At 38.6% G+C, this 121,896-nt stretch overlaps 2 protein-coding genes and 1 long non-coding RNA gene across 4 annotated transcripts in view; 1 reads left to right on the top strand and 2 right to left on the bottom strand.

Annotated features, from left to right (window-relative positions):
- Positions 1-5,047: 5,047 nt before the first annotated feature.
- On the bottom strand, positions 5,048-17,792 carry LOC136853171 (uncharacterized). Of its 2 annotated transcripts, XR_010857376.1 has the most exons (5): positions 17,394-17,792; positions 11,091-11,201; positions 9,473-10,127; positions 6,163-6,250; positions 5,048-5,189 (listed from the first exon to the last, which is right to left on the bottom strand). It is a non-coding gene; the product is annotated as an uncharacterized lncRNA (long non-coding RNA). The 2 variants fall into 2 exon arrangements; XR_010857375.1 differs by lacking the exon at positions 5,048-5,189 and having other exon boundaries at positions 5,957-6,250.
- Positions 17,793-18,468: 676 nt separating this feature from the next.
- Positions 18,469-106,719, bottom strand: LOC136853170 (fibrocystin-L-like). The gene is given in 84 exon segments (XM_067128505.1): positions 18,469-19,200; positions 20,336-20,425; positions 21,700-21,812; positions 22,740-22,876; positions 23,980-24,050; positions 24,411-24,543; positions 25,413-25,651; positions 26,015-26,269; positions 26,974-27,135; positions 28,020-28,286; positions 28,727-28,927; positions 29,313-29,461; positions 30,804-30,953; positions 31,487-31,636; positions 32,840-32,937; positions 33,837-34,056; positions 34,668-34,920; positions 36,237-36,359; positions 36,884-36,981; positions 37,227-37,394; positions 38,266-38,493; positions 39,009-39,182; positions 39,456-39,567; positions 40,212-40,345; positions 40,872-41,022; positions 41,708-41,826; positions 42,534-42,715; positions 44,333-44,420; positions 45,281-45,387; positions 46,317-46,414; positions 47,106-47,324; positions 48,945-49,094; positions 50,311-50,546; positions 50,852-51,014; positions 52,005-52,074; positions 52,539-52,711; positions 53,425-53,709; positions 54,718-54,872; positions 55,885-56,123; positions 57,036-57,106; positions 57,108-57,203; positions 57,527-57,708; positions 58,827-58,986; positions 59,666-59,816; positions 60,437-60,614; positions 61,496-61,639; positions 61,981-62,101; positions 63,175-63,316; positions 64,366-64,726; positions 64,729-65,302; positions 65,877-66,031; positions 67,163-67,287; positions 67,442-67,645; positions 68,001-68,178; positions 68,531-68,713; positions 69,666-69,851; positions 70,207-70,451; positions 71,559-71,680; positions 72,281-72,342; positions 72,758-72,887; positions 73,383-73,679; positions 73,948-74,069; positions 74,993-75,098; positions 76,139-76,238; positions 77,674-77,857; positions 80,799-80,951; positions 81,630-81,791; positions 82,428-82,600; positions 83,140-83,267; positions 84,349-84,436; positions 85,303-85,457; positions 85,861-86,075; positions 87,783-87,861; positions 89,717-89,820; positions 90,668-90,835; positions 91,259-91,355; positions 92,580-92,677; positions 94,383-94,603; positions 95,150-95,313; positions 97,209-97,296; positions 99,048-99,183; positions 99,836-99,922; positions 100,707-100,754; positions 106,701-106,719. Coding segments are annotated over 83 exon segments (13,254 nt in total). The 5' UTR covers positions 100,744-100,754; positions 106,701-106,719; the 3' UTR covers positions 18,469-19,038.
- An 8,993-nt stretch (positions 106,720-115,712) lies between these two features.
- The window catches only part of LOC136852840 (filaggrin-2-like), a 39,107-nt gene continuing 32,923 nt past the window's right edge, over positions 115,713-121,896 (top strand). Inside the window, exon 1 of the mRNA XM_067127745.1 lies at positions 115,713-117,134. Within this exon, the coding sequence (XP_066983846.1) occupies positions 115,713-117,134 (1,422 nt within the window). The remainder of the gene's footprint in view (positions 117,135-121,896) is intronic.

The following is a 121,896-nucleotide window of genomic DNA, read 5'->3' as shown; positions in this document are numbered from 1 at the left end:
AAATTGTACAAGTTTGCATCTTGGGAAGTACCGCCTGTTGTCTTTTTATGGGAGTGGTATTAGTGGTTTGTCTGTGGTGCATCATTTATTCATGTAACCAGGTAAGCTCAACTAATAAATATTTTCCAAAATAATTTATTATGACTTTTTTGTCTAATAAAAGATGAATGTATAGTTTCAGCAAGTAGTGTTGAATGTAACCTAATAAAATTTGCTTGACTACATATATAGTCACTGGGTTCTTGGGATGTTATTTCTCTGTATTACTGTATTTCAAATTATATTTACTCACACTGGTAGTACCTTCAGAATATTATCAGCAGCTCTTCAGTGATTAGTCTGTTAGGAAAATATTTTTAATGCAGTATAACAAAATTAATTTGTAAAAAAAATCATATGTTTCAGATCTGTACTTTTTTGGAAGTACAGTAATTAAGCTTCTGACAAACATTCTTGTGATTAACACCAATTGTCCGTTTTGATAGTGATCATTATTATATCAATATTTGTTACTCAGTAAGTAAACGAATATACAAAGGTTTTTTACATAGGATACTTCAAGAAAAAATCCTTTTAAATGCCATAAATTTTTTAATCTCTCTCTCACCTTCAAACAGAATGCTTCCCTAAATAGTGGCTTATACTGTCCCAATCTGCTGGTAGAGAACATGATGGACCAGGCATTGATCCCATTCTTTACCTGGGATGGAACTTGACTAAGCAAGCATCACTGTAGCTATGATGATAGTCTTTGAAACTCCTTTTGCTTCATAAGATATTGGTGCATAACTGATATATTTGCTAGCTATATGCAACTGCAATGAAAGCATTGACATTTTTTCTCTTAATCCTTGGTCTATAGTCAGATTGAACTATCCACAAGTGCCCTTAGAGTGTGTAATGCATTCACGAAGTCATTTTTTTTCCCTTAATCCTTGGTCTATAGTCAGAATGAATTATCCACAAGTGCCCTTAGAGTTACCATAGTTCTTCCTAACTGAAGTATGCCTTGTCTATCACAAGCTGAGTCACAGGTGAAACTTCACCTTTAATCAGCTCATTAGTCTAGTACTCCTCTTAAATTGTTGTATCAACATTTCCAAGGTTACAATTTGAGGAAGACATTTTTCCATACTGTCGAGTGGCTCGTCTTGTGACGGGGTGGTGTTTCCTTAGTGCTAAGCTCTAGGTCATTTGGAAGTCAGGAAGTTAATTCAATTTGCTGCGGAGACCAGTTTAAGAAAAAAGGCATATTTGTAAAGAAAGGTTCATGAACTATGAACGTATGTAACTACAGTAAACTATTGAAGGTTTCTGCAAGTCCTCAATACATTATAATTTTCCTAAAATTTATAAAGTTTTTACATTGGTATAATTTGTTATAAGCCCTCCATTGGATAGGTAACCAAAAAAATGAGGACAGTTTCCACATTAATTAGCAGAGAAAGCCATTAATTATTTGAAAATTCATTTTCAGCAATCTGTAATTTTAAAATCCCAGCATTCCTTTTGGTAATGTAGAACAGACACATTTACACCATTATTACTTAGTAAACAAGCTTAGTATGTCAATTTTTAGTCCCAAAATTTATTTAAAATCCTCCAAATTTACTTTTTTTTTTACAGAAGACTTTATGAAGAATATTTGTGCAAGTTTTGCACATGAACTTCTAAAAATGACCATTGTATTTATATCCCTTCATTATTTCAGGTACACAAATGAAATGTCAAGCCTAGGACGAGGTGTTTGAGCTGCCAAGCTGGTAATCCCCCTTTTGGAAAGACGACATTTGTCTGAAACTTGGCCAACAGCGTAACTTATGTATAACTCCAAATGTTTTTACTACCAATCAAGAAGACAAACTTTGATTTTAAATGATACATGTTTTAAGACACCTGGAGGATACAAATGATACCAAATACCTGGTACTTGAAATATAATCTTGTGAAACATTGTCATTGCAAGCTATTGTAGAAAGAGTATCATGTGTTGCAGTTAATCAAATACAGCATCAGCAAGAATGAAAAATTTTCCAGACAAAAAAATATAAATTGTATAATCTTCGTAAACGTAAAAATTAGTTATCCCATCACGTAACCAAATTCACATGAATTTGGCCAAGAAAGTTAACAAACTCAGAATAAAAATATAGTCGAAATGAGAATTTTATTTGAAAATCATTTAAAGCTTTTGAAACTTTAGATGGAAAAATTAATTAAGAAAATTTTATACATAAATCTCTGAAGACAGAACAGAGAAACATTAAAAAAATTTTAACAAGAAACCCTCTATACAGGAAGCACAAGAATTGCCGAGGTGGAAACAGCTTTTCTAAAGTTGTCAGCTTAGAAACAAGCCTTCTGGGTTGGCTTATGTATATTGTATTTTACAGTAAGACTGTGAAACCAGGAATTTAAACAAAATCCCAGAAACTTTGAGGGAACCGGTGAAATCGCCAATTCACTTAGACAACCCTAGAGGGTCAAGGGTCAAAAGTATTAAACACAGCGAAACAGCGTAGATGAATCACTCTTTAGCCCATGTTTGTGGTATTAGCACCTCTTGAGATTAAATGTTCCTAAGTGAATTGGTGATTTTACAAATTCCATGTGGTATTAGGGACCTTGAGATCAAATGTTCCTCACAATCTTGATTTTAACAAATTCCTGCTGAAAACTGCAATTTTGAAATCCCAATCTTTGTTAAGGTCTCCAAGTTCTCTATCTAGTGTGTATACATAAATATATTAGGACTTCTGTACTTCAACTGAATAATGAGTAGCATTTCTCAGTTTTATTTAAACTAAAGGTTTTTATATCATAGAATTTTTTCATGTTTTATACTGACACTGCTTAGTTCTCACTTTGTACACTGCTAAAAAAAAAAGGCCTTTTAAAATAACTTTTAATTGGTTTATTAAACTCAATTAGCCACATTACAAAAATACATACTGTGCTACAAATTTACAACTAAAAGCTCTAGAATACACTCAAGACAATAGGGACATTTTTACAGTATTTAAAAAGATTTCTTCTTTCATACCAAAAAAGTTACCTGTGTCATATACCCTACCAATCTTAAGATCCAAATGTCTCATTGTGCACAAATGAACACCTGAAAGTGTGTAGTTTAAGTGTATTTAGAGTAAGAATGCAAAAATATTAAGAGTTGAGGTATTGAATCCCTGTGTCTGGAAGTAAATCATTAAAACTTTTACATTTAAATGTAAATGTGAAAATGGTTTAGAGAAATTATTGCATATGTGCAGGTTTTTTTCTAACTGTTCAACTGGCTTCAAAAGTAAACAGTCCACTGTTTTTACAGTGCAAAAGGAGGGCAATTCTGAAAGCCATGTTTCGATATAAATTTCCAAAGTGGTTCTGTGCAACACCTTTAATGGGAGACTGAAGAACTGGCCTTGAAAGTGTAATGTGTGTTTCAAGTTCACACCAAAAGAAATCTAGTCAGAATGGAAGAGTGAGAGGAAGTAGTAAGAACAATATCCTAACTTGTGTGAATTTACATATATATATCCAGTTTTTGTGCGATTTTACAGATATCCAGTTTCTATAGCTAATAGCTTTGCAAAAAATGCTGCCACTTCAGATTTATGAAAAACTTTGTCCATGGGAAAAGTCTGTGATAGCCACAAGTGTTGAATTTCAAAGTTTAACCTAGACTGCAATGAACACATATCATAGAAAGACACTGGATACCAATATAATTTTCTTGATTTTTTGATGTCAAGAAATAGGCTAAGACTAGATGAGAACTGCGCAGAAAGCTGAAATATAGAAGGCCTTAAAAAAGAAATACATACTGTAATTTGGTATTAATCCTAGTTTTACTGACAACTACGAAAATGTTCTACCAGTTAGCAAAACCTATTCTAACTACAAGATTTTTTTTTACTGATAATTTTTGAACTTCAGGAAAAAACTGAAAATAAAAGCATAACCTAGTGTTAATCTCACTTAACCATCATACCCAGGCAAGTATGCACTGAACAGTGACCTACTGAATATTTAATATAAATCAATCAAACTAAGTTAATGGAAAAACAATTCAAAAATATGTGACTGACTTCTCGATGTGGAATAATAGTCAAGATGTAGCCACAATTACCTATTAACTATATTTCACTGATAATAAATAATGTACGTATATGTTTCCTGAAACCCCCCAGCTACCTGATAGATGTCAATAAACTAATGATGAGAATTATAGGTAAAAGTGATGTATCCTGTAATGTAGTGAGCTACTTGTTAGCTTGGAAAAGCAACTGAAAATTTTGTATTATAAAACATAGTTGTTCTGAACTCTAAGATATTTAAGTTTAACAGAGAAATGTATTCTATAACAACATGAGCTTTGAGATAGTCAATCTTCGGTTTATGAATCTCACCTTAAGAAATTAAAGTCTTTAAATATACTATATAGCTAAATATACTAATATAGCTAATAATGAATAAGAAAATTAAATTACCTATATATCCAGATACATCTAGTTAATTGCAACTGATAAACTAAAACTAGATTAAAGTAAAAGCAAACTATTTACCATCATAAAACAAATGAACTACTTGACAACTAATATATTAAACTGAAGAATTTATATTTAAAAAAAACCTATGCATCCTATGAATGAATGAACTGATAGGCCTTTGAAACTCCTAAGAAATTAAAATAAAATTACCCTGATAAGTACTGAAGTACTTGATAGATTTAAGCTGAATTTCATGAAACAACAGGGTTTTATCTTGAATAAACACAAAATGGTAAACAATTATATCCTAAACACGTACTGTTGAGTTATGGAGAAACAGGATGGCTAAATATTAAACAAGAAAAGACAACTATGTGGAAAACTGAACAATAATACAAATTCTAGTAAAATATTAAACCAGCAATTAGGTCTGAAAAAGTCTATACTGATAAATAAATTTTGAATCAAATTTAGTATAACCAACTCATTGATACAAATTGAACTGTATTTGACCTTGGTTGAACAGGCACCTTTATGACCCTGATAAGCAGGCACTTGCTTAAGACTACAAAACTTAGTACTGTCATAATTTGACAACACAAGCCCCGTATAAAAATATTACAAATGAAAATGCAGTTCTCTCTCCAGTAAAGTGAGACTGGCATATCTTCAACTAGTCCCTTTCTTGCCCACAGACACTTTCTTGAAGAGAAGAAGAAATAAGAGACTTTACATCATGCTGAGAACTTCTGACAAAGCATCAAGACGGCAAATAATTCGTTACAACCAAGCCTTAATCTTCCTATAGGGTACCTAGACCCCTTTCAGTAAAAGTAGCACAGATTCAACAGGGTCTTTTTAAGACTAGTTTCAAGTGCCTTTAATTTTTTCCCTAAATATCCTGAAATGAAATCTTATTTAATCAAAGCTAGAGTAAATATTACAGTAACAAAGTTGGATTTTTATAAAATTTACACAAAAAAGTTAAAGGCCTCAGTGTAAGTTTCAAATTGCAAATCAATGTAAAAAGTTCCTACCTTTATCTTATTATTATTATTAAAAATAATAATTATTATTATTATTGCTACTTGGGTTTATAATACTATTTCAACATGGTCACAAATCTGGTAAGATTTTCCAGCACCAACTACGTCCCACCTCTATAATTTGTCTCAAATCACCCAAATACTCCCTGGTTGGCTCAGGTACAACCCAGAAAAGTCAGTTACTGCTCTCTCTACTGACTTTCTCACTTTACTCATGAAAAGCCAAGTCATTTTAAAGAATACAACAACTTCCATAATCCCTAAGGAGTGGCAGAGAAAATTAAAACTCAAAATACCAAGATCTTTTTTATATAAAAGTTTGAACCCTACAAAGATCTACTTCCCTAGCTCATTGTACTTTAGTAGTTAAAAGTTACTTTTACAAAAATTAATAAACTTTATAAGAATAAAGTTATCGGCAATGACAGTCTTCAATCTTGTTTTACTTTTAATATCACTATCTCTTCATTCTGTCCTAGACCTAGGTCCAATATTTGAAACCACCATTTTCAGTTACTATAAAATCCTCCAAATTCATAGTTTTGACTCCATCTCGACAACCAGTTCCATCCAACCCAAATCATACATTTCCCCAAAAGAAGCTCATTTCACGTTCATCAGACACCTACCTTTCTGAAGTGTTATAAAACTTCTTTGGACCATTTTCTTCAAAATTCTTCAATTATCACCTTCAATAAAATGCTAGCTGTTGATAACCTGAAGGAATGAGAAAAGAAATTAGTTAAATTATGGAAAACCAAAGTCTTTTGGAAAAAGTGACCTCAATATTAAAACATTCTGTGCATTAAAGGCAGTGTAGTTTTAATGTAGTCCTGACTTAGTTCCATGACATAAGCGGTAGTCCAGGAATGTATCCTGACTTCATCTAAACCAATGGCCCAACAGTTCAAAAGTATTTCAGAAGTATTGTGGTCCCAAATCTTTGATACAGTAATATCCCCTCAAAATCAAAAGTAATTCAGATTGAATATACTAAAAAATCATTATTCACTGAAAATGGCCCTAACATTAAAAGCAGCCCACTAATAACGCAGTCCTTTCTCTTAATTCTGTACAAATACCCCGCACGATAGAGGTAGCTCAGTAGTGATGCAGGACTGTCTTTTAATGCTCTGAAAATGCAAAGTGAAATCTTATAGAGCTAAAATGCAATAAGGAAATTTCTCTGACAGAGCTCCAACAAATCCTTGGCAACTGTGTTTACTGAGCTAAGCAATGTGTCCGAAACCTTAATATTGGCAAAATTTCAGAGGGGGAAAACGAAGTTTTGAATTTTTTGTGTAGAAATAAAGTTGCAGTGAATATTGTCAAGAGACTTATGCTTTCCAGATTTTTTGCATGAAAATCTTGTAAGACACGCTATAGTCACCCCTTCAGAGTATCTTCTGACCAATCATTTTTTTCCAAGTAACATACCCAAACATATCTCATGTCTATGACCCTAGTCCACAGGTACTTTGAATGTGTAAGCTTTATATCTAACCATTTTAGAAGCTAAGTGGACCACATAAATACAGTCCAATTTATATATTTTGGGTCGTGACATCGTCTTCCATACAGATTTACTTTGTCCGTGTAAGTAAAAAGCTAAAAAGCTAGGAGCCAAAGGGACTCTGCAAACGCCCTATAGTAATGTCTACAATGTGGGTTGCAGAGACGGCAGTAACCCCTTAAGGGGTTTTCAATTTTAGGAATAAGGGCCAAAATTATCCCCAGTCCAGGAAAGTATGTCATCAGCTGTGCGTCAGGCTACCTGGATTGCATGATGGATTTTCCTGTATATATACCTAATTTTGTCCATTGGAGATTCAACCGAAAGAGTATTTATTGAAATCATAAAATCTTGTAAATACTGAGTATTAAAACTTGTTAAAAATGACGCAGATTCTCACATACAGTGATGGTTTTTCTAGCTTGAAATATGAACTTTTTCTTTTACATGACTGTGGTCAGTTAGTGTACTAATATAAACTATCGAAAGATAATTTATTTTTTTCTAACTTATAATTTTAATCATGAACAGCCACAAAAATCGTTCATTTAACAATAAATTAAACATTAAATCCAGCCATATAAGAAGATTTCAGCGCAACACTTTAGAAATACTCATATTCATAATGAAAGTAACCACCTCTAATTCTATCGCATCTGAACAGGAACCAAACATCTACGAAAATTACAGAATATCATCCAACTTATTTTCAAGATACCTCAGAACTATTTCTCAGTTTCGTACACCACATTCTCCTCTACAGAGCTGCAGCAAAAATCTATTTTACATTTACGCTTAAGCCTGGCTTACTAAAACTGTTTTCTAAATCTTATTGTAACCACGTTATAAATTGTTTTAAATCCATTTATTTCTTGATACCGTGTTCTTGGATTTTTTTAAATTAAAATGTTTTACCAGTATACTTTACTAGTACAGCACATTATCAGGTTCAGAATACCCCTAAAAGCTACATAACTAATTCGTAAAGTATTTGTTTGTAATGGAAAACAAAGGTGATGCATAACACTCAGTGAAAAACCAGTTTTTTTGGTCCTCAAACTAAAAACGAAAATATTTAGTCGGGAACTCGTCTAGACTAAAGCTGTTTGGCCATTGATCAATTGATTTACAGATCTGAGGCATACATGCCAAGCACTGGGTCATCTAGGGCCATTCATCGCTTAAAAATCAAGCATTAATTTGGCAAAAATTCATTAAAACTATAAATGATAAAAAATGCACCAAAAAATATATATAGTTTTTAATGTGAATTACAACTGAAGACTACCACGGCCTGGTTCCCGCCATATTTAAGCCTTATGTTTATTTTAACTTTAAAGTCTACTGTTTATGCTCATGATATTTGCCATCTTTTTATTTTGTTTTTACGTTCAATCCAAAGTACCTGGTACCGAATACGGCGGCCATTTTACACGTAAACTGGTAATTACCGAACTAGAGGGCGCGGTAGTATTCTGCAGTTTTACCGCCTTTCCTGTAACGCATCAAGCTGCAATTTAAATGATACAATCATATCATTGTTAACTTATCTACAAAGCTTCATTATCGTTTTCCATAGCCGTTACACATTTTAGAGCTAAACTAGATGGCTTTCTTTAAGTTGCACAAATTGGCTGCAAGGCTTTATTAAAAAAAAAAATCTTCTCTAGTCCTACTGGCAAAGGTTAGGTGCCCCACCTACAATACATTTACATCCAATGGATTTTTATTTTCGAGTTTTCTAGAGTCACAGTGGCTTTTACAAGTACCAGAATCTGGGAGAAGACCAGAACTTCAGACTGAAATGGCTACATAAACTTCTTTCCAAATGTAGTTTCTTCAGTGAGTTTAAATTAGGCATTTTATGCATCTGATTGAAGATCGAAACTTCATTTATATAAACTGTCTCAATTAAGACGTACTGCGTCTTCTGCACCTTATTATTTCAGAAAAACTATCCTGTCTGGAATGAAATTATGTTCTGAAACTCATGACACTTGGGAAGGTAAGTTTGGATTTCTCTGATTGAACGAGACAGTGTACTACCTATGACTAGGAATACCCAAAGACCCAATATAACAACTCTGTACTTCAGCAACTCGTATGCAGTTATTTTGTACCCTCTGAACAAGACACGGACCAAAATCAAACCCAAATGCCCAAGAGACACACTAAAATCAAATTCTTAATTCCCTTCAAAGTCTACTTTCCTCTCAGCACTTTCAGAAACTCTGTCAACATGAAATAACACCTTTAAAATTATTGTTCTTTTGTTGGTTCCACTCATGGTTTGCTATAGTTTCTCCCAATTCTCTGTGTTCATTTTCGTAGAATTATTAGGAATTTAAGATGTTACCATATCTAAACATAGTTTCCTAAAATCTGTAAACTGGAATTCACACTCCTCAGTATACTTGAGTACTCACCAGTGATACCCCAGGTTTCTCCCCCCTTCCTATTTGGTTATGGCAGTCCCTCCAATTGGCCCTCGTTTGGTTCACCAGGCAGGTCCTCTCGCCAGTTTTCGTGCATTGCTTTCTTGAAAAAATACTAATGTTTCATTATACTCCTTGGTATCTAATAGTTTATGCAACTTACTGCATATCCTGGTTCCTGAAATTCTCACTCCTCCCTGGTCCTATGTGTAGACATATTTGAAAGCAGTTTGTCAATGGTGGCTTCATAATGTTCCCTCTAAATTTCAAACTTTATTTCTAATTGCTTCGGGAGATTGGATTAGATACTCAGATAATTTCTCTACATGCCTGGCGATTTGCAACAGGGGCCTGTCTCCCAAAGTGGCCATAAAGTTGCCAGCCAGCCAAGTCTTGGCAGAAGGTGCTATCAGGTGGGTAGCTTTTACTAAACACTTGCAGCTTGACACAAAGGAATTCTATGTTCATTTATGTGTGATTATAATGACATTTTTCCACGTCACTTTTCTTTGAATAATTTTCTCCTGTAAGACAGCTGTTTTCTTTATAATTTGTTATTAGTTATTGTCCTCCCTTGAATTTTTCAAGCTTGTAGCGTTCAAGCGTCTTCCGTCTACTTTATTCCCCATGAAAAAAGCAAAAGAACCTGGAAAAAAAAAAAAAATATAAGAAACAAAAATGAATATGTAATAATGTATAGTCTAAACCTTCCTTTAATGACCTGAGCATGATATAATTTCCCAGTGTACCTTATAATCTGTTAATTACATCTTACAACCTAACCCCTTTATCTCACAGCTGTTAGTAAAGTTCATTTATTATTTCAAGACACTTATTCCATAATTAATCATTCTTTTTCACTCAATTCCGTGCTGTCTTAGCTTTGCACTCGTACCGTGCTGTACGCCCACCAAACCTGGCTTTCTGAGTACTGCGTTGCCAAACGCTTCTGATGACGTCACACTTATCGAAAGGATCGATCGGTTACAGTTCTCAGTGCTATTACTATACTGTAGTGCTACGCAGAAACTTGTTACTAAAAGCTTAAAACTAATAAATTATTGCGAATTGTACATAAGAGTCAAATACATCTTTCTAATTCTCCAATAAAACACTGCTGTATTGCAAACAAGTCCATAATTGCATTTTTGGATGCATATTCGTCGACTGCTTTGCAACAGACTGCAGTTTGTCCAAAATACAAGAGAAAAAGAAAAAAAATAAACTAAAACAAGTGAAATAGGTTACTGCACTCGTTCAAAATTATTCATTAGACCCACAAATCAAATATTCAGCCTTATATTTTTTATTCGACTGATCTGAGAAAACCAGCATCAAGCTCAAATGCTGAAAAATCAAAGAAGAAACTATTCCCTCCTCATCCACGAAAGCTTGGGGGATTATGCAACAGAGATCACTGTGCATTGTCTTAAGCAATCTCTAAGAGTTTGATCATGGACACATTATCCTGTTTAGTAGAACTAGACCAGTGAACCAAAAATAAACTCCGTTTGTATTTCGCTACTTTCTGATACAATGCATATTAAGTCTTATGCTTCTTCAGCACCGGCTCAGTAAAAAAAAAAAAATGTAATATACACTTCCTTACCATTCAGGAGTGACTGGCCTCGTGATGATATTGGCGTTAAAACTCAATAAATCATAGCTGCTTTGTCATGGACCAAACGTGACCAGTCAAGCAAAATGCCCAGGGACAGACCTGAGAAACAAGAGAATCATTATTAGTAAAGAGTTAATTGTATTTAATCCTAAACCTAACATAGGGACCAGACCTAATGTACTATTTGTAAGCTCAAAGTCTCGACAAGCAATACAGCAGTAGGTCTATACGTCGTGGACTGACTGACCTAAGACATTTGGCTGTCATTTATGGGACACTCGGGTACACCATTATGCCTAATACTATTGTTTTAATCAGTTCTGTTTTATAACTGGGATGAAAAATATGTATCCATTCATGCTTGCCGCCTTTGGCAGAAGACTCAACTTAGCTTGGTGTACGGTGCGGCACACGTGCAAAGCTAAGATAGCACTTGACTGAACACGGTAACTAAGCTGGATTAGTTCGTAAAGTGTCATTTTAGAAAAATAATTGAATTTTCCTGCCAGTCGTGTAAAAAGGTGAAGGGGGTTGGGGGGAGGAATAGGTTGTAGGATTGAATATCTACATTTATTCATTACGACAACCCCAACACCCAGTATCAAACAAAAACTGAATGATGAAAGGAATGAGGTTTAGAAGAACATTGTTCTGTGCAAATGAGAGCGTCCATACACCATTTTTGTACAGCCTTTATGATCGAGAAATGCCTTTAAAGATTGCAGTTCTGACCTTCGTCACGTTTGTACGATTTAACATGACACCTCAAATGAAAATTTCAAACTTCAGTCCTGGGCAAAACTTTACCGACCTATTCCTATCTCAAAGTTCATACTTTTATATAAACTAGATATAGGTTAAGCTCATGCTAAGTCAAGTAAGACGGCCGCACGAAGATATCGTTTTTATTATAATTTGTCGACCACACAATATAGACATCGGTGTATAAAATACTTTGATCCCTGAGGAGCTAGTGCTAAACACTGCGTCCCAAGGAGCTTCCGCCATGTTAAGTACTAGCACCTCGGAGAGGTTAATACCCTCCGCGTCAACGTCATTTTTCCTAGCCAGAGAGGTTCCTGGTTCCTCCCCCCTCGATGTTCAAGTCGTTTCAGTACTCCTATAAAGTCAATTTGAAACAGCCCAATTAATTTCCAGACAAGCAACCTGAATACAAACTTATTTTGCATGATTGATAGAGTCTAATTCTAGTTTTATCAAGTTCGCTTTGCAAGCCAGACAAAACTTAATTGCATACTAATTTTTCTATTACTTTCATTACTTATTAATTTCGCTATTAGTTTTATTGTTCATAGTAGTTTCGTGACTCCAATATATAACATATCTTAACCTACCATGTTGAATTCACAAACCTAAATTTCCAAGTCTAAAGTTAATTTACCGATTTTTTGATACTAATTCACAAGAAAAAGAAATTAGCCAAATGGTTCCTAAAGATGGACTGACGAAACTGATTATTTCGAAACAATACGTTCGCAATAATGGAATACAATTAAGAAAAAAATTAGGCAAAACAGCGAGTAGAAACCTTGAAAGGTGTAACCTTTCAATCGTTGGGAGAGTGTTGAGGAGATTAAGATGGAGGAAAGAGAAATGAACGAAAGTACTCTCAAAGGAACCAAAGGGGTTGCAGCTAGGGGCCGAAGGGACGCTGCAAAGAACCTTAGTGATAATGCCTACGGTGCACCGCTGGAGGTGCACTGACGGGGATTTGTAACAGTGATTGTCTTCATGCATGTACCGAAACGACTATTCAAAATGGCTGTAGTAGCCCCTATAGTGAAACCACCCCTGTAAAAAAAAAAAAATTACCTACATTAATGACATTAGGGAAAACAGATTCAAAAATAATTACTGTACATGACTACCCTAAAGTTCTATGGCTTTGGGGCAATGGAAACCATTAAATTTCTCTTCAAAACATATTACTGGTGTCTTTAATAATATCAGTAATGTTTAAATACATTAAAAACATTGAATAATGTCCTCTGCAACCGAATAATTATTCTGGTACCAGTTTCTGACATGAGACACGACTGATCCATTCTACAAGAATGGTCAATACTTAGCAGCGTTTGTTTCAATTGCTTGATAAAATGAACTGAAACTGTGTACAACATTTCATATTCAAATAACAAACCTTAGTTAACGATCAAATGCTCACGATAAATTCTAAACACATAACTGATGATCTCCAAACCTGAATAGACCTATTACCTTTGACTTAAAAACTATATAAAATTGTTTTAAAGTTCAATTATACTTCTGTCCACGTTTCACTCATTTAAAAAAACGAAAAATCAATAATTTAAAATGGTTAAAACTTATACAGCAAAAATGATACATGTTAGAAATCACTTCAGGTCTCAAAACAACAAAACCATGCCTTCATTAACCATCTAATGACCTCTCAAAGTATAGCATATCACCTCGATTCAGCCGGGTCCTGCTCGTTTCAGCCGGAAGTCATTTAGGTCAGTAACATCCAAAACTGGCAAACGGCCGAAATCGGTTTATACAGTTTGATCCCCGAGGGGCTGGTACTAAACACGGCGTCCCAAGGAGCTTCCGCCATGTCTTTTACAGCCATATGTGGCCTAAACTTCATATGGCCTGAAGGGTCATGTGATAATCGTCCCGAACTCATTCAGCTTTGTCAACAGGCTTTACCGTGAATTCCACCTATAATGCTTTGCTTTGGACTAATACCTGGTTTAATAACTCGCCTTAATCCCGTAATAAAATCCTTACATGCCAGAATCAGAATCACCTATATCTGCACCGAATGACTATTGAGAATATTATAGAATATACAATTTAGGTGGTTAGGTCACAATGAGAGCAAATTGAAAAAGTTACAAAGGTGTAACAGGAGGAAAACCTCGCAGTTGCACTATGAAATTGTTATAAGAGGGTGGAAAGTAAGATGGAATAGAGAGAATGTGAATGGAGGTACAGTAAAAGTAATGAAAGGGGTTGTAGCTATTGGCCTAAAGAAGGGATGCTGCAAAGAACCTTAAATAATACCTACAGTACACCCTGTGAGGTGCACTGACAGCACTAACCCCCCTAAAGGGTGAATGGCTATTTTACATGACTACCCCAGTTCATGACAATTTTCTGATGTAAACTTACATTTCACCCTTCAACATAATTATAATGGTACTTCCAACATGCCACATATTTCACCATAGCCAAGCTGAGGACCAGGTATTCAACTGCATGGTATGTCTGCTAAAATTGATTCTATCAATTACTACTTTCTCGTCGTCTGAGTGTTGAGATTGTGTGTATCAGACAATCATTATGGTTGAAGCCTAAATAACAATTTTTACAAATAAATGTCTTCATACCGCCTTGTGAAACTGATAGGTTTCGCAGTACCTCCTGTTAATATATAATAAATATACACCTTTCAAACCTGGTATATTATACCAGAAGTACAGTTCCTCGTCAATTGCATAACTTTCAACTAGCGTTTTAAAAGGAATTCAAGTACCAGCAAGATATTTACTAACTGCATTTAAGAACTTTCCGGTTTCCAATGTTAACTATTATTCCGAAAATTATTTAAGACGTGTCGAGAGTCAAAGAATTGTATTAACGCATTCAAATAATGCAGAATCCATTCAATAATTATCACGTCCATAAAACAAACCGTGAACTTTCAGTGAACATAATATTTTTACTAATAGGAACGTGCTATAAAGTTTTCTCTCTTTTGCATTAGTGATACAACTTTTTCGTTGCCTGAGGTTTTGCACAGGCTAAAATTCCTCAAACCTGATTTACTCTCAATTTTCATTTCAACACTGAATGACCTCATAGGTCCCAACGCTTGGCCCTTGGTTTAAATCTTATATTCCTCCGAAAATGATTGGAATGTCTGGTTAACCGTCTAAACAATCACAGAAACCATATTATATCATCCGTTCAAACAAAGGTCTTAAGTCAGTGAACCCAGACTTTAAACAGATAGTTCAACCCCTACCAGCTAAAATTCCTGCTGGATTCTGCTACACAATCCAGTAAACTTTGAAAAGTTAAAACCACTCTTATCTAACTCTAGCTCATGCATCCGTTCAAGACCGAGTCTTAAGTCACCCATAAAGAACCAGCCAGAGAGAGAGAGTCTTTGAAAAATTAGAGAACCATTGGAGAGAGAGAGAGAGAGAGAGAGAGAGAGAGAGAGAGAGAGAGAGAGAGAGAGAGAGAGAGAGAATATTATACACTTTCGAAGGGGATTGTCAAATGGGAACACCTTTCTGTGGATTGCCGTGGTCTGATCACCTTATCAGACTTGCATTGAACCAAATTTAATACAAAGTTTTAATGTCATATTCTTCTGTAAACAACGGGCCCCCTCCAAAGGCAAACACACACCACCACCAGTTTTACTTTTATCACAACGTACTTTCAGAATACTTTAATAGTTAATTTCCATATCTGTAATCAACATAAGTAACGGCCCTTCCTTTTTAACCATCCGGAGCAAAACTTCACAGTATTTTCCCCGATAAATGTTTAACTGCAATAATATTAGCAAAATATACTTCCATCCTCATTACCAAAAATTAAATATAAAAGCTCATTACCAAAAATTAAATATAAAAGCTTAGGTGGCACCAACAGTCACGGTGTTGTCATTCTGAAAAGCCAAGAAATGTAGAGAGTTCTTGCTTAATATCAGTTACCATAGAAACTTCAAATCATACCAAAGATGAGTACTACAAGATCCAGTCGATTAAATCACACCTCAGGCAGAAGACTCCTTATTAAACTAACCTATCACTAAGTAAAATCTAAATGCAAATGTGTAACGGATTATTTCGACAAAATACCTTTTAACTTTATACAAAAAGCCTTAAGAATTTCACTGTTCCCTGTAAGCGGCTGTACTAAATAGTTTTCAAACCCAAGCCGGTAGAACTACAGTATACCTCCGAGAGGCTTATTACCTTGGAAATGGAGTTTTTCTGTTGTATATTGGTTGCTTATGAAGAATTTACCGTTGTTTTGGGGGGATCGACTGTAATAATTAACCTCAGAACTGATATGTCATTGTATGGTGGCCATCTTGGAGTGCTATCGAGCATGCGCAGTGTCTTAGGGGGAACTTTTAGTAAAAAGTGGTTTCCTTCAACGGGGTCCGCCCTCCCCCCGGCTAAGTAACACGGCCTACTACGTTAATTTAGGTTAGTATAGTTTTTTTCTAATATGTCTCCTTAGCCAATTCCTTCTTAAAACATATGGCTGCCATATGCCTTGCGAATGCAAGGAACCATTTAACAGGGTGGCCATCACAGCAATATGTCCGTTCTCTCTACCCGTGTTTTACCCCACCCAAAACCTTCCCCCGAGTGTCCCAAAGGGTCCAAGATAAAGATGTGAGGTTAATAATAATTGACCGCCAATAAGCAACACCACCTCCTTCATCAGCAACACTAAAAGTATCGGAAATTGAGTAGGTGATAAGCCGTCCGGAGTAGTTCTATAGTTTTTCCCCAAAGTCTAACGCAGTTTGTTTTGGTATTCCATTTATATTCAGGTTACGAAATAATCCCAAGTAACTGAAAAATAATGACCAAATTCTGTCGGGAGTACTCAAAGTTCGAAGTCACTGAATATACCTGCAGTTTTAGAGCCATTCACAAAACTAATAATTTTAAATCCCCGAAGGAAACTAGTCGCTACTAACAAAACTTACCAGTAGCCTCGAATTGACAAAAATATTCTAGTCACCATATTTACTTACATAATCTACCGCAAATATATTGCATAAATAAAAGGTACATTCAGTTTTGTCACCTTGACCTTCAGCAATGATCACGCAACAACGGGTTAGATATCCAGCTGTTTATTCAACTTTAAATATTTGAACACTTGACACCAAATCTCTAGATACGAAAAGGAACATTATATAAAAACCAAATACCTTTCTTACCCAGAAGCACCGGTGATGTGAACACGAAATGGGGTTTTTCCCTTCGAAAACCTTCAAGAATTTTGGCCATAGACACCCGCACGCCCATCTCGTCCCAAGAAAGCCAGGTGACCGGGTCCTGATACAACCGAAACTTCCGGCTACCTGTTCAAGTCACTTTGCCGGCAAAAAGTTCATTAACGTCAATTTTATCCACCTGGATTAACAGCTGGACAATTCACAATCACGAACCCTCACTAGGCCTGTAATCTATTTCACTGCAAAGTCCCCTAATATAATCAAATCAGACCAATATCAAATAAAATTCTCGTAGATCAAGCACTTACCAAGACATGGCGCCCTTCTCCTCTTTGCGTTTCTTCCCCGTCAGTTGCAATACTTTGTCCGTTTCTTACTAAATACGACAGACAGTATCCATTTTTCGTTAGGCCTACACCGCTCCAACATCGGGAAAAATCTCCAGTCTAAGTAGGCCTAACAGTGACAATTGCTCGTGCAATTTAATCAATTATCTGACTTCTCGAGCAACCAGCACTATGAAATGTCACTACCAAGGAGCTAACCTCCTTGATCAGTACCAACCAGAAAACATTGAATGGATTAGTATTCCAGTTTCAGGCCGGCAAAAATAACCCCGCAGAAGGGTCTGTAAATTCGGTTTTTAATTGGTCAGCTGAAACGAAAGAGTCCAAATGCATTGTTCTGACTGGTGAGAGAGAACTCTTTATCCCTCCTAACCAATGACAAATCTGTAGGTATATATGGGCGGCTGTTTGACTTCGTTAAGTATAACTACTGGTTCCAAAGCCAAACGACGTAACTAAGTCATTTGAAGTTGTTTGACAATTGCACTATTACCGATACTCGACTTCCACGGGGCAATTATGATGGAAAGGAATGTATAAAAATGATCAATATCTGAAATATACGATGAATATGAAAGTTGCTTCAAGCATTCAGTACAAAAATTTACGGAAAGTACCCATTGGAAATCAATGGTCTGGTTAAACTATTTGAAGACGGACAATAAACAATAAAAAAAAAGTTTAAATGTAAAAAAAAATACAAATATTTTTAGAGGATTGTCCAAATTTGCATTCATTAGCAATAACGATAATAAAATACCATGCCAAAAAAACATAATATATATAAAACTGTGTATAACTGAATCACGAAAATGTGGAACGTGATGAATATATAACTAAATGATAAAAAATCCTTCGTGGACTTTGTCTTTGTACAGAACTATATTTCTAATAAAAAATTTCACAGTACTTACCGTCTCTCATCCACTAGATGCATATGAGTGCATTAACAATTTCTGAGAGTTAATACAATTTTAAAGGAACTTACAGGCTACGAGCTACCAAGTATGCAGAGGCAATGAAATCAAACCACATCTCCAAAACCACATTTATTATTTGTCTCCAGAAAACGATGTATAAAAATTTAACATGAGCGTTCGTTGTATACTAAAGACTAGGAGTTTTATTACAGACCATACATTACGGTTCCTTTCTCTAGATAGAATAAATATTTTAAAAACCCAGACGTTTTTCATCGTCGGCTGCGATGCCAAGTACCATTTTCATCAGCCAACCAAAGGTTTCGAGTCTCGAGTTGTTGGGAAATTAAGAATTGGAATGTTAAAAGAACTGACATTGACGAAAAATGATATTCTGGTGTAAATATTCGTTTAACTTTGCTGCCAATAGCAAGCGTTGATTTCAAAATGATAATAATTCGTGCTTTTTCATATGAACGAAGTGAGACAATATATATCAGTTTAATGTTTGCTTCATACCCGGAAAAAATAGACCAAAATCCATTAATATGAGTTTGATTACCAGAACCAGTGAAAAATAAATGCTAGCGTGACGTATAAGAGACGGAGCAGCCGCAGGCCGCCATGTTTGTACTCCTTCGCAATTCTGTTCTCAAGAGGTGGCTTTTTTTAAACCGGAATACACTTTAATGCCCTGGGGGGTCGCATCGTTTACGCCTCTTCCCATCGACTCGCAACTGTCCCATGATGAATCTCTGTCTGTCGATCCGGACCTTAATTCTCTCGTTCTTCAAGGCGTCACACAGGGTTTCCAGAGCGGCGTCAAGTTGCGCTGGGCTACCCATAGCCTGTACCGAAAAAAAACCGGTTTTGTAATGTCTATGATTCTCTTTCTTTATTTTATGATTTATTTACAGTGTCGTCTATTTATTTATTTTTTTCTCTCTCTAATAACTTATCTCTTCTTTCTGTATTTCCTGTTACTTTCTGTTATTTCTTTCTAATGAACGCCTGGATATTCTTTGGAAGCTTGAATTTCAAGTCAGTGGCCCCTTTGGTGGGCTTGTTCCGTGTGAATAGGGTTATTCATCTTCTGAATAATAATAATTGATAAAAAGATGGACTTGGTTTTTTTTTTTTTTTACGGTAAAAGAGGGACAACTGTCACTTATCACTATTCAAAATGAGTACTTCATTTGCTTTCATTATTATTAATACGAGGGTCTTGCCTGCATGAGAAGAGTTCTTATTTGTTTTGATATCATTAACAAGAGGTACTTGTTTTGTAATGAGTTCTAATAATTACTGAAAATCTATTATAATGAGTTCTAACAATTACTGAAAATCTATTGTAATGAGTTCTAACAATTACTGAAAATCTATTGTAATGAGTTCTAATAATTACTGAAAATCTGTTATAATGAGTTCTAATAATTACTGAAAATCTATTATAATGAGTTCTAACAATTACTGAAAATCTATTGTAATGAGTTCTAACAATTACTGAAAATCTATTGTAATGAGTTCTAATAATTACTGAAAATCTATTATAATGAGTTCTAATAATTACTGAAAATCTATTGTAATGCATTTTAATAATTACTGAAAATCTATTGTAACGAGTTCTAACAATTACTGAAAATCTATTGTAATGAGTTCTAACAATTACTGAAAACCTATTGTAATGAGTTCTAACAATTACTGAAAATCTATTGTAATGAGTTCTAACAATTACTGAAAATCTACCGTAATGATTCTAATAATTACTGAAAATCTAAACGATATTTTTTTATAAACCAGATCAAAAGATCGTCACCTTTTTCCTAAATCACTCTCGAGGAATATAGGATGGGGATCGGAGGTGAAGTAGTAACGTTCGAGAGGCTGGACAGCTATGTTGGAACGTAAGAAGACTTAAAGGGCCAAGAGCAGGGCAGCTGGAGGCTTACGAAATGGGACAAACCTTTGCTTGCTGCTTCTTACCTTCAGAAGTGCCAAAGGTCGCCTGCTGCCTCGAATGGTGAAATCATAGTAGTAGGCTTCTCCAACCTTCTCGTTCAACTTATTGATGAACTGTTGACATAAAGAAAATTAACGATTAAATGAGAAAAAAGTATAACAAAACATGCGCCAAAGTTTCTTTGATGCAATGAACTGTTGGCATAAAGAAAATTAACGATTAAATAAGAAAAAAAAATATAACAAAACATGCGCCCAAAGTTTCTTCGATGCAAGCGAGTCTCCTGTACAGCTACTACAGCGTACAATCAAGGCCACTGAAAATAGATCTATCTTTTGGTGGTCTTGGTATAATGGTATAATACTGTATGAGCCGCGGCCCAAGAAACTTTACCACGACCTGGTGGTGGCCTATCTTTTATCATTCCCAGAAGCACAAACATGGTTAACTTTAACCTTAAATAAAATAAAAACTACTGAGGCTAGAGGGCTGCAATTTGGTATGGTTGATGATTGGAGGGTGGATGATCAACATACCAATTTGCAGCCCTCTAGCCTCAGTCTTTTTAAGATCTGAGGGCACACAGAAAAAGTGCAGACAGAATAAAGTGTGAACAGAATAAAGTGCGGACAGAAAAAAGCGCAGACAGAATAAAGAGCGGACAGAATAAAGGGCAGATGGAAAAGGTTTGATCAGACTAAAGTGCGGACAGACAGACAAAGCCGGCACAATAGTTTTCTTTTACAGAAAATAAAAAATACAAAGTATTCTATAGCCTCAGAGTCGGATGGTACTGGTGATGTTGTCCTGGTGATGTTGTCTTTCGAATTTTCTCAAAAGGAACAATAACTGGGTGCTACTTTGGCTTGTTACCTACGCATCACCTAATCCAGGGGGCTAGTACTAAACATGGCGGAAGCTCAATGGGATGCTATGTTTAGTACTAGCCCTTGGGGATCAAAGATATCGTTTATTGATATAATTTGTCGACTACACAATAAAGAAATGGGTACATAATACTTTGATCCCCAAGGGGCTAGTACTAAACATGGTAACCCAAGGAGCTTCTGCCATGTTTAGTACTAGCCCTTGGGGATCAAAGATATCGTTTATGATTATAATTTGTCGACCACACAATACAGAAATGGGTCTATACAATACTTTGATCCCCAAGGGGCTAGTGCTAAACACAATGTCCCATTGTTTTCAATATCCTTTTCCCTTCCTCCATTTTTTGGAGGGGGTGGGATGGGAAAGCAGGCACGTATAGCTAAAGGAAAGATAGATATATCACCTAGATATGCTCTGAAAATCACAAATGGGAGATGTCTTCCAAAGCAGCATGGCTTCTGTTGTGAGTATTGTAAATTGACACAACCTTACTTACCTCTTGCTCGCTTCCTTTCACGACCTTGCCTTTGCCCCACATTCCCTTCATGGATATCCTCTTGGTTATGGCGTCGTCAGGGATGACCAGATCTTGTGGCAGGACTGAGAAAGCTGAGGGGAAAGTCAGGTTCGTTAGTCTTACATGTGATTTTAAGATATCAATAAATATAGCAAAGCATTTTGAATCTGCATTGAAATATAGAGTATAGCTGGATATTTTTATTTTACAGTGACTACTGTATCATACTTTAATGATCAAATACTTTAAAGGCATAAAAATGGACTATGGTAAGTTTGCTCGGCTTAAATTTTCGAGAAAGCCAATTCAGAGTGATCAGTTATTCCACGTGACAGGAGTACTTGACGACACAGAAACTTAGGAGGGGACAGGTCACTGTATTTTGTCTATATTTTGCTTAAAAAATTATTTGTGGCTTATCTAGTTTTCACTTACTCTCATTAGATTATTTTTATCAAGGCAATGCATGGCCTGAAGTTTACAGGGTCTTTTGGTATATTTTCGTAGGCTTTGGCACAACTGGTCAAACATATTTAGCCGATTTCTCTTGAAGATTACTTTATCCAGTACTTCCTTAACTTCTGGCATTTTTGTATTAAAGTGCTCCCCAATTTTTTTCGTGGGGATAGGTTCCAGAACCCACCACAGAAATGCAAAATCCGTGAAAATGCAAAATCCCCTCTAAAAACTTTTATAACTGCCAAATACCCAGTACCCCTCAAACTCAAACGCTTATAACTGCCCATTTTAACAGTTCACTGCCTAATTTAATATGAAAAAAAGTGAACTGGTGAAAGTTCCTGCGTAAAAGTGAAAGATGTTCCACAAAAGTCTGTGACAGGGTGAAGCGCGGAAAAGTGGGGGTCCACTGCAAATTTAGTACAGTGATAAAATATTTTTGGTCAGTTTATCTTAATATTCTGGTTAATATTATAAAATGTCCAATTTCTTAAAAAACCTCAGCTTGCTTTTCTTTGTTTAGTTTCTAACTGATCTCTAAATGAAAAGATAATACATACCATCAGTCTTGACGGCTTCGCTCCATCCCGCTGGCATAACCTCGATTTTGGTCTGCAGTCGGTAATTCGGTTCGGCAACAGTAATTTGGAACGGACCAAGTGTAAACTGGGAGATGTCCCCATCGGTCAAGGTGAACCTTAAATGATTGAGGATATAAGTGTTGAAATCAGATCACTTGAAAAGCATAGACTAGATGCCCCCTTTGGTAAATGAAAGCTTTAAAATTGAAAACTACTACCCATCTTGATTAAAATAAAATGGTAAAGGATACATCTGCAATAGTCTCCTCAGTATTTTCTGTGACAGTTTGGTATATCAAAGCAGGCACCACATATGGCTAAAGCTCTCTGGTTTTTCTGAAATAGTCATAAGATTGTCTGCCACCACTGTAGATTGTTAGAAATTAACTTTAACTCTACAACAAACTGTGGATGGACTGTAATGAACTGCTAAGGGACAATCCTGTAATAGGCCTACAACAATTGTACCACTATTGATGTACATCCACTCTATATGTCTAACTGCTTCTATAATTCTGTGGTGGAATCTCTTCATGTTATGAGGGGCAACTCATAGCAGTGAATTGTGGGTGTCTGTGGGCAGGTCTAAGAAAATTTGTCTCAAGAAAGACTGAGCTTCAAGGAAGGTCAAATTCTTACTTGTGCTAATTACAGGATAGAATAAGATCTGACTTAAAGTTGTTACAGGGGTAAGACCCAGTTTTTGGCAGTCACAGGCAAGGTACGTAGTTGTTCTACATTAAGAAAGCCATGGGGTCTTACTCTTAGAGCAGAGAAGTAGAAAGGTGGGTCAAATCTTGTTCTAGGTAGTTACTGAGCTGAGTGGGTATCAGTGTAAAAAAAAATATTTTTTAGGATGGGACAATGATTATATTTCCCTTAATGAAGCAACTTAACAATGGATTATATGGTACTTTTTAACCACAATACAAATGAACAAAGTATAGGATAACGGATATAAGGCAGAAAAAATGTAGATAATACTAAAACACATTTCATGCTAAGAATATTTTAGCTAAACCTGAGAGCAACACAACAAAGTTATACACATACAAGTTTCAGGTTAATCCATGTAAAGTTATAAGTTATAGTAAATTTAATACAGCTCATCTTACTGATAAATCATGGAACTTGAAGATAGTGTAACTACACTTCCAAGCAACAGAGGTTCTCCTTTGAGGAATTTATGTTAAGAGAATAATAAATCTTGTAAACTTACTTTGTGTTCCCGAGCAGTTTACCATCCTTCCTCTTGTTGGTTATTTGGATCTTTCCTTTTAGTGTTTGGCCCTGCATAGGGACGTGGAATTTAATAAAGTCATTAATGTGACTATCCCTACCAGCAGTGGTAGTACTTATGTGCTAAATCTTAGAGGATACCTCTTAAAATTACCAACTAATTGACATAGGCAGCACAGTAGTAGTGGTTAATTGCTGAACCTCTGTAACTCCCTCGTAACATAATCGACTGATTAACATTAGTTGTGGTAGCTGTATTTTAACACCAAATCCATGGAACAATATCAATAAAGCAAAAAAAGGATGACATATTTTCTCAAAACAACTGTAGATGGTATGTAAACTTAGTCTGATATGATACCATCAACCCAATCACAAACAAAAGGGGTGAATGAAATTAGTACAACTTACGGCCAACAGTGCGGGATCAACTGGCATGCCAGCGTCCTCATCGTAGAGAACGAAATCCAAGTAAAAGTCTGTCCTGGCATTAACGAAGGCAGGTTGGGATACAATCCTCAGCGAAACAGGTTTCTGGGCAGTTCTGAAATTTAACGTAACATGACTTGAAGAATCAGAGAAGTCTACTGGTACCAAAGCCAACGTTAGCACTAGTTTTCCTGTGGGTTTGAGCAAAGCATTCACTGGCAGCGTCAAAATCAAAAGTTCCCCGACACCCGGCTGTTATTACTTTCACGACACAGAGAGTTGTGCTAGGTTCACCTACATGTGTCAATGTTGTTGGACTTCTGCGTCTGACGGTACATAAGGATGCTGACTTTTGGATCTGACTAAATAAAGATGCAGATTTTTTAACTGGGCTGTTACCCGTGATAGGGACGACTAAATCTGACAGTACATGAGGATGCAGACTTTTGGATCAGATTGTACTAGGGACATAAACAATTAAATCTGCCTGTACATAGGATGTATGTCTATGCTGCTCACAACACCATCCATAAAAAGGGCAGTGCTTATACACTGCAAGGGACCTTAAGGGTCTACTTTGAGAGAGAAGGGTGACAATGAAGCAAAATATGCCAGAAGAATAAGTGGCTGAGTTTGTCTAACATAACACAACAATAATTATTAGTGAAATTATCCTGATGAATGAAAGTACAGGATCACTGATTTACAGTAACTACAATAATATCTTTATTGTTAAACTGGGTTTAACACAGCATTTTATTACTTGTTATAAGTGTCATTATCAACATGATTACTGCAATTATCAGCATCACTGGCATCATGCCCATTCTTGTATTAGTTATTAAAATGTTTTCCTGCGTGGCTCATAATTTAATACAATAAACACTAGTAAACCAGTAAGTATTCAAGAAGAAAGATGATTTTCAGCATAACAGATGCTATGAATCACATAGGCAACATTACATACAAAATTCTCATTCTTACCGGAAAGTGTAATCAAGTCCGGTATTCAGACCAGCTACTGTGCCCGGGTAAGCGACGACAAAGGACAGAGTGTAACCTTCACCGGCTCGATTAACTGACAAGTTGGTGAAGTTGGCAGACCCGTCCCTGTATGGGACAATGGTCGTTCCCATAAGCACGGCACCAGGGGGTCCCCCGCTGAGGACAGCTTGGAATTCCCACGGTTCACTAGCATAGCCAAGGTCTTCTATATCACCTCCCTGTGTTCATCATAACGTATGGAATGTTTCAATTACTGTACGCTTCAATGTGCATATGTATACTGCTTTTATTACTTTTATTAGCAGACATGCACTTTCAAGCTTCTAAAGAATAAAAATCCTTTGCAAAAATATAAGGCACAAGGCATGGGCAACATATTTAATGGTGAGAAGTGAGTCACTTCACTTTAAGATAAGCACGTTGAAGGCTTAGGCACATTACTTTAAGAGCATGAGCAATCTATCTAGGTCTGAGTCATATCTGACACTGTCAGTTAACAATTTCCATCAATATGCTAGTCAGAGCCTTTTATAGCTTTTGCCAAAGAAAAATAATGAAAAAAGTCCCACAGCAGCACTTACGTCGCTCGTCTGGACAGTAATGATGGGTTGAACAGCGAAGGGTGTGAATGCAACATTATCCACGGGGATGCCTTCTTCTACTGTCGATCCACTGGGTTCTTCGTATACAGTTGCCTGTAGACTCTGGTTGAGCTTGGCATTCTCTTCCTCCTGCTTAACATTGCTGTACAGCTGGCCACCTTCCACGACAACAGAGCCAAATTCTTCACTTGCAGGTTCCCCTGCTGGCTCTGGAGGTGGGATAGGATCTTCAACCTGCAAAATGGAATTGTTGTTGCATTAAGCTCAGGGCCTCAACTACAGTGTTGTATAGCTGCATCTAAGGTATACATAATAATGTTGCTTAATCATAACTCTGACCTAATCGATGCTTGTACTAAGGTGTACCTAAGGACTTTCAAAAGAGGTAAACTTGTTTCTTTGCATTTATGACCAAAGAAGTGATTATTCTTTTGATGTATCTACTCTCTACAGCTTCATTGACTTATGAACCTAATGACTGTCACACCTAACTTTAAACTCGTATTGGCATCTTACTTAATCTATGACCTTAAGAAAATTCGTTCTGCCAAGTTCTTGACCTGCCATTTACCCGTTCAGTAAACTTATCAATTAAAAACAAGAGTTGGTTATCTAGTGTTTATGATGATATATAAACCTGTGAATGGAAGTGTATTTACGGCGATGAGGTCAGCTGTTCCTCTAATAGTGACTGAAATAACTCTGGGTTTCCACCCTTCTGTTTTTCTAAGGAGTCAACTCTAATCACCTCTTCCAGAGCCAAAACTCACTCCTATTCCTGCCTTGTCCTTCTTCCTTTCTGTCTCCAATTCCCCTTCGACCTACACTCGATGACAGCACTTGAATGCCTTCCCATCGGCCCCATGATAAAAGATTCTACTCTTCCTATTGCTCCTTTCATCTGAGCCTGCTTTACAAGCCCCAAACAACAATCTTACCTCGAGTGACAACATATTCATGGAGCAAGTAGGGCAGTCTCCCTGGAATGAATTCACTAGGTTAGCGACTGAGTGCGACAGCTGGTCATAGGAGAGGACCTGTCCAGTTGAGGCGCTGTCAGTACCAGTGGCTGTTGTCGTTGGGGTGCTGGAGACTTCGAACTGCATGGTGAAGAAAAGAGGAGTTGGAAATAAAGAGAGACTTCGTGGCGGAGAAAAGAAGGGTTGGAAATGAACAGCTATCTTCATGACAATGTAGTCTGGAGAGTTAATTCACAGCCAGGTGCATGATGACATTACAGCTTTAGTATTTACTGTATATCTTAATGCTGCAGTTTTGTTACTGACTGAATAGCCTAACATTTAATGATACTGACTTTGAAGTGTTAACTGAATAACCCAAAGTACTTCTAATGTGTTCACTGGATAATCAATGAATATGAACTTTGCAGTTGATGTATTGCCTGAATAGAATACATATTTCCACTGGCTGAATAGCCCAAAATATACTGGAACTGCAAATGTACAGCAAAGTTCATTCCTTTTGTATTTAATGAAAATACAGCTTCCTCTAACTGTCCTTTTCATGCATCATTGTTTTTTTTCATAACATTTAAGAATACTACTGCATTCTCCCATGACTTTATGAGTTGATATTTTCTGTCTTTTTATTCATTTTGAAAATGACACTTGGTGAGAGTTGAAACGTTTAAATGAGTAAAAATTTAAAATAGTACATTATTGTGTTTTGTTCTCAAGTTCTTCTCTTTATTAAAGTGCAGTCATGAATGATTACTTGTTTTGTGATGGGGATACCCACAATACATTTCAACTGGCATGTCTAGAACCAACACCAACAACATCAACAACATATGCTGATTCTAGGTTAAGCCCAGATACAAGAAGGGGAGCGAACACGAGCTAAACATTGCCAAAAAATCTAAACTACTGAAACGTGCAGCGAAACCAGGACATAAACGCAAGCGATACTGTAAAGGGAAGAAGAAGAAGAAGAAGAAGAAGAAGAAGAAGACAGGCATAATTACAGTAGCTGTGAAGGACACGGTGGTCTGCCTCTTGCGCCTCCGCCTGTTCTCCCGGACTATGTTGGTGACGACGATGTTGTCCGGGGAAATGCCCAACATGGCGGCCACGTTGGCCACCAGATTCTCCTCGTAGAAGTCCGATTCGCTCACGACCGCTCCGGTGTTCAGGACAACCATGGGCCTCGTCTTGATTTGGACCATGTGGCCTCCCTTCAGGAGCACGTGCAGCATCTTCCGGGACCTCTCCAAGAAGTTGGATCCCACGGGCTGTTGGACAGAGGGGTTTTGTTAGCGCGGCCAAGCTCAGATGATCAGTAACGGTCAAATTTCATTGGTAAAAGGTATGTGCAATCACTGTGCTCCTTCAAATGCCTAGTATTCTTGTTGCTTTCTTATCAGACTGTTACTTTAGGGCTGTACAAACATATATACAGATTTAAATATACAGTGTATACACAAGCACCCACGTATACACACACACATTGATAGATAAGAGGATACCAGGGTTTGCCTGAAGGATTTAATCTTTACTGAAATGCAGAAACTAATACACATGGGGCCAAAGGTGACACTGCAAGGAACCTATGTGCAAATCAAGTTGTACTGGATATCCACTGCAGGGTGTATATAACTGCAGTATCTATATATATTTATATAATCATTATGCTCATTGTGTATAGTGAAACCAGAGCCATGAATAAACATACGTCACTGTGCGTAGGGTAGAATGCTTGGGGATTGTTGGGATCAACAGGCAACAGCTTATAGGCAGTGGAGGACAGGTCAATGTTGGTGGGTTTGACCAAGGTGTCGTCCACATAGACGTCGTAACGCTGCATCTTGGGGAAGAAGATGCGGAGCAGCACTGTCTCACTGGGGTCTGAATGCAGCAGGTGGAAGCGCAAGACCTGTTGGTGAGACAAATAAAAACTAGTAAAAAATGCACTGAATTTTCTTCGACGCAATCGAGTTTTCTGCACAGCCGCTACAGCCTTGATGCAGAAGTTATACAACAAATACAGAACTGACTATTAATTTTTTCCGAATTCATTGGGTTTTCATGGACCACAGTTTAACAACGAATATAAACATAGTATGAATATATATGTGTGTGTGTGTTCATGCAAGTGTGTGCAATTGTGCTCATGTATGCGTCTGCATGTGTGTGAGTCAGAGTACCCTACTTATAAGTTCTCGCGGGCCACCTCATTCTTGAAGCAAAATGAATTATGTAAAAACAGATAAATCAACACTCGAATACAAACAAAAAAGTCAAAATAAACCGACAGATACCTGAGGTGGAGTGCTGGTCATAGCCATTTCATAAGTATAGCCAGAGGCAACAATTGAGTAGAAGGTCGAGATTCTCTCCTGACACGTGTAGCCGAAGCACCATCCTCGGTCCATGGGTCCGTTAAGAAGGTCCACGTACCCACTGGTACCTGAAATGAACGCAGGAGGTTACAAAAACCGTCTTAGTTTATTTTCAGAGGCCTACACCTAGTCCAAGCTCGTGGGGGACAATCATGAAACGGGTAAGAGAGAAGAAACCGCTTGAGCCAGATGAAAGCAGTTTTAATACATTTTTATCTATTTATTAATATATTAATTTACTATTTTTAATGAGTGGGATCTCTTCTTTCTGTATTTCCCTTTACCTCCACTTACTTCTTCCTAATGAACATTATATTCTTTGGAAGCTTGAATTTCAAGTCAGTGGCCCCTTTGGTGGGCTTGTTCCATATGAATAGGGTTCATCTTCTGAATAATAATTATAATAATAACAATAAAGGGGAAAAATCCAGTTATGTATGTGTACATATATTTAAAGATAAGATGGTGAAATGTAGAACCTAAAATTCAAAACTAAACAGCACAGAATAGTAACTGATTGGTTTCATTTTAAGACTCATGCACTAACCTTTTTAATAATAAACGCTAACCTTGTATATCGACTAATAATCTGGCAGAATAATCTCTGATAAAACCTCATGAGGGGTTAATTCCAAAGCTGTCGTTGAACCTTCCTGTTTGCACTGTAGGCATTAATAGTGGTTCCCAAAAATGCAGCGTATAATTTATTCCTAGCTGCAACCTTTTCATTCCTAGTTTTCAGTTTCACTCCATTCATATTCTTTCTTCCATCTCAAAATCCACTCTCCTTAACAAATCGTCTAACTGCTAATTTCTTCCTGATACACCTTTCAGACCTCACCAAATCTGACTTATGATTCCAGCGACTGAATGACCTGTTTGGTCCCACCTGACTTGGCCTTTTGCTCTAAACTATATTCAATTCAATTCGATGTCTGACAAAGATCTTTGGGTTAATAAGGGAGTTACCTTAGTAAACCAAACTTTCACTGAATTACCAAGGTTCTACCTTTCTATTTTACTCTAATTACAAATTATAAGAGCTTTACTGGGACTGCTACTCAGAATCTTATAATTATCAGTGATCTAGATTAAAATCATCAATTTGACTTTTTTTTATATTCAGTAGATGAAACCTATTCGTATGGAACAAGCCCACCGAAGGCGCCAATGACTTGAGATTCAAGCTTCCAAAGAATACATTGGTTTCAACCTCCCACTGCAGACCCCACACCGCGTCAGTAACTGATCATGATGCAGAGCCAGTGATTTTTCATCGCCCTGGAGGAGGCACGAACTCATGACATCTGAGTGGCATACCAAGACACTAGCCATTACACCAGAGACCAGCTGATTAGCATTGAGTTACTAAGAAATGAGAGCTTCACCTGTACTGGCAACGAGCTTTACCTGGATTGGCAATCAGAGCAATGGGGGACAGACGTCGGATCTCTGTATCACTGTCCATGCTCTCAATGATCATCATGCGATGTCTCAGCGAGGTGCACTTCCACGCACGCCATGCAGTCACGAAGGAGCAGGAGCCATCGCGCACGATTCCTGAGAGAAGTTTTGGAGAAGTTTGAAAATGGGTCTCATTGGTAATCTGGGATGCTATGGATCCTCTTGGTAAACTGGAACTTGGTACAGAATCAACACTCGTTTGTAATGTGATTCATATTCAATATGGTTCTAGGGTACTTGATTTAGAGTGAATACAATCAAAGAGTTAAGTAGCCATTTTGTATAGAGTGAACAGAATCAAAGGGTTAAGCAGCCATTTCATACAGAGTGAACAGAATCTGAGAGTTAAGTGGCCATTTTATACTGAGTGAACAGAATCAATGAGTTAAGTGGCCATTTTATACAGTGCTCAAATTCAACAACAATGTCATTAGAATATACAACCTAACCAATTAAAAGCAAGATGGACTTACTCCTAACATTTCAGAGGTCCTACCTGATAATAATACCACACACAATTTACATCACTAAGAGCAAAACTAATTATTAACCCAGAGCGATCTGCAAATAACATTAAAGGCATTGCAAAGCCTGAAGTTTGAAAAATTCTTAATTTTACGATATTTTACCTTTGTTGGGGAACTTAGCACTGGCAGGGATCTGAGACCCATCAGGATTTTGCTTCAGAGCCACGGGGATCCTGTAGTCACCCACACCACGTGATCGGTCGCCGTCCCATTCAAATTCTGCCATGGACGTTGCCGTGGCGTCGGCAGAGCCTGAAGAGAGGAAGGGAAGTCTGGTTTGAAGCAAGAGCCTGCGCTGGCATAAAGCCAATTCAATGAAAAACAAGTAAAAAATCGAGTTTTCTGCACAATGTGTAATCAAGGCCACCGAAAATAGCTCTATCTTTCGGTGGTCTTGGTATAATGCTGTATGAGCCGTGGCCCATGAAACTTTAACCACGGCCTGGTGGTGGCATGTCCTATATCGTTGCCAGAAGCACGATTATGGCCAACTTTAACTTTAAATAAAATAAAAACTACTGGGGCTTGAGGGCTGCAATTTGGTATGTTTGATGATTGAATGGTGGATGATCAACATACCAATTTCCAGCTCTCCAGCCTCGGTAGTTTTTAAGATCTGAGGGCGGACAGAAAACGTGCGGACGGACAAACAAACCCGGCACGATAGTTTTCTTTTACAGAAAATTAACAAGAAGAAGAAGTCTTGTTCAGTCTGGCTCTATACAGAACTGAGGCTATTCAGCTTGGGAAGAACGTTTCAATGCAGTTACAAGACTTTATATATCAACTTATGAGTAACTGCTGAGGACAATACCTCTGTACATTTTGCATGTCAGCGTTCAACAGTTAAAACAAGTCAGAGATACTTTTGAAGGGCCAATACAAACGTGCATTTAGAAGGACAGACAATAAAACATCAAATTATTTTGAGGGACTAGGAAAAAGAATCCATCTTAATAGGGCTACGAGATCATGCAAATCATGCAACTATGTTGAAGGACTTTGAAATAATAAAAGAAAATATCTATGGTGAAGAAGGGTTAGCAAAGTGCAATTACATTGAAGGAACGGAAAATAATCGAACTAGTCATTCATTTAGGAAGGAATATAAATGACAATCAAATAATTTAATTACGATCAAGAGTCAGCAAATAATAAAACTTAATTACGATCAAGAGTCAGCAAATGATAAAACTTAATTACGATCAAGAGTCAGCAAATGATAAAACTTAATTACGATCAAGAGTCAGCAAATGATAACACCAAGTGTTATTCTGAAGAAGAAGAATTAAGAAAAAAGCGTTTAAAGTGATTACACTAAAGAAACTTGATTTTTAATAATTCAATAAAATTTTGTGCTGAAGGAACAACATTCATAAAGCATTTAACTGCACTGACGAAACAAGAAAAAACTAAGACCAGGGAAAACAGAAAGCATCTGTTTAAAATGCTTACCAAGAAGGGTGCCATCCAAATCTGTTACCACAATCTTCTTGAGACCATCGCAGTCCATATCGACACAATCGGACGGATTTACGCGGGCGAGATTTGGTCTGTTGGAGAAGAAAATAAAACTTTAGTTTTACGCAACATCCTTTCTCCAGCAGGTTATTTAAAAAAATCACTGAAAGTTTATAGTTATATAGTTATATGGAATTGGATTATAAAATTTACAACAAATCTAAAGGACCCTTACCAGCACGAGCCTGAGGACATTCAGTGCTGAAAAGGAAATTGATCAGTAACAACCAACTGCCACTAGCATACCACTGCTGTTCCAGAAACAAGGAACATTACCGAGCAAACAGGAGGAACACCTGGATTAAGATGCTGTTGCTACCAAGAAAATTTTCAGTAATTCTATGAAACAATTTGTCAGGAAAGAGGGTGAAAAGGAAGATGAAAAAAAGATAAGGACATTCAGGAGGAAGGTAGAAAGATAATATGGAGGAAGGTACAGCAAAAGAAATGAAAGGGGTTGCAGCTGGGGGCCATGGAAGGGACATTGTGAATAATTTCGAGCAATGCCTGCACCGCGTGAGTTGCACTGATGGCACTAACCCCCTATAGAGATAAGCAACTACGTGAAATCCATAAAAATATATATAGGTAGTCCCTGGGCTACAGCGATTTCGACTCACGGTGTTCCTTACTTATGGTGCTTTTTTTTCAAATGTATTCATGAAAAAATCGGTTCCAGGTTATGGCACCTTAACTCTAAAATTACAGTGCCACAACTTGGATTACGGTGTCATAACTAGGATCACGGCGCTTATGTTCCAAGTTACGGTGTTTTCTGACTTACAGCATGCCACTGGAACAGAATCCCTGCCTTAACCCAGGGACTGACGTTCCGAGTTATGGAGGTTTCTGACTTACGGCACGCCACTAGAACGAAACCTGCGCCGTATCCCAGGGACTGCCTGTATAATGAAAACAAATCTCCCCTTACTCTTGCATGAACATGTAATGATCAGAAGCCGTGTTGATGAATGTGAGGCCACTGGTGAAAATGGGGTGGATTCCGTCGTCCCCTGTAGGATTTGTTATGAGGGCCACATCAGTTCCGCAAGATCTGGTGCCATAATTAGCAAAGACGGTGTCCCTGACGAACATGCCTCCGTGCAGGGCAGGGTAGCTGTCAGCGTCGGAGAAAGCGTGCTTCGGTGCCACTGTTAAGAAATGAATGTATTTTTGTTATTCAGCTTTTTCTCTTTCTTTTCAAACACTGTAATATTCTGTTAACGTTTTGGGTTGCTTCTATGTGACACAAAAGGCTACAAATTAAATGTAAATGGGGCAATGCCACATATATTATCCTTTAAATTCTGAGAGATGACACAATATACAGTCGAAACCAAATCACATTAATGCTATGATATGACCTCTAAGCTATTTAATCAAGGGAGTTTACAAGGCTATGTTCTCATTAACATCAAAACATTCACTATATTAAAAATAGTTGTCATTCAAGATATTTTTATGTATATCAGATCATCTATCATATCAAAAGAGAATTATGGAGTGTACAAAATCATGACACAGAAGCTTCAAGTTTAAATGATTCGACTGAGACAAGGGCTTTAAATAGAGGTTAGGGTTATCTGTACTTAACACAGAGGCCCATAAATGGGCGTACCCTAATGCCCACAACTAGCCCATGCCCGAAAGCACGAAGAGAAAGAATAAGACAAGAGTAAGACAAGAAACTGGATGAAGAAGAAACGGAAACTGGAGGAGAAGTCCAAAGCGCCGTGGAATCCTCGAAGAATCTCATCCTCACTGTTCGTCGAAGAAACGAAGGAGGCGAAGACGATTCCGGAATGCCCTCCGTTGATTCCTCCTGACCAGAGGTGTTTCGACTGGAATTCGTAGATGGCTGGATTCGACTCTTGGTAGGCGCAGGTGTGGAACGGCGAGGCTCCGACGAAGACCGAGTTCTCGGTCACGGCAGTCTTGTCTATGAACTGGTGAGTCAGGGAAGGTGGGGCGTAGATGATTTGAACGGCGCCTACTCTGGAGTCAACGACTTTTACCTGTGAACAGAATGAATCATTATTCAAGATACAGACACCACCCTACTTACGAACATTCAACTTACGAACGTTCAGAGATACGAACAAACGGGATCGCTAATTCAAACTGTGTCCAGAGCGGTCCCCTTTGTTCTGCACGTACAGTGTATTGTGTTTTAGGACGAAAAAACGTACAGTACTCTATTGATTTTATATAATACTGTACTTAACTAGGCATGAAGAGTACAGTACCAAACTTACGAACAATTCAACATACAACGGCCGTCTGGAACGTAGTTCATTTGTAAGTAGGATGGTGGTGACTGTACTGTTGTTTCAAAGACATCAGCCACGACCTACTGTAAAAGGGTTATATTCTTGTTTCTCAAAGGAATACCATAGAATTGTTTAAAGGCAAATATTTTGCAAGAAATTGACGTTATTCGACCACTGGCCTTCGTGAGCTGCACAATTTACTCCAGGAAATTTAATGTCCTGACTGGTGAGGACAAATACGAATTTATAATTAGGGATGTATGAGCATGACTTCAGATTCTTAATCAACGCTCCACATCTATAGAAATTCATTTAGAAACGCAACAAATATTCAGTAAAATGATTCTTTTCTCATCTTGACAATGTATTAGTGTTCCAGGCCATGATCCACAAATATCGAATAACAAAAGAGACAGCAATAAAGAATAAAGTGGAAAGAGGACGGATTTTACATCAACTTAGATGGAATTCAAATGTAAGATCTTTAAGTAAAAAATAACTATTGACTAAAATTGTAATTCATTACCAAACATTTATTTAAGATGAAATAAAATTCCAAAAAAAGCACTTCAAATACTAAATGTATAAATTCGATTTATCCATTATATATTTATCTACTCAGTTCCAGAGGTCCTTTATTCCTCACGCCATTGGACTGTGGAACAGCTTCCCTACTGAAGATGTCGTGCAGTTGCAACTTCTTCAGAAGTTCAAGCAAAAATGCAATGCATTACTACCATAATACTATTCTTCTTGCATTTTAATACATTTTTGTTTATTTATTAATATATATGAATTTATTTTTGTCCTATTTAATAAGTGGGATCTCTTCATTCTGTATTTCCCTTTACTTCCTCTTAATTCTTCCTAATGAACACCTTAATATTCTTTAGGAAGCTTGAATTTCAAGTCAGTGGCCCCTTTGGTGGGCTTGTTCCGTATGAATAGGTTTCATCTGCTGAATATAATAATAATAATAATAATAATAATAATAATAATAATAATAATAATAATAATAATAATAATAATAATAATAATGACAAAATCAAGGCGCAACGTACATTGCTCAGCAAGAAGCTTGTGTAGTGTTGCATGTAGAAGGCAGTGTCCCAAACTCTCCAAGCATAGACGTTGCTGATGCGTCTACATTCATCAGCAGGCGCTCCTGAACCTTTACGCCAGATCTGGTCAAGAAATATGAACCATTTCATTAGCCGTGAGAGTTCTAAGACTCAACAGGTAAAGATACGATTCTAACAGTAAATATTAGAAGAGAGAAAGTATAAATAAACCCTGCAGGCGAATGTCATTAGTGAACATCTAAAGTATATTCTCAACTGACTGAAATTAGGTTTAGAGGAAACTCGTAGCTTTGGAATTAGGTAAGAATTTCTCTTATTTCGCCTCTTCTGTGGGTCAAGTACGAAGTCTGGGGCTTTTACTGACACATTTATCAAGTTGCACAAAGTTATTTTCGTTACTCATTGCAAAGAGCTTTTAATAATAAAACATTGCAGATTAGCACTAGCATTTTTCACACTCTTGCAGTAATTACTGTCAAGTAACTTGCTTGCAGGAATGCAATGGAACATTACCTGAAGCTCTTAAAACAGTTACTGCAAACAACTGCAAAAAATCATTCCCAATCATAAATATTCATATACCATAAATAAAATAATTTACTACAGACGGTAATATCGACACTTACCATGACACCAAAGATTGCACCATGAACCTCATTGTTTTGCCAGAGGGTTGCGTCTTCACACAGCTCTCCAAATGTCTGGTAGCCAGCTTGTTCAGACCCTGTACAAGTATTATAATGCCACACTGATTCATAATTCCAAACATACAGACAATGAAGAACCTATATCAAATATAAAGAAGCAAGTAAATTGGGAGTATTTAATAACTCATGATTACAGTGAACAGTGAACAGAAAGAGAATCCCTTTCAAGTCAAAACTAGCAGTAATGCCCTGTTAACATTCTTCGAATTTACAAAGCATCAAACACGACTTTTCAGCTATCAGTAGAAGCCAGGCTACGTACCAGCGACGACGTTGTTTTCAAGAACGACATCCGTTGCCTTGTTGAGCGAGAATGCACCGAACCAGTCCAAATTCTGATCCTCAAAGCGGCCGTTGTAGGTGCCAGGGAAGAGCATCACCGACAGAAGGTTACCTCGGTAGGTGTTGTCAGAACTGTCATCCCTGATACCTAGAGAAGTTGGCGTTTTTGGTAAGTACCATTTCGGTTATGTGGAATGGAATAAAATATAGAATTTAGGCCAAAGGCCAAGCGCTGGGACCTACGAAGTCATTCAGTGCTGAAAGAAAATTGACAGTAAGGAGGTTTGAAAGGTGTAACAGGAGGAAAGCCTCGCAGCTGCACTATAAAATAATTGTTAGAAAGGGTGGAAAGTCAGATGGAAGGCAGAGAATATGAATGGAGGTACAGTACAAGGAATGGAAAAGGTTGCAGCTAGGGGCCAAAGGGACTCTGCAAAGACACTTAAGTAATACCTACAGTATACAGTACTGTATACTGTAGGTATTACTTTCAATATGTGGTATGCAATCCATATAGAACCCCTCCCAGGTCAGAATTAGCTCAATATTTATCAAGCTTAGAAAGAGCAATAAAACCAGTTGGAGAGTCAACCAGGCTTATGAATCCAGTAAATGTAAAATATGAATGATGCACTTTGTATTATAAGAGTCAAATCCTCTTTAAAAGGATAAAATATTGAGAAATTATAAAAAATCCCAACTCTGACAACCCCAAAATGTCCTGCTTGCAAATACATGAGACACATTGGAAAGATATACATCACCTTGCAAGAATTATCTTTCTTCCATCTCGCTATCCACCCTCTCTCAACAAATGTTTCATAGTGCAACTGCTTTGAGGTTTTCCTCCTGTTACACCTTTCAGTCCTGCCTACTCTCAATTTCCTTTCCAGTGCTGAATAACCTCATGAGTCCCAGTACCTGGCCTTTGGGCTAAACTCTATATTCAGTTCAATTCACTTTGCAAGAATAGATTTTTATAAGAAAATCCCTACTCTGCCAACCATAAATACACTTACAAGCTCCGACAGTGTGGTAGATAACGTTATCCTCAATGGTGACATTATCCGTGCCGAACATTCCCACAGCAGTGTTGTAGTTCTTGTTGAATGAACACCTCTTGACGTAGTTGGAACCATCGTCAACATCCAATCCGACGAATGCAAGAGAGTACCTGGGATCGTCGACGTCAGTGAAGCCCTCCTGTCCCATGTTTTTCAGTTCCACGTTGCTGAGTTGGACTTGACCTGGAAGGGGCATTGAGAAACATCTTACAGGAGAATCTCTTTTCTTTTCTGGTCAAGTATAAACTTCAACAAGTAAAAAATGGGCCGGAGTTTCTTCGGCGCAATCGAGTTTTCTGCGCAGCGTATAATCAAGGCCACCGAAAATGGATCTATCTTTCTGCGGTCTCGGTATACAGTAATGCTGTATGAGCCACGGCCCATTAAACTTTAGCCACGGTCTGGTGGTGGCCTGTCCTATATCGCTGCCAGACACACGATTATGGCCAACTTTAACCTTAAATAAAATAAAAGGTACTGAGGCTAGAGGGCTGCAATTTGGTATGTTTGATATTTGGAGGGTGGATGATCAACATACCAATTTGTAGCCCTCTAGCCTCAGTAGCTTTTAAGATCTGAGTGTGGACAGAAATAGTGCATACGGACAGACAAAGCCGGCACAATTGTTTTCTTTTACAGAAAACTGAAAAACTGATGTACCTAACGTCGCACCATTGACATGTTAACAAGAGACTTACCAACATATTCAACACCGTCCACGTTCATTTTTGAAACGACGATACGTCCACCAAAACTGTCCTCCTGGAGATTAGGATAATCGTTGCCTTCAATGCGGATGTTGCGAGAGAGAATGCCTACTTCTCCAGCCATGGTGAAGGAGGTAGTACCATCACTTAATGTGAAACTTTCACCTGAGAAGTTAAAGAATGTAAGACTTTAATGTTTAGCTACTGAACTTTCAAGCAGTTCCTATCCATAAAGATTACTTGCTGTAGATTACATTAAATTCTTATCTTAAATAAGACTAACATCTTGGCCCACTTCGGTATTCTCAGAATTAATGTCATGGCATTACAATATTATACTGAAAGGCTTAGATAGCTATGAACAGCCAACATGTAACACAGAATGAAAGGCCTAGATAGCTATGAATACTCATCACGCAACGCAGAATGAAACCTTACCCAAATGTTCGAATTCCAAGGCAGTATTTAGAGTCAGCGTTGATCCAGACACAGCAGTGACTGTCCTGATCTCCGTCTCCAAAGCTTCTTTGCTGGTAGTGGTTATCATCACCTTTGGAAAAATGAAGAGAATAACGGATCACAGAGAAATTTACTATGAGTTCATCACAATACATCACATCACTGGATTTTAATATAATACACCTACCGTTTTAACCTTTAATTGATAAAGGAAAGGCCCTGGAGTAAAACACAATGAAGTACAAAGAATAAATGTAAAAATTATTCAGAGAAGACTTTGAGGATCATCAAACAGTACACGAATTGAGCCTTGAAAACTGGTACACACTTATAAACAAATCTCATTAAGTATTATAGGTGTACATATTCAGTAAAGAGATGCACCAGAGGAGGAAACTCATAATAAAGTTCCTGAAAATGAATCTAGAACAGGCCTACAAAATTTATATTCTCAATGGAAGTCATACGACAGGTGCTTGGAACTGAGTTCCCATGGGAGAACAAGTTATCAACAAACTGGGAAAAAAGCTGTACTTTTCGAGAACTGTACAATGAAGACTTGAAAATCACTTGTTATGAGGGAGACAGTTACTGAAGGTTTGAGGAAAAGTTGTTGCTGAAATAAAATGACATACAGTTCCAGGTTTGCCAAAAAGTACAGACTATCTTCGCAGAGTAGTGTACAACATCTCTCATGAGTTATGACTATGACTACTGCAACACAAACACTCATACCTCCTTGCCAACCCAAGAAGGATCTGCAGCTCCAGCCAGAGTGACTTGTGTAGCTCCTGCAGCTGCTGTCGCACCCAGCTTCACCCAGGTGCTGCCTCTATGCAGCCCATGGAGAGTCAGCTGACCGAATACACCTGATCAAGACGGGGTTCATCAATTATGGAATTCCCTTATGACTGACAATGCCTTGCTCATAATTAGTAAAAAAATTCTCATGAATATGATTCAGAGGGAAAGATTTGTATATATACACTCCTGTAACACATCATCTGTCCATATTTTACCAGTGAACAGGGGTACAAGTGCCTGAAATATATGTTGTAACGTTCAAATAGTATTTTATGGGCCTTTTATCTTCATGTTGCAACAGATTCAGAGCTACTGATCTTAAAGGACACAGCACAAGAACATTAAAACTCATAACTAATCAAATAAAACAAACTAATGATCTTGAAAGACACAGCACATAGGCACTAAAACTCATAACTAATTATAAAAGAACACAATTTAACATCCTCACCATGACTAACCACCAGTCTCCCACAAGAAGAACTTTTCCACGTAAAGGACAAAACCTCATTGAAATTATGTTAAAAAACTCATTCCCAACGAAGCTAGAAACAGATGGCGCTGAGCAAATCAAATTCTTGCTTTCCTTACCAATTGCTTTCCATCCCACGCTGGGAACGCCCATGGGCATGGGCATATCCACGTTGTCTGGGTCAGAGGGGTCGAGTGACCCACGAAGGACGATGTTCAAGTTGTGGGTGAATGGAGCAGCTTCCGAGAATCCTGCTACGACTGAGCCACCCTGGAATTTTGAAAGTTCATTTTTATTTTAATTAAATTTAAATCTACAGAAGATGAAACCTATTCATACGGAACAAGCCTACCAAAGGGGTTTTTGACTTGAAATTCCAGCTTCCACAGAATATACCTGTATCGATTATTTTTAATAGATTAATTATATGCATACACTCGTTCCATGCCATTAGTGGACTTGGTACAGTCTGTTTGATTTTGTCTTGCCTACATAAGAAATAAGCATTTTAAATATTTTTAAGGTGACTAGAGATGAACTATAAACGGTGATAAAATAAAATATTCTCTTGTGTACTGTTGTGCTGTTAATCATACTTAGAATCAACTAAACTTGTAATAAAAACAGTATGGTAAATCAAAGAATATACGGGGCGTCCCCGAGTGGCGGCCTGTGTTGTTGGCACCTATAGTGATGCCAGATGCACGATCATGGGTAAATTTAACCTTAAATAAAATAAAAACTACTGAGGAAAGACGGCTGCAATTTGCTATGTTTGATAACTGGAGGGTGGATGATCAACATACCAACTTGCAGCCCTCTAGCCTCAGTAGTCTTCAAGATCTGAGAGCGGACAGAAAAAGTCCATACGGACAGACAAATAGCCATCTCCATAATAGTTTTCTTTTACATTAAACTAAAAAAGCCTTTATCCATAACGAGCTTAAACATTTACCTGAAGGTAAATGATGGTAGCACTGAAGGTGTGGTCCATTGTGTCTTCAAATTCGATAGCACCGTAGACGTAGACTCTGGCAAGAGGGGGTGTTGCAATATCCACAATCAGCCACATTCCTAGAAACAATATGAATCCCTTAGCAAGTGGAGAGCCCATGCAACTGATTTCTACAAAGCATTTGTATATTTACAGTAAACAACAATAATCAATAACATTTTCATAAAATAAATAGATTTCTTCCAGTTACATGACTGTAAAAGCTTTTTTTTTAAAGAATTCATAATATTTCTGTCAGTCTCAATGAAAATTAACATTACTGAGCGTTCTGTAGTATTTGTCATCTCATGGTAAGCAATAAACAAGATCAGAGAATACACAGAATTGAGGCCAAAGGCCTAGTGCTGGGGCGTACGAGGTCGTTCAGCACTGAAAGGGAAATTGAGAGTAGGTAGGTCTGAAAGGTGCAACAGGAGGCAAACCTCAGAGCAGTTGCACTACGAAACAATTGTTAGGTGAGGGTGGATAGCAAGAAGGAAGAAAGAGAATATGAACGGAGGTGCAGTAAAAGGAATGAAAGGGGTTGCAGGTGGGATGCTGGAAAAGAACCTCAAGAAATTCCTACAGTGCACCGCATGAGGTGCACTGACGGCACTAACCCCTTGAAAGAATGCAAGATAAAATACAAAACATTTATTATTATTATTATTATTATTATTATTATTAGTAAGAGGGGGTAAAGGGGAACAGAAAGAAGAGATCCCACCTATTAATAAAGAAAAAAAAATGGACAGTGACAGGGGCACAAACGGAATGGGATACTTACCAGGCGGGATGACGATCTCATCTCCTGCCACAGGGAGGCCGTAGGTGCCCTCGGTGGGATGTCCGCCCGAGCCCACAGGAACCTCCTTCCAAGTCTCAGTGTTAGACCACCTGAAGGTGGTTGTGGGTCGTCCTGTCGGCACTGGTGGGGGGGTGGGAGTGACGCAGTTTTCGAAGTAGCACCTGGAGGACGTTCGAGAGAGAGAAGAGTGTAGTTTTCTAACACAAGGATAGATTCTTTAATGGGAAAATGACGTCCGCAGTAGTATGTATAGATTGGACCCCCGGCTATTCGCGGATTTCTCAGTGGAAGCATATGTACTCATTATTCGAGGAAAACTCGCCCGTTCGCGGTATTTTTCATAGGGAAATATTCACTTATTACTTTATTTTCATATCATTTTCGTGACTAAATGCACTTTCTGTGATAAAACCATTAAAATATTCAGGTACAATGTTTTTTTCGTGTTTTGAACTATCAAAATAGGCAGTTATAAGTGGTTTCAGATGGGTGTCAAGTATTGGTGGATTTTAGCTATTCGCGGGGCATAGAGGTACGCATCTCCCGCGAATACCGGGGGTCGACCATAGCAATATACTACTACTACTGAGGACTTTATTTTTCCATTCAAGATCACGAGAAAGTGATGATATCAAATGACAGATTCTTTATGGATGAAATTTCAGTACATCTACGACTCATACATAAGTAAATACCGTTACATCAACAATATGACACAGAATAATTGAAGCTTTCCACACACCTTCACAATGATAAGTAATCAAAAACATGAAAGCAAATGATTCTGAAGAAATGATAAACAAGAACCCAATCAATAAAACCCAAATTTTACGAGAAGGAACCATCCACAGAAAACATGATCATAATAACTAAAATATAAATGAAAAGAAAAACAAAAACGTTTCTTTACAACTTGACAAAAGCTTTACTGATCTTGTTTCATGGAATGCATTATATGGCCAGATATGAGGGTGTCTATAAATTCAATGAAAACAGAAATAAAGTGGTTCTTAACCTCTTTATTACCACGCCCCCTCTGAGAGTTGGTCCTTCCCTCCACGGCCCCCTTGCATCTATGAGTAAAATTCCCTCCCAGATTTAAAGGAAAATGAAAAATAAAAAGAAAGAGAAGGGGTGTTTTTATTCTTGAGCCCAACGAGTCTAACCAGAGTAGCAGACTATAGGAAACTAACGTTGTAAGGCGATACTTTTGCATTTATTCATAAACTTCTGAATATCAGTTCCTCACTCTTGTCAAGAGAATAATGAATATAATTAGAGAATTTTCAATTTTTTCCTAGGGCTTGCCACCCCCCCGCTCCCCTGGAAATTGCTGAGGCCCCCCAGGTTGAGAACCACTGCATTAAGGGATGAAATAACGTTAGGTGGAGAAAGGAATGAGGATGAATTATTAATTATTTTTGTTTTTCTCTGCAAGAGAAACGACAGAACGTTAATTCTAACCTGTAGACCTTGAAGCCAATGTACCAGTTTTAAATCAAACTTGAGTCTATGACACTGCGAGCGATCACCACATAGGACACCAATGAACTACTCTAGCATTGAATTATCAATTCTTTTGTTTATCTCAGCAAGAAAAACGACAGAACGTAATTCTAACCTGTAGACATTGAAGTCAATGCACCGGTTTTAAATCAAACTTGAGTCTATAACACTGCGAGCGACCACCACACAGGACAACAATGAACTACTCTAGCGCTGAATTATCAATTTTTTTGTTTATCTCAGCAAGAAAAACGACAGAACGTAATTCTAACCTGTAGACCTGGAAGTTAATGTTTCGCTGGAAGCCTGGTATGCGATCATCAAAGACGGTCCTTCTACGACGTCCCTGCGTTGAGCTCACTGCGAAAATATGATTGGCTTTAAATATTCTGAGAAACTACTGGATATGACAGGAACGCGTGTCTCTGCCTTAACACTCTGTTACCAGATCCTTCCTTATATGAGTAGTAAAATAATACAATTTTTCCCTTTTGGTATTGATGACCTTAGGTATTGCAAAGCCAGTTTACATAAATCAATCAAAATAACTTTTTTTTAATTTAGTACCGGGTGAATGCTTAAGCCTGCCTTTCAGTAAACAAACATCAAAATTAAATCATTCTTATTATCATAACCAGACCACAATCAAATCTATAGACTCTTAGAAAGTGTTCATGATGGATTTCTTCTTCAATAAGAGGTGAGCATCAGAATGGAGTGGAATGGACAGACTTTAGGAAGAATGGAATGGAATACAGACTTCAGGCTAAAAGTCCAAGCAGCACTGGGGCCTATGAGGTCATTCAGCGCTGGAAAGGAAAATGGGAGTAGGTAGGTTTGAAAGGTGTAACAGGAAGAAACCTCAAAGCAGTTGCACTATGAAATAATTATTAGGAGAGGGTTAAGGATAGCAAGATGGAAGAAAGAGAATATGACTGGAGATACAATCAAAGGAATGAAAGGGGTTGTAGCAGCTAGGGGCCTAAGGAAGGGACGTGGCAAAGAACCTTTAGTAATGCCTACAGTGTACCCCGTGGGGTGCACTGACGGGACTAACCCCCTACGGTGACTAAGCCTGGGCCATATGGGAATGGATAAAAAGAAAAGAAAAGCAACGCAGGCTGGGGATTTCAAAGGGGGCCTACCCCCTTCATAAGATAGGGGCATTGTTGCCTTAGGAGCTAGGGCATCTTGAAGGCCTTTCGACAAATAATACCCACCCATGTAAGTCATGGTCATTGTATTGTTGTCCCAGTAGTAATCGCCGTGCACATTGGTATTCGGGTTTGGAAGCGCGTTGGTGCTGTTCCTCTGTGTTCCCAGGGTTCTGTGGAGAGAATTCGAAGGGAACATGGAAATATATTAGGTTTTGATTGCTGTTTGATTCGATTCTTCAAAGGGATATGTATAATCAATAGACACTCTTTTACATCATTATTTTATTCTTTACTGATGTGCTGAGAGAAATAGTCCTTGAAAATGATATCTTTGACAGAATGAGTATCAATACTAAAATTTATAATGCAGAGGAAACTGTTCTTCCTGATGCCAAATAGGACCTTCAAAATTTTTTTTTCTGAGGAGATAACTAATTACTTAGCTTCATACTGATGCCAAATAGGCCCTTCAAAATTATATTTTTTTCTGAGGAGATAACTAATTACTTAAGATTATACTGATGCCAAATAGGCCCTTCCAAATTATATTTTTTTTCTGAGGAGATAACTACTTAGCATCTTACTGCAAGAACTGTTCAATCAAATTACAGTAGTATTACTGAGTGAAGAGGTACTTCATAACTCAGCCTCATACAGTATTAATTTGTCCATCAAAGTGACATAACTGAATGAAGATAAACACAGAAACTAAGCACTGTACCGAAAAAAAAGTAAATAATGCGCTGAAGTTTCTTCGGCGCAATCGAGTTTTCTGTACAGCGTATAATGCTGCGGCCCATGAAACTTTCACCCATGGGCCGGCGGTGGCATTTGTTGTTGGCACTTATAGCGCTGCCTGATGCACGATTATGGCTAACTTTAACCTTAAATAAAATAAAAAAAAAACTACTGAGGCTAGAGGGCTGCGATTTGGTACGTTTGATGATTGGAGGGTGGATGATCACCATACCAATTTGCAGCCCTCTAGCCTCAGAAGTCTTTAAGATCTGAGGGCGGACAGAAAAAGTGCGGACGGACAGACAAAGCCATCTCAATAGTTCTCTTTTAGAGAAAACTAAAAACGAAAAGCATCCTTTACCCAAAAGAGTCGGGGCGTTGAATGAACTCGTGAGAAACGAAGAAGTAATCGCCGTTCTCCATAAGGCGCACTTCTGCGTCATAGGTCAAATTGGTGATCTGAAAGTTAACGTAATTATTATTATTATTATTCAGAAGATGAAACCTATGCATATGGAACAAGTCCACCAAAGGGGCCACTGACTAAAATTCAAGCTTCCAAAGAATATGGTGATGTTTATACTTTATTATTATTATTATTCAGAAGATGAACCTATTCATATGGAACAGGCCCACCAAAGGGGCCACTGACTAAAACTCAAGCTTCCAAAGAATATGGTGATGTTTATACTTTTATTATTATTATTATTATTATTATTATTATTATTATTATTATTATTATTATTATTATTATTATTATTCAGATGATGAACCCTATTCATATGGAACAAGCCCACCAAAGGGGCCACTGACTTGAAATTCTGAAGCTTCCAAAGAATATTAAGGTGTTCATGAGGAAGAAGTAAGAGGAGGTAAAGTGAAATACAGAAAGAAGAGATACCTCTTATTAAAAAAAGAAAAAATAAATTAATAAACAGATAAAAATGAATTAAGATGCAAGGAGAATAGTATTAGGGTAGTAATGCATTGCGTCTCTGCTTGAACTTCTGAAGTTCCAATTGCTCTATAAAGATTCCGACAGCACTGTTCCAAAAGGATATGATATTGTTCACCAAGGAAAAGCAGCAAAACAATGGTCTCGCTTTCACGTATGCATCAATGTATAAATGGAAGTATGTATACACATTACCTGTTGGGCACCATCGAATTCCCACTGGTAGTTATCGCCTGTGGGTAAAATGCCCATCCATCCCTCTGTGGTCAGTCTCTTGATTCTGTATGGGACACGCGTGTTGCCGTGGGCGTTGGACACAATAATCTCCTTCCCCTGAAGAGAATCGGGTTTGATGTTGGGGCCTTTGACGTTGAATCGCAGGAACTTCAGACCAGAGCAGACAGAGCCTGGGGCCTGGAATGTAAACACAAAAATTTCAACGCTGAATCGCAGGAACTTAAGACCAGAGCAGACAGAACCTGGGGCCTGGAATGTAAACACAAAAATTTCAACGCTGAATCGCAGGAACTTCAGACCAGAGCAGACAGAACCTGGGGCCTGGAATGTAAACACAAAAATTTCAACGCTGAATCGCAGGAACTTCAGACCAGAGCAGACAGAACCTGGGGCCTGGAATGTAAACGCAAAATTTCAACGCTGAATCGCAGGAACTTCAGCGCAGACAGAACCTGGGGCCTGAATGTAAACACAAAGATTTCAACGTTGAATCACAGGAACTTCAGACCAGAGCAGACAGAACCTGGGGCCTGGAATGTATACGCAAGCAATATTCAATCTAAGTGTTCATTTATGGGTTGCTTGCGTGATACAGAGCCTAAGCAGGCATAATGCTGGCTTATTCTAACAGCAGCAATATCCAGTAACGCCATTTCATCAAGACTGCTTCTTTCTTTCAAAGCTCAGATGCAGGCCACGCCCATTCAACCTAATATAACTGCGAAAAGTTTCTTTGGCGCAATTGAGTTTTCTGTCCTGCGTATAATCGAGGCCACCGAAAACAGATCTATCTTTCGGTGGTCTCGGTATAATGCTGTATGAGCCGCAGCCCATAACACTTTAACCACGGGCCGGTGGTGGCCTATCCTATATCGTTACCAGACACACGATTATGGCTAACTTTAACCTGAATTAAATAAAAACTACTGAGGAGGCTAGAGGGCTGCAATTTGCCATGTTTGATGATTGGAGGGTGGATGATCAAATTACCAATTTGCAGCCCTCTAGCCTCAGTAGCTTTTAAGATCTGAGGGCGGACAGAAAAGTGCGGACGGGCAGATAAAGCCGGCACAATAGTTTTCTTTTACAGAAAACTAAAAGCAAAGGTGGTGAATATTACCAGCAACTAAAATGGATCAGGAATTTATACAGGTATTGTTAATATAATCAATAATATAAAAAAATATTTTATAACTGATTTTTGTTCTAACAATACCAAGTGGTAAACTACTGTATATTAGCAATCGATTCTTTCAGAAACTTTATTCATTTCTGAATTTATCCTGTTCGTACAAATTTCAAGCAGACGACATCGAAAAAGCCTTAATAATACACTGTCAGTCTCTTAGCTGTAATGTTATTGCTTTATGACAGCCTGTAACAACAAATATCAAAATCATTCTTTTCACAGATTTATGTCCTGCCTCAACGACTCTTTTAGGAATCCTTCCAAAAGCAAAACAAATACAGTGTCTGCATTGTGCTGCCCTAAAATGGAAGACTGCAGTGTCTGCAAAAATACAAAACTGAGAAAAGTGGTAGATACTCCCTTGCCTTACTACTGATTTTGCAGATACTGCAAATGGGACCCCCTAAATAAAGCTTTGAAGAATCATTCTGAAACTGCAGTAACTTGTATATTTTGTGTTTCACGAGCCCAATAGATGGCTTATTTCAATTTCGAAAACTTTGCAGATACTCCAGCTTTCCATTTTAGTGCAGTGTGGGCAGAGAATGTGACTGACAGATGACTTCAAGAACATGCAGATGTATCTGAAGACATCTATTTTTGCTTACCGCGGGGTTGACGGAAAATTCCGTGACATTAATCTGGCAGCTGGACGGGGGAAGGATGCCCATTGATGGCACTAAAACATTCTCTGCTTGGCCGGTGAGGGAGCCATCGGCATCTATCCAGATGGTCTCGTATTCCCACTGGAACCTCATCTGTGGAAAAGGAAACGTATGATTTACGACATGCGGAAAACAGTTCGCAAACGAATCAAAATGTCTGTGGCGAAGATCACACTGAATCTGCTAAGTAGACAGGAATAAATGGAAAAACTCATTGGACTGCATATGGCAGCTGAGATAACTTCATCACCAATAATGGAATACGATGTAGAACTTAGGCCCAAGGCCAAGCTCTGGGACCTAGGAGGTCATTCAACGCTGAAAGGGATACAGAGTAGGCAGGTCTGAAAGGTGTAACAGGAGGAAAACTTCAAAGCAGTTGCATTATGAAACAAATGTTAGGAGAGGGTGAGTAGTAAGAAGGAAGAAAGAGAATATGAATGGAGGTACAGTAAAAGGAATGAAAGGGGTTGCAACTAGGGCCCTAAGGAAGAGACGCTGCAGATAACCTCCAGTAATGCCTACAGTGCACCCCGTGAGGTGCACTGACGCCACTAACCCCTTACGGGGATCACCAGTAATAATCAGATAAATACTACTCTTCTTGGAAAAGTAACTAAAGAAGTTAAGACAGTGAAATGCAAAGCAACTAAGCGGACTTCAAGTTTATTAATATGATGACCAAATGCTAAGTAAATGAACAAGGGCCATTACTGAGAAGGAACTTTACAAGAGAACTGAAAGATGAACAGAAGAAGAAAGTGAAATGGCTGTTGGGAAAACAGTCATGAAACTGATAAACAACTTGGTATCTGAAATGATTTCTGGGAAATGCAGATGCCAAGTGAATGGCCAAGAGAGATATACAGTAAATAAAAGAGCTTACTATAATAGTTATATGATACAAGAACAGGCTGATGAAAATAAAAAAAAGTGACTGCAATAAAAATATAAACACGAGACCTGACTGACAGTTGCATAAACATGATAGCTGATTGGACTGAAAATCATTTACATGCAAGAAATGACTGATATTATTATTATTATTATTATTTAGCAGATGAAACCTATTCATATGGAACAAGTCCACCAGAGGGGCCACTGATTTGAAATTCAAGCTTCCAAAGGATATTAAGGCGTTCATTAGGAAGAAGTAAGAGGAAGTAAAGGGAAATACAGAAAGAAGAGATACCACTTATCAGGAAAAAAAAATAGTAAATAAACAGATAAAAATGTATCAAAATGCAACAAATGACCGATAACAGATAAGAACTTAGAACTGAAGAACTGATCAACATATGACTTCTACCTTGTTGGGTGAGTTTTCAAAGGTGAGTCCCTTCACTTGCACTTGGAAACCTCCTTGCCTGAACTTGCACTGGGAGCAGCCAGACAGTGCAGAACACATTCCGGTGTCAAAGTTGACAAACTTGGTGTCAGCAATGCTGAAGATGTTCTGCTTCGGTGCGATGATGCCGCTTGTCTCGTCCCCACAGCCTCCCGGTGACAAGGCAGAGTGTCCGATCACGAGGGAGTCGAAAATACCTGCCAGACGCACCAGAGGTCAGATCAGGCTCTGCAGTGAATGCTAATCATAAAACTGCCTTGAATGATGATAATATTTTATTATTATTGATTATTGTTTCACTAAATGAAGCCTATTCACATGGAACAAGCACACCAAAGGGGCCACTGACTTGAAATTCAAGCTTCCACAGAATATTTTGGTTTCAACCTCCCACCGCAGTAACTGATCTGAGTGGCATGCCAACAGCACTAACCACCATACCAGCTGACCAGCTAAAGGAGTACAGCGCCACTCAAATAATGCAGTGTGACGGAAGGCTTACCTGGTCCATCGTCTTCGCCGAAATTACCCTGCATCTTGACCATTTCCAATCCAGCGTGTTCGTTGTCTAGAGTGACGAAGCCGTGGAACTGAAGGTTGCCACCGAAGACGACCTCAGCTCCCCTGTCGCACCTCCACACTGTGAAGTTGTGCCACTGAGCAACCTGAGCAGGTGGGATTATTATTATTATTATTATTATTATTATTAGTTTAACAAGACCCTGAGTCACATTTCTAAGATCCCACAGGGGTCGCCTGACAGGTTTGTTCTTAACAAGGGAAAATGGGTCAGAGTAAAGTTACAAGAAGTTGAACAGCTAGATGGGAGGAGAGCCCATAGGTCAAAGGATGAAAAGTAAAAGTCAGAAAGTAATTAAGCTGTCAAAAATATATAGCATAGTTTACTGTGTTAATGGCACATTCTATTTTATTCAGAAGGTGAGCCCTATTCATATGGAACAAGAAGCCCACCAAAGGGCCACTGACTTGAAATTCAAGAAGCTTCCAAAGAATATTAAGGTGTTCATTAGGAAGAAGTAAGAGGCGGCAAAGAGAAATACGGAAAGGAGAGATCTCTCTTATTAAAGAATCAAAATCAAATTAGTAAACAGATAAAAATGTATTAAAACGCAAGGAGAATAGCCTTAGGGTAGCAATGAATTGCATCTTCGTTTGAACTTCTGAAGTTCCAATTGCATGACATCCTCAGTTAGGGAGACTGTCTGAAACTGGTTTCCCCATATGGGATGTGAAGTTGAGAAAAAAAAAGAATAACCTCCAGACAAATTACAATTCAATGCAAAACTGGATGTCACCACAGTATCTGTCCTAATCAAGGAGTGAAATCTCAGTAAACCATATTATTGGATTTGCATTTAAATAATCAAACGCAGCCAATAAACAGATATAGATTTTCATACACTTGACCTCGTACCAGACACAGATGCAAGTCAAACATTTTTTCTCATCATAAATAAACTTAAATAAGCCTATAAATACTGATCTGTTTGGTTCAAATGGTCCACGAACTCCACTGAGCAAGTAGACAGATCATTTTCATTTTCAGTGATATTTAATTTAACACATAATGTGGCTCTTCCTATTTATAAAACCGAGCGGTTTTTTCATCAAATCGAGTAATTCATGTCACTTACCAAGTCCCTTCCTCCGCAGGCTCTAGTTTTGGGGAAGTAGCCGTCCATTGAGAACACCCACAGGCCGTATCTGGAAAGAGCATTATATGGTAAATCAGTGTAACCAGACCGTCGAATTACTTCTGCCTTCTCATGGGCTAGCCTGAGAGACTGGTCTTGCATAAAAGTTACAGAAGCTGGACAGCGCAAAGCCCAGCATGAAAAAGGGCCATGGCATGGTGGTGGCCTGTGTTGTCGGTACCTATAGCGGTGCCAGACGCAAGATTGTGGCTAACTTTAACCTTAAATAAAATAAAACCTACTGAGGCTAGGGGGTTGAAATTTGATATGTTTGATGATTGGAGGGTGGATGATCAACATACCAATTTGCAGCCCTCTGGCCTCAGTAGTTTTTAAGATTTGAGGGCAGAGAGAATAAGTGTGGACGGACAGACAAAATAGCATCTTTTGCAGAAAACTAAAAAGATCAAATTAAAGACCCCAAAGTGAATGAGTAAGACAAAAAATGTATTAATTTCCCTCCTGAATTCGTACCTTCCGTAAGAGTGGGCGGTGTTGTTAGTGAACAGGCCCATAGCAGCATTATTTTGGCAGTAGGAGGTCGTCGCAGATGGTCCCGAGGGGTTTCTCTCCAGCCTGTACCAGTAGCCGAAGTGGGTGCCACCAGCAGCAGCGTTGTGGCGGACAATATTGTTTGGATTGACAACCTGGAAATGGAAGATGGTTCGTGTAGGTCTACAGGCTTTAATGAACCATACATTGTTGTTAAGAAAATTCTGTAAACCTCAGAAATTATACTTGATAAGAATAGATTTGAAGAAGGGCATGACTTGTCAAGGATGTGCCTTCTACAGTGTAAAACTTGTCAAGGATGTGCCTTCTACAGTGTAAAACTTGTCAAGGATGTGCCTTCTACAGTGTAAAACGTGTCAAGGATGTGCCTTCTACAGTGTAAAACTTGTCAAGGATGTGCCTTCTACAGTGTAAAACTTCAAGGATACACCTTCTATAGTGTAAAACTTGTCAAGGATGTACCTTCTACAGTGTAAAACTTGTCAAGGATGTGCCTTCTATAGTGTAAAACTTGTCAAGGATATGCCTTCTAGAGTGTAAAACTTGTCAAGGATATGCCTTCTATAGTGTAAAACTTGTCAAGGATGTGCCTTCTATAGTGTAAAACTTGTCAAGGATACACCTTCTATAGTGTAAAACTTGTCAAGGATATGCCTTCTAGAGTGTAAAACTTGTCAAGGATGTGCCTTCTAGAGTGTAAAACTTGTCAAGGATACGCCCTCTATACTGTATGACTTCCAAGCAGAGCAACTGATGTGAAAACTACTCTAAAGATCCAAGTAAATACTGTAAAACCCCACTCTAGACCATAAAACATCATATAAGTGACCCGCAACCAATTCCTCACCCAATACGATGACGGTGTGACATCAACATTCAACAGCGAGGACGACGTCCTGGTGTAGACTGCGAGATTGTACTGAATGACATTGTTCTGTTCGATGCCATCTTCAGTAAAGATGGCGTGGCCCATGTTGTTGTACACGACGTTGCGCTCTATGGTAAGGTAGTCTGCTGCGTGGATGGTCACGGCTCGGTTGTACGTGCGGTGCACAGCGCAGCCCCTGACGTATGAGGTGTTGACATTGCCTACCAAGTGGAAGTGGAGAGGGTATCTGCCCAAATTGAAGGCCTGTTGAGAAGTAAGAAGGTATGATCATTAGTTGCTCTTGATACTGTAAGAAGATATGTGTACAGAGCCTTTTTATGAATAAGTTGTATATCAAAGTGATTAAAGCCTGACGAGATCTTTTGTAGATAGTGACCCCCAAGGGTTTTCGGGAGTCGTTATCTAGGACTAATATTTCTTGGGGGGTCATTATCTTAATAATTAGTCTTTCGTTTGTTTTTATTATCTAGGACTAATATTTCTTGGGGATCATTATCTTAATAATTAGTCTTTCGTTTGTTTTTATTATCTAGGACTAATATTTCTTGGGGATCATTATCTTAATAATTAGTCTTTCGTTTGGTTTGGTTTTACGGTCAATCGCCAAGAGACTCGTCCTAAACACGCCGCAAAGGTGGATACATACATACTGGGTTAAAACCCTTGTGGGTCTATGTAGGAAAGATCCGCCTTATGTTATAAGTTACGTTACAAGTTTATTCACTTGTCATTCATAATGAGCAAATATTCTCGTAAGGCAAGCCAGCTGGAGCAATGGAAAGCAGAGCAAATGAGAAGAGAGCAGAATAAACCAATAAATAAATAAGCAAATAAAGTTGTATGTTGGAGCGGTATAACTCGAACTCAAGACTGTGGACTGCTATGGTTGAAGAAGATTATTTCTATGATTACCACACTTTGTAAGGCAAGTAAACATGTCACCTCAGATGACCAAGTGGTCACAGATAACAGCATAAATACTCCAGTCAATAAAATAAAAAATAAAAAATTGGAGGGAGGAGGTCATGTAGTAGGATCCCCTAACGACCTACAATCGAACTAACATATCTTTTTAAGTTTTTTTTAAGACAGTTACCATAAACCATCAAATTTGCCATTACATGCTACTTACAAAGTTTTTGCAAGGTAGATAATACCAAAAAACCATCAGATTTACCGTTACATGTTCTTGACAAGGTAGACTCATCTTTACCCTAAGCATAGAAGATATTACAGAGTAAGGTACCGTACCTGTCCAGCTTCGGTAACTTCGACGTATTCAATGCGACCAGCGACCAAGTCTTGGTTGGGATATTTGCTGAATATCATAACGGTGGCACCAAACTGATCACTGGCCATTTCCGTGCCGAATCGTCCATCGAAGCAAGACTGCGTTTGGAACTGACCTGCGATACAATTCGAGAAATGAACTGAACTGTCCTAAGAATCAGAGAGGGGTAATAGCTGCACAGATCAATCTTGAGCTCATATATTTCATTTTAAACTTGAGCTCATATACTGTATTCATTTCAGAGCTAAAACTACGATAAAATGTAGTTAATACTAATTCTTTAGCGACTTTCCTTTCTTGAAGGAGATTTTAGAAAATATACATCAAATTTTTATTTTTATAAAAATAAAAATTCCTCTCATTATAAATTTTCTGAGGGCTCCCAGAGCTGTACAATAATGAAATTGGCTCCAGGCATTCAATCTGGGTTTAATTCAGCATGAAAATTGTCCTTTCAAGGAACTGTAACAAATAATTTTATTCTAAAACATCCGAAAGTTTCCTTGCATGTGAGTTCCATTACCAACGAATTTTTCAAAAACCTCAACACGTTTATTATCTTTGGTTTTGCTGACTTTCTAATCCACGATTTTGGAATTTTTAAATATTTTTTAATCCTTTTTACTACTATTACTATCCTCTTTTACTTTTAGCATTGTTTATATCATGCTTCAATGCATGAAGTTGTTTACAAGGTCCACTGATCAATTTAAGAAACTCAGATTTCTAGCAAAACCTACGTGCTATTGACGCACTGTTATTTTGCAGGTTGGCAACATTGCATTGCGTTCCTGTTCTGTGGATATGGCAACACTGCCAGTAGAAGAAAAGATGTCCGTCTATAATGAACATTGCGACCACAGCGGTCAACGTTACGTGTGATATATACCTTTTAACAAGGTACCTAGTCCCATGGGATAAGTCCCAGCATTTAAATAAATGTGGAATGGTGTGTAATATTTGCGTTCTTTTATCGAATATGTCTGTAGATGAGAATGTTCTGTACTTCATCATTAGTTCTTTCGAAACACTTCTTCCGTTACAGATGTATTGTTTGAAGAAGTTTTGTGTTCTTCAATAAAGCCTATAAAGACAAGGTCTAGTTTCATAGCACGTAACTGACGTACCTGGATTCCACTGCTCATCGCAGGCCTCGATGACCTCGCTGAAGTCGGTGTTGATGTTCCCCCGAACCTTGACGTTGCGGGTCAGAAGACCGACTTCGGCGCGTGTCTCGATCGTGCGCCCCCCGATCGTCTGCTCGATCGACACGTGTTCGTACTGCAGGGCTTCTGTGAGCGTGACGGTCAGACCGTCGCCTGATACGGAGGCTATGGTTCGCTGTTCGTTCTCGTTGACCATGAACCTGTGAATCGAGGTAAAAACTTTACCTTGCTGTGGGGGAGTAGTGTCAGGAGTAGGGGCTTTTAACGTACGAGCTGTGAGATCTGTCTCGCGGCAGCTGTGATGTTACCGCTAGGCGCCTCGACACTGCCAGGCTCTGTCTGTACTCAGGACTCATCCAGACAAGTAATGTCCTTTGTATACGCTTGTAGAATAAAGATATTCAACCACACATGAGGGAAAGGAGCTCGAACCACATTTGGAAAGTGGAAAATAGCTACGTCCTCTGAAGAACGATGGAGAAACATCTTATGCACTTAAAATACGAACAACTTTACTCTCCTTTACGTTTGGATACAAAATAACGACACGCAAATATCAGAACGTTATAAATGCAGTTAACAGACCTTAATACTCATCCCTTAACCTTTATTTTCTGAAATCAAGGCATCATAACATCGCCATCTTTTTTTTTTTTTTATCTTTATTAGTAACTGGATAATTCCTAAAATAGCGGTGCACTGACCATCAACCCCCGTAGGGGGATTAGCGCACCTCACGCGGTGCACTTAGGTTCTTTGCAGCGTCCCTTCCTTCGTCCCCTAGCTGCAACCCCTTTCATTCCTTTTACTGTACCTCCATTCATATATTCTTTCTTCCATCCTGCTATCCACACTCTCCTAACAATGGATTCATAGTCCAACTCCGAGGTTTTCCTCCTGTTACACCTTTCAAACCTTTCACTGTCAATTTCCGTTTCAGCGCTGAATGACCTCATAGGTCCCAGTGGCTGGACTAAATCCTATATTCAATTCAAGTTCACCTCAAGAAATTATTGCAGGGCACCCCCTAACTACAACAGCGAAGCCTAAATCTGAAATTCCACTCAATTCAAATCTTTCTTTAAACCGAAAGTGGGAGGCCTTTACATTACCTGTGCTCTGTGGTGGCGATGATAATCTGATCACCGGCTTTCCAAGTGACTGGCTGTTTGAGAGTGATTGTCTGTGTCTCCTGGGTTGGCAGTGGCGGCCAAGTGTGTCCAGGTGATAGGAACGTGCGCGCCGTGAAGATCCAGGGTTCCATTGCGCACGGCCAGTACCTGGACAATGAAAGTGGGATATCGGTTATACCTCTGCCTGGAGTAAACTTTAAATAGGAACTGTGATAGTAGAATGCAACGTCTTGAATTTATTACTAGTCACAGGTATGGTACCTCAACTGAGTAAGAATCTGCTGGATTCAGTCAAGCTGAAATAGGAATTTATAATTGTTTTTAACTAAAAACATTATCTAAACGTCTTCTGCATCTTCCCAGAAATGTGTCAACTCTTGTGAATGGTCATGTCAAACACGAGGACTGAATCGTTCGATGCGGACCAGAACAGAAATGCTCCAAGGACCTTCAGATACTCTATACTATACCTTTGCGCCGTAAAGTGGCAACTCGATGTCCTGGGTGTTGCCATGGAGCTCAATAACAGCCTCGTTCAAGAACGGCTCTTCCTCAGACCCGATGCTGAGTGAGCCACCATCCACAATCAGTATGTATTTCGAGCGCAATATCAGTTCGGATGCCGCCTCGTCGTCGAAAACTAAATGGCCTCCTGGGTAACAAAAAAATATGAAAATGTTTAGGTGCTTAATAACTTGGGATCTTTCCTAGATAGAGTGACCCCCAAGGGTTTTTAACCTGGTATGTATCCACCTTTGTGGCGTGTTTAGTACACGTTGGGGATGACCGTAAAAAAACAAAAGACTGTAAATATCATAAATATAATGACCCCCAAGAAATATTAGTCCTAGGAAACGACCCCCAAAAACTCTTAGGGGTCGCTATCTAGGAAAGATCCATTGTTATAAAAGCGAACATTTTGGTGTAAACTCCAATGGCTGAAGTCTCATCTCACGGGGGGTAAAACTAACATCAGACGGAGGTAAGTTGACAAAAATTCTGGTCTAGGTTACATATCTTTTACAACAATTTATTTTTTTCTATTTTAATAAGTGGGGTCTCTTCTTTCTGTATTTCCCTTTACTTCCTCTTACTTCTTCCTAATGAACACCTTAATATTCTTTGGAAGCTTGAATATCAAGTCAGTGACCCCTCTGATTGGCTTGTTCCATATGAATAGGTTTCATCTTCTGAATAATAATAACTAAACAAGCATGAGAAACCTTATGCCTAATCCGTAAAAGCTTTTTCAAATATTATCGGCATTTATAATAGAAAGCACTTTTAAAAGACTATAAATTTTTTTCAAGAAAATTACAGCAAGAATATGCAACACTAATCTTACTGGGAACTAACAAAGACTTGACACAAGCTAATCAGACATTTCAAGCTTGTGTTTATCTGCGATCTACAACCTACACTTTCACTTGTTCTGGCAAAAGCGGTGTCCCCTGTAGGAGGGGAGTGCTGTCAGTGCACCTCACGCGGTGCACTGTAGGCATTATCTAAGGCCCCTAGCTGCAACCCCTTTCATTGGTTTAATGTACCTCCGTTCATATTCTCTTTCTTCCATCTTACTTCCCACCCTCTCCTAGCAATAGATTCGTAGTGCAACTGCGAGGTCTACCTCCTGTTACACCTTTCAGACCTTTTAACTGTCAATTTCCGTTTCGGCGCTGAATGATTTCGCAGGCGCCAGCGCTTGGCCTCTGTCCTAAATTTTACATTTCAGTTCTATTACAAAAGCGCCTTCTGCCGTCGATCACACACCTTGGATTATGATGGCTCCCAATACGTCTGTGGACTGGTCGAAGAGAATCGTCTGGCCCTCTGTGATGACGACCAGTTGTCCCTCGGAGGGCAAGGGATTTCCTCCCCAGGTGTAAATTGAGCTCCAGCGATCGATGTAGAAGAACTCGGCGTTTTCATCCTGCGAGAGGAATGTTGTCTAGATGAAGTATTCGTGGGATCTCGTTGCTCTCAGCAAAGCGTTTGTAAATAGGAAGGTTTGGGAATAAGCTACCATTCATCAAAAAGGTAATATGGGCATCTTAACTGTAATTAAGAGGCAGGACATTAATTAATCAATTGAAGTAATTATATAATAAATGGTCTCAGCAAAGCATTTGTAAATAGGAAGGTTTGAGAATAAGCTACCATTCATCAAAAAGGTAATATGGGCGTCTTAACTGTAATTAAGAGGCAGGACATTAATTAATTAATCAATTAAATTAATTACATAATAAATTAGTTCCTTAGCTTTCTATTACACCAGGAAAATATCTGTGGATATCTTTGGAGAGAGAGAGAGAGAGAGAGAGAGAGAGAGAGAGAGAGAGAGAGAGAGAGGGGGTTCTACCTTGTCAGTATGCAAAGTGTCACTTAACAAGAATGTATTTTTATGTATTTTTATTTAAGAACAGAATACAACAATAAAAAGCATCAGGAAAAGATTTGCGTGTGAAACTCTTGGGTTCTCATGTAAAGTAAAACACGAGTTGTATCGCGACCCACCGCTGCAATACAAAATCTAAAGAAGGGAGTGTTAGTAAAGTGATTCGCACAAACATCCAACGGAAGGAATTCAGGTTCATCTCTTTTTATCTCACCGTGATAGCCATTCCTAGGCCTGGCGATTCCACGGCGACTCGGAAGGTGCCAGGACCTGCGTGTGGCTCCGTCTCGCAAACAATCTCAGTTGTGGTCTCGGAGGAAACGATGCAAGGCGAGCCATCAATGGAGACTTCATTGCCAGAGACGCTGGAAACGAGATCATTTTGCAACGTTATTATTATTATTATTACTATTTCAACAGATGAAACCTATTCGCATGGAACAAGCCCACCAAAGGGGCCACTGAATTTGAAATTCAAGCTTCCAAAGAATATGTTGGTTTCGACTGATCTTGATACAGAGCCAGTGATTTTTCATCACCCTGGGGGAGACATGAACCCCGTGCGACATCTGAGTGGCATGTCACGACACTAACCACTATACCAGCAGAGCAGCTGGTCATGATATAAACTAGATTCTTATGACAGGCCTTCATATAAAATAATATATTTTAGAAGTATCTGTTTTGATCCTAGATTGGCTTCATTCAGAACCTCTTATGAAACGTCTCCACTTAAGCTACATAATGAGTTAACAATAAGTGCCTCTGCTTTTCCATGATCAATTAAGCATTGGAGTTATTCTAGCGTCACAATTACCAAGGTCACTCATGCCAAAAATTCGCAGGAGAGATAAGATGTATCAAGGATCTAGAATGAATCGCAAACTTCTCTGAATTTCACTGCAGTGTCACAAAAGGTTTTATACCCTGGAGTATTAAAAGTAAGCTCAATTAAATACAAACTCAGAGAGTCCAATGGACTTACGAGAAACCAGTGCCAGTGATTGTGAGAACAGTGCCACCAGCCGTTCCTCCCCTCTTAGGTGAAACGGAGGCGACAACAGGCGTGAGGGCTTGATCGTAGGTGAAACCAGGCGACAGAGTTGCTGTAACTGAGCCTGGGTTTGTCACTTCGATGTCACACGGCACACTGGTTCCACCAGCTGAGAAAATCAGGTTGAGAAAATCAATTTGAGAAAATCAATTTGAGAAAATAAGGCGACGTTGAGTTTGCAAGAGACTGTGAATGGAATGACTGGGCCACTCCACTATACAGTTATGTATCAATTTATGCTTTCATGGATGCAACATGTTTCTGCTGGGCAATATTTTTCTTGCCTGAGAATGAAATAAATGGACAACTCTATTGCATCCAACACAGTTATGTATCAATTTATGCTTTCATGGATGCAATGTTTCTGCTGGGCAATAAACTTGGACAACTCTATTAACATCCAACACAGTTATGTAACAATTTATGCTTTCATGCATGTAACATGTTTCTGTAAACAATATTTTTCTTGGAATGGGCTCCTGCGGAAAGTCAATTTTGACACAAGGAAACTGATTTTGACGCTCTTTGAAAACTGAGTAGTTGATATTTCACTGCACTATATTCAAAGATTCAAAACACACACACACACACACACACACACACACACACACACACACACAAAGTGTCAGTGGGAAAATTGAAGTTTGTCAAAAATAAATATTTCTAATTTGTACTTTACAACTGAGAATAATTGTCAAAAATAAGGTATCTGATATTCACGCCGGCTACTGTGTAATAAAACATAAAAATTAATAAAAAAAAAGTATGATTTGATAAAATGCACTGAGGCAAAAGAACCTGACATACTTCTGGGAGGAAAAGAAGAAAGGTCTTGCAAACAGCATGCAAGGCATTCCTACCCACCTGTATAAGGTGGAGCAAGGCATTCCTACCCACTTGTATAAGGACCAAGGCATTCCTACCCACCTGTATAAGGAGGAGAAAGGCATTCCCACCCACTTGTATAAGGAGAAAGGCATTCCTACCCACCTGTATAAGGTGGAGCGAGGCACTGAATGGCTGACGAAGTGCTGCTGATAAGAGAGCAGGGGTTTCCACAGACAGTCACCGCGGAGCCTCCACTCGGATCGAATCCTAATCCGGTGACGGTGATCTCAGCGCCGCCAAATCCACCTGGAATTGGAATGCACCTTTGCTAATGCTTTGCAATGGAACCCTTTCGTTTTAGAAATCTTAAGAGTAAGACGGAAATGAGGTGATGAGCTTAACTCTCATTCTGCTTGAGATTACTGCATGTTTTATGACAGGGTAGTTAAATATATATATATATATATATATATATATATATATATATATATATATATATATATATATATATATATATATATATATATATATATATATATATATATTATTACAATTTGTCATGGAAAGAGTGACAAATCTAGTATGTGTGCAACTTAACAGTTTGTGACTTAAGCCTCTAAATGTACAACATATTGGCCTTTGCTAACCTGAGGTGGGTGACACAGTTGTAACTGTGAATTCGTACGACACAGTAATGTCATCGTTTGAGTCACCGTACTGTGCATCTCGCACTACCACTGAATGTGAACCACCAACGACGTCAGGGCTCTGTGGTGACAGAAAATAGGGATAATTTAAATATGGATCATTCATAAAGGTGATCAAAGGAATTGCATAACTGGGTACATTCATATTTTATGTTTATAAAACATTAAAAAAGTCAACAATGCTCGTCTAAATTATAAAGTAAAATAAAACAAGCAAAAAAATGTGCAGAAGTTTCTTTGGCGCAATCGAGTTTTCTGTACAGCCGCTACAGCATATAATCAACGCCACCGAAAATAGACCTATCTTTCGGTGGTCTCGGTATAATGCTGTATGAGCCGCGGCCCATGAATCTTTAACCACGGCACGGTGGTGGCCTGTCGTATATCGTTGCCAGAAGCACAATTATGGGTAAATTTAACCTTGAATAAAATAAAAACTACTGAGGATAGAGGGCTGTAATTTCGTATGTTTGATGATTGGAGGGTGGATGATCAACATACCAATTTGCAGCCCTCTAACCTCAGTAGCTTTTAAGATCTGAGGGCGGACAGAAAAAGTGCGGACGGACAGACAAAGCCGGGATAATAGTTTTCTTTTACAGAAAACTAAAAAGAGTTCTGGAATTGGTTTTAATTATGACCACCAATTCTACCCTCCCACATAGTGTTATGGGAAAGATAGTTTCCCCAACTTTTAGCCTTTTAAATTAAATACATATATGAACATTTCAAAGATGAGGACACACTCTGGTGGCAAATGTAAAAAGAGACTTTAAAACTTTACACGTTTTTAGATTGCTCAACAGTTTACCTTATAATTATGCTCAAGTGTCCCCTGTGCATTAAAATGTTTATTCAAATGGATATCAGAATAAGTAAAAAGATTTGGGTGACGTTAGTGTACCAAGTGTCATCTTTCATCCAAAACAGGTCAGTAAATCTGGACTGGGCTAATTTTCGTGAGAACTCAACAGTCTCTTTGAATAAGAGCACAAGCAAATCCTCCAAATGTAACCAGAATCTTATGCCTCAAACCAAACAAACGAGAAGGACCTTTAAAGCTTCCTTGTACACACAAAAGAAATCTTCAATTAAGAACAACATCTACGACTCAGAAAACTTCTGTACACTGACCGTGCAATCAATGGAAGTATCGCTGGCAGAAGTAACAGTGCAATACCCGTCACCAATCATGACTGTTGGGTCTTCTGCAGATGATTTAAAACCTGATCCTGTCAGTGTCAGTGTCATTCCTGGAGTGATGCTGCTGTCTGGACTGTGAGAAAGAAGTTTCTTGATTTGAATACATATGACATTTTTATTATTATTATTATTATTATTATTATTATTATTATTATTATTATTATTATTATTATTATTATTATTATTATTATTATTATTCAGGAGATGAATCCTATTCATGAGGAACAAGCCCACCAAAGGGGTCACTGACTTCAAATTCAAGCTTCCAAAGAATATGGTGTTTAATTATTATTATTATTATTATTATTATTATTATTATTATTATTATTATTATTATTATTCAGTAGATGAAGCCTATTCATATGGAACAAGCCAACCTAAGGGGCCATTGACTTGAAATTGAAGCTTCCAAAGAATATTAAGGTGTTCATTAAGAAGAAGTTAAGGGAAGTACTGGAAGAAGAGATCCCACTCATTTAAAAAAGAAAAAATGAATTGATGCATCTCTTTAATGAATACCCCTGTAATACCTACCTGCAAGGAGATCTTGAAGTAATCCTAAAACATATCCATCCACTTTAAGATTCTGAGGTTTATAAACAATTGCCTTGTGATTTACCAAAACAGCACTAAAATCTATTTGAATTACTCTGCACTCAAAGCCCTTATCAAGGTTCTCTGGCAAATGGCAAGTCAAGTCTACAAGAGCAACGCAGGTACCTAACTAACTGCTGCCTGTATGCATACTGACTATCAGCTAATATTTTTTAGATTCCATATACTTATGCAGTGGCTTAAAAATATGTTTTTCAGCAACTCTAATTTACAATTTGGTTACCTCTGTGAAAATCACTGATTATTATATTGATCTTGATTTATTACTCTCCAAAACAGTAATCACTGATTTCCTCTTAAGATTAATATATAAAACCATATACTTATGTAGTGGCTTAAAAATATGTTTTTCAGCAACTCTAATTTACAATTTGGTTACCTCTGTGAAAATCACTGATAACTGTATTGATCTTGATTTATTACTCTCCAAAACAGTAATCACTGATCTTCTCTTAAGATTAATATATAAAACCCCAAGAATTCCAGAAGTGAAAATGATTTTCTTACCTAACACTTGTCAAAATTGGAGTTACCGCTGAGGCATACGTAAAGTCGGTTGGAGAAGTAGCTGACACAGATGAAGAAATGACAACCACTGAAACTGCACCTGCAGCATGAGGAGGTACTCTGCAGCTGAGACTGTCCGCAGCTTCACTCTCAAGAGGACAGTTGACGCTGTCTAGTGTGACACTAACTTGCCCTGGTGTAAATCCAGACCCACTGATGGTAAGGAGAGCACCACCATTAGTGCTGCCTTGAACAGGACTGATGCTGCTGATGACTGGTGAAACAGTGAAGGAGGAAACACTCGACTGAGCAGTTCCTAAGTCTGCTACGTTCACATTAACGCTGTAAGTATTCGCCGGGCTCCAGAGGCAGTACACTGAATGCTGGTGCTGGTGACCGAGGTGACAGTGCAGGTGTAGGTCGTGGTTGCTGGACTTGTCTGCCTCTTTCGCCTGAGGACACGTTCTTCATGAGCAGCTTGAAGTTTCTTCAAATACTGAGAATTGCTTCCTGCAACCCTCCATGCTCCAAGCCTTACACTTTCTTCAAACGTCTCAGCATTGGTGTTGGTGAACATGCCCCAGAATCCAGATTCTGTCTCCAGTGGATCAAAGAGATCCGAGCTGATCTTTGGACGGCGCGCGTTGCGAGAGACCTCTGCCTCTTCGTCATAAACGTGCATTTCATCGTCATCGTCGAAATAAGTCTGATACCGTATCTCTTTCTTTTTGGTCTCTGCTGGGATGGTCTCATCTAGACTTCTCTTGCGCCTGGCAGAAGCCACAGTTATAGATACTGTAACTCCTGAAGTAGATGTACCAAAGGATGAGCCAGTAATTGTGACTGTGTCGCCAGAAACGCTCACATCAGACACTGTTGGAGTTGCTGCTGCACTAAAGGTGTAAGTGGATGATGCCAATTCACTGATAGCTTGTATCTGTAAGAATTGTCCAGTGTAAACATGTGCTCTTAACTGAAAGTTATAAAATCAGGCTTTTATTTCACCTAAATATTCATTGGTAATTTCTTTGTTGCATTTAAGCTCTCAGTAATGGTCTGCATAAGCTATATATTCAATCACCTGATCCTATTACTGTGCCAACCTTTCTGTAAATCATCTAAACACGAGTCACATGCAAAGGACTCAAATGTATCAACCATCGGCTCGACAAATAAAGTTCACATAATTTGTTTTAACTTGAAATATGGGATCTTTCCTAGCTAGTGAACCCCCAAGGGTTTTTGGGGTAGTTATCTAGGACTAATATTTCTTGGCGGTCATTTTCTTTATGATATTTAGTCTTTGTTTATGTTTTCATGGTCGTCCCCAACAGATTTGTACTAAACACGTTGCAAAGGTGGATCCATACAGCGTTAAAATCCTTGGGGGTCACTATCTAGGAAATAACCGAAATATGAACTAGGCCAATGGTACTTTTGACAGTTACCATATCTACGTGTGCTCGGTAGTGAGTAAGTACAACTTATTGCCCAACGAATTTGATACTTACATTGAAAGCAGACACAAAGACAGCCAAAGAAGATGTGGACTCAGGCGTAGGCGGGGTAGAGCAGGTGATCGCAGTGGCAGTCAGACTCTCTATGGCACAGTTGCCAGATACTAGTGGTACTGTTGCTTGGTTATCAAATGCCACTAGACCAGAACCTGTGAAAATGGCAAAGCACTGAAGATTCTGTCCTGAAGTGTCCCTCACACTTGAATGACAACTAAGCAGGTTTTAAATGGAACTGCAGCTTACAACGCAAGGAATGAAAAATAACAACAAATGTGAAAACGGTTGAAAAGAATGAAAGATCAAGACAAAAACTGTTTATTTCACAAAAAGAAAGATTCAAGACAAAAACTCATCCTATGGAACAAATGTACAAAAAGGGAAAATTTTTTAAGGGGAAAGGACCATTGCATAACACATCACAAATTACAAGAATATCTTGGATTTAAATGATAATAACACAGAATAAATAATCCATTGATCCGGGTTTATGGAAGAATAGTTGAAGCAAACAATGAAAATGGCTAAGTGGAAACATTAATCTTTCCTTCTCTGCATTACCTATGTACATAGCATTGCTACTTTTGAACACAAGACACACAGACCTTTACAATATGATACTTATGATATTTGGAGGAATATCTTCTTTGGGATACTAGTGATCATCCACTAAGCATTTAAAACTAAAAATATTAGATATTAAAGTTTCATATAAAGAACTATACTGGGAATTAAGCTAATTGCCAGCTCGATGGTAACAACCCTATCAGCTGCATTTCTAAAGATATTATTATTATTATTACTATTAAAGTTAGTTGTTGGTTTCAGTCCCTCCGCAGGCTGTTGCCTCTCGGGGGGATGTCAGCCGGGTAACCCCAACCCCCCACCAAGTCGTCACTCATGGCAGTAACCATCCAGCAGACAGTCTCACTATCTGCTCCTTGACGGGGGAGCGAACGCTGGTCCCCGAGAATACGAGGCCAACACATTACAAACTATACTAGCCAGACGGCTAGTAGCAGTAGTAGTAGTAGTGACAGTATTAGAAGTTCTGAGATAATAACCTTTTACTTCATGCAGAGCTTCCTGTTTTATCTGCTGCTTTCTATGGAGAATAAATTCAGTCAGTTCTCTCACTGATAAAGAACTGTCAACAGTTAAGATAACTGCACCTGTTATGTGACACTGCAGAGGAGAAGTACAGAAAATGACCATCTGAAGAAAAACAAAATTGGCAATCAGATCTAGCCTAAATAAAGCTTGAGAAGCACAACAAACAATACCTGTTATGGTTATCAGAGTTCCTCCAGCTACTGATCCCTCTGTTGGCGTGAATGAGCTGACCACTGGCACTACAGTGACCTGCCCCTCGGTGACAAAGTTACTTACACTGATGGCAGCTGCCCCCCTGAAGAAAAAAAGGTTACATTATAAACAGAGTGGACGGCATCCATTCTCTCAGCCATTATAGACAAAATACAAGAGATCTGGGACCACAACTGATTGTCACTTTAAAAATCCAGATTAAAAGAGAAAACACTCAAGGCATCTGTTAGCTTTACCTGTTAGCAACAGTTACAGAAACTGGGAAAGCTTTCAGGGAGACAACGTTACTGCTGTCGTCCAAATTGCATGTGATGGAGGTGTCTGTTGAGGCAGACACAGTGCAGGATGCTGGGCCTATCTTCACGGAGCTCTGGCAATCTGTCGTGCCAAAGCCAGTCCCAGAAATGGTCAGAGTTACTCCAGTTCGAACTTGGATGCCTCTGCAAAGGAGTGAAGGTTCCCTCAGAAAAAGTTCTAATCTAGAGTGAGGTTCAAGTGCAAGACACAAAGGCTACACATTTTTTCTGTTACATTTTGAGTGGATGAATGAAGAACAATTCATTTTTAGGTTTGATTCTTTCTTTCCCAAATGAAGTAAACATTTTTATCTTAATCATATAAAGTGAGTCAATCTTTAAACTTATCTAAAATGTTATTAGTTTTAAGAACTGGATCATAAAGGAATCATGATAAGGCAAAGAATTCATCAAGGCTGAAGTATCAAGGAGATGAATATTTCAAATTGAACACGTTAGCATGACTCATGGTCAGCATTTGCAAAATAAATTTCCTTACTGCAGCCCTTCAATGCTTTCTACAGCACTTGCAGAAACTCCAGTGACTACAGGTGTCAGGCAGAGATCACTGATGAAGTACAAGTTGTCTGCATCAGGCGCGGAAGGTGCTGTAGAATCACATCCATCAATAGGAGTAGTGATGAGAGATGGACAACCATCTACTGACACAGATGGAGCTGCAACAAGAAGTAAAGCAAATTAACATAAAAATAAACAGATTGCTGATTTAGGCCTCTGCAAATCTGAGTACAATTCTTTGCGAACAACTCAATAGGGCTTCAGGTATACTGTACTGTGCTTCATGACAACACTACACAATAATGAATTTAGGGAAGTCATCTATTAGTATACAGGTATAAGCAATTTCGACAAAACTGCAACTAAAAGCATACAAATCTTGACCTAGGAAAAAATTGTTTGTGAAATGACAAAGAAATTAAAAAAGTGCAATACCACGGCTGTCATACATAATATACTTGTCCAAAAGTTGTAAGAGCAAAAATGACACAATTTATTCACAATACTTACTTGTACCGAGAGGGTCGTATTCAGCTTCGATTTCACCAAGTTCAACGGTAATCTTATTAACTGATTCTGATGGTTTGACTACATTAATCTGTCCCGTCATGACGAGAGCATCTTCATCGTCAGTCACTGGGCTGCCGGCATAGAAGAAGGTGCCAGCATTGGGGAATTCTACAGTATAGGATCCTGGAGAGGTGATAAGAGAATCGTTAATGAATGGCTGCAGTTTTGGTTCCAACAATGAATGGCTGCAGTTTTGGTTCCAATAATGAATGACTGCAGTTTTGGTTTCAATAATGAATGGCTGCAGTTTTGGTTCCAATAATGAATGGCTGCAGTTTTGGTTCCAGTAATGAATGGCTGCAGTTTTGGTTCCAATAATGAATGGCTGCAGTTTTGGTTCCAATAATGAATGGCTGCAGTTTTGGTTCCAATAATGAATGGCTGCAGTTTTGGTTCCAATAATGAATGGCTGCAGTTTTGGTTCCAATAATGAAAGAACTGTACATCTTTTCTTTTCCTAAAACTGCATTGGAGCCATTATGATGAGTCAGTACAATACTATCAGTTTTAGTTGGGCTTGCCATGTTGAAATATAAAAATTAAATGAAAATGTACTGAACGTTAAAACAAGGGATTAATTCAATATTACCAGGAATGTATTTTTCAAATTCATAACTAATAAGAGTATTTCTTTAAAATACAATAACTTCTGGTGAGAATCAATCATGACAATCAGTTATGGCTCTTTCTATATGTTTGTGCATCATTTCATACTCCTTCATATTCCTATAAAGCGAACCACGAGCACTATTCAAGCACTGTGGATAAGTGGAGCCCACTTTTTCGCAGATTTATGCGGAACACATCTTTCACTTTTACGTGGGAACTCTCACTAATTTGCGAATTTTTCTAAGGACCGTATCTCTAAAATTATCACTAATTCGCTTTTTTTCCATAGAGCAACACTGTGTATTCAAGTTATAAGCGTTTTAGTTTAACGGGTACAGGGTATTTGGCAGTTATAAGTGTTTTTATAGGGGATTTTGCATTTCTGCAGTGGGTTTAGAACCTATCCCCGCGAAAAAGTGGGGGAGGACTGTAAACACTCAAGTTTTCTGTTATCTCCACAGCTCACCAGATGACGTAGGAGCTCCTGAGTTGAATCCAGAGCCATCGTATGTCTTGTCAGAGGCTGCGGCTGTCTGGAAGACACTGAAGAGGGCCTGAGAAAGTGGGTCTGGCTTGCTCCAGTTCCAGGTGATGCTGTCGCCTTCCGTGATAGTCAGAAGTTTGGGAGACCAGGCATAACCTGTGCCATAGCCTGACAAAAGAGATTTGTGTGATTAACTTCGTGAACAAAGCCTACAAAAACATGCATTCATTTATCTTATGTGTTTTTCTTTATAAATCACGTAGTCAGACTATGTTAATGTTTTTATGTGTAAATATTGGCAAATCTGCCTAAACATCAGATGCATTTCAGAAAAAATTTACTAATGGTGAAGAATATAAAGCATAAGAACATTTTCTCTATACAAGTTTATAACCTATGCAGCATTCAACGTTCAGTAACTGGAAATTACATTAGTGAAACGTTGATACAATACTTCTAATCCAGGTTGTAAAGATTCCTTAATACAGCACAAAAATTTTCCGCTTCCCTAAGCAACACTTACCTGGATATATACCCATGTTGGTGACAGCGTGGGTAACTGAAACCAGTCGAGTGATGCAGGTGAGCTGAACGTCTGAGCACTCCAGAACATCACACACCATTCCAGTGCCAATTTCTACCTTGAGGAGTGAGCAATCAGTGCCAAAGCCTTCACCATCAAGAACCAGGACTGTGCCTCCAAATACAGATCCCGTAGCTGCGGACGACCCTGTGACTTTGAATGTGTATGTCACAGATGCTGACCCACTGAAAGAAAAGGGATGTAATTCACATAGTAACCTTTGATATACTTGAAATAGGGTCTGATTACTCTGTTCCGAAGTCTCATAAATATTGCTATAATGCATCAGGGGAAAATCCCCACCCATCCATTCGCGACATCAAGTAAGGAAGTCTATATGATTTATAAATCATTGTCAACTCTCCCTGAAGCTTTCACACACAAGTCTGTAGTTTTAGGAATCAGTTCTTAAAGAAGATTATAAACTACAAATAAATAATTTCTACAAAATCTGCTCTGTTATCATTCTTTCATATGCCACACTTTCTTTTACCACTCTTCGACCTCCAGTTCTTTAAAATTGGATCAAAACAGAAGTTTGGCTCAGAATATGGGATGCTATTGACCTCTACCAAGCTCCATGTTATGAAAAGTGTAGATGTCCCAAGGCAAATGCCACACAGATTTTGAGTTTTCAGACAATGAACATGATCCAAAATGAGGTTAGAACTGACTAAAGCACAGATACATCACTTTGAAGTTGATGAGAAGCCTAAAAGGAATAGTTTCCAGTTACATGTCAGGCTGGTTGTATCTTAACTCCCCATCTACCAAAGTTCCAGAGGAAAACGGGATTAGAAAACCAAGACATAACGTAAGGTGAAAGCGTGTCTTTGCCTCTAACGAAGAATCTAGTGTCTCTCACTAATCGCCACTGAAACATTAGACACAACATCTTTACTACTGCAGTCAACGCCTATTATTCAAGGGGATGTGTACCACAACCCCCAGTGAATAGCTAAACTCCGCGAATTCTTAAATCCCTCTAGAAACGCTTAGAACTGCCTATTTTGATAGTGCAAAACACAAAAAAAAAACTCTAAAAATGCTTATACTCTAATACTTTAATAGTTTTATCACAAAAAGTGCATTCAGTCATGAAAAAGATATGAAAATACAGTAATTCGCGAATATTTCTCGGTGAGAAATACCGCGAATGGGCGAATTTTCAGCCAATAATGTGTATATATGTTCCATAGAGAAATCCGCGAATCCGGAACCGTGAATGGACGGGGTCGACTGTAAACGACTCATGTTACTGTACAAAAGCCAGACACTCTTCTCCTCCATACCTGGCAAAGCCCTGACTTCCTGTGTAAACAGTGACAGCTTGTACTCCTGGGCTATTTGATGGCAGAGTGCAGGTAATCAGGGTATCTGTCCAGCTCACAACCTCACAATTGTTTGGACCAACCTAATGGGAGAAATGGAATATAAAATTTAGGCCAAATGCCAAGCTCTGGGACCTATAAGGTCATTTGAAAGGTGCAACAGGAGGAAAACCTCAAAGCAGTTGCACTATGAAACAACTGTTAGGATATGAATGGAGGTAAAGTAAAAGGAATGAAAGGGGTTGCAGCTAGGGGCCGAAGCGATACTTCAAAGAAGTTTAGGTAATGCCTACAGTGCACTGCATGAGGAGCACTGACAGCACTACCCCCCTATGGGAAACCTAGTGTGAGAGATGGTACAATGATTAAATCCTGATTATCAAATGACATTACATACCATAACTGACCTTATATTTCGTTTTCAGTGCCTGGGCCAATCTCTTCTTCTACTTTAAGTTTCCATTATTCTGATAAATTTTGACCTTTCAAGCAGTTTTCTATTTGTGTCAAGGACATTTCACTTTTTTTTCACTCCATCTTTTTATCTCCAGGTTTGAGTTGGATAATTTGCAAGAATACAGAATATGTTCACTCGAAAAAATAAAAAGAATTGATATAAATAAAAACCATTCTTTTCATGAGATTTTCATTAACTCATAGACAACTAACAAAGGACAACTTACTTTGACATAGCGGTCAGTTTCATCGCCGAAGCCAGTGCCAGTGATGCTAAGCTCACTCCCTCCTGATGGGAAGAAAGTTGTTTTTATGGATTTAAATATCATGAACTAGTTAAAAAGAATAATCATTCTTGCCTTATTATTATGATTAGATAAGCAATATGCCCCAAGGCGGCCAAGGGGTCCAATAGGAAAAACATCCCAGTACAGAAAAAGTAAGAGCCTTTGAAAAATACTCAGTTATATCTGGAGGAAATAAAATAATGTCAAGGAATTAGACATAATCCCTTATCATTAATTATCACAGCAAAACACAAATGGCCTTTAAGACATATCTCACTAAGGTTACTCTGGACTAGAATTCAATGCAAAGCCTATTCTAATTCTTGTGAATCTGACTAAAGAACCAGGTACTGAACATTTTAGGTATTTCTCTGTACACCTCACAGTGATTAATAAACATAAAAATAATTTATTTACCTAGAACGTTAGATGTCGTAGGAGAAACAGATGTAACTGAGGCTGAGAGAGCAGAATCATAGGTAAAGCCATTGACAAAGCTGGATGTCTGGTCACCAATGGTCACAGATACATCAACTGAGCCTGCAGCCTGAAATGTTCATGAAAAATCTACTGCATATTCTGTAATAAAATAGGCTCTAAACTGCCAAGTATTCTGATGAATTAACCACTTATGCACATTTATTTGAAGGTTAAAACAATAAAGAAACTTTGTTATCAGAAATTTGGATCTTTTCCAGATAGTGAACCCCACAAGGTCTTCAGAGGTCATTATCTAGGACTAATATTTCTTGGGGGTCATTATCTTTATGATATTTACAGACTTTTGTTTATGTTTTTACTGTAATCCCAACGGGCTTGTTCTAAACACGCCCCAAAGGTGGATACATACCAGGTTAAAACCCTTGGGGGTCACTCTCTAGGAAAGATCCAGAAATTTAATATAATGTCAGTCAGCATCCTCTAGAAAAGCATCTAGATCCAGATAATGCATCCCTCCTTAGTAATAACTTTTGACAAACAAGCAACTGATTTGTCTAAAATGAACTGTTGAAAAGAGTTGAGCCAAGTAAGATTGCCATACCCCAGCTGGAACGGTGCAGGTAACCGAAGTGGCATCAGCGGCAGTGACCTCACAAGCAACTCCACCCACAGTTACAGAATTATCACTCCATCCATCCAGATTTGCTGGGAAACCTGAGCCTGAGACCACGATGGAGTAACCACCTCCAGTGCCTCCTGTAGCAGGAGTGACAAGAGTGGCAGACAATGGCACTGTGTAGGTCAGTGCTGGGTCTGGCTGAAGGGCAGCTCCTACAGGTTGCATGACGACGCTGACGGCGTGTACTCCGGCAGGCAGGTAGGATGCTGTGCAAGTGACCTGCGTCAGAAGAAAAACTTTGTGTATAGCCATGATCTGAGATTTTATACAGCAATATACAGTATATATTCTTCATAAGTATGATGAAAACTTTTAAAAGTTCAAAAGAACGAAATCTTACAGATGCTCTGATGCATTCTGTGAGTAAGGTAATAATAAATTTACATGCTGAATTATAAATATACCATAAATCATAGCAGTCTGGAGTATTATAGCAAAAGAGCAGAAGGAAATTGAATTTAAAAGAAAATACAAGGAAGAAACCTACTGTTGTTGTAGCCACTGCACTGACTGCACAGTCAACGCCTCCCACTTTCACAGAATAGTCACTCATGTCAGAGCTAGTGAAGCCAGAGCCCATGATTGTAAGTGTGTGTTCTCCAGAGCCTCCTGCGAAAGTTATTAGACAAAAATTTTAGCCATCTGGACAAATTTAGACAAAAATTTTAGCCAAGTGGACAAATTCAGATAAAAATATAAAAATTTGAGCCACTGGGCATCTAGACAAAAATTTGAGCCACTGGGCATCTAGACAAAAATTTGGGCCACTTGGACAAATTTAGAAAAAAATTTGGGCCACTTGGACAAATTTATAAAAAAAAATTTGAGCCTCTTGGACACATTTAGACAAAAATTCTACTCATTTGGAGAAATTTAGACAAAAATTTGAGCCACTTGTACAAATTCAGACAAAAATTTGAGCCAATTGGACAAATTCAGATAAAAATATAAAAATTTGAGCCATTGGGCAAATCTAGACAAAAATTTGAGCCACTTGGACAAATTCTGACAAAAATTTGGGCCACTTGGACAAAATTAGAAAAAAGTTTGAGCCTCTTGGACACATTTAGACAAAAATTCTACCCATTTGGAGAAATTAAGACAAAAATTTGAGCCACTTGTACAAATTCAGACAAAAATTTGAACCACTTGGGCAAATTTAGAAAAAATTTGACTCACTTGGACAGATTTAGACAAAAATTTGAGCCACTTGGACAAAATTAGACAAAAATTTGAGCACCTTCATGCTGTATATAAACGATACATGAAAAACTTTCATATTCCCATTCATGAGTTTTTTGAGGGTTGACACTGCTTAAAAACTAGTGTAATGCCAAGTATTTATATGAAAAATATGGATCCCAAAATGTGCTGTTAGAATATCCACGACCTTTGCCAGTCCAAAATTAGTGTAATTCTAAGTACCTATATGAGAAATATGGATCCCAAAAACTATTTTTAGAATATCTACGACCGTTGCCAACCTGGACGATCTAAATGCAACACAGCCAACAAAATATGAGAATATTTACCCATACTTCCAGCCACAGAGGATAAGGTTGGAGCAATGGACTCATCATAAGCGTAGGAGCAATCCCCGAGGCAGGCAGCTGAGTATCCATTCACTTTCACTGAAACCTATAAGAAAAAAAAAAAAAGCAAAATGATTATAAGGAGGGTATAATGGTTTCCATTATTGATATTCTCAATCTCCTTATAATTCATTAAAGAATATCTTTAAATAATTTGACTTTAATGCCACATCCTAACTCCAAAAATCCCACGAACTTCTTGAGTACAGTGAGAATAAGAACACTGCTCGAGAGCCAACTTTATGTATCTGGGTCTGAAAGAAGACTCATGTACTGGAGTCTATATGGAATGTAGAGTTCAGGTCAAAGGCCAAGCACTGGGACCCATGAGGCCATTCAGCGCTGGAAAGGAAATTGAGAGTAGGTAGGTTGCACTATGAAACAATTATTAGGAGAGGGTGGATAGCAAGATGGAAGAGAAGAGATGAAGGGAGGTACAGTAAAAGGAACGAAAGGGGTTGCAGCTAGGGGCCTAAGGAAGGGACGCTGCAAAGAACCTTTAATAATGCCTACAGTGCACCCTGTGAGGTGCACTGACGGCACTAGGCCGGCCCCCCGCCAAGGGGACTGGAGTTTCTCAGCAGTGTTTTGCTATTACTTTCGTCTACTTTACATTCATAGTTTTGGCTTTTAGTTAGCTTGAAGCAATTTGTATGTATACCCAAAATAATGTGTGAAATGATAGGTAATAACATTTATTTTATTCCATCAAGAGAAGAGAGCGATTTCCCATTTCTGTATCCTGATCTACTTGACAACGCTCTAACACACAAAGCTTCAACTCATAACATATCTACGACACATCAAGTTACACAGCTAAAATATATTTCATTTCTGAAACCATGAATAAAACCATGCTAAATACCCAAAATAAAATAGAACTGACTTCTCAAAAACCACACTGTGTAACTTTCTCCGCATTCAGTACAGACAACACACTAGTATAGATCATTATTTCCACGCTTTCTCGTGTTGACAGGGTCCCCTCTAGATGCATGAAAATCTTACTGACCCAAACCTCAGTTAATTTTCGCAAGACTTTCGTCACTCACAAACATCCACCTACGAATCTGGGAACTGACTTACATGGGGTTCTTTCCTGCGTACCGTCACGAAGTCTGCCACTATCGGATCGTGCCATAATCTGCCCTCCTGGTCTCGACTGACAGTAAACGTGAAGGATGCTCTGGAAATGAAAAGAAGCAGTCATAAGCACCACAGATAAAGGCTGAACTATGAAACAATTGTTAGGAGAGGGTTAAGGAAAGTCAGATGGAAGAAAGAGAATGTGAAAGGAGGTACAGTAAAAGGAACGAAAGAGGTTGCAGCTATGGGCCTTAAGAAGGCACGCTGCAAAGAATCTTAAGTAATGCCTACAGTGCACCACAAGAGGTGCGCTGACGGCACTACTCCCCTACGGAGATCACAATGAATCTTATCACTTACCCATCGAAGAACTTTCAGTAAAACATTAAGAAACACCAAAAGTCTTCTGTTGTCTCGAGAAATATTCATGAAAGGCCCTGTACCAGGGGTTTTCAGCCGGGGGTACGCCAAGGATCTGTCAGGGGCACGCGCTCCCCACGGGTCGTTAGTGTTAGGGGCCTGGCCGCCCACCGGCTGCATAGCCACAGGTAAATAATTATAAAAAATTGTCTGTATTTTTTATGGAATTCTTTGAATTTACAGTATCATTGGTTATGTCAGGAGAGTCATCTACTTTGTTTTGTTTTCCACTTTGTACAAAGTGAAGGGGGTACATCACTGACATCAAAAATACCCGATAGGGTACGTGGGGAGAAGGGGGTTGAAAACACTCGCCCTATTCTGACGAGCTGTTCAGTTTTTGCCAGAACCTTAACTAGAAGCACAAGGGAACGGACTTGATTGCATAAGCATCATAATAACACTGAAGGGGCAATAAGTAACATCAATTTCCAGTCAGATAATTTGTGGCATTTCTCAGCAAGAGAGACAGAACTATGAATGAAGTTTCTATCCTGAAGCAGGGGGCAGGACGCCTCTTGGTATGCCAGCAAGACGGGTGATCTTAAGTAGGAAGTTGAATTGTAGCTCCGCATTTCCTCCTCTTATCATTATGCTTCGAATGATCAAGCAAGATCAGACGTTCCTTTATACGTGATCAAGGCAGAAGCATCTGAATCCTTATATTAACCTCACCCAGAGACTTATCAGAGCCTACATGTCGATACATAAGACTCGACATGTATGGACAAACATAAGAAAAAAATTAATCTCATTCATCGACACTGAATCTTGAACTGAACATAGAATTTAGGCCAAAGGTCAAGCGCCGGGACCTATGAGGTCATTCAGCGCTGAAACGGAAAACTGACAGTAAAAAGGCTTGAAAGGTTTAACGGGAGGAAAACCTCAAAGCAGTCACCCTATGAATCAATTGTTAGGAGAGAGTGGAAAGTCAGATGGAAGAAAGAGAATAAGAAAGGAGGTACAGTAAAAGAAACGAAAGAGGTTGCAGCTAGGGCTGAGCGAAGGCACGCTGCGAAGAAACTCAAGTAACGCCTACAGTGCACCGCAAGAGGCGCACTGACGGCGCTACTACCCCCCCTGAGGGGATCACAATGAACCTTGTCACTTACCCGTCAAAGGCCAACTGTGAATCATCGACTGTAATCATGGGCTTTGGACCAGGATCTTTGAGCCACTCCACGGACCACTTTCTGGTGCTGCATTTGCCCCACTGCTTGACGTCGATGCCCGTAGTACCCAGGGCCCCGTTGACCATCTCCTCAAGGACGTGTGGGTTGACATCGGGGGCAATTCCTAGGTGACGACATGGTAAAATGCTGTGAGGCTTCAGGGATGGAGTCGGAATTAAAACAATACCCCCAAGACAATAATAATAATAATAATAATAATAATAATAATAATAATAATAATAATAATTTTATAATTTTTTATTTTCAACACGAGGTCCGTTCTTCATTGAAGGGGCGGGTAGAGCTCTCGGCTAGCACGCTGTTGGCCCAGCGTTCGACTCTCCGACCGGCCAATGAAGAATGAGAGGAATTTATTTCTGGTGATAGAAATTCATTTCTCGTCATAATGTGGTTCGGATTCCACAACAAGCTCCCGTCGCTAGGTAACCAGTTGGTTCTTAGCCACGTAAAATAAATCTAATCCTTTGGGCCAGCCCTAGGAGAGCTGTTAATCAGCTCAGTGGTCTGGTTAAACTAAGATATACTTAACTTAACTCAACACGAGGTCATATACATGGAATATACAAAGTAGAGGCTTTACAATAGACACACAAATTAGATACACGAGTTGAAAGTCATAAAAATGATAATTGGCAATATCCACACAGTTGCTGAGGTAGTGGTAGAAAGAAGAAAAATAGTAATTAAACTATCGGTAGTGACAGTATTATTATTGAGAATAACAGTAAAAATACTAGCAAAAATCATATTAAAAAAAATGACAGCAATTCAAAACAGATTGCCTACAAGCTAATTTCCTGCAAGGCTTCAATTTGAGTCCAGTTTCTACATGGACGTGTGTTGAGGCATCTGATGACTTCAGGAGAGAGTCCTGCACAAACTGAATCTTCCGGATAATGTACATAAATAAGCTCTATAGTGACATCAGGAGTAATTGTTTCCTGGGGACAGACTGGCTGCAAGATACAGGGAAACACGAAGATGACAAGACGGAGAAAGAGATAATTGAACAGTCGCAGAGACTGGAATCGACATATGCATTTCCTACAAGAAAGGTTTATGATTATCCACAGAATGTGGGCTGAAGTCATCAGTAATTCCTAAGAGAAGACAGTGATCCCAAAATATAATTTGGTGGCCGGTAATAAAGGTCACAGGAAAAAAAGTCACAATTTTGTCTAGGAAAAAAAGTTACAGGAAAAAAAGTCACATTAATTTATGGTGGCCGGTAATAACATCACAGGAAAAAAGTCACAATTTTGGCTAGGAAAAAAAGTTACAGGAAAAAAGTCGCATTAATTTATGGTGGCCGGTAATAACGCCACAGGAAAAAAAGTCACAATTTTGGCTAGGAAAAAAAATCACAGGAAAAAAAAGTCACATTAATCTATGGTGGCCGGTAATAACGTCCTGGGAAAAAGTCACAATATTTCTTGGGGGTCATTATCAATATGATATTCACAGTCTTTTGATTTATGTTTTTGTGGATGCAACCCTAAACAGAATCGGCTTGCTACTAAATAACATCAGGTATAAATCTCTGCACGGAGTAATACATACAGTGTCAGGTTTAAATTAAAACCCTTATCACTAAACTAGGAAAAGATTAATGAGACTTTTTATCACCTGATCATGACTTTTTTTTTACCGGTGTATATCATATGGCCATTTAACTTTACGGTGCAATGCCAAAACAGAACCGTTGACTAAATGTACAAATATTAGAATTTAACATAAGGTATAAAAAATTTACAACAAGGACATTAAGTCATTTCCATAACGTGAGTAAGAAAATGATAGACTGACAAATGCTATAACAACTCTATAACAAAACCTGTCACCAGGAAGCAAAAGGTGTATGCTAGTTTGCCATCAGGTGATCATGAGGTTAGCAATTACTAGGTGATGTATATCATTTGGGTGTGGGACCAAAGGGTTAATGACTTTAGATGCAATGTCAAGAAGGGAAAATGTTCTAAAATGTACAACATATCATGGTTTTTCTTCTGACTGAACACAGTCGACTGATAATATTACTTTTATTAAATCATCTGTCTTTGGATACTAAGAGGTATTCCTCCAAAAACGAACTGATGGACAGAAAGGATTGCAATTCTTTAAAATGATCACATCTCGGGAAAATGCCACCTGGAAGGCATTACTTTATTGTCAAACCATCTGTCTTTCGGCTGACTCACAGAGTTACCTTAACAGAGAAAATATTAAGACAGTATATAACTATATATATTTTCATGCAATTTATAAATCGCGTATTCTTTATATATATATGATTATATGTACAAGACATGAATATTTGTATATATCTTTATACAACTTCTTGTTTCTAATGTGACTGCACATAAAACACTATTTAAACTTGACAAGTTTTTTTTTTCTAGTACTCTGTTCTACAGTCCAGCAGAGAGAAATGCGTGCCCGTATATTTTGATAGAGAGAAAAGGTATTAAAACAAGATATACATATATATATTCATATATATATATATATATATATATATATATATATATATATATATATATATATATATATATATATATATATATGTATACCTTGAGGCAGCAAACAAAAGAACCATGTGTTGAAAACTGAATCTGACGTTACTTGATGAAATTGAAACCTTACTAGTCAAATCTACAAGCATTTACGACAAAAATCTACAAGCAGACTGGAATGGAATGGAATATAAAATTTAGGCCAAAGGCCAAGCCCTGGGACCTGTGACGATGAGGTCATTCAGCGCTGAAAGAGAAATTGAGAGTAAAATGGTCTGAAAGGTGTAACAGGAGGAAAACCTCGCAGTCTGTACTAAGAAAACATTTGTTAGGAGAAGGTGGAAAGTAAAATGGAAGAAAGAGAATATGAACGGAGGCACAGTAAAAGGGAATGAGAGGGGTTGCAGCTAGGGGCCTTAGGAACGCTGCGAAGAACCATATGCCATACCTACAGTGCACGGAGCGAGGTGCACTGAAGGCACTAATACCCTACCGGGAAAAAGCAGACTGTGGTAATGACACCATACCCACCTGAAATTGTAGCTCCCAAGATGTTCATTGACCACGTGCCCGAAACTGGGTTAGTGGCCGTCACTACACGGGTTACGTTCACTGTACCCCCGCTTACGGTGAAGCTAGCGCCAGTGGCACTGCTGTCCAGCTCCGTTAGCCAGGAGGGATTTGCTGTAAATGGAAAATGACGAACGATTTTAATCTAAAAAAGGATTTTTCAATGACCAATGTTATTATCACATAGCTTGAGAATTTGCTGCATATGCTGAAGACACCACTTCGAGAGGAACAATATTCTCTTTTCTTTTTTAAGAAGTGGGATCTCTTCTTTCTTATTTCACTTTATATCCTCTTTACTTCTTCCTAATGAACACCCTAATATTCTTTGGAAGCTTCTGGAATTTCAAGTCAGTGATCCCTTTGGTGGGTTTACTCCATACGAATAGGTTTCATCTAGTGCAGGGGTTCCCAAACTGGGGTACATGTACCCCCCGGGGTACATTTGCACGTTTCAGGGGGTACATTTGGTCTGAAGAAAATAATTACTATTGTACAATTGTATGTGCTGGATCAAAATATAAATTACCTTAGTAATTGCTTTATTTCTGTTATCAACATTCAAGATACCTATGTATTCTACACATGCAGACTCCATAAATTTAAAATATCAAAATATTAAACTGTTCTTTTTTAATATTAAGCTTAATTTTTAGTGTTAGGGGTACACGGGAACCTATAAAAAAGCCCAAGGGGTACCGAGGAACAAAAAGTTTGGGAACCTCTGATCTAGTGAATAAAATAAAAGAAATAAAAATGACTGAACCACAACTAAAGTCAACGAGTACTTACGCGCTCCGCTAGTAACTCCCAACAAGGGGAAGTTTCCGTAGCAGTTGGAAGTCAAGAACTCAACATCAAGTGACGTCACGTTGTTCACTACCACCGGGGTTACGGTGACGTCACTGATTAGGATGCCCTGGGACTGAAGGGCTGAGGGTCTCGCCTGGGTCACTAGAATTTTAAAAAGAGTGGCTGGATACCTAAAATCCGAAATACTGATCATTTTCAATGAAAGATTACCCAGACTTCCTGTAAGGGGCGTTTCATGTTTGTAAATTCTGATATGGCGGAAGATGTTTTGTTTTTAGCTTAACAAAATATGCATTTCAAAGGTTAATCATTTTCTATTTGCATTAAGATACATTTGGTTGAAAGTATGAATTAAAAGAAAAAGACTAGCACAGCCATTCACATAACAAGCAACGTTTCTTGGTCAGTGAACAATCCACAATAACAATCCATCTATACTTGTGTCACACTAACATATCTCTTGAGCTAACCTTACTTTCATCATGAGATAAAAATCTATACTTATGTTACACCACCAAATCTATTAAACCAACCTTACTTTCTTCATCAGAGAGTAAAAATCTAGACTTGTGTCACACTAAAAAATCTACTGAACCAACCTTACTTTCATCATCAGAGTAAAAATCTAGACTTGTGTCACACTGACAAATCTATTAAACCAATCTTACTTTCACCATCAGAATAAAAATCTATATTGTGTCACACTGACAAATCTATTAAACCAACCTTACTTTCACCATCGAAGAGTAAAAACGAAGACTAAGACTGAAAACTAACCATCAATACTTTCGTCAGAGAACAAGAACTCATCAACGTAGACATCGTCGGAGCTGGAATAGGGCAAGGGAGCATAGGCTCTCCTGACCTTCACGACGGCGCCTTTGTTTCGTTGGGTGTTGATCCAGGAACCGTTCATGACCTTGAAGATGTCGTGGCACTTGTAATTCCATCTGTTGGGGACAATGAAACAAGTTGAATGTGGGTGAAATGGACAATCCATCTGTTGGGTGATAATATGGGTGAAATAGACAATTCCATCTGCTGGGGAACAATTAGTCAGTTTGAATATGGGTGAAATGGGTAATTCCTTCTGTTGGGGACAATTAACCAAGTTGAATGTGGGTGAAATTGACTATTCTATCCATTGGAGGACTATTAACCAAGCTGGACGTGGGTGAAATGGATAATCCATCTGTTGGGGATAATTAACCAAGCTGGGTGTGGGTGAAATGGATAATTCCATCTATTGGGTGATTCATGAAAGTTTGGGTATAAAAGCCAAGCCCTGGGGCACTTCCAGCCACTCGGTGCTTTTTTGAGCAAAAAGAGGACCTTGGCGTGGTTGGGTAGCAAGAGTGAAGAAAGGAAACGCAGGCTAAATGCTTTGGGAAACTTCAACACTCTGGGAAAAAGAAGAAGAAGAAGAAGAAGAAGAAGAAGAAGAAGAAGAAGAAGAAGAAGGTCTATTTCCCACAACAACAATCCTCACGTGTTTGGATCAGACGTGAAGGTATGGTTGAACCAGATGGCATCGCTCCTCCATCTGTTCCATTTGTCCCACCAGTAGTACTCCACTCTCGTACTCCTCCTCAGATTTCCTTTCACGGCAAAGCACATCTGAAAGGAAGAGGAAGTAAATTCTCCAATGGAAAATTAATACCGTACAGCCTCCTTACGCCTCTGCGTAACGCAGACTTCCAGTAAATTTATACAGCTGTTTGGCAAGACTATAAGACATCTGTGACCGTGTTTGCATGCTTGCTGCTTAATGTTTTCAGAAACCAGTTATCAAAGACATTAAAAACTCAGTCATGGTAGTCGTTAAATATTTACACCTACATCTGTCCCAAGCCCAGACACATTAGGGTGGTTGAGCATAAGGTTAATGCAGTGTTTTATATGGTATCAAACGTTTCTGAAACTTGCAAAGTACATCAATAGTCTGGTACAAGTGGCAATAGATCAAAATGATGCAAAAAAAAAAAAAAAAAACAAGCGAGTAAGAAATACATTCAAAAGTATTGTCCTATACACTTAAGGTGTAATGACCCTCATATTCAAAGACTAATCTAAAACCTACGAATGTGAACCCCCAGTTGTCAAAACATTCGACAATATCTGATGAATCCTAAAGTTTGTCACTGAAATTGATGATTCCTTGAAAATTATAAGGATCATCCTCCAGATTTTAAGAGCTGCGCTCAAACATGCCCGCTTTACTAGAAAATGCCTGAAGGTTGATATCAATATTATGCAAATGATGTCGTCCTTGAAATTCTCAGGAAAAAGTCCAGTTCACTCACAAGGCCTATACAGTTTCTCAGTATTTCTAATTCATATTTAAATAAGATAATTAACACTTAAATATGATACAATACTTTAACAGAAATAGTCTTTACAAACCGCATTTTGTTTCCTACTAGTTTTCTCTTCATGAAAGTGCAATTTCAGTCATATTGTGTGGAATCATTTAGGAGCTGTTGTTGAATCTAAAACAACAAAACTCATGCATAAAGTATAACTGACTTGACGCTTTCACGAAGGCGATGTGTTTATCTTTTAGGACTTTTATTAATGCAATAAAAAAAGCTAAGCCATAACACGAATCACTTAGATAATTTGAAATCTATAAAATAACTATCATAAACAGATTAGTTTCAGTTGAAAATAAACGGTATCGGAAGAGAATTCTACTTACGTAATTAAACTTGAGGACATCCACCATAAGCGTGACGTCACTCTGGTCATACAATTTGGGATCTGTTTCGTGCACCTGGAATGAATACCTGAAGAGGGAGGGAAGGTTAGGGCTAGGTTAGGTTTGGTTGGGTACATGCATACTGTACCAATTAACAAACTCGAAACCCGTTCTGAAATAAGATGTAATCTGTTTATTACAATTGATAACAAGAGCACAGAAACATAAATTCCAAAGACTTTCCAGTACAGGCAGTCCCCGGGTTACGCCAGACTCGGCTTATGTCATTCCGAGGTTATGTGGCTCTTCAAATATATTCATCGAAAATGATTTCCCAGGTTACAGCGCATGTTCCGGGTTTACGTCTCCAGTCTGACATAAGTGGAACTTTACTGTGCCTCCAAAACGGCACAATGGTCAACATTTGGAAGTTTTTTTATGAAAAGCTCAATCAAAAAGCAAGTTACGTCATTTCCAATGCACCCAGAGGATTAAAAATAAGGTTTTCTTACGATTTTCGACAATGTCTCAGGTTACGCCGTTTTGCGGCTTACGTTGCAGCGTAGGAATGGGACCCCTAATGTAACCTGGGAACTGCTTATAAGAACTGCCTAAAATTTGTACATAAATCAAGAACGGCATATTCACAATGGTAGCGATGTACGGCACTTCTAGATTCTAAAGAAATTGTAAGGCAAAAATCTCATTAAAAATAATGAGTTACTTTTAGATGTGGTTTGCTTTCAGTTATCTCTCAGAAGACGTAAGTGTCACTGATCTAATTTAAGTGGTTGGGCGTCAAAGACGTACCTCAACAACATCAGTCATCAAACAAAAAAAAACATGAAGGTGTCACATCACTAAGTGCCAATCATACACTGCAAGAGAGAAGTATCAGGTACCTTCCACTGGGCGCGTCAGTGACCCTGGTATTTGTAACGTCAATCAACGTACCTTCCGCAGAATGGTTTGACTTCATCGACAACGCTGCCACGTCTACCAGGCGGGTTCTCACTTCCGTTTTCGAACCCGGATCGTGTGGAGATGGTCGGGTCCGTTGCCACGTCTTCACACTGTTGATCGACCAGCCCAAGAATAGCCGTTCTCACCTGTCGTTTGCAATCAAGGGCAGAGCAAATGAGACGATCTCTAACACAGCTTCACTCAAACATGCCAATATGCCAATATATATATATATATATATATATATATATATATGTATGTATGTGTATGTATATTTAATAAGAGGACCTCATTTCAACAGGATATAAAGTTTTATATATATATATATATATATATATATATATATATATATATATATATATATATATATATATATATATATATATATAAATATATACATACATGGGACAAGCTAGTGACTAACTAATTACCACTGGATCCGTTTGTACTCAAGCAAATCTAAATAAAATCTGCTACATAGGAGTGATCAACACATACTGCAATATTGCAGGAAATCAAACGAATGAAAAATCTCTTTGGACCTAATACCTTGTCGGCATCTGACACATTAACAGGCCGAGACAGATATCCATTCAGGTAGAGACTGGAGGCAGCTGGAGTTCCGCTAGGTGTGAGTCTCTGTTTGTCCCAAGTCACCCTGGGATTCAGGTGCAGCCTCTGCTTCTCGTCTAAGGCCATGTGAGTCTGGTAGCGAGAATACTTTGGTGCGAAGTCGTTCATCAGTCCTTTGAACAGGGTCGATGCTGCAATGGAAGGAGATGTTTTCTGAGAATCTTTTTATATCTGGGAGGAAGGAAATGTTTTCCAAGGATCTCCTTGCATCTGGGAGGAAGGAAATGTTTTCCAAGGATCTCCTTGCATCTGGGAGGAAGGAAATGTTTTCCAAGGATCTCCTTTGCATCTGGGAGGAAGGAAATGTTTTCAAGATCTCCTTTGCATCTGGGAGGAAGGAAATGTTTTCCAAGGATCTCCTTTGCATCTGGGAGGAAGGAAATGTTTTCCAAGGATCTCCTTTGCATCTGGGAGGAAGGAAATGTTTTCTGAGAATCTTGCAGTGACTGAGAAGGAAGAAAATGTTATTTGAGAATCCTTTGTTCGACCGGGGAGGAAAGAAACGCTATCTGAGAATCTTTTTATGACTGGGGAGGAAGGAAATGTTTCTAAGAATCTTTTGAATCTTTTTATGACTCTTTTTATGACTGGGGAATGGGAAATGTTTTCTGAGAACCTTTTTAAATCGGGGTAGGAAGGAAAATGTCAGCTGGCTCTTAATGGCTGGGGAGAAATGGAATTTCATTTGAGTCTTTCAGTGACTGAGCAGAAAAGAAAAGTTATTTGAGAATCTTCTGCACAACTGAGGATGAAGGAAGTATCTGAGCATCTTTCTTTGACTGAAGAGGAAGAAAATGCCATCTGAAAAACTCTTGGTTACTTAGAAAGGAATTGTTATTGAAAATCATCTTGCGAATATGGCAGAAAAAAATGTTAACTGAACAACTTTTTTGTGATGACTGAGGAAAAGGAAATACATGAAAACTTTCTTCATGATTGGAGAGGAAAAAAGTGTTACTGTGAAACTACTTATCATCTTTTAAGATAAGAAAAAACGCTGTCTGGGAATATATATATAGCAAAAGATATTACCTCGTAGTCTATTTATCATTATGGAGATACAAAACATTACCTGGGAATCTATCTGAAGAGGAAAATATTTTCTTGGCATCAATCTGGAACCTATTCATTACTTTTCATTAGGAATAAAATGTTACCTAGTACTTAACAGATAGATAGAATATACACTTTAGACCGAAGGCCAAGCACTGCGACCTATGAGGTCATTCAACACTGAAAGGAAAATTGAGAGTAAGTGGTTTAAAAGGTGCAACAGAAACAATTGCTAGAAATGGATGGAAAGTAAGATGGAAGACAGAATACGAACGGAGATACAGTAAAAGGAATGAAAGGGGTTGCAGCCTAGGGGCCTAAAGAAAGGACGCTGCAAAGAACCTCGAGTCACGCCTACAGTGCACCGCGTGAGGTGCACTGACGGTACTAACACCCTACGGGGACCTGGTAGTTAATGTACTGCTGGGAATAATGAGAAAGACATCTTAGTTCTGTTGGGATTTATTTGATTTATATATATATATATATATATATATATATATATATATATATATATATATATATATATATATATATATATATATATATATATACATACATATAACTGGTCAGGAAGTATATGTTCCCTGAGAATCTTCTGATAACTTAAAAGAAAGCCAAGTTGCTGTCTAGAGACCTGTCCATAATTGAAGACGGTATGACACTAGGTACAAGAAAATGATTCTCAACCTTCTACCAATTTCCTGGTTCTGCCATTTTAAACTTCTATGTATCTGCTTTGAAAGTGCCACTAATACGATCTTATTATCCTATTTTCAACTTACTTGTTCCCCTGTATCGGATCTCAAAGTAGGCGGGGGTGTCTCCACGCAAGAAGATCTTACTCCAGTAATTCACAAATGTCTGGAAAGGAAGGAATGTGTGAATGCTTAAAAAAAAATTAATTTTTTGAAAGTCTTGGACAAATTTAATCTGGGTCCAAAATGCATTTGGTCTTGGTGTCCAATTGAATTGAATTCAATATAGAATTTAGGCCAAAGGCCAACAAGCGGTGGGACCTATGAGGTCATTCAGCGCTGAAACGGTTTGAAAGGTGTAACAGAAGGAAAACCTCAAAGCAGTTGCACTATGAATCAGTTGTTAGGAGACGGTGGAAGGTAAGATGGAAGAAAGATAATATGAAAGGAGGTACAGTAAAAGGAACGAAAGGGGTTGTAGCAGCTATAAGGGGCCTAAGGAAGGGACGCTGCAAAGAACCTTAAGTAATGCCTACAGTTCACCGCGTGAGGCGCACTGACGGCACTAACCCCCTACGGGAGAGAATGATATTGGAAAAGATATTATTGGGAAGGGGTGGGGGCCATGGTCCCCCAATCACTAACCCTGAACGATAGAAATAAACTTTATTATGATTACTGTCATTATTATCATTGAAATATTAAAACAATATAAAATATATCATTATTATAGCTTTTAACTATCATTATTATTATTATTATTATTATTAATAGAAATTAAAGCGCATTATCATAATCATTATTATTCTGTGGCATCTCAACAGACTGATGGGACTTCAGACTTAAAGTCTTTAAATGGGAGAAGTCCATAGGAAGACATTAAGGAGTCCAGCAGAGACCACAAAAAAGTCCAAACGGAAACGAAAGGTCTGAGAGCTGTCAAGAATCTTTCTGTATTTCCCTTTACTTCCTGTTACTTCTTCCTAATGAACACCTTAATATTCTTTTGGAAGCTTCTTGAATTTCAAGAGCTCGTTCCCATATGAATAGGGTTCATCTTCTGAATGGTCTATGACAATAATCAAAGTATAAAAGTTTCAGAGGCTAACAAATGGACTGTGGAACAGCCTAACACAGGATGCTGTGCAATTGAAACTTCAGAAGTTCAAGTGAAGATGCAATGCATTACTACCTCAATGCTAGTCTCCTTGCAATTTAGTACATTTTTATCTATATATTAATTTATTATTTTTTTTTTCTTTTTTAATAAGTGGGATCTCTTCTTTCTGTATTTCCCTTTACTTCCTCTTACTTCTTCCTGATGAACATCTTGATATTCTTTGGAAGCTTGAATTTCAAGTCAGTGGCCCCTTTGGTGGGCTCGTTCCATGTGTATAGGGTTCATCTTCTGGACAATAATAATAATCAGTAATAATAATAATAATAATTCATCTTCTGGAATAATAATAATAATAATAATAATAATAATAATAATAATAATAATAATAATAATGGAAAGAGAAACCCACAAGATTCCTTTGTATAACTTGATAGAAGGAAACAAAGGATTTACCTCAGAAGATCCCATAAGCCGAGCTTTAATATTAAAAGAAGTTAAGATCGACCCTTCTGACCTGGAGGTCAGGTCTCCTGCCCAACAGACCGATGGTGACCACTCACTTGCCACAAGGGTTAATCCCACTGACCATCAGTTCAGGATATCAGACCGACAGGAGGAGATTAACAACTCTCAAGAGAATGGAAACCAGGACAGCCATCATGTAAATGACAGCACAGGGAGAAGGAGTTCCAGAAGATTGCTGGGCCTGGAACCAGCCTGACTACCTTCACATCCCTTGAAAAAGGGTCACAGTTAGGACCTGAAAGTACTCGAGATCAAAGTAATGTGTAAATATTTACAAGTAAACAAGTTATACACAGGAATCTTGTGGGGTTCTCTATCCATCTTCAGAAGAAAACTGAAAGAAGTTTTTGTTTGAATAATAATAATAATAACTCACAAGATTGGCTGGATTTCCATTGGCAGCTATGTAGATACGGACCGAGGCGTTCTCGGCGTGGAATCCGAAGGAGTAGTCGCCATCGTGGGGCATGTTCAGGTATCCTACAGGTAAGGATACGAGAATTGTTAAAGACGCAACTGCGTCGTACCTGTACGGAATGAGTATGGAAACTTGCACGTGCTTAACACCTCACCTCAGTGAAATGATTTTGTAGTATAAAACGATTTTGTAGCTTTTCACCCATCTAAATTATTTTTTTTTTTTTGTATTCAACTAATATTTTAACCTACCTAAAATATATTTTTCTGAACAGTAATATGACAAAAAGTCTAAAGTTTCGCTGCAGATTCAATCCAGGGACAATCTTTTCATCTGTACAAAATATTTTATCCATGAAGAGAGGCTCCTCTAAATATTACCAACTGTAAGTTTGCCTAAACCAGGCAATCATTCAACCTACCTACCCATTGTGGGTTTGCCAAAATCGCACGATCTATCAATCAGTCCTGTTCGCTTCAATCAATCCATCCTTTGAGTTTACTTACAACAATCAGTTTCATTTATGAGAGTGTCTAAATAAACCAATCATTCCCGTGAGTTGTTTAAATCAAACCTTATTTTGCCCAGGCCCAGATTCATTCAGTATTTTAACCAATTTTACCCGTAAATTCTGCATTCCTTCAACCAGTCACTCCCACTGTGAGTCTGCTTCAACCAAACACTCCTTTCAGCCAATATGTTAGCCAATTCTACCAGTAAACTTGACTAAATCCTGCAGTCCTTCAACCAGTCACCCCCAATGTGAGCCTGCTTCAACCAAACACACCTTTCAGCCAATATGTTAACCAATTCTACCAGTAAACTTGACTAAATCCTTGCAGTCCTTCAACCAGTCACCCCCACTGTGAGTCTGCTCCAACCAACCACTCCTGTCACCCAATACATTACCTGAGAGCTTGCCAGCGGAAGGAACGGACATCTCCACGTTGAAATTGATGTCCAGCTTGTAGTCGTAGGTGTAATTGGGATGGGTGGAGGTCAGGGCGTTCCACTGGTCGTCCCTGGAGATGTCGGGGTAGGCTCCTTCCCAGAACTCCCAGAGGAACCCACTTTCTCCTGTAGGGAGCGAAGAATGCTCGCTAAGAAGTCTTATTCCTCAAAGTGAGCAAAGTTTGTGTGGTACAAGTCTTGAGGTGCATTAGCTTTTAAGGTAAGTTTCCAATGGATAAGGGATCTATTTTTATAAGTATTAGTATTATTCAAAGCTTAGAAATGTTTGCAGGTAACAGGGCAACAAGTCCAGCAATAATTTGCAGAACAAGAGACCTAAATGTGAAAATAGAGAAAAACTGGACGGAGAGAATAGGAAATGATTAACAATATATATATATATATATATATATATATATATATATATATATATTTATATATATATATATATATATATATATATATATATATATATATATATATATATTTTTAAACGAAAAGCCCAGAGGGACGAAATATTAGGTCAAGACAAAGACATCGCAATCTTACGTGATCCAGGGGACGTGGCGTCTTCGGCAGGTGTCAGACAGGTGAGCGAGTTGTACGAGAGAGATTGGATGTCACACACAGCACCTCCTACGCGAACCTGAAGTAAATGTAATTAAGGAAGATGAGAATCTATAATAATAAAATCCGAGTGGATGTTTCCTGTTTGTCAGCCCCGGGTGGGGGCGGGTTAGGTAGGGGATGGGGATAGTAGGGGAGACATGACACATCCACCCTCCTCCTGCAAACCTGTTTGTCCACCCCGGGTGGGGACGAGGTAGCTAGTGGATCGGGAGGGTAAAGGAGACATGACAGGCAGTGCCAGGTTCCAGCGCAGCGTAGTGCATGCCATCAAGCTTGTATGTAATAAATTTCCAGTCATTTGCAACATTCGACTGGAACGAAATTAAAGGGGCTACAGACTACATGTGGGATACAGTCATAATGAAATGAAATTCTTTCACATGAAATTATGAGTCTTCTATTATTTGAAATTAACGCTGTATAAGCCACGGCCCATGAAACTCTCAGCTGGCCATGCTGGCCTGCGTTGTTGCAAAGCCAGAGGCACGATCATGGCTAAATTTTAACCTTGAATAAAATAAAAACTACTGAGGCTAAAGGGCTGCAATTTGGTATGTTTGATGATTGAAGGGTTGATGATCAACATACCAATTTGCAGCCCTCTAGCCTCAGTGCTTTTTAAGATCTGAGTGCGGACAGAAAAAGTGCGGACAGTAAAAATTGCGGACGGACAGACAAAGCCAGCAAAATAGTTTTCTTTTCAGAAAACTAAAAATGATTCATAATTAAAGATTTGTTAAATAGAACAATTAAAAGTAATCTAATCTTTAGGTTCTGGCCATTTTGGAATCAAGATAAGAAGGAATAAATTTGTAAATAATTAACACCGAAAACTAAACGCTCAGTTAAGCCCAGGAACCACAAAAATAATGCAAAAAATGAAAAACAAATTTTATGAGAATAAAATAAATCATGAATCATTTGGCAATACACATCTCAGGACCTGAAAATTTAAACAAATCTTATTTTAAAAAAGATATTAACCACTAATTTAAAAAGGATATTAACCACTATCAAGACATAGATACAATACAGAATTTAGGCCAAAGGCCAAGCTAAGCTGGGACCTAGGAGGTCATTCAGCGCTGAAACGGAAACTGACAGTAAGAAGGTCTGAAAGGTGTAACAGGAGGAAACAGCTGTTAGGAGAATGTTGAGGAGAGAAATATGGAAGAAAGTAGAAAACGAACGGAGGTACAGTAAAAGGAATGAAAGGGGTTGCAGCATATTTTTTTTTTACCTCTGTTGCACCTTCGATGTTGCTGAATCCGACACCTGTGACGGTGATCAACGTGTTTCCACCTGGGGAACCTGTTCTTGGTGACACGTCCTCCACACCTGTTAGCAGACAATAAATAATGGAGTGGTAACTTCATGGGTTAAGATGATATTATTATTATTATTATTATTATTATTATTATTATTATTATTATTATTATTATTATTATTATTATTATTATTAATAAGCAATAATAATAATAATAACAATAACAAGAAGAAGTAGAAGAAGAAGTCAAGGTGATATTATTATTATTATTATTATTATTATTATTATTATTATTATTATTATTATTATTATTATTATTATTATTATTATTATTATTATTAAGGAGTGGTAACTCCATTATTATTATTATTATTATTATTATTATTATTATTGTTATTCTTAGCTAATAATAATAATAATAATAATAATAATAATAATAATAATAATAATAATAATAATAATAATAAGGAATGGTACCTCCATAAGTTAAGATGATAATAATAATATTATTATTATTATTATTATTCATTATTTTTATCGTTATCATGATTCTTAAAAGCCGCGCGTCCATTCATGATAAATACAACCATAATTCAAGAGTGTTAAAATAATTTACAGATAAAAGTAAATCTGTAATGTTGAAACATTCCTGCTAATTTTTGTAAATGTTCACTGAAATGATCTATATTGATACTCGTGATTAAAATAATCAATTTTTAAAATTCTATCAATTCGTCACATGAAAAAGGGAAAAGTCTCGTGAATCGATTTCTAGAATAGAATAGAATAAAGAATTGAGGCCAGAGACCAAGAGCTGGGATCTATGAGGTCATTCAGCACTGAAAGGGAATTTGACAGTAAGAAGGTTTGAAAGGTGTAACAGAAGGAAAACCTCAAAGCAGTTGCACTTTGAAACAATTGTTAGAGAGGGTGGAAAGTCAGATGGAAGGAAGAGATTATGAATGGAGGTAAAGTAAAAGGAATGAAAGAGGTTGCACCTAGGGCCCGCAGGGACGCTGCAAAGACTCTTAAGTAATGCCTACAGTGTATCATGTGAGGTGCAGTGATGGCGCTACCCCAACTACAGGATATGAATCGATTGCTAGAAGGAAGTTATGTATGGGACTCACATTTGGCACCCAATGAAATAAGATTTCAGATGCCATCATGACTTAGACTTTCAACAAAATGTATAAACCTGGTGCAAGGACCAGTGGGTTCTACATGGGCCCGGAATCGAATTACAGCAAGGATATCACAATGCTTTAGCATGTCTCACCTGCATAAAGTCGACGCATTTTAAGAATCTCACTCAGCCACGCCCCCCTTCCCCTGGCACCATAGATAATGCATGACATTATTGTACTGCACTCATGGACGATATCAGTTGCTGCTTGGCTATGACACTGATAACATCGAAAGGTCGTTCATTCAATAACTAAAGGAGTCTCTAGAACCCGTGAATTGGTACTTATTTTTGTACAACTGTTCTATTAACATACTTTTGAAAGTTTTCTCTTCACGACAAACACAAATAGTAATTCTCTCTCTCTCTCTGTGTCAATGACTGCCACCCATCCCTCAATCAATGCATGAAGGTAGGGGAATGGTACCGAGATGCCATCCATCTCCTCTCAAGATGCATGACAGGGTCTCTGAATCTTCATCCGAGTCCGGAAGGAGGAGGCTTACGATGGGGTAGGGAGGATGCCAGCGTGGCCAGTGATATTCTTAAAATGCATCTATATGGGTTAGTAATGATAAAGCATATCTCACCTGCGTACGTGTGGTACTGATAAAGCTTGTCTTGAGAATCGGAGTACATCCCGTACCACCTAGTTTCGGCTGCACCTCTTGTCGTGACGTACACAGACCCATTCATGGGTCCTATGTTCTGGTTGAGCACCTTGCACTTGAGGCTATTGGAGCTGAGGGGGTAGTAGAGTTCCCCAGTCGTTTTGTTCACCATTTCGCAGTCGACTCTGCCCATGTATGTCCTGGAAAAGCGAGAGACGAGTATTTTGAGTCTTCTCCATCTGCTTGATAACTTACACTACTAATTACTATTAATGTTATTCAGTAGATGAACCCTATTCATATGGAACAAGCCCACCAAAGGGGCCACTGACTTGAAATTCAAGCTTCCAAAGAATATTAAGGTGTTCATCAGGAAGAAGTAAGAGGAGGTAAAGGGGAATACATAAAGATGAGACCCCAGTTATAAAAAAAGAAAAAAATAAGTCAATAAATTAATAGATAAAAAATGTATTGAAATGCAAGGATTAACACCATTAGGGAAGTAATGCATCGCATCTTCGCTTGAACTTCTGAAGAAGTTCCCACTGCACGACATCCTCAGAAGGGAGGCTGTTCCACAGTCCAGCGGTGTGAGGAGGAATAAAGGACCTCTGGAACTCTGGAGAAGTTCGACAGCGAGGCAAAACATTTACTGCATGTTGGTGCTTCTGCTGTTCAGCGAACCTGGTTGCTCTTTAGATTCACAGTTTCACTCTTCATTCACAGACGAAAGAGGGAGTACTCACCCCGTCATAACATTTCCAGAGGACAAATCAACTTCCAGAGGATCGGCTAAATTCACAATCTGGAACCTGTCAGTCTGCATGTAGCCTGTCATCTCCACGAATTCTCCTGGCAGGCCCCATCTTGGGTTCACCCTCTCGATCACTGGTGACATCCAGCTGGCAAACTGGGGAAATAATCGATCAGTAATGAGTTTACAGTCATTATTTTTATTATCTAAGTAGATGAAACCTATTTACACGAAACAAGCCCACCAAAGGGGCCACTGACTTGAAATTTAAGCTTCCAAAGAGTGTTGGTTTCAACCCCCCACCGCAGCAGACCCCACACCGGGCAGTAACTGATCGTGACACAGAGCGAGTGATTTTTCATTGCCCTGGGGAGGCGTGAACTCATGACACCTGCGTGGCATTCCAAGACACTAACCACTATACCAGCGACCAGTTACACATTTGCATTTAGACCAGCCATTAGAAACCAGTGTTTGGGATGCATGCATTTTGATGGTGTAACTCAAGTTACATTTGGTTTCATGGAACACAGAATTAATTTGGCATTCAGCATCTCCATTTTACCTGATCTGATATGCCTCTGTTGTTTACTAACTCTTTCCCCAGGACTTACTTCATCCTAATGAACGCCTTATTCTTTGGAAGCTTGAATTTCAAGTCAGTGGCCCCTTTGGTGGGCTTGTTCCATATGGATAGGGTTCATCTTCTGAATAATAATAATAATAATAATAATAATAATAATAATAATAATAATAATAATAATAATAATAATACACATTATTGTTTGGAAGCTTCAATTTCAAGTCAGTGGCCCCTTTGGTGGGCTTGTTCCATATGAATAGGGTTGACCTTCTGAATAATAATAATAATAATAATAATAATAATAATAATAATAATAATACCGTAATTTTAATAATAATACACCGTAGTTTTTAACCTCAATGAAATCACTGTCTACGAAGGTCCGATCTTAGATGATTAGAGCTGAAAAAATGATCGTGCCTCAGAACAACTAGAAAATATGTACATCAGTTTCCGGACCAAAGAAAAAAAGTAATTCAAACAATACTTTTGCGAACTGGAGCCATGTCTATGAACTTACGGTAAAGAACGGAGAGAAACTTGTTAATGAAAATATGGCTCAAGCTGAGTTCTTTTCAATACTAGACTACCTTCATGCTGAAATCACTGTTCTGAGTTTGTTGCAAGTTCTTCTCTGATGTCTTTTAAGCAATATGCAATCTTTTTTTGCCTAAATATCGATGGAATGGAATGGAATATAGAGTTTAGGCCAAAGGCCAAGTGCTGGGACCTACGAGGTCATTCCGCGCTGGGAAGGAAATTGAGAGTAGAGGGTTTGAAAGGTGTAACAGGAGGAAAACCTCAAAGCCATTGCACTATGAAATGCCTGTTAGGAGAGGGTTGAGGAACGCAAGATGGAAGAAAGAGAATACGAACGGAGGTAGAGTAAAAGGAATGAAAGGGGTTGCAGCAGCTAGGGGCCTTAAGAAGGGAGGCTGGAGAGAACCTTGAGCAATACCTACAGCGCACCGGGTGAGGCGCACTGACGACACTACCCCCGTACGGGGTAAGTATCGATGGAGGAGGTAACCTCTTGTCGCTCTTTGTAGCCCAAAAACAAAGAAAGCGAGAGATCTAGAGATCTATACCTGTTTCTTGAAGAGAAAAGGCTTATGAAGTCGATTATTATTATTATTACTATTATTATTATTATTATTATTATTATTATTATTATTATTATTTCAGTAGATGAAACCTTCTCACATGGAACAAGCCCACCAAAGGGGCCATTATTGACTTCGAATTCTTTAAGCTTCCAAAAAATGTCGGTTCCAACATCCCACCTTACCAGACCCCACCCACACTGCGGCAGTAACTGATCACGATACAGAGCCAGTGATTTTTCACCACCCTGGGGTAGACGCGAACCCCCAGCGACATCAGAGTGGCATGTCACCACACTAACCACCCCACCAGCGGACCAGTAAATTGAAAATCAGGTCGAATTCACTGAATTCAGTTTCCTCACCTCGACTGTCCTCGATCCGGAGGCCTCGACTCCATCAGAGAAGACCTTGATGACGTAGACGGACGGAGCATTGACGTTTAGCCTCTGCCTGCAAAGACAAGTTAGAAATTTGACTTAAAATTGTGACTTTTGGTCTGTTTCTATAGATACTGAGAAATGTTTAAGGTGCACGACGAACCCCTGCGGCCTGTAGTTCAAAGTTGAGTATATCTTAGTTTAACCAGACCACTGAGCTGATTAACAGCTCTCCTAGGGCTGGCCCGAAGGATTAGACTTATTTTACGTGGCTAAGAACCGGATGGTTACCTAGCAACGGGACCCACAGCTTATTGTGGGATCCGAACCACATTATAGCGAGAAATGAATTTCTGTCACCAGAAATAAATTCCTCTTATTCTTCATTGGCCGGCCGGAGACTCGAACTCGCGGCCAGCAGAGTGCTAGCTGAGAACTGAACCCACCTGACCAACGAGGAACTAGGTCTGTAGTTCAATGTGAATATTGTTTTGGACGTAACTTATTCCTTCAATAAGGCAGGATCTTGTTTGTTTATATATATATATATATATATATATATATATATATATATATATATATATATATATATATATATATATATATATATATATATATATATATGTGTGTGTGTGTGTGTGTGTGTGTGTGTTTGTGTGTGTGTGTGTGAAACAATTCTGGACAACGGAGTTCATCTATGGTCTAGCATCTAACAAAGACTGAGGTAGCAGCGGAGACTACTGTTGTTCTCTGGAGCCATTCCTGGCAGGAGGAGAAACCATTACTGCTCCATTACATAACACAGGAAATGTTTATCGTTCCATTGGCACCTTTACTCAGTTCACTTAGGAGCGATCCAGTTAACCTAAGGGGTACATCTATGTCAGATCTTAAGGATTTATTTAAAATCATGCCATTTATTCTCAGAGACAGGCGTCGGTACCTGAAATTTGGCAGAAATGCAAAAAACTCAGTTCACTCAGGAGCGAACCAGTTAACCTAAGGGGTACATCTATGTCAGATCTTAAGGATTTATTTAAAATCATGCCATTTATTCTCAGAGACAGGCGTTGGTGCCTGAAATTTGACAGAAATACAAAAAACTCGATTCACTCAGGGGCGAACCAGTAAACCCAAGGGTACATCTATTTCAGATCTTAAGATTTTTTTTAAAAATCATGCCATTTATTCTCAGAGACAGGCGTTGGTACCTGAAATTTGGCAGAAATACAAAAAACTACCTAAGGTCATTAGATTAACCATTCTTACATTGAAAGTTTGATAAGCTTAGGTCCCAACGTAAACAAATGCTTGCATCAAACAAACTTGACTTGAATAAGAAATGTAGAATAGAATAGAATATAGAATTTAGGCCATAAGCCAAGCAGTGGGACCTATGAGATCATTCAGTGCTGAAATGGAAATTGAGAATACAGAGGTTTTAAAGGTGTAACAGGAGGAAAACCTCCCAGTTGCACTATGAAACTATTATTAGGAGAGGGTGGATAGCAAGCTTGAAGAAAGAGAATATGAATGGAGGTACAGTAAAGGGAATGAAAGGGGCTGTAGCAGCTAGGGGCCCTGGAAGGGACGCTGTTAAAGAACCTTAAGTAATACCTACAGTGCACCGCGTGAGATGCACTGACGGCACTACCCACCTAAGGGGTACGATACTTGACGAGCAGGAATGAAATCTGGGATGGAGTATTAAGAGACCAGTAAAAAACATGAAAGAATGTCAGGAAACTCTCAGTCGTCACCTGTCTTGTCAAAATCTAATTAATTCATTTTACCTAAGCAAATAAAACAGGCGTGTTCACTCACCCAACCACGCAGACGATCTTCTGCGTGTTGGTCAAATAGGGGATGACCTCGCAATCGACCGTATCGACCTCATTCACGAGTTTCACTTTGTTGCCCAGAGTCGGGTCGAACTGGCTGAACTGATCTTCGCTGAATCCTGAGTGAGAAACGGATGTCATGCTGGAATTCTGACTGCACGGATTCAAGGTTAGATGACAAAGTCATAGAATAGAATAGAACAGAATATAGAATTTAGGCCAAAGACCAAGCAAGCGCTTGGACCTATGAGGTCATTCAGCGCTGGAATGGAAATTGACAGTAAGAAGGTCTGAAAGGTGTAACAGGAGGAAAATCTCGCAGTTGCACCATGAACCAACTGTTAGGAGAGGGTTGAGGAAAGTAAGATGGGAGAAAGAGAAAGTGAACGGAGGTACAGTAAAAGGAATGAAAGGGGTTGCAGCTAGGGTCCGAAGGGACTCTGCAAAGGTCATTCTTCATGTACATTACATAGTGAACAATCATCTGATTCTGAACGAATTTTCACCACTAGAACTTGAATTGAATGAAATATATGACCATTTTATTTATTATCTAACATTGAAAGTATAAGCAGTTTTTTGGATAAAACCTACTGTCCTTTACTTATTTATTATTTTTATCTAGTAAACTCATTTTAATGAAAGCAGTTATTACTAAAAAATAATATATGAACCTATACAAGCAAGCGCAGATGCACAGATTCAAATGACATAACTATAAAAAATTTAACTTCTTCATTCCTATCAACACAAATCAACATTCTTCCTCACCAGAGCCTGTGATGAACAAAGAGATTCCGCCTCCATACCCCAGCCAGTAGGGACTGCTGGAAGTTATAGTGGCTCCGTGAGCAACCCCTGGAAATCAAATTGGAAGTGATGAGATTGGAGAAACAAATCCACAGGTATGTAAAGGTATATGTATAAATTTAAAGATAAATCTGTGCAGAGAGCTTTCGGGGATCCGTTCGATTCCCATTCTGAAAAGGCGGAATCGAAAAGACTCCCGAAAGCTCTCTTTGGAGATTCATCTTTAAATATATGTACATATACTTATTATTATTATTATTATTATTATTATTATTATTATTATTATTATTATTATTATTATTATTATTCTTGGAGAAACAAATCCACAATTATGTATGTGTTCATATATTCAAAGAGAGATCTCTACAGAGAGTTTCAGGAATCCGTTCGATTCCCATTCTGAAAAGGAGATTCATCTTTAAATTTATGTACCCATACACAACTGAACTGAACATAGAATTTAGGCCAAAGGCCAAGCACTGGGACCTATGAGGTCATTCAGCGCTGAAACGGAAACTGAGAATAAAAGGTTTGAAAGGTGTAACATGAGGAAAACCTCAAAGCAGTTGCACTATGAATCAATAGTTTGAGGAGGGTGGAAAGTAAGACGGAAGAAAGAGAATATGAAAGGAGGTAGTGTAAAAGGAACGAATGAGGCTAGTCAAGTATCCCCTTGATAATTAAGATCCAAGCCAACGCTTTAAGTCATAGGTAGAGTTCAAGATGGGGCTGCCCCACTCAATACTTTCGTTCTTTCTCTCAAAACTAAATTTCACTGTAAATGTAGTAGACATTCATTTAGGTGGTTGATAAGGCAATATAATGTACTTACCGACGAGCAGGGATGCCAGAAGCAGTCTAAAGTCCATCTTTGCAATGCCTGCAAAAATAAATAAATAAATAAATAAATAAATAAATAAATCATAAATTAAGTAAAAAAAAAAAAATTTTCTTGTCTTGCAAATGAAATACACACACACATGAATATACATATATATGATATGATTAATATTAATTATCTATATATATATATATATATCCTATATATATATATATATATATATATATATGGAACATCACTAAGTAGCATCAAGTAAAGAAAAGTAAAGGAAAATATTAGATAAGACGGGAAGAATCCATCGCAATAACAGAGAGGGAATTCTTTTGGGAATATACTTAAACGGAAATATTAAACCCACAAAAAAATGACTGAAATAACTAATAAACGCAAAGAACGACTTTGAATTATGGGTAATGATAAAACCTTACCAAATCCTGCGTGATTTAACCAAAAACCAAAAATAGTTAATGCTGAGGAAGACTGTTCATGAATATTAAGAATCACGAACGATAAAAAACAAGTAAAAAATGCGTCGAAGTTTTCTGCACGGCGTATAATGCTTTATGAAACTCTCAGCCACGGCCCATGAAACTTTCATCCACGGTCCCGTGGTGGCCTCAGCCACGCCCCATGAAACTCTTAGCCGCGGCCCATCTTCACCCACGGTCCAGTAGTGGCCTCAGCCACGCCCCATGAAACTCTTAGCCGCGGTCCATGAAACCTTCAGCCACGCCCCGGTGGTGGCCTGTGTTGCTGGCACCTATAGCGCTGCCAGACGCACGATCACGGCTAACTTTAACCTTAAATAAAAAAAACTACTGAGGCTAGAGGGCTGCAATTTGGTATGTTTGATGACTGGAGGTGGATGATCAACATACCAATTTGCAGCCCTCTAGCCTCAGTCGTTTTCAAGATCTGAGGACGGACAGAAAAAGTGCGGACGGACGGAGTCAAATAGCCATCTCCATAATAGTTTTCCTTTGCAGAAAACAAAAAAAAAAAAATTACAAAGCAATGTTATAAAACAGTAATTGAAATAAAAATCAACCACTTCCTCTACAAACCCCTGGAACTTGAAAGAAAGAAAGAAAAAAAAAAAAACATGGCGTTTCTAACAAAAATTAAAAGCCACTAAAATGTAAAATCATTTTCTGATTAATTAAGATTACGCTGAGCGTCACGTGTGTCCGTATCACTCGTGGGCGCTCTTTGAAACACCTGTACAAATATATCTGTTGGTCCAGTATTTTAAAGCTTGATAAGAGTGTGTGCATGTGATTTATCATTATATGGGTACCTCGTATATATACGAATGTATATAAATGGACAGTTTTTATGAATGAATTTTTTCAAGTTCCTAGTAGTATTATTCAGCCACATAGAAAACAAGTATTAATGCGCCAAAGTTTCTTCGGCGCAGTCGAGTTTTCTGTATAGCGTATAATGCTGTACGAAACTCTCAGCCACGACCCATCAAACTCTCAGCCGGCCGGGGTGGCCTGTATTGTTGCGCTGCCAGCCGCACGATCATAGCTAAATTTGACCTTAAATAAAATCAGAACTACTGAGGCTAGAGGGCTACAATTTGGTATGTTTGATGATTGGAGGGTGGATGATCAACATCCCAATTTGCAGCCCTCTAGCCTCAGTCGTTTTTAAGATAGGAGGGCGGACAGGAAAAGTGCGGACGGGCAGTCAAATAGCCATCTCCATAATCGTGTTCTTTTGCAGAAAACTAAAAATAGTCAAAGTGTAGAGTTTGAGTAGAATATCCTTTAGAGGCTCTCTTTCTCTCTCTCTCCGTAGATAAGTTTTGATGTTGTAACGCTAGTTTAAGGTACAAATCTCTCTCTCTCTTTCTCTCTACAGTAGTTCGAGGTACAAACTTTTTCTCTTTCTCTCTTCAGTAGTTCGAGGTACAAACTTTTTCTCTCTCGGCAGATAAGTTTAAGGTACAAATCTCTCTCTCTACAGTAGTTCGAGGTACAAACTTTCTCTCTCTCTCTCTCGGCAGATAAGTTTAAGGTACAAATATCTCTCTCTCTTTCTCTCTACGGTAGTTCGAGGTACAAACTTTCTCTCTCGGCAGATAAGTTTAAGATACAAATCTCTCTCTCTCTCTCTACACTAGTTCGAGGTACAAACTTTCTCTCTCTCTCTCTCTCTCGGCAGATAAGTTTAAGGTACAAATCTCTCTCTCTCTCTCTCTCATTGCGCATCTGGCAGGCAAGTGTTTCCTTGCCCATAAATCAAAACGGAATATCACATATTCGAGAATATTCAACTTACACATTTAAAAAAAATCCCAGTGTATTTAATCTGAAATCATTAAAATCATGGCGACATTATGTATTTTGATTATATGCGCGCGTGGATTTTATAATTTCATTTAATTATAAAATGTTGAAGAAGGTATGTATGTTCTCAAAACACACACACACAGTTTTATATATATATATATATATATGTATATATATATATATATATATATATATATATATATATATATATATATATATATATACATACACATACGCATATATAATCCACGAAGGAAAGAGAAACACTTGAGTGCTGCATACTTTCGACTGTCGTCCTTTACTTAGCAGACTGAAGAAATATAAAAGTATTTACACACATATATATATATTATGTATGTATATACAGGATAAATATATGTATATATATATATAATTATATATAAATGGGCGCCTTCTAGAAACCGCATTTGACCTCTTGACTTCTCGATTTTAACTAAGTATCCACACACACACACAAAATAAGCACAAAGAATAGTACATTTTTAAAATCCTTATACCTGAACATACTACCAGGCAGGAATAAACCGCTAAATCGAGATCATGTCGCTAGTTTATTAAAAAAAAAAAAAACTTATAAACTCATTTCAAGCCAAGAGCCAACTGCCATTTACATTCGTGACGTCACATCAAACGCGGACAATACGCGTATCATGACTGACAAATCTGTCTTCCCCCACACTCCGTAGGGAATAGTGCCGTCACTGCACCTCACGCGGTGCACTGTAGGCATTATTTAAGGTTCTTTGCAGCGTCCCTTCCTTAGACCCCTAGCTGCTACAATCCCTTTCATTCCTTTTACTGTACCTCCGTTCATATTCTCTTCCTTCCATCTTTCTTTTCACCCTCTCCTAACAATTGGTTCATGGTGCAACTGCGAGGTTTTCCTGCCAGTTACACCTTTCAAACTTTTTTACTGTCAAATTCCGTTTCAGCGCTGAATGACCTCATAGGTCCCAGCGCTTGGTCTTGGCTTCAATCCTACATATTCTATCAATCTGTCTCCCTGTTCTGAAGAAATGTCAATGTAATCTCTGGTGTTCCTCAGGATTGTGTCCTACATCCACTACTGCTTGTATTCTGCAGACCAGTGGTTCTCAACCAGTGTGGGAATATCAGTTAGTGGGGGGGGGGGATTGTGACCACAGACTGGCAGGCTCAAACTGGCTCTAGGACCACACAAAACGCAGCGTGCATCGGTCCGCGCTACTGAGAGGTCACACTCGGCTTTCTCGCCGCTGGCTTGTGTGTTTATGTTAGTATATTTTGTTGCATATTATCTGGAATGTACCTTTTGAGGCAGACAATTTTGATAAGGGGGGTGGGAGTGGGAGTGACACTCTGACATATTGTGAAAGGGGGCGGGGAGTGACACTCTGACATATGGTGAAAGGGGGAAATGACACTCTGACATATGGTGAAAGGGTACCTGGGTCAAAAAACGTTCAGAATCACTGATCTACAGTAGACATATGTGGCTCGCCCTAGAAATTAACTGACTGCAAATTCCTGTTTGAAAAGCAGAAACATATTCGGCGTTTGTACTGAATATTGTTCCCCGTTACGGAATAGAATGGAAAATGGAATATACGGTTTAGGCCAAAGGCCCAGCACTGGGACCTGTGAGGTCATTCAGCACTGGAAAGGAAATTGAGAGTAGGTAGGTTTGAAAGGTGTAACAGGAGGGAAATCTTTTGCAGTTGCACTTTGAAATAATTGTTAGGAGAGGGTGGATAGCAAGATGGAAGAAAGAGAATATGAATGGAGGTACAGTAAAAGCTGTCACAGGAGTTGCAGCTAGGGGCCTTAAGAAGGGACGCTGCAAAGAACCTTTAGTAATGAAACGTATCTGAAATTACTGGATGAAAGGAACTTCAATAAACTTATTATTACTATTATTATTATTATTCAGAAGATAAACCTATTCAAGCCTCCTAAGAATACAATGTTCATTTGAAAGAAATCACAGACGCATATTTGAAATGTATTCAACTCTTGCACAGTGGTTTGCAATCTAACAGCAAATATTTACAAATATTACACATGTATACTGTGTATATAATATATAAACAAATAAATAAATAATATATATATATATATATATATATATATATATATATATATATATATATATATATATATATATATAGGAGTGGTGAAAAAAGTTAGTCCTGAAACAGTCTGGTGATTTAAAGGAGGACTGGCGGAAAAAGTGAACGATTCGGCAGTACTTGAAGTGAGTATGCACTTCTGTGTAAGTGTCAGTGTGTACAAGACAAAAGTGAATACCACAGTGTGCATAAGGGGGTTTTGACGTGCTGCTCACGAGCTTTTTTGAAAAGTGTATTGAACAGCAAATGTCAAAGTTCTCAGCACAAGAAATCCAACCGGGATTCAGCCATAAACTGTGAATGGGGCAGTGGTTGCTATTTTTTCTAATTTCGGGAAACAGGCCCCGTTAGTGGAAGAGGCTCAATATTGAATGAATAAGAAAAATATCACACAACATTCACCATAGCGTCCATCTTTGCAACTCATAACTGTGGCCAAATACACTTGCAAATAGTTTGAGTCTACGAAGCGCAATCGAGGTTTCTGTACAGCGTATAATCAAATCCACCGAAAACAGATCTATCTTTCGGTGGTCTCGTTACAATGCTGTATGAGCCGCAACCCAAGAAACTTTAACCACGGCACAGTGGTGGCCTATCCTATATCGTTGCCAGAAGCACTATCATGGCAAACTTTAACCTTTAATAAAATAAAAACTGCCGAGGCTAGAGGGCTGCAATTTGGTATGTTTGATGATTAGGGGGTGGATGATCAACACACCAATTTGCAGCCCTCTAGCCTCAGTAGTTTTTAAGAACTGAGGGCGGAAAGAAATAAGTGCGGACAGAAAAAGTGCGGACGGACAGACAAAGCCATCTCAATGGTTTTCTTATACAGAAAACTAAAAACTATATTTGACACGTGGCGAACACTCTTGCGATTCCACCCTTCAAAATATATGGAATATGAATCCAGAATTATAGTTCTCTCTTCAACAGACATAGTCCACATTCGACAAGATTACATGAAGTTGAAACTACGTCAAATTTCAAAGTATTAACTAAACCGTCAATAAACGTAGTCAGTATTCCATAAGGAACATACGTCAGCTGCGTCAAAGCCCATCATATTGTGTCTAAGGCTAACTAATTCAATATCCTACATGAGAAATATGCGGTTGATTTTGCGTGATATCCAATGTTAACTAAGTCTTTCAATTTTGTAATCCATATTCAGCATGGTGGAAACGCGAAGTCTGCGTCGAATCTAGAACATTAAATGCCTTCCAAAGTCTAAGTCCACATCTGACACGGGGAATATACTGTAACAGCACAGTTAAGTCCGAATGAAAACCTAAGTCCAAAAAACGCGGGAAAGCTGATCGTGTAAAAACAAAAATCTGTCATTTTTGTAACCCATACCCAGCACGGTGGAAACGCGAAGTCTGCGTCGAATCTAGAACATTAAAAGCCTTCCAAAGTCCCACCCCACATCTGACACGGGGAATAAAATATACGGCTACATTCGAATGAAAAGTCCAAAAAACGCGGGAAACCGTTGCACGTCTTTAAATAAAAGCGCGCGAAACCACACCACCGCTGGAAGAAGTACTTACCGCTGCGAGGACAGGGCCTTGTCTGAAGAGGCCGGGAAGAGACCCTCGCTATAAATAATGAACGCGCGATTCCTCCGGTCGTGTAAAATCACCTGTATCGCCTACGTCACGAATCCATTAATTTCAAAAGGGATTTTATATAATCGGAGTTAATAACCGATCAAGAGCCGTCGTAAATAAGCATACGCGATATGGCACAGGTGTGGCGGAATCATGTCACTTCGAGTTTAGGTGCCTAAACGTGTCTCGTCCGAGCGATTTGTGGAGTTGATGGCGAATGAAGAGAAATGCATCAATGATGAAACTTTTGTGCAATGTGCAATACTGGGAAAATTAAGCGTGCCAGAATTGTAACATAAATAATTGGTGCCTTACGAAGGCGGTATCCATAATTGCAAATAAGAAACGGAATGATAACAAAACGTAAAGTGTGGTTTTATTCATATTACTTTACAAACGATGACACTAAGATGGCTGGAATTAGACAATTTAAAAACATATATATATATATATATATATATATATATATATATATATATATATATATATATATATATATATAAATATACAAAAGTAAAAGTATATATAAATACAACGTCAATGACGTATGAATGAAGCTTTCAAGTAAAAATATACACACAAAAAATAAAATGTATACAAATCACCATTGCATGCAAACATGCGGATCGAGAATTTAAGAGTTGTGGTTATTAAAATTACATACCTATCTAGTAAAAAGTGGCCTGTAGATATTCTCTCTCTCTCTCTCTCTCTCTCTCTCTCTCTCTCTCTCTCTCTCTCTCTCTCTCTCTCTTTATACTCGTATATTAAATATATTAAATACCTGAAAATTCCTGGCAACACGGAAATGCAACTAGTGTTTCTGCGTAGAAAAACACATCACGCCGAATTTACAGACATTTACAAGGTCAATGATAAATTGGACGGTGCTCCATCGGTTCTATGGAAATCAGATGAAATTTTTCGAGCAATCATTTGATAACGGCTCGAAAATGATCACTTATGGCTGATAACAGGGCATGACTAATTACGTGGACTGCAATGCCGGGAAATATTTTTACCAATAATCTCGTTGTAAAACATCTGTAGGTTATCAAAACGAATGAAAAATGAGCCGAAGATTCTTCGGCGCAATTGAGTTTTCTGTACAGCGTATGATGCTGTATGAAACTCTCAGCCGCGGCCCGTTACACTCCCAGCTACGGCCCATGAAGCTCTCAGTCACGGTCACGGCCCATGAAACTCTCAGCCGAGGCTCGTGAAACTATAAGCCGAGGCCTATGAAACTCTCAGGCACGGCCCATGAAACTCTCAGCCACGGCCCACGAATCTCTTAGCCGCGGCTCATAAAACTCTCATCTTTGCCCATGAAACTCTCAGCCGCAGCCCATGAAACTCTCAGCCACGGCCCATGAAACTCTCAGCCACGGCCCATAAAACTCTCAGTCGCGGCGCATGAAACTTTCAGCAGCGACCCTTGAAAATTTCAGCCACGGCCCGGTGGTGGCCTGTGTTGTTGGCACCTTAAGTAAAATAAAAACTACTGAGGACGCTAGAGGGCTGCAATTTGGTATGTTTGGTGATTGGAGGGTGACCGATCAACATACCAATTTGCAGCCCTCTAGCCTCAGTAGTTTTTAAGATCTGAGGGCGGACAGAAAAATTGCGGACGGACGGACAAATAGCCTTCTCTATAATAGTTTTCTTTTACGGAAAACTCAAAATGTAATTTAATTCTGATCAAGATTTTTTTGGCCTAAATCTAAAACATCTGTGAGTTATGACAAAATTTTTTTTAATAATTCTGATCATAAATATTAGCCTAAAAGATTTCATCATTACAAACACAACTAAGTTACTGTTGTAGTATCTGGGGCTTATGAAAAACTGAAAGAGTACATGAACTTTGAAGAGAGAGAGAGAGAGAGAGAGAGAGAGAGAGAGAGAGAGAGAGAGAGAGAGAGAGAGAGAGAGAGACACATTTAATCATCATAGTTTTAAACTCATTTATTTATTTATTTATTTATTTATTTATTTATTTATCTTTTTCTTGATTTATATCTATCAAATCCATTTATTCAGGTGTGATTCCCGACGGTCATTCCTACACTTCTGTCGTTAAATGAGACCTCAAAAATCACCAATCAAACCCGACTCCGAAAATATTTCGGTAACTAACGAAACGTGGCTGGAGTGTAATTGGAATACAGAATTTAGACCAAAGGCGTAGCGCCCGCACCTACGAGGGTAGAAAGGTTAGAAAGGCGTAACAGGAAGAAGACCTCGCAGTTGCACTTTGAAATATTTGTTAGAGAGGTGGAAAGAACGTTTCGGTAAAATGCCTAAAAACCGTGAGGGCCAATAGTCTTACCCTGCGGTACTCTGCAAGACACTGAGTCTATGGATCATTTGTTTCAAATTGGCCATCCCTTTTTCATTATTATTATTATTATTATTATTATATATATATATATATATATATATATATATATATATATATATATATATATATATATATTATATTCATATAGATACTAGGCCATACACATACATATCAGCTTAATAGACAGTGACCTTGATAGAAGGAGCAAGAACACTTAGCAATTATAATTCCACCTGGTGTAAGTTATCCCAAGATACAGGGAATGCGATATCAGATGATATTTGTGGCTTAATATCTGTGAATATAAAAAATCACACGTGTATAAGTGATATATATATATATATATATATATATATATATATATATATATATATATATATATATATATATATATTAATACCATTATACCATTCTCTATACCTCGCTACTCTATCAGTATGAGGTTGGAACCGGCAGCCACCCCTGTCACTGTCATTACGTTGGAAGAACCAAAAATCAGACGGAAAAATACGTGAAATAATAAGCACGCAACAAAAAATCGATTAACTCGCATTTGTTTCCACACAAAAGCCAATGGCCGTCCGGCAAACTGCACATATGCTAGCGGACGAGAATGCCATTATAACTGTAACACATGTTGCTGTGAATTGGTCGATTTTGAAAGATCCGCTCTGCTGGCGAGGGCGGAAAAGGTATTTAGAGGTTTCTTTATATATATGGTATGGAGAATTTACTGATTAGTAACAAAATTAGGGAGCTTTTTTTGTAGGCTCTTAATTTTTTCCTTTAGTAAACTACTCTTGATTCTAAAGGCCACTGAAATTATGGACTGGTTCTAATTATTATTATTATTATTATTATTATTATTATTATTAAACTTATTATTATTATTATTATTATTATTATTATTATTATTATTATTATTATTATTATTATTATTATTATTCAGAAGATGAACCCTATTCATATGGAACAAGCCCACCAAAGGGGCCACTGACTTGAAATTCAAGAAGCTTCCAAAGAATATTAAGGTGTTCATTAGGAAGAAGTAAGAGGAAGTAAAGGGAAATACAGAAAGAAGAAATCCCACTTATTAAAAAAAAAAAATAAATAATAAATAGATAAATAGATAAAAATGTATTAAAATGCAAGAAGAATAGTATTAGGGTACCAAATGCATCGCAACTTCGCTTGAACTTCTGAAGAAGAAGAAGTTCCAATTGCACATCTTCAGTAGGGAGGCTATTCCACAAGTACAGGGATATAGACTGAATATAGAAATTAGTCCAAAGGCCAAGCACTGGGCCCTACGAGGTCATTCAGCGCTGAAACGGAAACTGACAGTAAAAGTTTAAAAGGTGCAACGGGAGGAAAATTCAAAGCAGTTGCACTAGAAATCAACTGTTAGGAGAGGGTTGAGTAAGGTGGAAGAAAGAGAATATGAAAGGGGTAGAGTAAAAGGAACGAAAGGGGTTGCAGGGTAAAGGGGTACCGGACGAAGCTCTGCCTAAAATCCTCAAAGACCAGACCTGAATTTCCAACACAACCTCGGGTAGTTACATAATCATTTACGTTAAAATATTGCCTCGCGTGGCTTGGGTACTATAATTAACACCATTAAAATTAAAATCCACCACAAAAAAAAAAATAATTCTCACCAGGTGATTTACCCTTTGAATACACCCGGGCTCTTATTTCGATCCCATTAAGGCAAAGGTTCTGTGAAAGCTAATGGAAATATGAAGGATAAACGCTATTATACATAGATTCCACTCGTCACGTTCGGACACCTGCGAGAAATGGTGCCCTGGCGTTGGAAAATGGGTCCTCAAAATTAGAGTAATATCGTTAAGCTTTGATTTATGTTCATAAGCGACTCAGAGAGAGAGAGAGAGAGAGAGAGAGAGAGAGAGAGGGAGAGAGAGAGGGAGAGAGAGATTAGACATGTAGACAGATTAGTGCTTATGAACATAAATTTAAGTTTTATGAAATAAATAAATAAATGAATGAATGAATGAATAAATAAATATGTCTGTACATATACATTATATATATATATATATATATATATATATATATATATATATATATATATACACATGTGTGTGTGTGTGTGTGTGTGTGTAAAGATTACTGAAACAGAAAAGTCAGGCCCTTTTCAATATCGTTCAGCATTCTGGAAGACAAAGGCTTTTGGATAAAATATGACAAAAGCACTCTTCATTTGAGAGATTATTAACTCAAACCACACCAGCGCCCCCCCCTTCCTACCCCCTCCCTGCTCCCACCCACGTAGAATATTCAATGAATCTCCGTCTGCGAATCGCTCGCCTTTCCAAAAATTCTGATGGGAAAATGCTGCCCCTGACGCAAATTCCTGAGATTTACGCTAGTATTGCACCAGCCCCGGTTTTTTTGCCACAGCCCTAGGTTAGGTTAGGTTAGGTTAGATTAGCACGAATCAAGAAATTTGGGTGAGGGAAACATAGTGAGATTCTTTTCAAGAGGATTCTATGATATCTTATCTTAATCCTTCAGAATACTGTCATTACTTAAAATTCACGGGATCTTCCACTTAATTGTTTACAATCATACTTGGTATTGTTAATGGCTAGATACGTCTTGCAATAACTGACTAAAAATGCTTTGCAGTAGACCTCAAGACCTCTTTTTCACTTCTAACAAATTATTACTCATTCCTAGCAAAACGCTTACAATTCAGAAAAGTTACCCAAAGTCGTTGAACCCAATAAACATGAGTAATTTCGACAATATTATTCCTAAACAATAAGAGAACCCCAACATAAGTGTAATTACCCACAAGGGATTGATACTGGCAGGATTGCACAGCAACTAATGCCATCAGTTTCAGCAGGCCCTTCGTTGGGCGAGTCGGTAGAGTTGTGGCCTAGCACTCGCTAGGCCCGAGTTCGACTCTCCGGCCGGCTATTGAAGAGTTAGAGGAATTTATTTCTGGTGATAGAAATTCATTTGTCGCTATAATGTGGCTCGGATTCCACAATAAGCTGTAGGTCCCATTGCTAAGTAACCAGTTGGTTCTTAGCCACGTTAAGTAAGTCTAATCCTCCGGGCCAGCCCTAGGAGAGCTGTTAATCAGCTCAGTGGTCTGGTAAAACTAAGGTATACTTACTCATCAGTTACAGCATAAATTTCCAAAAGTCTCTTGTCAGAATTCCAACATTATGATTCAGCACAAGTATTTTAATTGAACTTTAATGGTTGAACCCAATAAACATCAGTAATTTCAACAGTACTGTTACTTAAGATTAGAACCCCAACAAAAGTATAATTACCCACAGATTTGCAAAGAAACTCATACCAGCAGTAACAGCAAATATTTCCAAAAGTCCCCTTGTCAGAATTCCAACATTATGGTTCAGCATCAGTATTTAAATTTAATGTAAATGGTCATTCGGCAGTACCTGAGTGGTCTTGTCAATCAGCCTGCCATGAATTTCCTAATCTGCATAATCTGGATAAGAGCCAGGACTTGTAAACAGCTGATCTAATCAACGACTGAGAGTAACTTTTCATAGAGAGTCTTTGTTCACAGACTTAATCCTGAAAGTTCGTCTCTCTCTTCGAATTATGGGACCAAACAGCTGTCGTGATTGTTGGGTACAGCTAAGACACAGCTACGTTAAAGATAGCTTTGTTTTCTGCCCTAAAATGGAAGACTGTAGTAAATGCAAAAATACAAAACTGAGAAAAATGATAGATACTTCCTTGCCTTACTACTGATTTTGAAGATACTGCAAAATGGGACCCCCTAAATAAAGCATTGAAGAATCATTCTGAAACTGCAGTAACTTGTGTATTCGTGTTTCACGACCCAAATAGGTGGCATATCTCAGTTTCGAAAATTTTGCAGATACTGCAAATGGGACCCCCTAAATACTCGTGGAAAGCATTGAAGAATCATTTTGAAATTGCAGTAACTTGTGTATTAAGTGTTTCACGACCCCAATAGGTGGCATATCTCAGTGTCGAAAATTTTGCAGATATTGCAAATGGGACCCCCTAAATACTAGTGGAAAGCATTGAAGAATCATTCTGAAATTGCAGTAAAAAGTGTTTCACGACCCAATAGGTGGCATATCTCACTTTCGAAAATGTTGCAGATATTGCAAATGGGACCCCTAAACACTCATGGAAAGAACTGAAGAGTCATTCTGAAACTGCAGTAAGTTGTGTATTAGTGTTTCACGAGCCAAACAGGTGGCATATCTCAATGTCGAAAATTTTGCAGATATTACAGTTTTCCATTTGAGGGTAGTATTGGGATGCTTATCTGCATTAAACATGGTTTTGGCGATCCTTGAACAACATTATAGGCTGCCCTCAGCGTCATTCGTTTATCCAATCCTTGGACCAGCTACTGGGAGAAAAGTAGCTAGGATTTATGGTTCCCCTACAGATAGAGTAACCTTACTCACAATGAAGATATTGGAGAAACCAATCCTCAGTTATGTATGGGTAGGTATATTTAAAAATAAATCTCTGCAGAGAGCTCTCTGGAATCTGTTCAATTCTCCTTTCCAATCTGTTCAATGGACAAGGGGAATCGAACAGGTTCCCAAAAGCTCTCTGCAGAGCTTTATTTTTAAATATACCTACCCAAACATAACTGTTTCTCCATTTCAAAACTCATGCTACTATGGGTAATTTTTAGTGAAGATGTTTTCCATACCTGATAACTTATTCCCTTTAACATTTTTTTATAAGAAAGTAACAGCAGAAACATGGCAGAGAATACCAGTAAAGTAGCAGTAACCTTAAACTATGACACTGTAAAATCACACATTCAACCAGGCCAAGACTGCCCTGTAGAGGACTCTGTGGAAAATTAGCCTAAATTAGCCTAAAGTACCCCATTTCATATTCTTTAAGACCACTTATTTCATATTTCACTGAGGCCATATCCTGTCACACGGCTATATTACTTTTAGTTTATAATTTAATTTATGGCTCCAATTAACTTATCTGAGCCAGGTTCGTGCCAAATGCGCCCATACATAATTCTGACAGGTAGGCAAGTGTGCGGGGGGACAATGTACAGATAAGGTCTGAATCGGCTATTTCATAGAATCTACGTCAGTAACTCCTACTTACCTTAAGAGACTCGAGTCCTATCTCTGGTCTCGTGGATGTCATCAGCCTTTTGATCCTGGACCAATAAAATGGGATAATATTTTCAAGAACAACTTTTTCCTGTCCGCCCTCAGATCTTAAAAACTACTGAGGCTAGAAGGCTGCAAATTGGTGTGTTGATCATCCACCCTCCAGTCATCAAACATACCAAATTGCAGCCATCTAGCCTCAGTGGTTTTTATTTTATTTAAGGTTAAAGTTAGCCATAATCGTGCGTCTGGCAACGATATAGAACAGGCCACCAACAGGCCGTGCTTAAGTTTAATGGGAGCGGCTCATACAGCATTGTACCGAGACACTGAAAGATAGATCTATTTTCGGTGGCCTTGATTATACGCTGTGGCGGCTGTACAGAAACCTCGATTTCGCCGGAGAAACTTCGGTGCATTTTCTACTTGTTTGAGGTTACGTTTCCCTGTCTCTTACAAATGTCAGTTGGGCTGCTTAGCAGATCTTTGTCACTGATGTTCAAAGAACTTTTGGTATTCGTAGAACCTGTCAATTGACCTTCGTCTGACATACATTATTTTCCAAAAACTGAGTATTTTATTCTTTCTTGGTTGATATCATTATTATTATTTCAGTAGATGAAACCTATTCACACAGAACAAGCCCACCAAAGGGGCCACTGACTTGAAATTCAAGCTTCCAAAGATTATTATTATTTATTATTATTATTATTATTATTATTATTATTATTATTATTATTATTTCAGCAGATGAAACCTATTCACATGAAACAAGCCCACCAAAGGGGCCACTGACTTGAAATTCTTCAAGCTTCCAAAAAATGTTGGTTCCAACCTCCCACCGCAGCAGACCCCACCCACACTGCAGCAGTAACTGATCACGATACAGAGCCAGTGATTTTTTCCATCGCCCTGGGGGAGACGCGAACCCGCCACATCTGAGTGGCATGCCACGACACTAACCACTCTACCAGCGGACCAGCCATATTTCACAGGTTTCTGTTCTTCACAGAAATGATTTTTTACATGATAAATGTTTTATATCCTGTCATGACTTATGCATTTAGGGTTAAAATCTCGTGTTACTGTGTCAGAGGGATGAACGTTACATAAGCTTTGGTCAGTGAACCGGATTCTTGGAAACATCTTGAATTGAACTGAATAAAGAATTTAGGCCAACGGCCAAGCACTGGGACCTATGAGGTCATTCAGCACTGAAATGGAAATTGACAGTAAAAAGGTTTGAAAGGTTAACAGGAGGAAAACCTCAAAGCAGTTGCACTATGAATCAATTGCGAGGAGAAGGTGGAGAGTACGATGGAAGAAAGAGAATATGAAAGGAGGTACAGTAAAAGGAACAAAAGGGGCCGAAGGCACGCTGCAAAGAACCTCAAGTAATGCCTACAGTGCACCAAATGAGGTGTACTGACGGCGCTACCCCCTGCGGGGAAACCTCTCCTCGAATGAATGGGGTCAAGCAAGGTCAAACATCACAGGGGTCATGCAAGGTCAAACATCACAGGGGTCAAGCAAGATCAAACATCACAGGGGTCAAGCAAGATCAAACATCACAAGGGTAAAGCAATGTCAAACATCACAGGGGGTCAAGCAAGGTCAAACATCACAGGGGTCAAGCAAGATCAAACATCACAGGGGTCAAGCAAGGTCAAACATCACAGGGGGTCAAGCAAGGTCAAACACCACAGGGGTCACGCAAGGTCAAACATCACAGGGGTCAGGCAAGGTCAAACATCACAGGGGTCAAGCAAGGTCAAACATCACGAGGGTCAAGCAAGATCAAACATCACAGGGGTCAAGCAAGGTCAAACATCACAGGGTCATGCAAGGTCAAACATCACAGGGGTCAAGCAAGGTCAAACATCACATGGGTCAAGCAAGGTCAAACATCACAGGGGTCAGGCAAGGTCAAACATCACAGGGGTCAGGCAAGGTCAAACATCACAGGGGTCAAGCAAGGTCAAACATCACAGGGGTCAAGCAAGGTCAAACATCACAGGGGGTCAGGCAAGGTCAAACATCACAGGGGTCAGGCAAGGTCAAACATCACAGGGGTCAAGCAAGGTCAAACATCACAGGGGCATGCAAGGTCAAACATCACAGGGGGTCAAGCAAGGTCAAACATCACAGGGGCTGCAAGGTCAAACATCACAGGGGTCAAGCAAGGTCAAACATCACAGGGGTCAAGCAAGGTCAAACATCACAGGGGTCAAGCAAGGTCAAACATCACAGGGGTCAAGCAAGGTCAAACATCACAAGGGTCAAGCAACGTCAAACATCACAGGGGTCAAGGAAGGTCAAACATCACAGGGGTCAAGCAAGGCCAAACATCACAGGGGTCAAGCAAGGTCAAACATCACATGGGTCAAGCAAGGTCAAACATCACAAGGGTCAAGCAACGTCAAACATCACAAGGGTCAAGCAAGGTCAAACATCACAGGGGTCAAGCAAGACCAAACATCACAGGGGTCAAGCAAGGTCAAACATCACAGGGGTCAAGCAAGGTCAAACATCACAGGGGTCAAGCAAGGTCAAACATCACAGGGGTCAAGCAAGGTCAAACATCACAGGGGTCAAGCAAGGCCAAACATCACAAGGGTCAAGCAAGGTCAAACATCACAGGGGTCAAGCAAGGTCAAACATCACAGGGGTCAGGCAAAGTCAAACATCACAGGGGTCAAGCAAGGTCAAACATCACAGGGGTCACGCAAGGTCAAACATCACAGGGGTCAAGCAAGGTCAAACATCACAGGGGTCAAGGAAGGTCAAACATCACAGGGGTCAAGGAAGGTCAAACATCACAGGGGTCAAGCAAGGTCAAACACCACACTTCTGTTAACTGCGGAACTTCTCCTCAACCTTCAAACTGGCGTGAGTCAAACTCATCGGGGCTTAAGCGTATTCACTCCAAAATCATTAAGGATCATTAAATGCAATCAGGAAATGGGGAGGAGGAGAAAGGGGTTTCAATAATTGCACGCTAATGCATTACTACCCTAACACTATTATTGTTGCATTTTAATACTTTTTTATCTATTTATGCATTTATTAATTTTTCTTTTTTTTCTTTCTGTATTTCCCTTTACTTCCTCTTATTTCTTCCTAATGAAAGCCTTAATATTCTTTGGAAGCTTCAGAATTTCAAGTCAGTGGCCCCTTTGGTGGGCTTGTTCCATATGGGTAGGTTTCATCTTCATAATAATAATAATAATAATAATAATAATAATAATACCTAGGGTCGAGGCTATTTGAACTGCGTGGTGCTAAAGTGCTATCAAGGGGTACTAAGGTATCGATGTACCGTGGGTTTCTGGGGCATATTCGGCAATTCCAGGATGCAGTTGCTAGCCCATACCATACCCTCACAGACTGTCAGGAAGCTCGCGTGCCGGTGGCAATGGTTTTCATTAACGGTCACCCATTCACATAATGACCAGACCCAATGGAGAATTAAAAATTGCGCCGAAGTTTCTTCGGCGCAATCGAGTTTTCTGCATAGCCGTTACAGCGTTTAATCAAGGCCACCGAAAATAGATCTATCTTTGGGTGGTCTCGGTATAATGCCGTGTGAGCCGCGGCCCACGAGACTTTTGCCACTGCCCGGTGGTGGCCTATCCTCTACCGTTGCCAGAAGCACGACTATGGCTAACTTTAATCTTAAATAAAATGAAAACTACTGAGGCTAGAGGGCTGCAATTTGGTATGTTTGATGACTGGAGGGTGGATGATCAACATACCAATTTGCAGCCCTCTAGCCTCAGTAGTTTTCAAGATTTGGGGCGGACAGACAAAGCCGGCACAATAGTTCTCCTTTACAGAAAACTAAAATCTTAAAAGTGGCATGAAATAGCCTCCTCTCTGACGTGACTGGAGAAAAGCATATGTTTATCAGTCCTTGTAGATCCACGAGTGAGAAAAAGGCATACCTGCGTAGTGACGCCATGCGACAGAATTCCATAACTCAATCTTGGCGTTATCTACGTGGGTGCCATTTGCGTCACCGGTGAATATTTTTGACGTATCGAAGATTTACATTTCGTGTCAGGGTTTAAATTGAGGAGTACGTTCACTTGTACGAGCCTCTAACATGAAATTACAGTCGTTACGTGGGCAGAATTATCATATGTATGTTTCTCTCTCTCTCTCTCTCTCTCTCTCTCTCTCTCTCTCTCTCTCTCTCTCATTATGTTAAAGGCCTCATAATTGATTTTATGTCGTGAAATATGAAGGCCAATATAACATCAGGATACAGGTAAATTAAAAAAAAAATAATTGCAATGGATGGACAGCCTTTCCTACACCCATCCGCATACAAACGATGTATGTATATATACATATATATGTATATATACATACATATATATATGTATATCCATTGCACTTACTTCTTTTATCTATCTGTTTCCTGAGGTAATACTGGTCTTCATATATCAAGAGATAAAACCAATTGTGAGGTCTTGAAGACTATGAGAGAGAGAGAGAGAGAGAGAGAGAGAGAGAGAGAGATCCCGCACGTACCCCCAACATCTGTCAACACGTTACACAAAAATTTACATGTGAAAAGAAACCTTAAAAATGCCATTAGATTCTAATACACCTAGGAATGATAGACCAAGTACTGGGAACGTCAGAGTGCTGGGCGTTGATGGTTCCTCAATTTGGGTCACTCAGTGGTCAATGTGGGCCGTCAGGGAAGGTCCATCAATTTTACTTAAGCGTTTGAATGCAGACTAACATAAAAATGATAATCACCTTTAAGCGTATATATATATATATATATATATATATATATATATATATATATATATATATATATATATATATATATATATATATATATATATATATATATAAAAAAGATGTATGTATATATATGTTAATATATCAGAGTAGGCACACTGACAATAATTATATGAAGACTTCTGCAAACTTTTTTCTTTTTGTTTACAAATGTTCATTGAGATGATCTGGCTAAGACAAAATTCATGACACTTTTCCGGCACCCCTAGGCACTGCCTGTGACACGACCCCCCCAGAGTGCCACGGCACCCAGTTTGAGCATCACTGCTCTAGACGATATGTCTCTGAGTATCTGTCGTCTGAGAATCACTGCTCTAGACGATATGTCTCTGAGTATCTGTCGTCTGAGAATCACTGCTCTAGACGATATGTCTCTGAGTATCTGTCGTCTGAGAATCACTGCTCTAGACGATATGTTTCTGAGTATCTGTCATCTGAGAATCACTGCTCTAAACAATACGTCTCTGAGTATCTGTCGTCTGAGAATCACTGCTCTAGACGATACGTCTCTGAGTATCTGTCGTCTGAGAATCACTGCTCTAGACGATACATCTCTGAGTATCTGTAGTTTGAGAATCACTGCTCTAGACGATATGTCTCTGAGTATCTGTCGTCTGAGAATCACTGCTCTAGATGATATGTCTCTGAGTATCTGTGGTCTGTTCAGCATTAAGCTATTTTCCTGCCAGAGGTGGCTCTGGAGAAATCAACACTATGGTCACTGCCATATTCAAACCTCTACTTCTGAAACACAGCATCGTCCATGTTTGTCTTACTTGCTTCCAGGAAATTGAAGCCCTTTCTCTCCAATTTTTCCCCCATGACACCTATCTAGCATGTCTGCCTCTCCTCCATCCTAATGCATCAGAATTATACACTCTTTTCTCCAACCTATCATCCTCCATTCTTTCAAAATGACCAAACCATCTAAATGCTCTATCTGCACTCTGAGAAATCTTTCTACTCATGCTAAGCTGGTCCGCTGGTATAGTGGTTAGCGTGGTGGCATGCCACTCATATGTTGCGGGTTCGAGTCTCCCCCAGGGCGATGAAAATCACTGGCTCTGTATCATGATCAGTTACTGCTGCAGTGTTGGGGAGTCTGCTGCAGTGGGAGGTTGAAACCAAATTCTTTGGAAGCTTGAATTTCATGTCAGTGGCCCCTTTGGTGGGTTTGTTTCATGTGAATAGGTTTAATCTACCATAGCTGTCCCCATTTCACCTCCCGTTGCTAGGTAAACCAATTGGTTCTTAGCCACGTAAAATAAGCCTAATCCTTCGGGCCAGCCCTAGGAGAGCTGTTAATCAGCTCAGTGGTCTGGTTAAACTAAGGTACTTAAACTTAAACTTCCTTCTCAATCTTTTGCACACACCCTGCAGCCTCCCTTGTCTCATATACTCTCTGATTCGGATACCTGCTGTGTGAATCATCGCTCCACATTCACGGCTTCCGCTGACGGTCATAACCTTAACCCTTGTTTAGATCAACCGAAAACTTCCACCACTGGTAATACACTTTCAGAATCCCTTCCTAAACTCTGCAGTTTCTCTTCACAATTCTACTTCCATCATCCGTTCTCTTAAAAGTTGTTTTGTTTTTGCACGCGGAATATAACACCAAGTAAACATATCAACATATAAAATTCGTGCAGCTGCCAGCATGAATATGTAAAGCATCATACTAAACATTCATGAAGACATGACACACCCTCGCCCCAGACTCACTTTCACAGCAAACCAGTCACTCTCTCTTTTAGTATTTTCACGCATGCCTCGTTTCCATCATAAAATTTTTAAGCACGCTCATCAATTTACCTTTTGCAGTACAGATCCTCAAAAACTTTCACATTCCTGCGTATTTATACATGAATGAAGACCTTACAGTATTTTACCTGTGATATTTTAAACCAGCAAAAATCAGTTCCATTAAATGCCTGAGACTGTTTGTGATTAAGTTTATATTTGAGCTATCTGTAATTGCAGCATGAATCCATGTTAAACTTTATTACAGATTCTGATATGAAAATAATTACATAAAATTATCCCCAGCATATAAAAGTGAAAAAAAATTTTTCATAAATATATATACAGTATGTATGTGTATACAGTATATATGTGTGTATATATATATAGTGTATATATATATATACATAAATATATATATGTAAATATGTGTGTGTGTAAATGCACTAAAGATTCACAATTTTTCTCAATTCCTTCCTAAGTTTCATGATTCTTAATCACATCATCAGGGAATTCTATGGGAAAATGAATGAATTAATAAATCGGACTGAACACCTAAATCTGAATGACGTTACCATAAAAATCAGTAAAATAAATACACAATAGAACATGTAAAAAATGCGCCGAAGTTTCTTCGGCACAACCGAGTTTTCTGTACAGCCGCTACAGCGTACAATCAAGGCCATCGAATATAGATCTTTCTGTGGTCTTGTTATAATGCTATATGAGTCACGGCCCATGAATCTTTAACCACGGCCCCGTGATGGCCTATCCTATATCGTTGCCAGAAGCACGATTATGGCTAACTTTAACCATAAACAAAATAAAAACTACTGAGGAGGCTAGAGGGCTGCAATTTGGTATGTTTGATGATTGGAGGGTGGATGATCAACATACCAATTTCCAGCCCTCTAGTCTCAGTAGTTTTTAAGATCTGAGGGCGGACAGAAAAAGTACGGACGGACAGAATGCCATCTCGATAGTTTTCTTTTACAGAAAATTCACTCAAAAATTATATACACTAAAACACACTTAAACATCTTCACACAAAGCATAAAATCATGTTACACGTGGACACACTTACAGTATA

This window comes from Macrobrachium rosenbergii, chromosome 26 (assembly GCF_040412425.1).
Source record: "Macrobrachium rosenbergii isolate ZJJX-2024 chromosome 26, ASM4041242v1, whole genome shotgun sequence".
Lineage (NCBI taxonomy): Eukaryota > Metazoa > Arthropoda > Malacostraca > Decapoda > Palaemonidae > Macrobrachium > Macrobrachium rosenbergii.
Note: the sequence above shows the minus strand (reverse complement) of the source record. Positions and strands in the feature narration are given on the sequence as shown.